The sequence below is a fragment of the Chiloscyllium plagiosum genome, unplaced genomic scaffold (assembly GCF_037043375.1).
Source record: "Chiloscyllium plagiosum isolate Xiang-an unplaced genomic scaffold, Cpla_swu_hap1 HiC_scaffold_23, whole genome shotgun sequence".
Classification (NCBI taxonomy): Eukaryota; Metazoa; Chordata; class Chondrichthyes; order Orectolobiformes; family Hemiscylliidae; genus Chiloscyllium; species Chiloscyllium plagiosum.
This window is the reverse complement of record NW_028270161.1, coordinates 52,762,560-52,888,080: the sequence shown is the minus strand read 5'-3', so window position 1 is coordinate 52,888,080 and position 125,521 is coordinate 52,762,560. Positions and strand designations below refer to the sequence as shown.

The following is a 125,521-nucleotide window of genomic DNA, read 5'->3' as shown; positions in this document are numbered from 1 at the left end:
AAAATATATCCAGAAATAATACCTGTTAAAATCAGCATACCTTCAACGTAGGTCATCACACATCTGCCCCTAGGCTGCAGTTGGGTCAGGACAGAGACTGACAGTGCAGAAGTTTGTGTATGTTGTCGGACTATTATCAAAAATTTTGGTTCACAAATCCAAGCAATGTAGTTCAGCTCACATTTACCAACCTACTTTTATTTCCAAATTTCAAATGCTGCTAATTGGCCCAAGAAAAAATGATTTACATCTAAATTCATCACTGCTATTAATTATTTTGAAGCAATCAGTTTATTCCATGTAGAAGTCAAGGGAATGAAATGGTGGTATTATTAAATCTGAAATGATGATCAGCCAAGGTCATCTATATTTTCGCTCTGATTCATCTACATAGATCCCTGATGCTTCACCTGTGGCTGCCTTGTTTGTTCTGTCAGCATTTGCCAATTTTCCAAGTTGGCATGTCTGCATACAACAATGGCCTTTATAAAGCACTTCTAACAAGAAAAAAATTGCCCAAGGCACAACATTTGGAACGGAACTACAGAACTGAGGACATGTGACCAAATGCTTGGTCAAAGACATGGACTGATCTTCAAGAAGAGGTAGAGAGGCAGAGATACTTAGGATGAGACTTCTAGAGTCTATGGGTCAGGTAGCTGGAGGTTAATCAGTCAACTTTCTACCTCTGCCATAACCTTAAAATGTAACCCTATGTTTTTGTCTCAGTTCAATAGCTGTAATAGATGAGTATTTTCTACAGGTCAAACAATGGCAAGATAAAAGCCTTCTGCCTCAGTCTGGTCAAATTGAATTAGAGTTCCATAGTTTATGCATGTATTCTGAATTTCAATTGAATGGTGCACAAACCCAACATCGGACCAGAGATATCCTCTGCAACCTCACGTGCCTCCGTCCTAACTTCACGTTTGCTGAATCTCAGTCTTTATCCTTTCCTAGGGTTTAAGTTCTCAAAGGCCTCCACCTTTATTACTCCACCAATTTCATCCTATCCTGTAAATAAGTCTTGTACTAAAGGTCAAGAAACTATCCTTGCCAACCTCCACTGCCTCACGGCACCCCAGAGATCGCCAAATCCTTACTCACATTTAAAGATGTCTCCTACGCAGCCTGCTGCAAATCGGGGTTCCGGTTTGCATTCTCCTCCTTCTCAGCTTGACTTACCGTACTCACATCTCTCTCAAATCAATAGTTCAGCATTCAGACATCAGTCTCCCATACTTAGGAGTTCTTGTTAAACGGTTCTAATACACTTTCCATCTCCTAACTTCCAAAAACGTCCAATAACATCCTCTTCAACATCATGACTGTGGCTGATGGTCCTAACACCACTTGCAATTGCCTACTGACAGTCCCACCATGGAGCAAGTTACTGTTTTATAGTACAAGTAGACAACAAGATGACAGGCCTAGGAATTGTACTACAAAAAAAAAAATCCAATATCATACAAAAGACTTCTACAGAATCTTATTATCAATTGGAAAATTGTATGCTTGTATTCAAAAAATATCATGCTTGCTTTAAATCCAGATCTAATTAACAGATGAAGAGCAGTGGCTTGGGGTTAAACTGATTTCTTAAATGGTTATATTGAAACACTTCTTTTTCTCCGTGTTCAGCAATTTGTCAAACTGTATTATAGTTACAATATCTCGTTAGTGATCAATCCCATCTTTAGGCGACAAACTCAACAGGCAAGCTACATAAATTGGACTCAAGTATTTTCAGAATACCACTTCATAATTAAATATTTTCACCTGGTATTAAGTATTGCAGACCCATACCTTTGTCAATATTTATTCTAGTTAACTTGGCAAAACAATTCAGCACAGTTCTAGTCAAGACCTTCGAAAATCTAATACAAATTTGCAACAGATAAATTTACACAAGTATCCACCTTCCTCAAGGCTTGCTCAGACAAGAATGCTTGATTCTCAAGTTGCAGGTAGATAGGGTAGTGAAGAAGGCATTTGTGATGCTTGCCTTTATTGGTCAGTGCATTGAATATGAGAATTGGGAGGTCATGTTGCGGCTATACAGGGCATTGTTTAGGCCATTTTTGGAATGCAGTGTGCAATTCTGGCCTCCCTACTATAGGAAGGATGTTGTGAAACTAGAAAGGGTTCAGAAAAGATTTACAAGAAAATTGTCAGGGTTAGAGTGTTTGACCTAGAGACAGTAGCCTGGGGCTATTTTTCTGTGGAGTGTCAGAGGCTGAGGGGTGACCTTGTATAGGTGTATAAAATCATGAGGGCCATGGATACAGGTAAATATACAAGGTATTTTCCCCAGGATGGGGGAAGTCAAAACCCAGAAGCCATAGATTTAAGGTGTGAGGGGGAAGATTTAAAAGGGATCTAAGGGACAACTTTTTCATGCAGAGAGTGGTACATATGTAGAATGAGCTGCCAGAGGAATGGAGGAGGTTGGTACAAATGTAACATTTAAAAGGTATCTGGATGGGTATATGAATAGATAAGAGTTTAGAGGGATATGGCCAAATGCTGGCAAAATGGGACCAGATTTATGTAGAATATCTGGTTGGCCCGGACGAGTTGGACTGAAGGGTCTGTTTTCGTGCTGTATATCTCTATGACTAAATGATTTTTAAAATGAATTTGAATGACGAGCTGGCCCGGAGAGTTATGTTTCCACAAACCTAGTGACATTAAATTTAACATGGTGCATATAAGTCAGGATAACGTCTGTCTTCCGAATTTAGGATTTCTTTAAACACACGTGACACAGCAGAAAGACTTGCACAGTCATAAAATGGAAAACAGTATTCACACTAATGTTTGCTGACTTCTGATCTACAATCTATTAAAAATCAATGCAAAAAAAATTGTTCAGTGGGAAGTATATGTTTGGATGGATTGGTATAATAGATAGATGCAAACTTTTCAGTACAAGAGAAAATCATGGACACCCATCATTTTTAAAAAAATTTTCTTTCCGCAATTTAGAAAAATGACAGAACTTCTAAGTCTGGGCACAGTCACAAAGGATGCACAATGTTGTTACTTCTGCTCTCAAGACCAGCAGCAGGGTACAAAAAAAAAGTGCAATTCTTAACATGTTCAGCAGCTGCCCTAAACATTGCCAATATATTCCATGAACATTGGGCTGAAATTAGTACTTTAAATTGCAGTATTGTTTTGGTATATTGTACAGAATCATACTCAACCTGAATTCTGCTAAAAAAAATTAAAGAAAAAATGATTTTTTTTTCCCCATAAAGTACACTATCTTGGGTGCATTCAGGTCAAATTAGCACCTTAGACAGTTCCTTATGAAAGCACATGCATAAATTCTACTTTAGATTATGAACATTAGACCAGCAACTCGGGTTTTCCATATTGTCTCATTTTAGAAATTAGGGGGGCAACAGGCATTCTTATGGCAAAGATTCAATATAATTTTTAACATTAGACTTTCCAATATTTCAGAAGTTCTGATAACCAGTTTGGATGATACTAATCTCTGTCTCTAAAAAGATCACAAAGTTTAATTTCCATTATAGAATTTCTTTTGTCAAGAATACCTAAGCCATTTGAAGACAGTGTTATTTTTAGAACTTATTAAAAAATAACTTTCCTCCCATTGGCAGATAAGTACAGGGCTTACACAAATCTACATAAATAAGCAAAACATACTGATATTCAGTTTTAGCAACTCACAGTCACAAGTGAAGTCATATTAAGGGAACATTTTGATAAAAAAAAAAGTGATAATAATTTGCTTCAAACATTTATTTACATTAGTTTAACACCAAGAAAAATGCTCATGTTTGAAAAGACACTTTCTTAAAAAAAAATCTGCTTTAATAACTGTAATCACCATCTGCTAAAGGTACATAATACATCAGACATGTTAGTTTGCACAAAATCCCTGCCAAGTGAGGCAGTCTCAAAAGATAAAAACTCATCATTAACCTGATCTTTCACATAAAAAGATATAAGTATAACACAAAAGACAGCGAAGTGATCAAACATAACAGAGAGAGACAGACAAATGAGGATAAGACAATTGGGAATGAAAACTGTTTACTTTTATCTAAAAGATCAAGATCAGCCACACGTGTATCTTTAAGTGATAAACAGGATAAGGTCTGCCCGCTCAAGTGTTGTATTACTTGACAGAGAAACCAAAAAGAATGGCCAGGTGAGTCAGAGTCCTTCTAATATTTCAAAAATTGCTTGCCATTGTCAAACAAGATTTAAATAAAGACATTTCTTTTCAGTTGGTCTTATCCAGTCCAACTCAGCAAGTTTAAGGCTCACTTCTTCCCTGCTGATCAATGAGCAGCATTGATGGTGGTAGTGGTTCAGTCCACAGTCCAGCTGACCATGCCCTCTCTGCTGGAGGCTGTGGCGCCAAGCATTCCACGTGAAAAGTCATTCAGAACAACTGGGAGGGGAGGAAAGGTTGAGAGAGAGTAGAATTCAATGCCATGACCACCTTTCCTCTCTGACAAAATATTTTGGTACAAAGAATGTTATCAAGTTTTATTTGTTCCGACACAGGTAACTCAGTAAAATATAAATTTAGAAATGTTTTCCTTAGGTAAACCTTATAAATATATTATACAGTATGTTTCTGTAGCAGTTGTCCATCCAGTCTCTGTTATACCATGCTGTTGCTCTCGCCAACTTTATCTACAAACTGCAAAAACAAAAGGAAACTGTAATTAGCTAAAATACAACCAAGAGCTGAAAATTCATTTGGTTTAATATTCAAAGACTTTTTGACAGTTGGCTTAAATCAGTGACAATTAAAATGCATATCCAAAGCTCTCATTGTTGCACTGCCTAATATCAAATGAATACAATTAACTCACTTTCCAAATGGGAGCTCTCTTCGCATGTAATGATCTCAATAGCAGGTTTAAATCCAAAACATATCCTTGAGCCTTATTTGAACTGTTAATATTAAGTAATTTAAAAGTTTTGAAGGAGTGACTGATTTCACTTTCCTGCATTTTCAATATATGTCAGATTAATCTGACATGTTAATTCTGTTCTTCTATCCATCGATGCTGCCTGACCTGATTATTTCCAGTTGGTTCCCTTTTGTTTTCATGCTATTCTATTATTCTTATTCTTAATATCTTAGACAGCCATAGTACACCCCTCAAGCAATTCATCTCTATGGTTAGTATCTTTCACTTTGTAAACATTGGTCTTCTCCTTTACTGAATTGTACTTAACGTCCCACATGATAATAAATCTTACAAAAGTAGAAGCTAGTTGAATTCTTTGATGAATCCCCACCAATTTTTCTCAATTGCTTTCAAGTAGTTAGTCTTCAGATTTTAAATTCAAATGTAAAAGCACAAAAATCCATAATCCAATGTAACAGCATCGAAGATAAAGAGACTGTCACAAGTTTGATTAGAGGAACAGGACAGACCTTGACTCAATATTTTCTGCACAGTAAGCTTTTAGATCTAACCTATAGTAGGGGAAGATAGAAAGGGGAATTACAGTGCAATTCCCAACAGTTTACAGTAAACAACATCCCTAAGGTTCCGAGCCTATTTTCCGGATCAAGATAGATGCATGGCTCAAGGATACTTCGTTCAAGCATCTCAGCCCATACATTTCAAATTAATAGGTTAAGTGATGAATTGCTTATTAGAAGAAACTGGCAGTGGTACTAATACTTGCACTAACCATTAAAAATGAACTTCATTGGTATTTAAACTTGTTACTAACCCTTCAGCACTAAAATCTAAAAGCTAAAGTACTCCAATACTGTTATCACAGCGGAAACCGGGCATAGATTGGGGAAAGCAAATTCATTTCAGTTAGAAACAGTAAAGACTTTGAGACCAGCTCTGACAACTGGATTTAAAAAAAACTATTTCAGAAACAAATCCCAAAGAAGAGTACATGGGATATATCATCCAGTCCAATGAAAAATCAAGGTGTTGGTATTTTCACCTCAAATATCCATGAACCAGGACCTAAATTTCTGAGCAGTCTCTGCTTTTTCTGGGGCTCGGAGGGGTTAATCCAGCACGTAGCTTGTTGGAAAATTGTGGGTGTGCCAATGGCTATTTTCTATTATTAATTTCAATAGATGGCAGACTGCAGGCAAAGCATCTTTGCAATTCTGTTATAAACTACCCTTTGTGAGACAGTTCCAACTAGTGGCATAGGACCTAGGTCATTGCTCCATGTACCACTTCTTATCTTGCCTACATTTTTTAAGATTACAACATATCACTGCTTAAAAAGAAAGCTAAACTATACTGGTATAGGTAGCAGTCTTTCCTCCAGGTTACGCAAACAAGACCATTATGAAAATATAACAAGATACGTACTTCATGCTCAGCCTCCTTTATGATATCGTCAGCTTTAAAGATATTTAACGGAACAATTATTAACAAGTCGCATAGCACCAGTAAATTCATTATTCAAAGTGTTAGATGGCTTGATTATGTAAACACATTTTCTTGCAGGTTCATTTCAACAAAAGGCAAAAATTAACAGAATGCATAGCAGTGGATGGTTTAAACATAAAAAGGAGCTGTGAACTGAGAGTTTGAGATTTTAAATGTGGACCTCCAGAAACTATCATCTTAGAAGGGCTTTTTACAAAGTGTAGGGAAGATAATGTGGATTACCACGCAATGGTAGAACACAATCAAGTCAATATAAATTGGATTTCAGTGTAAGACACTTTGTCTGACTACATAGCAGAAATTCTGATAAGGTCAATATGTTACTGATCAGTCAATGGCTGTGTGGTTTGGATTACTCCAATTAGAAAGGTCACTCTTATTTAAAAAATGTTTTTTGCAATGACTAATTCTTCGATTTTAAACAATATCATTTCAACCTACTGCAGTATTTGACTATCATAATGCAGAGCTGGTTACTGTATTTCCACTTGGTGATCATTCACAACTCATTTTCCCCTCATTTGTATGAATGGAAAGTTATTAAAATGCAGAATGCTGAATATCATAAAGGCAGATGAGAACACTGCAGTACAAGGAAAAGATTAGCAACTGCGTAAAAGTTCACAGCTTCACCACATTCTAAAACACTTCACAAAACAACAAATTATATTTGAAGTATGGTCAGTGTTGCTGTTCTGTTGTCAAATTCAGCAGTCAATCACACACAGCAAGATACTGGAAATAAGATGAACGATCAATTATCCATTTCTGGTATTTTTGATTGAGACTGAAATATTGGTTAGATTACAAACAGCATCATATATCTTTAAATATGCTACAATAAAAGATACAATCCTACTTTAATTATCTTCAGATATTTGGTAATTCTAATTCAACATTCACTTAATACAACATTGTTTTCAAATGGGTTAGATATTCATGTTATGGTATTTAAATACACAACTTCTGGCACAAAGCAACAGTGCTATCAAATAAACCAAATTATAATTTGTTACAATATCAAAACATCTTTTAAAATCAAGTAGAAGTTTTCTCAAATGCACCAGTCTGCCAATAAATAGCTGAACTTCCACAGTAAAACCATGGCAGATGTACCTAAGATTTCCTACCTAAGTACCTCTGTGCCTAAGATGGTGCCAGGAATGGTGACATTGTGCACTGTACACTTTTGCATCCCTGTACTTGAGCACACGTGACAATAAAATCTAATTCTATTTCCCAAAAAATGATTACAAGCAATGCTGGGAACAGTGGACATACAAAAGCCTCTGGAGGGAAAAGGCAGCTTATATTTTGGGCAGGAATCCTTCAGAACCAAATGGGAAGGTAGGGGACAGAGATTAAGGTGAGGGGTGGAAGATTTAAAAGGGAGCAAAGGGACAACATTTTCACGAAGAGGTTGGCGCATGTATGGAATGAGTTGAGAGGAGGAGGCTGGTACAATTACAACATTTAAAAGGTATCTGGATGGGTATGTATTTAGGAAGGTTTGAGCGAGATATATGCCAAAAAGGACTAGATTAATTTAGGGTATCCGGTTCACATTGATGAGTTGCAGTAAAGGGTCTGTTTCCATGCTGGACATCTCTATGACTCTATGCTGTTTTTATTGAAGCTGACCAACTTGAAATTTTGTTGTTGCACCTTGTATTTGCATTTTTAGACATGTACTTCCATTAAACACACTAATTATTCAAAAGTTTTGATGGCTTAATTACGTAAACACATTCTGGCACATTTCTCTCCTGTAAACTGTATTTGTATTTTGCACAGAAGAAAATAAAACATAAGTAATTCACACAAGATACAACCTCAGGATGGCTTAAATACATATAATTAAACATGTACACAGAACATGAAAATCAGATGAGCTGGAAAATTCAGGAGGAAAACCCACAAGCAAAGGCCTACTACAAAGTTTACTCAATTATTAAAGAATGGTGTAATTATTGTGGGAGAAACACAGAAAATCTGCTCTAATGCTATTAGTTTAACAAAATACTTCTCTTTGGTCAGGGAAGTAACAATCCCCAGTAGAAGAAAGTGCAAGTTTTGTTTTGTACGGTAAAGTCATGAATGACATGGGCAAGATGCAGACCAAAAGCACTTTCTACTCTGCTCCAAAAAGGTGCACTCTCAGTACTCCGTTGACGACACTAATGTTTCATTTGTATTTTCCCCATCAATCATCTAGTTACATTCTGAATTTCACCTCAAAACCACTGGGAATTGATTCACTATGGGATCTCTGCTTTGATTCATATTTTAATCCGTCTCTGGGCACTAGATGATGCACAGCAATGACATTCAAACGGGAACCGCTGAACCCGAGGATGAACGCAGGTCAAAGTTCTGAGGGATTTCTTGACTTATCAAATTAACTTGTGATCTCTAATGCATAGTAAAGAATGAAAACACTAATTCCTTTCAAAGTGAACTGCTCAGAATGCATAATAATTTCATTGCTTCTGTCTTTTTGCACGTCAATCCTAAGGCATATTAAACATAAATGAATCATCATTACCTAGCTTTGGCATGTCTTCCTTATTGTTGAACTGAAGTTGATCTTCGATTTCATTCAAATATCTCCCCCTGTCCCATCCCTGATGCTGATTTGGAGTAATGGCACGCTTTAAAATTTGCTTTTTCAATAATTCGTCATTGTGCAGTCACTGTCCAGGCAGTCTCTCTGTTCTTGTGAATTTGCCCAACTTTCTGCCATTACATGGCACATGTGTTGAACAGAGTTGTAGAAGCAAACAAGACCTACTCTCGAATTAGAGTCTATGGGCACTCCTATTAGTCGGAGAGGGCCCACTACACTTTAAAGAGAATAAAATGAAGTTGTATTTTAGTTAATGTATCTTATCCTTAACGTGCCTGAAAATATGACAATCATCCAAGTAATAGTTAATACAGAACTCTGTGCACAACTAAATAATCAGCTTAATGATAAGTACTAGCTGATGCACAACACACAAAGCCAGGTACTAGCGATGCATAAGAAATATTTCAATTTTTGGGCATTTTTCACTTTTAGACATTACCAGGGTGTATGTAATTCTTCGTTTGAAGGACTGATATGGACTTGTGTTCCTTAATATTTACTGATAAGAATCAAACGCACTTACAGACATGGAAAAGCAATATTCCATTAGAACAATTCATTTTGTAAATCGGAAAACTCTTCAATATGAATTTGCAGCCATAAATTCTTCAATCCCGTATCTAAAATAATAAGACTAGCTACTCAGATCAATGATGTAATGGATGCTCAAATCTTTTATAGAGGTTACCAGCATATCAAAATAAATACTGCCAAAAACAGTGGCTCATTGTGTCAATTCTAACTAACTTGTAGCTCAGAGTTATTTAGGTAATTCTTTGGATAGGGTATATTATGTAATTCTATTATAAATTACATAATTGCATTGCCAAAAGCAAAAATACAAAGATGATCTGGACCCACAAGTTTAAAGTGCTATCTCTTCAAGCATTCATGCAGAATCAACTTTAAACGTTTCCACAGCAGTAATACCAAATCCACCTGTTTGTTGCCAAATACCAGAGATTAAGAGGACTACTTGAAATTCTGCAGCGAAGTCACATACTAGTTTTCTTGATAAATAGATGACAGCTGTGGAACCTCCATTTTTAATCACAATTGTGCAATTCAACTTACATCAGAAAGTTCAGCTCATCTACCACCTATGGAAAACAATTTCTTTCAAAAGGTTGTAGCAGCTTCCTCAAATGACAATTCTATCTCCTACTAACACCATTATAGAGCTTGAAGGTCAATTAACACTGGAACAAACAGGTCAATACTAGCTATAATCTAATTTCACATAACTCAAAAATGAAACCTACTTAATTCTCTCAAACTGAAGAGATTCCTACTGAAAAACCACAAATATTAAAATACTCATTCTCTTAATTGCTTTCACCATTAACCACTTATACACAAAATTTACTTGAGAATTATCAATGCTTTTGATGCCATAGTTAAGGTAAAAGATTCAATTGATGACAACAATACTTAACCATACCAGATGGGAAAAAACACCACAGCCTTCAAAGATACAACTAAGTTATAATGTAGTTTTATGGATGGGTAGTTCTCAGTAACTCAGCTATGTTACCATTCTTTGTGTGAAACAGAATACTTGACCACAGGGGTTTCTGGAGGGTGAAATTTTTCTCAAACTATTGCAAGGAATTTCACATCCACTACTCTATTTAGACGTCTCTGTTTCACATATTGACAACACTTTGCAAACCTCAAAACCTTTTGCTACATCGGTCCTAAATCTTTGATACCTCACATCAAAAGAACTAGCTTTATCTGGGATACCTTTAGAAGGACATATTGATGTATGCCACTTCCCAACAAAAGCAAGTGAAACATGTAGATGCATTACTAGGTTGACTGAAAGAAAAAAAAATACAGCACTATATTTTCATTTTAAGACCTTGTTCATGCTAAATCTTTAATAATTCTTTTTGGGCAAGTTTTCAGTCCCTCTTATGGAGGGTGATACATTTGACTTTCAAAGGGTAGACATGAGTCAATAGACTCATGTCAAAATGCACTCAGAGATTTTTGTTGTAGATGAAAGGTATATAACAATAATTTCCTCAACATAGTTCCCATTTCATTTGTGTTTTTAAAAAAATAAATCTCTTGTTTGTTATTGTAGTAATGATATGACTGTTGACGGAGGAGTTTGATGGTGAAGATATTGATTGCTCTATCACAGTATGGGATAAGCTTGTGGGCCATCTTTCCCTGACTCTTATTTTCAAATGTACCAACGCACTTTTACATCTTAGATCCCAATCTTAGAATATACTAAAATCCTTCGTAAATTCCAACTTTATACATATTTAATAATATAACATAATATTTATTTAATTTATGTTTGTTTTAAGTTATTGCCTTGCAGTTCAGAGTCCACTTCATATGGTTTCACTAAGCAATAGGTTGTGTAATTCATCGGCAGTTACTGACTGTAGTCTTTGGAACAGCCATCTGTTAAACACACCACTAAGAGTTCTGAATTTTAACAAAAACGTCTTTAAAGTGATACGATTGTAGTTTAACATGCACTGAATACCACAAATACTTACAGAACTTATTCCAGGTAAATTCAGAATAGAGCCTAATATAGGCACTCGTCTAATAAAGCCAACCACCACTGGGAAGAAACCCCTAGCAGAGAAAAAAGGGAAAGAAACAGAATTTTAGAAAATGTAACTTTGGGTATTAAGGGAAAAAAAAGATGCTGCCAAGGAAATGGGCCCTGACAATATAGTAGTAATTGTGCTGAAGGTCTGTGCTCCAGAATTAGGTGTGCCACTAACCAAGCTGTTCCAGTACATTTGTAACATTAGCAATTATTCAGCAATGCAGAAAGTTTCCCATGTACATCCTGTATGCCGATGACAGGATAACTCCAATCTGGCCAATCACTGCCTCATCAGTCTAAATTTGCAAAGTGATGGAAGAAGGTGTTAAGTACAATTAAACAGCACTTTCTTAGCAATAACCTATACACTGATACACAGTTTGGGTTGCACCAGGGCCACTCAGTTCCTGATCTCAGTACAGGTTTGGTCCAAACATGGACAAAAAGCTAAACTCCATGGGTGAAATGAGAATGACTACCCTTGACTTCAAGGCACCATTTGACTGCGCATGATATCAAGGACAATTTGAGTTATCAGGAATCAGGGGAAGACTCTACTTTGTCTGAAGTCATACCTTGCACAAAAGGTAATGCTCGCAGCTGTTGAAACTTAATCATCTCCGTCCCAGGATAATAGTGGTTTCTCAAGTTTGAATCCTAGGCCCAACTATCGTCAGCTATTACAATTACCTTCCCTCCATCAAAAGTTCAGAAATGGGGATGTTTATTGATGACTGCACAACACTTAGCGTAAGTCACAACTTCTCAGATACTTAAGCCATCTATCTCCATGTGCAACAAGATTTAGACAATACCCAGGCTTGGGCTGATATATGCTAAGTAATATTCACACCACACAATTGTCAGGCAATGCCCATTTCCAAAGAATCTAGCCACCTCCCATGACATTCAATGGCCTTACCATGAGTTAAATCAACATCTTAGAGGCTATTATTGACAATTAATAGAACTTAACAATCCATATAAATACTATGGACAAAAGAGTAGGTCAGATGCTGGGAATCCTGCAGCAAATAACTCACTGCCTGACTCCCCAAAGTCTGTCCACCATCTACAAGGGATATGTCACGGGTGTGATAGATTACTTCACACTTGTTGGAGGAGTGTAGTTCTAACAACACTCAGGAAGCTTGAAAAAACATCCCAATTGATTGGCGCTTCATCCATCACCTTCAATAATTCACTCCATCTACAGTCAACACACAGTGGCAACAGAGTGTGATATTTAAAAGCACTCCAGAAATTCACAAATGCTCTTTTACCAGCACTTTCTAAATCTAAACAGCAAGGTAAGCAGATGCATGGGGACATCAACTGCAAGTTCCTGTCCAAGCAACACACCATACTGACTTGGAAATATACTGTTATTCTTTCTGTCGCTGGGTCAAAATGCTGGAACTAACTTCCTAACAGCACTGTACGTACCTACTTCTCAAGGATTCCTGTGGTTAGAACATAGAACAGTACAGTGCAGAACAGGCCCTTAGGCCCTCAATGTTGCACTGACCTGTGAACTATTTTCAGCTCGTCACCCTACACTATCCCAAAATCATCCATGTGCTTATCTAAGGATTGATTAAATCTCCCTAATGTGGCTGAGTTGACTATGTTAGCAGGTAGGGCATTCCACGCCCTTATCACTCTGCATAAAGAACTTGCCTCGGACATCTGTCTTAAATCTACTAATTTGTCCTTATGCCCCCTCGTACACGCTGACGTCATCATCCTAGGAAAAAGACTTTCACTGTCTACCCTATCTAATCCTCTGATCATCTTGTATGTCTCTATCAAATCCCCTCATAGCCTTCTTCTTTCCAATGAGAACAGGTTCAAGTCTCTCAGCCTTTCCTCATAAGACTTTCAAAGATAGCAGTTCACCAACACTTTCGCAAGGACAATGAAAGATGGGTAAATAATGCTGACTCATTCAGCAATATCCAGAACCTATGAAAGAACACATCTGAAAAAAATACATTGGTTGTTTTAAAGATATTAAGACCAGATAACAGTTATTGTTAAGCAACAAAACAGAAGCGGTTAGCATTGGAGTCCTGGCTGAACAACATCATTTAAATTGAACAAAGAATTCTAAACTCCCAAGTCTTCAAATAATAATTTCCAGTCTTTTAAATGTTCAGCCAATTATTGTTGGAACTAGAAGATTTTTTTAAATATTAAATTATTCAAAATAAAATAACTATTTATAACATGAGAACACAGTTTCATGGACAGTCACATGGTGAATAAACTCAGTAAGAGTTCACATTTCCCTTACCTGAATAAAAGGAAGAATCCATAAATTTCAAGAACCATGCCTATTACTGGCCAGCCAATCAGCACAACGAAAATACCACCCAGAAAGAAGCCTGTAGCTTTCATTTTGTGTTTCTGGAAGAAGAACCTGAAAGTCCTTTCTAAGCCGATTACAAAAGACAAGCCTGCCACAAATAAAATCTGGAAGAAAGAAAGAATAAGGTTGCTTAAAGGACTGATCTGAAGTAACTAAAAAACCGGACATGTGTAATACCTTATATGCAGCTTAGAAACCCATGTTCTAAATTTGTATTCTGAATCGACCTAATGTCTATTTCTTACCAACTGCAAGTTCTATCAAGTGGAATATATATTTACCCTAAGCATAACCATTCTTGCAATGTTAAATAGGATATTAGATGAATGTTCTGCAACTTAAGCATACTTGAAGATTTCTTAGCAACTAGACTATTTTAAAACTTCTAAAGGAAAGCTTATGGGCAAATATCTTAGATCATATAATTCTGAAGACTATTCCATTGCCTCGTTACTTCCTCCAAACTGCATCATTTCACACTTATCAATGTTAGATTCCATCTGCCACTGATCTGCCCATCTGACCAATCCTTTCACATGTTGCTGTTAGCCAAGACCTTCTCCCTCACTATCAATCACCTGGCAAATCTTCGTGTCATCAGCAAACTTACTCATCACCCTCTCCCCGACATTCTCATCCATATTATTTGTATATATCATAAATAATAAAGGGATCCAGCAATGATCCCTGTGGTATAACATGGGATACTATCCTCTGGTTGTACAAACAACCTACCACCACTAAACCAATTTTGGATCCAATTTCCCAAGTCACCCAGGATCCCATGTCCTTTACCTTCTGAATCAGTTTCTCGTCTGAGAACTTGTCAAAAGCTTTGCTGAAATCCATATAAACTATTGCAACAGCACTACCCTCATCTATACATTTGGTCACCTCAGAAAATTCAATTTTGTTGTTAGATATAACCTCCCTCTGACAAAGTTTACATCAGAGTGGTGCTGGAAAAGCACAGCAGGTCAGGCAGCATTTGAGAAGCAGGAAAATCGACATTTCGGGCAAAAGCCCTCCATCAGGCTCTATTCCTGCAGTCGATTTTCCTGCTTCTCGAATGCTGCCTAACTGCTGTGCTTTTCCAGCACCACTCTGATCTAAACGCTGGTTTCCAGCATCTACAGTCCTCACGCTTGCCCTCCTCTGACAAAGCCTATATCTGATTAAACCTTGCCTCTCCAAGTGGAGATTAATTTTCATCTTCACTATTTTCTCCAATATTTTCCCCACCAGTGATGTAGAGCTCACTGTTCTGTAATTCCCTGGTTTTCAAAAGGTTTAGTTGAACATTTACAAGACAGGCATCACTTAGAGCACTGTCAGCAGGATTTCAATGAATTAGTGGCTCCTTAAACTTATTGTATTACGTGCACTGAAAAATATATCCAGCAGTTCCAACTATATTTTCTCCTTCCCACTTATTCTGCACAAAACTTGTCTTGATGCACAGCCTAAGAGCAAGCCAAAAGAACAGGGATCATGTAACATAGGCTATGAAATACAGGTGGTGGCAGGAGTGGGGGACATTACAAGTAATGTTTCAAGACAACACACAAGCAACTCATTACATTCTAGTGGAAAGCGTCAGCTTCACTGTCAAGGTTCTATACTTGCCTAATAACAACATTGGTTAAGCAGCAGCCCATAACACTTTTTCCCCCCCATTATGTTCCTGTCCTTGTGTTCCTCCATATAATTAGCTTATGCATTTATAAAGACAGGAATTGAAACTCTCGCAATGGCTTTCCTGCCATCTATCAGCCATCATAAAAGAAGAACGAACAAGCAACAGACATGAGCACTAATAAAAAATGGTCCACTTTATTTTAAAAGATGTAAAATGCTTATCATCTGAATAGTAAGCTATGTCTACACATCAAAATAATTAGGTTGTCAAGGCAGGGATAAATGAGACTTTAGAGAAGCATAGAAGTTTGCTAATTTAAACTTACATTTCCTATCGCAAGAAGTGCCTTGTCAAAGAAGAGAATCATACCAAAGAACAGGAAAAACACACCAAAGCCTGTTAATCCCATTCCAATTTCTGCAAAACAAAGAGTACAGATTTGTTACAATCAGATTCCACCACCTGAACTGAGAGACAAATACTAACATAAGAGAATAATATGGTATATATTGCTAACCTTTGAAATATACATTATGTAACTACCAAATTTCCAAAATAAAATGTGCAATTTAATTCTTACCTCAAGCTCTAAAATGTAACAAAAAAATCAGAAGATGACTTGAGTGTGGAATATCTTTCATAATCCGAGGACATCCAATGAAGTAGTTTTGAACTGTCATCACTGTTGTAATGTATGGTTATAAAAGTTTTATGCAACTCTTTTAGATGACATTTAATGAGGCTAAACCCACACACAAGATAGGGACACCTTCAAGCTTCACTATTCAGTGATAATGACATTTGACAATGTATCCTATGGGTTGCAATTTCTGATTTAAAAAAAAAAGAAAGAGAGAGAATCTAACCACCACGTAATTGTCCAAGACATTGCTACTGTTAAATCTGAGACCATCAATATCTTGGGGGAAATCACCTTTGACCAGTCATGTGAATACACCAATGAACAAGGAGGTTACAGGCTGGGTACTCTGCAGCATGTAACTCACCTGGTGATTTCCCAAACCCTTCCCACCCTCATACAACAATGCAGCCAACTATTTGATGGGTGAATCAAAGTTGCCTAGATGTAGGCAACTGAAGAACTATGACAGCAAATCACCTAGAACAAGATAGGCAGCAGGCACAAAGAACAATAACACAGTGTTTCCTTCCTGGCCATTCACTTTCCTGACTTGTCACTGGCTCAAAAATCCCTAAACATACTGTGGGAGTGAATTTACCAGACAAACTGCAGCTATTCAAGACAGCTCATTGCCACCTTCTGAAAGGAAAACTAGAGGCAGGCAATAAATGTTTACTTGCATCTCAAACAACAACAAAAAAATCAAGCCCATCTCTACCAAAGCATCTGAACATTTCTCAACCTTAACATAATGTGTTGGCAGTAACACTCAATATTGGCCACATGTCACTCAATTTGCCAAAACATTGATCAGGCAGACCTCATTCAAATTAAAACATAGAGCATCTTCTTGGCAACTTCCCCAAGTGAATGGTATAGATAAGCAGAGAAACCCAGGTCACATATTTAGAAATAGCAGTAACATTGAAGTAGGTGAGCGTAATTTAATGGATAACGTGCCATAAACATGAAGAATTTCATTACACACTGACAATATTGTCAGCCCACAAGGCAGGTAAATCAAATTCTGCACTAAGAGGGTTTTTTTCTGGTAATACTACAATAAAAGTAACATTTGCAAAACAATTAAGATATACTTTTTTTTGCATAGAGAAGTATTTTCTTTATCCTCAGTACACACCAAACAGTTTGAAATGCCAGCTGGCAAGACTGTCACATCCCTTAACATATTACACTCAGTGTGAGATGAAGGCTCAAGTTATATTACCATTTTCACATCACGTAGCCAAACATTTATATCCACAAAAAGAAGCTTCTAGTCAGAATGAAAATTACAGAGGACCAAAAGCTTCATTAAACTATCCAGCAACTTTGACATGCATCAAAGGCCATGATTGGGCACTGTCCATGACAGTTTTCAAGTACAATAACATATTTTGTTTACTTTTTTATTGCAACTGAAAAATTAGAGGAAATTTGAAGCAAAGCAGTAAAAGAATACTGCAATTCTAAGACTTGCATATATTTTTGGTAGGTAACCTCCAAGAGGATATTTTTACTTCCCGATTAGATTATTTCAACCATCATGGGTGCAAGGCTTGAGATAGATGGTCAATTTCTCAAAGTTAAGTGTTTTCAGATGAACCATGTCCAAGTGTTCATATAACTTCAGCTCTAATCTGACACTTAGCATAATTATACTAAGAGATTTGTTAATTCTTCCAGATGGCATCTAAAACTATTCAGACTTTGAATTTAAGAAGATGCAATCCTAGTCTGGTGTTAAACTTGATTAAACAAAGTACAATGTATTATGTTGAATTTCCATAGTCCTTAAGGAAATATATAGCACACTGTTATAAAACATTACTTCAGGGTAGACAGAATGCTGCATGTTTTAAGTATTCTATATCACAACAACATTTTAGAAAAGAAATAAGCTGACAGTGAAGCATTTTGGGATGTCCTAGGTGGCAAAAGGTGCTTTATAAATGCAAGTTTTTTTTGTCATTTCCAGAGTTTTCATCTTCCAGGTAGGATTAGTTTTGGAATAGAATAGAATCCTTAAAGTACGGAACTAGGCCATTCAGGCCAACAAATCCACACCAATCCTTTGAAGAGTATCCCACCCAGATCCGTTCCCTTACCCTATCCCTGTAAACCTGCATTCCCATGGCTAATGTACTAACCTGCACAGCCCTGAACACTATCAGACTTTTGGCCTTTTCCCAAAACTAGAAGGCATGGGTTTAAGGTGAAAGATATAAAAAAGGGACCTGAGGGGCAACATTTTCACACGTGTGGAATGAGCTGCCAGAGGAAGTGGTGGAAGCTGCTACAATTACATTTAAAAGGCCATCTGGATAGGTATATGAATAGAAGGGGTTGAGAGAGATATGGGCCAAATGCTGGTAAACAGGACTAGATTTACATAGGATACCTGGTCAGCATGGACAAGTTGGACTGAATGGTCTGTTTCCATGCTGCATATCTCTGACTATACATAACATGGCCAATCCACCTAACTTGCACACTTTGGACTGCAAAAGGAAAGTAGAGCACCCAACAGAAACTCTCAGACACAGGGAGAACACGCAAACATCATGAAGACTGTTGCCCAAAGGTGGAACCCAGATCCCTGGTGTTAAGAGGCAGCAGCACTAACAACTGAGCCACTATACCATTCTGTAACAGTCTGTAGACTAACCATTATTAGTAGTAGTTTTATTGCATTGCAATTATACCTGAAACTTATTTTAAAGCAATATATTTTGCTAAAAACCATGCATTAATCAAGCAATTTAACAATCTATTGCAACTGCCCATTCAAGTAATTTTTGAAAAGCATAAAGTCTCAATGCAATGCATCTTCTCACATTATATGACTCAAAGGAATAACTTTTTTTTTAAAAATCAGAAATCCAATAAAACAGTAACACGACAGATTTGATATTAAGATTCCCACGAGTAGGTTTTTACTGGTATTTGTTTTCCCCAGCCCGGTGTACATCAGGACATTGACAATAATTAACTCAAAAGGAGAGCAGCAGAGGTTTCCCCAGGCGATCTGCAATGTACTGGCACTGACCGATGTGAACACCAGACGTGGCCGTCACATGGAATCATTTATGAAACCCCGCTATGGAGTTGGATTTCTTTCAGTAGTGACCACAGTAGGAAAGGGCAGTCACTGGAAAATCCAGAGCTCTCCTAGGAGTAGCCCCCCCAGTGCTCACACGGGGACAGCCTCCTGCTTTAACAAGGCCATCACAGTGCCCGGCACCGAGCTGGATGCTTGGGGCGCGCAGCTGTTTCCTGGAGCCGGGCTGGGCCCCAGGCCGCAGGCACCGGGGGGGATCCGCCAAAGGATACCCGGGGTGACCGGCCTCTCCTCCACTTACAGCTCGGGCCCACGGCGGCTCCGACCTGCCGAGGCCCCGGGCAGGGTCACTTACTCTGCGAGTCCGTGAGGGAAATCATGTTGACGGCGGCTGATTCTCATCGGCTTCTCCAGACCCACATCGGCCGCCACGTCTGCCGGAAGCGACGCACCTCAGTGACCCGCCCCCCGCACAAAAACAACGCCCCCTAGAAACCGAGGTGACGTCGCTTCCGGGGGCGGGGCAACATTGACGACCATCTATGATTGACAAAGGTCTTCCCCGCCCCTCAAGGGGTGGGGTCGGGATGTGACTGACGGGAGTGCACAATCCTTTTGGGCGGGGCTAGCCCGAACTACAAGACAGGCCCCGCCTCTTCAATGACGCTTCGATTCTCGAGGTGGAACGGGGGAAGAGGGTGCATGATTGACATCGTTTCGTCTTGGGATTGACAGGGGAGGACCGCCTCTGATTGGAGAAGGAGCCACGTGAGGTTGGCCAATTGTTGTCTTTGATTGGGAGACAGTCGGGATGCCATTTGAGTGTCGGGGGATGGACCGCGCGTTTCTATTGGCTCTGCGCCGTGCCTCAGGAACGGATGCGTGATGTTCCAGCCTCTGATTGGAGAAGGAGGTGGTCCGTTCTCATGGTCGACAGGAGGATGTCCCGCCCCCTCACCGTGGGTGCGTCAGTCGCGGGAGCCGGACCAGGAGCAGCCGTTGTCACTTTCATCTCCGGTATGAGTAGCATGTATAAGAGACTCAGGCGGCCGGTAATGTCACCCCGCGATAATAACCCGGCCCGCGCTGTGCTCGGTGATGGCGGAGCTGCGTTGATAGAGCAAGCGGGAGTATGAATTTCAAATAAAAACGGAACGTGGCTTTTGCCGGCGCGTGACATCATGGAAAGGCGCCCTGAGTGTGATTGGCTGCCTGTTGACCAATAGCGAGAGATCCGGATGCTGATTGGCCATAGGGCAGTGGGAGTCAGGTTGATCCCTGCACCTGTAGGTGATTGATGGATCCAGTTAAATCGATGTGTCTCTGGAGGACAGGATGAGGCCACAGTTCGGTTACGTTTAGACAATGGAGCTTCTGAAGGGATGGGCAGGGCAGGGCAGGATAGGATTGGATTGGATTGGATTGGATTGGATTGGATTGTGGTGAGCACCACTGATGATGGACAGGCCAGAGCCAGTCACTGAGTGCAGTTCTCTGGAAAATTTGAGATTAGATTAGATTACATTACAATGTGGAAACAGGCCCTTCGGCCCAACAAGTCCACACCGACCCGCCGAAGCGAAACCCACCCATACCCCTACATTTACCCCTTACCTAACACTATGGGCAATTTAGCATGGCCAATTCACCTGACCCTGCACATCTTTGGACTGTGGGAGGAAACCGGAGCACCCGGAGGAAACCCACGCAGACACGGGGCGAACGTGCAAACTCCACACAGTCAGTCGCCTGAGTCGGGAATTGAACCCGGGTCTCTGGCGCTGTGAGGCAACAGTGCTAACCACTGTGCCACCGTGCCGCCGTGATGTGGAGGTGACGATGCTGGACTGGCCGAAGCTCGAAGGCGCACGACAGCATGTTTATTTGAAATCACAAGCTTTCGGAAGCGCGCGCGAGCGCGCACCCCAACCACCAAAATTAGGTGCGAAGGGAGAGAAGAGCTCACAGAGTGTGTAGGCAGAGAGATCAAAAGATCCAGAATCTGGTTTCCAGCGCCTGCAGTCATTGTTTTTTTTTTACCACCCAGATCAAAAGATCATACAGCTGGGTGTGAATGGAGTATCAGATAATAAGTCTATCCAGGTGATCAAGAGTGTTAGATGGTGAGTAAAGTGTCAACAGCTGAATAGCCTGCAAAGGGATTAAGTGAGGCAGAGAGATAACTGCAAAAAATTAAAAATAAGGTGGTACTGGAGATAAACTTAAACAACTGGAATAACTTGGTACGTATAAGAGATGCATGCTGAGGGTCTAACCAAAGTAATTCAAAACTGTATACACTAGAAGATAGAGCAATCATAACAATTTATCAAAATTGGAATGGGGATGTTTGTTTGCTTGGGTGAATTTTAGTTAAAAGGAAAGTTTAGATAGATTTGGGATGCTTTTTTTCCTGTAAGTAAAGGGTTCAAATTAACGTTCCTAAAATCATTAGGAGTGAGCAACTGTTCCCCCTTGAAATGGATCATCTCTTATTTTCACTCTTTGCCCTATCCCCTTAAGGGATGTTATTTCTAGGATAGCTTTTAGAATACTGATCTGAGCAAACTTCAAGATGAATTTGACTGGTTCGAGCCAAAATGCAAGTGAGTCTTGTTATGACACAGTGGTGAACCCCTCTTAATTAAACCAAACATCCAGAAAAGCTGACCTTATCTTGTAATTTGTTAAAATGAGTGACAGAAAACTCTCAAATTCCACTATTTGAAGAAAAATAACATCAATTTATTTTTTAACTCTAAAAGTGAACAATAAACAACTATTCCTAACTCTAACCCCCCTTTTCTCTTAACAGCTTATTACTTGCCTCCAACAGTATAACAATATACTGTTCCAATAAGACACTTATTAAAATTACATTAACTGAATTTGAAAGCCAGACAGCTGCTGTCATCTTCTGTGATTTCACTCTGCCAGCTGCTGAATTCCCTGGGTCGTTGTCTTTCTTTTTACTGCAAGTATGTTTCATATGAAAAAGTACCTTTGATAGAGAGTGTTCCCTAATTTCTTGGATGTGTCTCAATGGCAGTAGCTCTCTCTCCAATTTTCAAAATGTCTGCATTTTTATATCCCCAACATTGGATTGTCTCGATGTTGGCAAAACAATAAATTCAAACTTGATTGAGTTTTAGTATCGTGGGGCATAATTCAAACTGGTTATTTTGACAACAACTTGAATTTAACCAGCAACCAAAACTCAGGTATCCATTTCACAATCAAACGTGACATATTTTCAATTTTCCAGTATACTGTGGAACTGCCAGCTAGTCATATACACGGGTGCTTGTAATCTCTCCGTTCAGAACAGCATTCACTCTCTCTCAAAGGTACAGTGCATGCTTTGACTTCATAACAGTTTAATACTGCAGATCCTGGAAATCAGAAATAAAAACAAAGTGCTGGAGATCTCGGCAGGTCTGGTGGATTCTATGGAGAGAAAATTGCTTAATATTTCTGGTCCCTATGACTCCTTTTCTTTGGAGAAGAGTCATGCTGGACTCAGCATTAACTCAGATTCTCTCTCCACGATGCTGCCATATCTGCTAATGTTTCTCCATCAGTTTCTGTTGCTATTGCAAATGAGTATTGCAAAATTAGGCAACGTTTGGAATAGTGTGTTCAATTCTTGTCTCCCTGCTACAGGAAAGATGTTGTGAAGCTTGAAATGGTTCAGAAAAAACTTACAAGGATTTACCAGTGCTGGAGGGTTTGAGCTATAGGGAGAGGTTAAATATTTTCCTGGAATGTCAGAGAATGAGGCATGATGTTACAGAAGTTTATCATATCATGACTGGCTTGGATAGGGTGATTTAACAAGGACTTCGTTAAATAGGGTGAGAGGGATAAGATTTTAAAGGGACCTAAGGGACAATGTTTTTCCATGCAGGAAATGGAACGAGCTGCCAGAGGGTATGTGGAGGTTGGATCATTTCCAGTATTTGAAAGACATCTGGATAGTCACATGAAAAGGGAAGGGTTTAGGGGGATATGGGCCAAATGCTGGCAAATGGGAAGAGATTAATTGAGGATATCTGGTCAGCATAAAGTTGAACTGAAGGGTCTGTTTCTGTACTGTACATCTATGACATCTATGAGTCTAGGCCAACGGAGAGGTGGTAATATTGTTCACGCAACCTCCCCCTTTCATTCACTGTTGTCATCACACACTACTCCTGGTTCCACAGTCAAAGAGTTCCCTTGTCTTTTATTGCATAAGAGTTGGGTGCCATGATGGAAGCGTGAGCAGGAAGACCCAGTTATCCAGCTGTCAGTTTAGAGCAAGGAGACAGGAGCTTTTTAGGTGATTGAGGGAAAGACTCATAATTTTTATTTATCTGTGGAATATCAGCATCAGTAGGTGGGTAAATTTATTGGCCATCTCTAATTGGACTTGAGAAGGTGGTTGTGAGGTGCCTCTTTGAGCTGCTACAATCCATGTATCGTAAGGTGTGGTGTAAAATTATGTCCCAATACATGTGTGAATCATAATGTAACACATGTATTGGGCCAAGCAGTGGAATGTGGTGAAACGGTTAAAAATTATGTCCCAATACATGTGTGAATCTAACCGGAATGGAGGTGTTGCTTAGTCCCGTGTGAATCTTATTACACACCTCCCCGTGTGAATCTTCTTATCTGTATGTAACCAGAATGGAATGTGTTTTTTAGCCTTGCTCTGCTGTTCACATGAATGTTTATATCTGGAAAAGAGTATATCAGCTGGAAAAGTCTCCAGTTCGGTGAGTCTGCTCCGGGGTTACGTTTAACCGCCGAGCGTGGGTTGTTGGCAACCGCTCTACGAGAACTGACGGCTCCCAGTTCCGGTAACATGTAGAGTGAGTATAAGCCAGACCCGTTGTAAGGATGAGACCTGGTTGTGGCGACGCTGCGGGGAATAAAATGCTCATATTCTAGCAGACTCGCCTCTTGGTCGTTTGTTCTGTGTCAGACTACTCTCCTACGAACCTGACCTTGAGAATTTTTTAAAACATAAGGACACCTACAGTGTTCTTGGAAAAGATGTTCCAGCATTTTACCGAGTGACCATGGAGGAGCTGCAATAACGTTTCCAAGTCAGGATGCTGTACGACTTTTGATTTGATTTGACTTGATTTATTATTGTCACGTGTACTGAGTTACAGTGAAAAGTATTGTTTGCATGCTAACCGGACATATACCTTACTTAAGTACATCAGGGTAATAGAACATAATGCAGAATATAGTGTTACAGCTACAAAGTACATGCAGACAAAGATCAATCATAAGTTGATAACAGTTGGGAAGAGGCTGTTTGTAAGTCTGTTGATACGTGTTTTCAAACTTTTGAATCTTCCATTCAATGGAAGGGACTGGGAGGGGACTTTGATGTTGTCTGCTTTCCCGAGGCAGAGGGAAGCGTAGATGCAGTCAATGGAAGGAAGGCTGGTTTTTGTGATGGACTGGGCTGCATTCATAACTCTCTGTAATTTCTTGAGGTCTTGGGCAGAGCAGTTGCCATACCAAACTGTGATGCATTGGGATAGGATCATTTCTTTGGTGCAACTATAATAATCAGTCGGAGTCATTGCAGACATGTGAATTTCCTTAACCTTCTGAGGAAGTAGAGGAATTAGTGTGCTTTCTTGAGTGTAGCATCGACATGGATGGACCAGGATAGAGCATTGGTGATATTTACTCCTTTCGACCAACTCCACCACAACACCATTGATACGGGGGGGGGGGGGGGGGTTTAGGGTGTAGGTTTGCTCGCTGAGCTGTAGGTTTGATATCAAACCTACAGCTCAGCGAGCAAACCTACGCCCGAAACCTCAACCTGAGTCACAAACCTTGCAAAAACCATTGATACAGACGTGCTTTTCCTCCACTCCACTTCCTGAAGTTGATGTACAGGTTCCTCTGTTTTGCTGACAGAGGGAGAGATTGTTAGGTTGGAGGGAACCTGCAGGTGGCAGTCTTCCCATGTATCTATAGCCTTTGTCTTTCTACATGGTACAGATCACAGCTTTGGAAGGTGCGAGCGATGGAGCCTTGGTGAGTTACTGCAATGTATCTTGTAAATGGGTACACACTGATACTGAGAAATAAATAAATGTTGAACTTTCTGGATGGGGTGCCAATTAATAAGGCTGCAATGATCTGGATGATGGGGGGGTCAGGCTTCTTGAGTGGATATGCATTGGGAAGGCAGGAGGTGAGTTACACGTCACAGAATTCCTAGCCTCTGACCTGCTCCCGCAACAGCAATATTTATATGGCTGCTTAAGTTCAGTTTCTGATCACTGGTAATCCCCAGTATGTTGGTAATGATTTGGATTTCCAGTTGAAGCACTGTAACCTACAAGGCAACAGACCATGAACTGAAAAGTAAGATTAGGCTGCAAAAATGCTGTAAATTTCTATGATTTTTATACTGATGCATCTCATGAAATTGTTAGGAGGGTTACAAGCATTTATTTATAAGAGGGGTCATATTGGGCTCCACATTAACTGACTCCACCTTAAGTGAAATATTTTTAAGGCGGAGGTGGATAGATTAAGCGTGTGGGTGAAAAACTCGGGGCAGATGGGAGCATGAATTTAAGGTTACAGTCAAATCCGGCATGATGTTGAATGATAGAGTATACTCAACGAGCTGAACGGCCTATTTCTGCTGCTTGTATGTATGTGTTGGTAGAACAGATGACTGAATCACTGATTTCTAAAACTTTCCACCAGTAGGGTTCTCCTCGCATCATGCCTGGCTTTGTTATGAGTCACGTGATTGCTATGCTTAATTTAAAAAAAACTCCTCATTGCACCAAATGCTTATAGGATGCTAAAAAGTCCTTGGCCTTTGTTCCATTAACAGCTCCTAAGTTGATATAATTTATTGAGTGTCTTCAGCTGTGAAGGTAATCTATCCAAATTTAGCTTAAATCTGGAACAAATGTAAGCATTCATGTGCTGAGAATGCCTAAGGAAGTTTCCTGTTGACTGGATAGTCTGGGAAGGTTGACTCATTCTGCAGCAAAGCTCTTAACTGTTATAAGCCCTGGCCTTTTATGGCTGATTAGTGAATGAACAATGGCCTAAATTCATTTGAAGTTTGTGTCGACAATTCAAAAATGTTTGTAATTGGAGGATCAATTCTTGTGTCCTACTTGTTAAATACAGAATCTTATAAGTCACTAAATTTAAATATGTATCAAGCTCCAAATTGTGCTCTGGCATTGGTTGGTTATTTCTGTGAGTTAACTCCTTTCTCTTCGCCACCATCCCACCCCATCCCCAGTACACATACAATGTAACTAGGCACTCTCCAAGATTTTAATAGTTCTGGACAAATTAGACTTGTACCCTGCTTGGAGTGTCATGGGTCATTATATGAAGTGTAAATTCAAGTTGCTACTAATTTGCCTCAATCTTAGTCTGCAATTTCTAACAGATAAGGGCAATTGAGGATTTATGTAGCAACAAGGATCTCTGAACTGCCTTAAGCAAGATCCAGAAATCGGGCAAGCAAAGGAAGTGGCAGTGCAAATAAAGTGGAATTATAAAATGTGCTACAACTCTGACGTAACCACTCAGGCTGCAGTTTGTAACCTTCATTAGTCTGCACAACAACATGCTACCTACATTTGATAGTTGGGAAGCTAGGCTGTCACAGTTTATTTGTCAGATTTAATATTTGAGATGAATACCTTACAGACACTTTTAAGGTGAGTCTTTCATATATATCTGTGAAAAGTCTGGGTTTCTCACAATTGCTATGTATTTTATGCTCTAGGAATTCACTTGGTTGCATATTTTCTTATAGGTTTTTAAAGTGCACCAATATTTCTGAGACGTGGTTACTGTTTCAAGAATGGAGGAGGTTTCAGGTGAGTGTTGTCCTGTGACGTTCTTGCTGTTCAAGGTGTTGGTGCTTAATGTTCATGTCCTATATTCCAGGCTTGAATTCAGTTGCTTCAGTGTTGAATTTTAGTCTGAGAAGCCATTTCCTACACCAGCAAGTCAGTTTGATGGTAGAACACGTCAACTCAGATTTATTTTTATGAAGAGCAATTGACATTGCAGAAAGTTGAGACTGACCAAAGTAAAGAGTTTATTCACAGCACTGTATGCACAAGTGCTGTATTTTGCAAAAATATTAGTGCAGAGTTGGAAGTAAGGCAATGCTGTATTCTTTAATCCCATTAGTTGAACCTCAGCGTTGGGACTCTAAGGTTGCTGAATTTTCCAATTTTGAGTCCCTGCCGAGAAAAGATTCTTATCTGACCAGAACAAGGTGTATTCAAACATATTATAGAGTTGAAGGCATAAGTCTCTCATCTGCTGGATGCTTAGCCTCCGATAGGAAATTGCTAGGTTTCAGTGGTGCCATGAATCAATATGTGGCTGCCACAAATTGATTCCTGGAGCCATAAAATGAAGTTTTATGACTTCAAATCTTTGATCTTAGTTGTGCCATCAGAAGGAGGGAGCCTTTTTGTGCTTTTCAAGCAGTAAAAGCAGAGGAGAGGTTTTCCAGATCTCAATCTGTACAAGTCCAGTTTTAAAACCTCCTTTTGCCTCAGGCAGATTCCACCTTAAAGGAAAAAGTCAAAATTGTGAGTGAACTGACCTCATAGAACATTACAGCGCTGTACAGGTGCTTCAGCCCTCGATTTTGCACCGACCTGTGAGACCAATCTGAAGCCCATCTAACCTACACTATTACATTCTCACTCATATGCCTATCCAACGACTATTTAAATGCCCTTGAAGTTGGTAAGTCTACTGTTGCAGACAGTGCGTTCCATGCCCTTACTATTCTGAGTAAAGAAACTACCTCTGACATCTCTCCTGTATCGATCACCCCCTCAATTTTAAATTATGTCCCCTCATCGCCATCCAAGGAAAAAGGCTCTCCCTGTCCACCCTATCTAACTCTCTGATTATCTTATATGTCTCAATTAAGTCACCTCTCAACCTTCTCCTCTGTAACGAAAACAGCCTCAAGTCCCTCGGCCTTTCCTCGTAAGACTTTCCCTCCGTACCAGGCAACATCCTAGTAAATCTCCTCTGAACCTTTTCCAAAGCTTCACATCCTTCCTATAATGCAGTGACCAGAACTGTACACAATACCCCAAGTGCAGTCACACCAGAGTTTTGTACAGCTCATGGTTCTGAAACTCAATCCCTCTACCAATAAAAGCTAACACACCGTATGCCTTCTTAACAACCCTATCAACCTGAGTGACAACATTCAAGGATCTGTGTACTTGGACACCGAGATCCTTCTGCTCATCTACAGTACCAAGAATCTTATCATTAGCCCAGTCCTCTGAATTCCTGTGACTCCTTCCAAAGTGAATCACCTCAAACTTTTCTGCCCAGCTCTGCAGCTTATCTATGTCCCTCTGTAATCTACAACCTCATTCGTCACTATCTACAACTCTACCGACCTTAGTGTCATCCACAAATTTACTGACACATCCTTCTATGTCCTCATCCAGGTCATTTATAAAAATGACAAACAGAGTGGACCCAGAACAGATCCTTGCGGTACCCCACTAGTAACTGAACACCAGGGTGAATATTTCCCATCAACCACCACCCTCTGTTTTCTTTCAGCGAGCCAATTTCTGATCCAAACTGCTGAATCACCCTTAATCCCATGCCTCCCTATCTTGTGCAGTAGCCTACCATGGGGAACCTTATCAAACGCCTTCCTGAAATCCATATACACCACATCAACTGCTTTACCCTCATCCACCTGTTTGGTCACCTTCTCAAAGAACTCAATAAGGTTTATGAGGCACGGCCTACCTTTCACAAAATCATGTTGACTATCCCTAATCAACTTATTCCTTTCCAGATGATTATAAATCCTATCTCTTATAACCATTTGCCCACAACTGAAGTAAGGCTCACTAGTCTATCATTAGCAGGGTTGTCTCTACTCCCCTTCTTGAACAAGGGAACAACATTTGCTATCCTCCAGTCTTCTGGCACTATTCCTGTAGACAATGACAATATAAAGATCAAAGCCAAAGGCTCTGCAATCTCCTCCCTGGCTTCCCAGAGAATTCTAGGATAAATCCTATCATTTTGAAGTGATATAACTTTATTGACTTCGAAATAATGGAGCAGTTGTAAAGATGTGCAAGTACATTTTGTCCTAAAGTGGGAAATATCATTTCAAGAGGATTGTGTCTTGATAAAATGTTCTTGGTGGGTATGTTAATCCAGTAGATTATCTGGATCGTTGTTTATTTTGGAACTGGATCATGACACAAAGCTATTTGACAGTGAATTAATTTATTTTAAAGGAAGGGGATGCAAGGTGTTTATTTACAGATTATACAGACATGCAGGTTGGCAGTTCAAATCCAGGGGGCTGACCTTCCAACCCTCCCTTAACTCTAAGTGCACTTGAAACCTGTTGCAGCTGTCCAGAATAAGTTATTGCTGCATTTGGTGCACTGGGCATATTTCCCTGGCATGGTGTTACCTCTAGCTGACCCCTTCCAGTCCTCTAAGCTGACTAAAAGGGGCAAAATTGAGAGCGGAGTTACAGGCCTGGTTGCCAGCTTTGCAGCATTGCCTCCAAAATCAACTTATTCCTGGCATTCATTTTGAAGGAAAAGAGGGAAATCATTTTGATTTTGGTCGTCTTAATATGATTATTCTCGAATATATGGGAGGTTGCCCACCACGATCAGTTACTGTAGGTGCCCTCTTGTTTTGTTACCTAGCTGCTGAGAAGCAGGAACACCTCAGACCTGCTCTTGTAGTACTAGGCTGTATGGGGACGCCTCCAGGGAACTACAGCAATCCTGGTCCACACTGCTGTGTGTCCCTAAGATTTCTCCCTGGAGCAAAGACCTGGAAAATTGGCTGCTTGTGAGTTAGTTGTTTAGCTCGCTGTTAGATTGACCTGAGCCAGTGTTTCCTGGTTTATTAGTTAAAGTCTTGTTAGATTTGTGTATGTACAATAGCACGTCCCATTGCAGAAACATCACTGTAAAATTATATCTCAAAGTGTAAACACTTGTCATTTGCATTTGGTTTCAATGATATTGGCAGAATGCATCAGAATCTTGATTAAAAATTGCATTTTGTATAGATCTGGAGGAGCAGTTGGCATCCGTTTCCAGTGAGATTCAAGCCTTAGGGCTCCAGATTCAGGAACTTCTGGAGAGGCAGCAGTTACTGGTTGAAAAGGAGCAGGTACTAAAGAAGAAGATAGAATCGTTGTCTGCGGATGACGGGGCCGGATCGAGTGCAACACCTGCCATGTCTGTGGAGGACTGGAACAAGAGAGGTCAGTGAAATCTATTCAATTCAGATCGGATCCACTTCTGTTTAAAGAATTTTAAGAAAAGAAGGATACACTTCATATGGCACTTTTTCAAGCCCTAAGGACATCCCAAAATATTCCACAGCTAATGTACTTCAGTGTGGTCATTGCTGTATTGTGTCAGATTCTGCAATCCATCTGCACACAGCAAACTCCCCCAAAGCAATGAGACAATGGGTGTAACCCATTTAGGGTATTGCATGCAGTTTTGATTAGCGTATTAGACAACTGAGTACAGAGGTACTGAAGGAGTTTCTGAAAAATTTTAGAAGGATGATTCTAGAAATGCTTGGGTATACATGTCAGGAAAGAATTGACAGTCTGTGTCTTTTTGCTCTTAAACGTAAGATAGCTGAGAGATAATGTAATACAGAGTTTAATACATTTAATTTTTGATAGAGTGGGTGCAGAGAGAATGTTTTCTCTAGTGGGGAGCAGTGTAAGTTGAGCATGATTTGATATAAAGTAGTCACCAAGAAATCCAATAGGGAAGGTGGAAGAAACTGCTTCACCAAAGAATGTGAAGGTCACTACCACAGGGAGTGGTTGAAGTGAATAGCATAGATGTTTCTTTGAAGGGAACCTAGATAAGCATATGAGGGAGACGGAAATAACAGTAGAGTTAAATAAAGGAAGAGGGGGGAAGGCTCTAGTGGGGCATAAATACTGGAATGGAGTGATTGGGCTTAATGATTTATTTCTGTGCCATACCTCCTGTGTAAGCATACTTAATTATTGAATAATCTAAATGTAATTGTTTGAAATATAAATATTAACAGTAACATCTTTGAATAGTGACAAGGGATCTTTTCTGTTCAGCGGAATGAGCAGATTGAGTCTGTGTAATGTCTCTACTGAAAGATGGCATCTGGAAGTACTAAAGTAGTGTGCCAGACTGTATTTGAGGTCTTAGACATGGCACTTGAACCCACAATCTTCTGACTCAGAGGAGGGAGTGGTATTGATTCTCCAAATATTCAGTTTGTTTTAAGATCACCTCAGTTGCAACTGCTAGCCCATTTTTAACCAAGCTCTGAAATTCAGCACTCAGAATTGAGTGCTGAATTTGTTTCATTGTAAAGAAAGGTTTGAATATTTAGGCTCAAGAATAGTTGAGGTGTGATGATCTGAGGAATTAATTCAATACCATGAAATGTTTGGTTTCATGAAAGATTGTAACTGCTTTACCAGTCATTATAAACGAAGGGGATGGAGTCTCAGAAAGGCATCAGAATAATTAGAAGAGACGTAAGGAAGTTAGAGACACAGCATACAAATTCCAAGAATTTGGAGAGCAAGAAAATGCCAACCGGTGTATCAAGCCTAACCCACACACCTTGATATAGAGTCATAGAGTTGTACAGCATGGAAACAGGCCCTTTGGTCCAATTCGTCCATGCTGATCAGATTCATCTAAATTAATCTAGTCTCATTCGTCAACATTTGGCCTGCTTCCATGCTGTAAGGATTCTATGACATGATGATATCTAGAAAATCATGACCAGACACTTTTAATCCCTGGCTACGTTATAATTTCCCAGGATTTCCCACCATGGTAAAACTAGTGGAATGGAACAGAAATGGCCTGCTGTAAATGAGCCAAGGAGATAGCCTCTGGCAGTTTACGAAGCAGTTCAGCCCTTCTCCTTACTTAACCACAAGGAAAGGAAAGCTTTTTAAAGAAAACCAATATCATATACACTTCACTGTTGACTGTCCTGGGCTTGCACCAGTGAAGCACCATTCTCATCTGAGGACTTGAAATCTCAAACATCTAAGTTAAAACTAATAATGTTACTAACTTGAATAAGCTAGCTTCCAATTAATAGCAAGTAGCTGAAGAAATGCTAGCACATGTTCAAAAATATTCTCTATAGAGATTATAGTGCAAAGATATCTGATTATTGGTTCGGTTGGAAATTTTATTGATATGTAATTCCTGAAATGGATGTTTATTATTTATAGATTAACATTGATGCGTGCTCAGTAGTTTGTTTGGCAAATGTAGCTAACAGGCATGGTTTACCTTTCATTCCTGACTAGATTTTCCATGGTCACAGAAGGTGGATGAGACTTTGAAGAGTGTATTTAAACTGCAAACCTTCCGACCATTGCAACTTCAGGCCATCAATGTTACAATGTCGGAGAAGGATATCTTTCTGATAATGCCGACAGGTGGTGGGAAGAGCTTGTGCTATGAGCTGCCAGCTGTCTGCTCCAGTGGTATGTACTGCAAACTGCTGATGTCACTTTTCCCAGTAATTCAATATTTTATGTAGCTCCAAATTCATTTATAACATTTTCAGTTATATTCTTCGCCGCTCTTTGAGCTTTGAAGAAACACTTCAAGAGATTTGTCATGTGAATTGTTTTAAATCTACTTTTTTCTTTGCTTTTTCCTGGTTCAGAACAATTGTGTTAAAGTGATAATTTCTGCTCACTTCAAAGAAACTGGCTTGGGAATGTTATAAGGAAAATACTTGGATTTTAGTAGCATCTTAAGGGGTGGCACAGTGGCTCAGCGGTTACACTACTGCCTCACAGTGCCAGGGACCCGGGTTCAATTCCAGCCTCCGGCAACTGTCTATGTGGAGTTTGCATATTCTCCCTGTGTCTGCGTGGGTTTTCTCCGGGTGCTCTGGTTTCCTCCCAAAATCCAAACAATGTGCAAATTAGGTGAATTGGCCATGCTAAATTGCCCATGGTAGGTTGTGTAGGTTAGGTGCATTAGTCAGTGGTAAATGTAGAGTAATAGGTATGGGGAATGGATCTTGTTGGGTTACTCTTCGGAGGTGAAAATGTGTTGCTGGAAAAGCGCAGCAGGTCAGGCAGCATCCAAGGAGCAGGAGAATTGTCGTTTCGGGCATGAGCCCTTCAGGAAAGAAGAACTCTTCGGAGGGTTGATGTGGACTTGTTGAACCAAATGACCTGTTTCCACACTGTAGGGATTCTAGGATTTGATCTTTTATAGCTGCAGGAGGCTCCCAAATCTTTAACAGCTAGGTCTGCAGCATGAAGAAAGTTAATCTAATTTCAAAAGTATAATGATTAGTCTTTGTGATGGTAATGATTTTTGTCCTTTACGGATTTATGGATGAGATATCACTTCTTGCTCTAAATAACACTATTCATAGTTAAGGCACATTCTTGGTTCAACTTCTTTTTAAGTATGCACCAGTTATAAAATAACACTAGGGCCTATTTATAACAAAGATATTTAACTAAAAATATATAAATTGACAAGAATTCATTGTAATGTCTACAAAATGTTGAGGGTGGAAGAAAGCTGATGTTTTGCAATTAATTGCTCTTTTGTTTGATTAGGATTCACTCTGGTAATCTGTCCCTTAATCTCATTGATGGAAGATCAACTAATGGTCCTCGAACAATTAGGTATCGCATCTACAATGCTGAATTCCAACAGTACTAGGGTAAGAACAAAATACTTAGGCGGAGTCTCTACTTTCAGATTTTAATTATTAAATAGATACGGTCTTTCTCCTGGGGTGGAGGAGTCCAGAACTATAAGGCAGAGGTTTAGGGTGAGAGGGGAAAGATTTAAAAGGGACCTAAGGGGCAACTTTTTCACGCAGAGGGTGGTGCGTGTATGGAATGAGCTGCCAGAGGAAGTGGTGCAGGCTTGTACAATTACAACATTTAAAAGGTATCTAGATGGGTATATACATTGGAAGGGTTTAGAGGGACATGGGCCAAGTGCTGGCAAGTGGAACTAGGTTAATTTAGGATATCTAGTCGGCATGGACAAGTTGGACCAAAGGATCTATTTTCGTGCTGTACATTTCTATGACAGTATGACTTAGTAAAAGTTAAATTTACAAGGTTTTACTTTTCCTTTCTACTTATTTTATTTCTCTTATTTTAATCTTTTCATTTTTTTTGCACTAGATTTCACATTGAATTACAAATTCCCACCGTTAATTATTCAGACTTGGCACTTCTCATGTACAGTTTGTCTGTCTGGTTGATTAAGGAGAAAAACATTTGCTTGCCCTGCTCGCATAGTTCTGAGATTTTCCCTAGAGACAGTGCAATTTTTGGAAGTTGATTGACAGCAACTTACCATGCATAAACCCATAAGTCTCTGGACAAGTGTAAGTATGACAACTGGCTGGCACATTTAGTGCACCACTGATTACTGTGTTTCATTGTTATTGACGAGATTGGAATGGCCCACTGAATTTCTTCAAATCCAGCCTTATAATCTTTTACATCCAGAGATAGTCATATGTATTTTGACTTTGTAAAATATATAAATATTAGTATTGTTTTGTTTGATATGGCCAATAAAGTGAACTGGATTGGAGCTATACTGACTGACTTCTTCTGGTGGACTTCAACCCCAAACAATGTCATTATCTGTTTTGGAGAATGATACCTGGCTAAAAGGATCAAATCATGAAGGCAGATTGCATGAAACTCTCTTGAAATCTTGAGTATAGAAGATTGAGGGTGATCTAATTGAAACTTCTAAAATGTTTTAATTATTTGAAAGATTAGGTAGATGCAAACATTTTTTTTTCCCCAGAATGAGAACAGTCTTAGATTTTCAAATTGTAGAATTTAAAGGTAGTAACAGGAAGCAGTTCCTCCCACAAAGGGTGATTGAAGTCCTAAATCTGTTTCCTGTTTAAAAAGACTGAAGTTGAGTTTGATAGAATGCTTGCTAAATGGGGACTTTGAGGCATATGAAACCAAATTGGGCAACTATAGAGTTGAAGAACCGATTTAACTGCATGTTGAAATAGGCTGTAGAGGCTGAATGGCCCATTACTGTTGCTAAATTCAGCATTCTTCAGCTTTTCAAACAAAGTTTAGAAAGAGAAAAATGAGCTCAGCACCTATGCATCTAGCTCTTTAGTCCAATCGTGCATGTCACATAATTGTTTATTTGGACTGAAGGACTGTGACTAGTGGTTTTCTGCAGGGGTTGGTGCTGGGTCCACTTTTTTGTTCATTGTTTATATAAATGATTTGGATGAGAATTTAGGAGGCATGGTTAGTAAGTTTTTGTGGATGACACCAAAGTTGGTGGAATGTTTGAAAGTGAAGAAGGTTACTGAAGATTACAAAGTGATCTTGATCAATTGGGCCAACAGGTTGAGGAATGGCAGATGGAGTTTAATTTGGATAAATGTGAATTATTGCATTTTGGTAAAACAAACAGGGGCAGGACTTATGCAGTTAATAGTAGGGGCCTGGATAGGGTTGTCAGAGACACCTAGAGAATCAGGTATATAGTTATTTGGAAGTTGCATCACATATAGACTGGGTAGTTAAGGCATTTAGCATGTTTGCCTTCATCATGTTGGGACATCATGTTGAGGTTGTAAAGGATGTTGGTGAGGCCACTTTTGAAGTGCTGTGTGTAGTTCTGGTTGCCCTGCTATAGGAAGGATATTATTAAATTGGAGTGGATTCAGAAAAGCTTTGCCTGGATTTTGCTGGCACTGGAGGGTTTGAGATATAAGGATAAGCTGGATAGGCTGGCATGTTTTTCACTGGCTGACCTTGCAAAGTTTATAAAATCATCTTTTTCCCAGGATGGGGGAGTTCAAAACTAGGGGGCATATTTTTAAGGTGAGAGGAGAAAGATTTAAAAGGGACTTGAGGGACAATCTTTTCACACAGGGAGTGGCTCGTTTGTGGAATGAACTGCCAGAGGATGTGATAGATGTTCCAAGTTTTAGAAGACATTTGGATAAGTATATGAATAGGAAATATCTGGGGGAATATGAGCCAAATGGAGGCAAGTGGGACTAATTTAGTTTGGGGAGCATGATTGGCATAGCCGAGTTGGACTGAAGGGCCTGTTTCTGTGTGCTGTATGACTCTAATTGTGTGTCAGATTCATAACAATGTCGTGTACGATGTGCTACTTGTTTTCATTGTACAAGTGTCTTGTGAATTGTAAACACAACCTTTTTTTTCCTGTAATTATCTAACATATAATTGCACCAATTTTGTATGATCTTCTGGGGGTATTCTGTAAGATGTTTCAGAATGGTTCACTAATGTTACACTTTTAGATGAACCCAGCAGTTTACGATTTGATCTTCACTAGTAATGTGTCATAGAGTCACAGTGGTTTAACATTACAGAAAGAGGCTCTTTGGCCCATCATGTCCATGCAGCTCATTATACATTCGTCCATTTTAATCCAGTTTTTCCAGCATGTGGCCCATAGCCTTCTATGCTCTGGTGTTTCTAGCTTACATTTAAGTAGTTCTTAAATGTCTTGAGGGTCTCCACTTCTATCACCCTTCTAGGCAGTGAGTTCCAAATAGCCGCAACCTTCTGGGTGTAAAGAATTTTTCCTCCAATCGCATCTAATCCTCCTGCGCCTTCCCTTAAAATTGTGCCTTCTGTTTATTAACTGTCCTACAAAGAGGAAAGTTTTCTCTTTACCTACCATGTCTGTGTTCTTCAGAACCTTACAGCAGAGAAGGCTAAGGGAGGATTGAAATGAAAAAAAAAATCCTAGCCTGTCTAGACTGAATAGTCTTCATATCTAAATTGCTCCAGCCCAGGCAACATCCTGGTGAATCTCCTCTTCACCCTCTCCAGTGCAATCACTTCCTTCCTACAGTATGGTGACCAGAACTGCAGACAGTATTCCAGCTGTGGCCTAACTAAATACAACTCCACTATAATATACTTGTTCTTGTATTCAGTGCCTTGACTAATAAAGGAAAGTATCCAATATTTCTATGTAACCACCATATCTACCCATCCTGCTGCCATCAAGGATTATGAGCAAACACAACAAGGTTCCTCTGATCCTCTTGTGTTTGTTAGAATCTTACCCTTTAATATATACTTCCCTACATTATTAGTCCTCCCAATGTATTAAATTCTATTTTCCTCCATTCAGATGTTTTGACAAACCTGTCTATATTGTCCTGTAGTCTGAGCCTTTTCTCTTCACTGTTTACAACACTACCAATTTTCATGTTATCTTTGAACTGACTGATCATATTTTCTACATTCATATCTAGATCATTAATGAACACTACAAACAGCATGGGACCTAGCACCAAATGCTGTTGTACATCACTAGACATAGACTTCCAGACTCAAAAATATCCTTTAATCATCGCCCTCTGCTTCTTGCCACTAAGCAATAATGAGCTCCATTGGTTATTGCTGAAAAAGGACAGATTTAGACAGAACCTTTTGTCATTGGGACAATTTGCAAGTATACCAATTTACTTGTAAATAACTATAATTATTGAATATAATTAAGTATAATTATTCAGTGTTATACAGTATAAATGTTGATTTTTCTCTTTACATTTGTTGTTCCTACGAATTATCCTGATGAGTCCTTCAACAAAATGTTTTTTTTTGGCAGTACTTCAGTTTACTCCTGCTATAATTGGTTATTGACATTCATTCCAGTTCAACAACGACACCGACTTTGAGTGCCCTAAAATGGGAACATATAGGCAGCAATTGTGTTGTGGAATTTATGTCGATCTTCGAGTTATGATTGCTAACCGCTTCTGAAAGTATATTTGGCTTACTAATTTCTATAATTTGGAAACAAGGTTTATTACCATCTTCTCCTTGCCCCCTGCTTCTTCCCCTCACCCACCTCCACCTGAAGTGACATTTGGCTTCTTTGTACAAAAGACTTTTCAGAGTAAATCTCTCTTTTTTTATAGGAACATATAAAGTGGGTCCATGATGAAATGCTGAACAAGTCTTCCAAGCTGAAGCTTCTGTATGTGACTCCAGAGAAGATTGCTAAAAGTAAAGCCTTCATGTCCAAGCTGGAAAAGGCATACAATGCAGGATGCCTGACTCGTATTGCCGTAGATGAGGTTCATTGTTGCAGTCAATGGGGTCATGATTTCAGACCTGGTGAGTACTAATGTTCTCAAATTGGAAGGTACCCTATATATAGTATATACATTCAGGTGTATGTATGTGTGCAATATGTGGGAGTATATGTCACTTAAATTATTCCACTTGAACAGATTGGGGGAGGACTGGGATTGTGAATTTAAACTATTTAAGAACGCAAATAGATTGGATATAGGCAGTTTCTTTTCTCAGAGTAGTGAGTAGCCAGAATTTATTGCCAACTGTTGTCTGGTTGTTGGCTTTCCACATTGCCTTCAAGAAGGAGGAGAGCAATTTCATCACTGGGGCAGAGATTGTTATGTAGAATGTGAGTGTCTTTATAGATAACTCTTGAGTCATGTTGTTTTCATTACTTTTGATTAATAGCAGGGAGGGTAAGGGAGGGTAAGGGAGTTTTGGAGAAGAATTTGCTGGAGTATCTCCCCTAAGCTTTGGCATTGCCTCTGAGGATGTTGGATGGGTAGAGTTTATTGGAGAGGCTGTATTTAGCCATGACGCTACAATACGTGCAGAGTAGGCTTGATGGACTTTGCTTGCCTGTCACCTTTGTATGTTCTGATGTTTGTCAAAGTTCCAAAGGAATACATCTACAGCTTTGTACTTACCATAATGAGGTATATATCAATAAATGAGACAATACATATTGAATTTAGGCAGCAGCACATAACTCAGTATTCCACATAAGGAAGGAACTTGTATTTATATAACATTTTATTACAGTGTTAGATAGTGAAGCATAGTCGCATTAATACATAGATAAATGTCGCAGCCAATTTGAGCATAGCAAGGCGTTACACAAAGCAAATGAGATGAATGATTGGTTAACCTGTACTTTTTAGGAAAGAGTTTTTAGTTAGTTTGAGGAAGGAACAATCACCTGGACAGAAAATAGTTTTAATATCCAATTCAAGAGGTGGAACCTACAATAATGCAGCCTTCCCTCAACCTGGCATTTGAAGACATGGCCCAATTAGTCTTCTACCAACTACTCCTATATGGTTTAAATAGTGTACAGTAAAATTGAAACAGTTTAATCTATTTACATATTAAAATTTTAAGGCTAAGCTGCTCCAATTATGGGAAGGTAATTTTGACAGTTGAAGAATGATTTTAAATTAATAATATCAGATTGTCCACTTGTTCTAAACATTTTATGATTTTCCTTTTTACAATGCAATTCTCACTTGTTTGAAATTGTTAATAGTAACTTCAATTTTGTCAAACTTCTATTACTGCTGACAAATTGACAACTGCCTCACAAACAGTTGCTGGGCCAGTTTTGATGGACCAGTATTGGTATGACTAGGTTACCCCAAAAGCGCTATATAGTCTTTTTTGCAGGGCCACCTGGGCATAGAGAATGCTGTCCTCTGTGAAGAAGGTAAGCAAGAAAACCTGATACCAGATCTACCAAGCCACAAGCCATGGTCATCTTGTACTGTAAATTATAATATTTGCCAAGCCCATGATGGCCTCCTTCTTCAAAGACCGCAATTTCCCCTCCAACGTGGTTGACGATGCTCTCCCTGCATCTCCTCCACTTCCCGCTCCTCCGCCCTTGAACCGCGCCCCTCCAATTGCCACCAGGACAGAACCCCACTGGTCCTCACCTACCACCCCACCAACCTCCAGATACATCATATCATCCTTCGTTATTTCCGCCACCTCCAAACAGACCCCACCACCAAGGATATATTTCCCTCCCCTCCCCTCCCCTATCAGCGTTCCGGAAAGACCACTCCCTCCGCGACTCCCTCATCAGGTCCACACCCCCCACCAACCCAACCTCCACTCCCAGCACCTTCCCCTGTAACCGCAAGAAATGCAAAATTTGCTCCCGCACCTCCCCCCTCACTTCCCTCCAAGGCCCCAAGGGATCTTTCCATATCCGTCACAAATTCGCCTGCACCTCCACACACACCATTTACTGCATCCGCTGCACCCGATGTGGCCTCCTCTACATTGGGGAGACAGGCCACCTACTTGCGGAACGTTTCAGAGAACACCTCTGGGACACCCGCACCAACCAACCCAACCGCCCTGTGGTTGAACACTTTAACTCCCCCTCCCACTCCGCCAAGGACATGCAGGTCCTTGGCCTCCTCCATCGCCAGACCATGGCAACACGACGCCTGGAGGAAGAGTGCCTCATCTTCCGCCTAGGAACCCTCCAACCACAAGGGATGAATGCAGATTTTTCCAGCTTCCTCATTTCCCCTCCCCCCACCTTATCTCAGTCTCAACCCTCGGACTCAGCACTTCCTTCTTGACCTGCAATCTTCCTCCCGACCTCTCCGCCCCCACCCCCTCTCCGACCTATCACCGTCACCTTAACCTACTTCCACCTATCGCATTCCCAACACCCCTCCCCTAAGTCCTTCCTCCCTACCTTTTATCTTAGCCTGCTTGGCACACCCTCCTAATTCCTGAAGAAGGGCTTATGCCCGAAACGTCGATTCTCCTGCTTCTTGGATGCTGCCTGACCTGTTGTGCTTTTCCAGCAACACATTTTTCAAGCCCATGATCAGACAGTCGGTATGATTGAATGACAAGTTGCAGATACTTTTTCGTAGCAATATTTATGGCTATTGACTCCTTCAAGATGAATCTTTAGTGAGAAACCGATTGTTGTCCACAGCCTTAGACTTTAGATAGTATATTTGCTCACATCATGTACTGTACTCTCATGTTAAAAGAGGTTCTTAAAAACATTGTGCTTTGGATTCAGCCATTTTTCATGGCAGAGAACTCCACAGGTTCACTACTCTTTGGTTGAAGAAGTTTCTACTCCTCTTATTCCTAAATGCCCTACCCTGTATCCTTAAGGTGTGACCCCTGGCCTGGACTCCCCAGTTATCAGGCATATCATTCCTACATTTATCCTGTTCGAATTTTATAAGTTTATATGAAATCTCCCCTCATTCTTCTAAATACCAATGGATATTATTCCAAACTGATTCAGTCTCTCTTCATACATCAGTCCTATTAAATCCCAAGAACCAGTCTGGTAAACTTTATTGCTCCCCTTCAGTAGCCAGAACATTTTTCCTCGGGTAAGGAGATTAGAACTGTGTGCAGTACTCCAGGTGTGGTCTCACCAAAGCTCCGTATTTTTGTTTTATTCATTCATGGATGTAGCTAAACTTGCAATTATTGTCCATCCCTAATTGCCCAGAGGGCATCAAAATATCCCTGCTCCTTTACTTGAATCCTCTCTCCATGAAGGTCAACATTCCATTGACCTTTTTCACCACCGGCTTCACCTGCATGCTTATTTTCAGCAACTGGTGTACAAGGACACCCAGGTCTCATTGCATCTCCCCCTTTCCCAATCTATCACCATTTGGATAATAATCTATTTTCCGACACTGAGGGTACTCAAATTGACTCCAGACCGCATGAATTTTCCTGGCATCAGGCCAAACATGGGCAAGGAAATCTCTGATTACCTTGTATTGCCCTTGCAACCATCCTGAACAACAACTGGGGAAAGCATGGGGAAAGGTGCAGATTTTACTTTGGGTAAGGGACTTCAGTGTGCTTCTTCAGGAGTGGTTTGGGAGCAGCACAACAGACCAAGCCAGTCCTGACTTAAAGAGCATAATTGCTTGACTGAGTATGCAGCAGTGAGTCGACAAGAGGGAACCCCATACTTGGCATTATTCTCACCAATCTGTCTGCTGCAGATACCACTGTCCATGTGCACTTCAAACAGATTTAGGAACTCAAGACTAGAAATCCATGATGTGCTATTGGATACCAGCAGCAGAATTTTCAATCTGCAACCTCCTGGGCTGGCATATCTCCCATTCCAGCATAACTGGGATCAACCTCCCTTCTATAAAGAGGTCAGCAGGGCATGCCAGGATTGCACCAGACACATGTGAAAATAAGTTGCATCGGCAGCAAATGAAAGACAGGGCTAAGCAATTCCATAGATGGAAATGTGTTGCTGGAGAAGCGCAGCAGGTCAGGCAGCATCTAGGGAACAGGAGAATCGACGTTTCGGGCATTAGCCCTTCTTCAGGAATGAGGAAAGTTTGTCCAGCAGGCTAAGATAAAAGATAGGGAGGAGGGACTTGGGGGAGGGGCCCCTCCCCAAGTCCCTCCTCCCTATCTTTTATCTTAGCCTGCTGGACAAACTTTCCTCATTCCTGAAGAAGGGCTAATGCCCGAAACGTCGATTCTCCTGTTCCCTAGATGCTGCCTGACCTGCTGCGCTTCTCCAGCAACACATTTCCATCTCTGATCTCCAGCATCTGCAGACCTCATTTTCTCTTCTAAGCAATTCCATAACCAATGAATCCGATCTAAGCTTTGCGGTTCTGCCATATCCAATCGTAAATGGCAGTGGATGATTAAACAATTCACTGAAAGATGAGGGTCCAGAGTTACATCATCTTTAATAATTAGCACATCAGTGAAGAGACAAGGCTGAAGCTTTTGTAACATCTGAATATCAATCTGAAGTGCCAAATAGATGATCTATCTTGACCTCCTCTGGCAACCTGTCACAGTGTCTTCAGCTAATTCATTTCACTTCACATGATATCAAGAAGTAGCAGAAGGCACTAGATACTGCACAGGCAATGGGAGCTGACAGTCTTCTGGCATTAGTACTGAAGACTTGAGCTCATGAAGTTGTTGTCCCCCTGGTCAATCTGAACCACAAAACTGGTATTGACTCGACAATATGGAAAATTGTCTAGGTGTGTCCTGTCTGCAAAAAGCAGAACAATTCAAATCTAGCAACTTACTACCTCAACAATCTACTCTATATTATCAGTAAACTGGTTGCTGTGGTCATCAACTGTGCTATTAAGCAGCAGTTGCTTAGCAATAACCTGATCACTGATGCTTAGTTTGGTTTTTGCTAGGACTGCTAATTAGAGCCTTGGTTCAAACATGGACAAAATAATGGAATTCTAGAGGTGGAAACTTACCCCCACTGACACCAAGGCCAGGCCACGTTTGAGCAAGTGTGATATCAAGGAGGCAAATTAGAGTCAGTGGGAATCAATGGGAAGATTATGCTGTTTGGAGTCTTATCTAGTGCAGAGGAAGATGGCTGTGGTCGTTGGAGGTCAGTCATCTCAGCTCCAGGACATCGCTGCCGGGGTTCCTCAGAGTAGTATATTTGAGGCACAGCCATGTTCAGTTGCCTCAACACCTCCTTCAATCATATGGTCAGAAATAGGGATGTTCACTGCAGAATGTTCTGCACCATTTACAACTCCTCAGATACTGAAGTGATTTATGTCCGAATGTAGCAAGACCTGGACAATAGTCTGGGGCTGATAAGTGGTGAATGACATTCACATCGCAAAAATTCCACGCGATGATCACTTCCAAAAAGGGAGAATGTAACCATTGGCCCTTGACATTCAAAGGCATTACCATCACTGAATCCCCCGCTATCAACATCTTACCATTGGTCAGAAACTGAACTGGACTAGCCATACAAATACTGTGGTTACAAAAGTAGATCAGAGGCTAGGAGTACTGCATTAAATAACTGACACGCAACCCCCTCCAAAAATCCTGTCGCACTCCAGGAGGTCTAATCAGAAATGGGATAGAACATTCGCAACATGGTTGGAGTGGAACTCCAGCAATGTTCTAAACTCAAAGAAAGAGCACCTGCTTGATTAGCACCCCATTCTTCATGTTCAATATTCTCTCTCTTCCAACACCAATATACAGGAGCAGTAAGATGTATTGCAGAAAGTCAGCAAGGTACCTTCAACAATACCTTCCAAAGCCACAGCCACTACCATCTAGAAGGGCAGGAGTAAATAAGAAACACCATCATCAGCAAGTTCCTGTCCAAGCTCCTCACTGTGCTGATTTGGAAATATTTCACCATTCCTTCTCTGTTGCTGGGTCAAAAGCCTGGAACTCTCTCTCTTCTAACATTTGGTACACCAAATTGACTACACGGGTTCAAGAAGACTGCTCACCGCTGCCATCTTCTCTAGAGCAATGTATAGAGAAACACTAAATGCTGGCCTAGACATCCAGTCCAAACCCCTTGAGGCCAGGTCTCCTAATAGAATGATAGTTGTTACAGCAGTGAGGACAGGACATGTATTAGGTCCATGAGGAAGTCCCAGTGCAGTTGACTCTGTGGGAATTAGCTGCTTGGGGTTGTTACCAGGATGTTGCCTGGAATGGAGAATAGATCGTACAAGGATAGGTTGAGAGTGCTAGGCCTTTTCTCATTGGAATGGAGAAGGATGTGGGGTGCCTTGATAGAGGTTTATAAGATGATCGGGGAATAGATAGACAGTCAGAGGCTTTTTCCCCGGGTACAACAGAGTGTTACAAGGGGACATAAATTTAAGGTGAAGGGTGGAAGGTATAGGGGAGATGTCAGGGGTAGGTTCTTTACCCAGAGAGTGGTGGGGGCATGGAATGCGCTGCCTGTGGGAGTGGCAGAGTCAGAATCATTGGTGACCTTTAAGCGGCAATTGGATAGGCACGTGGATAGGTGCTTAAGCTAGGACAAATATTCGGCACAACATTGTGGGCCGAAGGGCCTGTTCTGTGCTGTATTGTTCTATGTTCTATGTTTGTTTTCAGTGCACTGTGCTGCTTTGGCTAGAAAGGCTCCGAGCCCAGAAGTTCAAGTAAAAATCTCCTTAAAGGTAAATAGGCAACGTTTTATCTGATATTGGTAGTACCCCTATTTCAGATCAGAAGATTCAAGCTACTAAAACATATCGATTAGACAAATTACGAAGTGTCTTTTTGGTGTAAATTTCCACAGTGACTATTTATGGGAAAAACTTAAAGGTGAGGAGACATAATTTCTGGTATTGCTTTTAGAGATAAACATTAAACTTTGTTACCTCTAGACTACAAGAGCCTTGGTATCCTGAAACGTCAGTTCCCAAAGACTCCGTTAATTGGATTGACAGCAACTGCAACAAGCAATATCTTGGAAGATGTGAAAAAAATCCTGTGCATCCCCAAATGCCTCATGTTTACAGCTTCCTTCAACAGACCCAATCTGTTTTATGAGGTACCTAACATACACTGAAACATTGAACAACTTGCTCATTTGTTTTAGTTTCAGTAAAATATGTTGGTTTTACTTGAATTTACGCACATAGTCAAATGCATTCAAATTCAACACATGATACCACAACAATGTTTATTATTCTTCAGAATTGGAGGGTGATTAATTTCTTATGTTGTAGCTGGCAGTAAAAGCCATTTTACAATTAGGGCATCAAGTAACAAGTTTAAATTGGGTTGGGAGAGAGTGGAAAAATGAAAGGCATTGTCTTTGTACACACTACTTCAAAATCCAAATGCCAAAAATCTTCACATTTGCTCTCTCTTGATCAGAGTCTTTCTCACACATGCTTAAATATGTGAACTGAAAGGTCATTCAAGATGTCCGTCATCCCCATATCCTAAAATGATGGGAAGGAAGGAGAGAAAGATTGGCCAATTTCAGAGAATCTTTTGGACTTTTAAAACCAATCATTTAAACTCCAAGAGATTAAAACTTATTTATGATGTATCACTAGACTTCTGAAGCTAACTACATTTCTCTTCACCCTATTGTTACCAATTTCCTTGGGCATGTAGAGTATTACTGACCTCTGTCTCCTTCCATCAAACTGGGCTTTGGTTGGTGATAGATTTTTTTTTTAATCCTCTTTGCCTCTGCACTTTAATTGTCCCATATTAATCCCAGGGCGACACAGAGGCTCACTGGTTAGCACTGCTGCCTCACAGCGCCAGGAACCCGGTGTCGATTCCAGCCTTGGGTGACTGTCTGCGTGGGTTTCCTCTGGGTGCTCCGGTTTCCTCCCACAATCCAAAGATGTGTGGGTCAGGTGGTTTGGCCATGCTAAATTGCCCATAGTGATAAGTGCATTAGTAGGGAGTAGGTGAATGGGTCTGGGTGGGTTACTCTTCGGAGGGTCGGTGTGGACTTGTTGAGCCGAAGGGCCTGTTTCCGCACTATAAGGAATCTAACCTAATCTAATCCATCACTTCTCTGAAAATTCCTGTGTATCCACTTTGTGAAGTACCTATCTTACTTTGCTAATTCATGTTTCCCATACATATTTTAGTGTGATGAAATTGTGTTTTACCATATGTTTTTATTTTCTATATCAAACAAACTGGATACAGTTTATTGATTGCCTTCATGATCTGAAATATTACAGTAAAGTTGCCTTCAGCCCAGGAACCTCTCTTATTGATTGACTGCCCCCTCCTGAGTGTTGTATTATTTGTTTGTTTTCCTTCTGAGCTGGGCAGACGTGGCCTTGACAAGCACAGAGAATCTCACTCTTTCACAGGCCACTCAAAATAATGCCCGTATGCTTTAATAGTGGGTTCCTCATATATGTCCTCACATTCTCAAATGTTTGTAGCTTTACTGCCTTCTCTTACCCATATTTTAAGCATTGTGGGTCTTGCTGTGGATCAGAGCTGTTCCACCTCAGATAGAGCTCTAATTAGAGCATCTCAGGAGCCTTGGTACAGTTTGGTCTCACTTTACCATGGCAGAGGATTGTTAGCAGTGAGGGAGATGTGGTGATTGATACCTGTGGGTACCTCACAGGGAGGCAGTGTAAGTAATTCTAGGCCTTGTTCTTCCTTTGTCAATTCCCATATTTTGTAAGTGACAGTTTAGTGAATATTTCTTTCAGAATCTGACTTAAAATGTGTCACCCTCAACTGTACTGAGAGGAAGTGAGTTCACTGAGGGTTACTCTATGCTTAAGGGAGCATTTAGGAATCCTGAAGAGTGGGATTGGTGATTCTAAGCAGACACTTGCACAGTGGGAATGAGAGTTCGAAACAGATCCTGCAGCTTGGGACTAATGGTTCAAAGCAGCAGCAGAGATTTGCTTAGAAATTGAAATTTCTGCAGCCCAGCTGATTCCCCAGGACCATTGATTCTGGTCACTGATCCCTTCATGAGATACACTTGTACCTCCAATTTATTTCACTGAAATGCTGATGCCCAGCACCAGAGAAATAAATGCTGTCTTACGTAGGAGCAGGAACAGGCTGTTCAGCTCATCAAATCTGCTCTGTCATTGGGTGCAAGCTCAAACATTAGTTCATTCTTATTTACACTGTAGCCCAAGACAGCCTTGTGCTTTTCCAGGGTAGCTTTTGCAAATCACAATGCATTAAATCCAATGTGGGGATACATGAATTTCTGGTAGTAATTTGGAGGATAGTCTGTTACAATCAGTTGGTTGGCCATCATGCCTGTAACAGTTGAGTCGAGCTTGTAATGAGCAGTGCTGTGTTAATAAGACTCAGTTGTAGATCAGATGATGACCAGTGATTTTGTCCAGGGTTTCCACAGGTTCTTGGCCACACCATTTAATTGATGTTTTCCATGGATTTTTATTTGTCCCCAATATTTGCTAAGGATTAAAAGAATGAGATGACACAAATTGACCCTGTTAATTTTAAATTATATTCCCTGGAGCCCAAGTTGCTGGCCTTGGCTACATGAATACGATGCCTGAATGGGAGATGAAAATACTAGTGTGTCTCGCACTCTCTCTCTTTGTAATTGGCAGATGTGAAAACTGGCAGCTTTCTCTGAGGAAGTAGCAAGATGGGTTTAACACAAATCTCCTCCTGATTCACACTACCCTGACACATGTTTACTGGGTAGTTTACTGACCCACTGTGCTGCTGCCTAGTCTCCTGAACGGGGAGCGGACTCGGCAAATGCTCGCTCTGTCAATCCCATTGAAGTGAAGCAATGGCAGGGAGAGGCTTCAGCAATGCTGCAGCTCCCTTACGGTCAAGTGTGTGTGTCTTCTCGGAAACAAATCCTGAGAGGCAGAGAGAGGGAGCAAGGCAGGCAGAGCGAGGGAAAAAAGAAACTTCAGAAAACTCCGAGTCCCAGGAGACAGGCATTGGATTAGTCATCCGAATAATCAATTATCTGAACGAAATACTGCCTACCCATCTCGTTCAGATAATCGAGGTTCCTCTGTATATTTTTCCTTTAGTAATTCCTGGTCAAATGAGGAATAAACAAGTGCTGTTATCTGCATCTTGAATCCAAACCAATTTAGCAGTGATGTCTTCCTGGCTGTAAGTACAACATGACCCAATTCACATTTGTATAGGACATTTCATTTGGTTAACAATGCTGTGAAATGCCTTGATGTTTATCAAACAAAATTTAACATCTAGTCATGTAAACAATACAGAATATCTTCGAGGAGAAGGGAGCTTTATGGATGGGGTTCCAGGATTTGGCACCCATGAATGGTGGGTGCAAAGAGGCAGAGTTCAAAGAAGGCAAAGTACATTAAGAGTAGTGTGGCAGGAGCAATTAAAGTGGGGTCAAGCCATATTGATATTTGAACACAAGTTTGAGAATTTTGAAATTGGAAACCTTGCCAAACTGAGAGCCAGCAAGTACAGGAGTGATGGGAAAATTGGATCTAAAGCAAACTATGATTTGGATAATAGAGTTTTGGCTGAGCTGTAGCTTTCAGAGAAGTGGATGGTGGAAAGCAATCCAGTAGATAATTCTAATCGTTGAAGTTGGAGGTGCATAGTGCTCTTAGATCTACTGTCAGAAAATTGTGATCTGTATTTTGAACAGAGTGCTTCTCCTACCTCCATCCCTGTTTTTGTTACCTCAAGTCTTCCAATGCATTCCTGATATGTCTCCTACATTGTACAAACTTTAAGTTTGAGCTCATCCAAATCTTTGCTGCTGTACCTTGTGCCAGTTGTATTCACTTATACTCTTTCTGCTTGTTGCCCTACATTGGCTCTGGTTTAAGGAATGTCTTGACATTCGTGATGAAGGGCTCATGCCTGAAACGTCGACTCTCCTGCTCTTCGGATGCTGTCTGACCTGCTGTACTTTTCCAGCGCCACTGCATCTGCAGTCCTCAATTCTCCTTTAAAATTCTCATCCTTGTTTTCAAATAACTTGATGGCTCTGCTCTTTCCTATCTAATTAATTTCTTCTAGACCTACAGTCCTCTGAGATCTCTGTACTCCTATAATTCTGAACTCCTGCATGTCTGTGATTTTAATCCCTTTCCCATTTGCTGGTCACCTTTTTAGTTGCCTGATTCCCAAGCTCTGGAATACTTTCTCTAAATCTCCCCACCTCTCTACTTTCTTCCTTCAGATTATTCTTTAAACCTAAATAATCAAATAATCTATGGTTTAAAAAAAAAAGCCCTTGACTTTTGGCCAAAGTGTCATTCATTTTGATAACACCTCAATTCATTTATTCATTAAAACGTTACTTGCAAATCCTGCACAAGGTTGAGGTCAAAGATTTGCAACTGTCGGCATGACCCTTGCCAATAGAGCAGCCCTTCCCTTGACACCTGAGCAGCATTGAAAGTGCAGGTTCTGCTCAGGCTGTTACATGCTCTCCTGGATTGGGGAAGCTTCCTAAAGTGGAAGCACATCCCGAATAGACCATATGAGAGTGGGCTGAAGTTCAATGCCAATTTGGAGTTTTGTAGGAACACCATGTTGATGGGCTGTTATGTTTGGCTGGCATCTGCTGAGCATGTCAAAGCTGATCAGTCTGGAACTAAATGCCAATTCCTGAAAGATTGGGTGCTCCATGACCAGTTTAGCATTCATGGAACTGGATAAAGAATCTTCACTGAGATGGGTTATTATCTGGTATGTGAAGGACCGTGATAAGAAGCATAGTTAAATTCAGTGATTTTTGTGACTGTTTCTTGACATCGGACCAAATGATGAGATAGTTGATCAGTTTTTCGATATTTCTTAATGATGGCGCCCCCACTACCTTATAGCTGTAAGTAAGCCCCTTGAAAACACTACCAATCAAAGATCAACCCCTAACTTTTTGTTGAGTAAATTTGGTCTGAAAAGTTTGTTTTTTATACAGCGTGTATATGATGCAACTTTGACCAAGCTTTTGGCTATCCGACCTAATACAGTATCTCCTCAGATTGCTCGATATTATGCTTTGTTTCGTAATACCTCTATGGAACAATTCTGGATACCAACTTGCATTAAACAAGTTATGTGAATAGAAGTTGTTCCAGATGTTAAAAAGTTTGTCAAATGAGGAAACTTGGCTTATGAATGGACCTGCGAGCTGTTCTTTCAGTATTTGCACTTGTATTTTCTTCTAATTTCACAGATTCGTCAAAAGCCAACAAGTTTTGAAGCCTGCATTGAAGATATAGTCCGAATGATCAATGGACGTTACAAAGGGAAATCCGGTATTTTATTTTCACATTGAATTTCAACCATGAAAACCTTCTAGCTATAATCTCCTGTCAAGTCTCCATCAATGGAGATGGAACAAAAAATGTTGCCATCTCATCGTTTTTTTTTAAAATCTGTGTATTTGCCTGTTGATGTGGGAAGATGTACACACTTGTGAAGGGAATTGTCCATCGTTTTCCATTCCTTTACATTTCTTTGCTTGATAACTTTGCCTTATTAACATTTTGATCATTTCAGAATTAACTATTCTATTTCCATTTGTCCCAGTTGTTGGGACATTGGACTTGTTTGCTGCTGTGTAATTTTTAACCTTGATGTGTGACTCTTTTTAACCTTTCATTTGCATCAGAGACAAACTAAGCTTTACATTTTCTGCTGTGCCATTTCCTAAGAAGGTTCACATTGTTTTGAGAGTCATAAGAGCAAATATCAAAAACCGGAGAATGAGCAACAAAATATTCTGTTTAATTGTGTTGTTTTTGATTCTTTCTGGCACTTTGCTGATCATAAACCGTAGACTTGGACAGTAATTGGTTGGGTTGGGGTTTATCCTGCCTTTTATGGACAGGACATGCCTGGACAATTTTCCATTTTGCTGAGTGGATATTGGCATTTTACTGGAATATCTTGGCTAGGAACTGGACTACATTTGGAACACAGGTCTTCAGTATTGTAACCAGAATGTTGTTAGGCCTCGTAGCCTCTGTACTATATGGTACCTTCAGCTTTTTCTTGATGTCACATGGACTGAATGAATTGACTGAAACCTGGAATTTGGGGAACTCCAAAAGGAGGTTAAGATGCATCAACTACTTGACATTTTGGACTGAAGGTTGCAAATGCTTCAATACTTGTCTTCTGTACTGATGTGCTTGGGAAGTGCAGTGCCTTCCCTTCCTGCTAATTGCTTAATTTGTCCATCCCATTAAAAGCTAGATGTTGGACAGTAGAATCTTTGATCTAATCGGTTGAATCATTTTGATGCATTGCTCACTGCTTTTATTAATACAGGTAATCCTGTGTTGCAGCTTATCAGGTTGACACTTCATTTTTAGGTATGCCTGGTGCTGTTCTGGTATGCCCTCTTGCAGTGTCTATTGAATCAGGTATCATCCCCTAACTTAATGTAAAGGTAAAATAGTGATGTGCCTGGGCATACAGTTAGAGATTATGGCTGAATACAGCTCTGCAGGTAGCCCACAGCACCTGCAGAGTTGTTGGATCCGTTCAGTCTATCTTATTTTACGAAGGTTGTAGTGTTACATAACATGATGTAGGGTATCCCTAATGTGAAGACAAAAGTTTGTCCGCCCAAGCCCTGGTTAGTGCTCCTAGTACTGATATGGACAAATGCATTTGTGACTGGTGAACTGCTGAGGATGTCATTCTACAGACCCAGAGCTGAAAATGTGTTGCTGGAAAAGCGCAGCAGGTCAGGCAGCATCCAAGAAGCAGGAGAATCAACGTTTCGGGCATGAGCTCTTCTTCAGGAAGGACTCCTGCCCGAAATGTCGATTCTCCTGCTCCTTGGATGCTGCCTGACCTGCGCTTTTCCAGCAACACATTTTCAGCTCTGTTCTCCAGCATCTGCAGTCCTCACTTTCTCCATTCTACAGACCCAGTCTAGCAGCTGTATCTTTTAGAATTTGGCCGGCTCTGTCAGGAGTGGTGCTGCTGAGCCACTCGAGGTGATGAATATTGAAGACCCCACCAAAAGTGCATTCAGTGTCCTTCCCACTCTGTGCTTCCAAGCTGTGTTCAACATGGAGGAGTACAGACTAATCAGCTGAAGTTTTGTCAATGGAAGGTAATCAGCAGGAGATTACCTTTCCTATGATCTGATACAATTAGACCTCGTGGGGTTTTGAGTCAATGAGCAGTGAGAGAACCGTATTCCCCTGACACCATAACACTGGGTTGCCATTTTTGGTATGTCTGTCCTGGTGGTAGGTCAGCACATACTCAGTGAGAGTACAGTTTGGAATATTGTCTATATGGAACAGTAAAAGACAGTAAGTAGGTCCCCTTTGAAGATGCTGATGTGGGCAATTCTGGAGTAGATTTGGGAATGAGCTCAGTTTCAAAACACCTACATCTTTCCTCTCTTGTAATCTTGCTTATAGGTCATAAAATCATACAGCATTGAAACAGACCTTTCGGTCCAACTCATCCATGCTGACTGGTTCCCAAACTAAACTACTCCCACTTGCTTGTGTTGCGCCCATGTTGCTCTAAATCTTTTCCTATTCAGGCACCTATCCAAATGTCTTTTAAATGTTGTAACTGTACCTTTTTACCTGTAAGGATGGTGATTTTAAGTTTCCTGTCAATTTCAATCTAACAGAACCATACTTGTATCCTCCAACACTGATATTGATTTGTGTTACAATGGTAATGCTGGACAAGTTTAGTCTCAAAGGGAAATTTTGATTGGTAGACTACAAGTTTTCTTTTGCTTAGTAGGGGGTGGGGAGGGAGGTGGAGGTGTTGATAGAAACCTGGTCAGATCTTAGACCACACAAAGTGCAGCATGGGACCAGGCCTTTCAGCCCACTATGTCTGTGCTGACCATGATTCTCTCCTAAACTAATCCCATCTATGTGCACATGGTTCATATCTCTCCATTACCTGCCTGTTCATGTGTCTGTGTAAATGCTTCTTAAACTTTGCTATCCTCTCTGCTTTTCCTACCTCCCCAGAGCACTTTCCATGCGCCTACTACCCTCTGTGTAAGAAATACTTTTCTTGCACATCTTTTTAAACTTGCCTCCATCACCTTAAACTTTTGCCCTCCAGCATTTGACATTGCCAATCTGGGAAAGAGACTCTGACAATCCATCCTATCCATTACATTCTATCATTTAATGTACATCTATCAGGTCTTCCCTCAGCCTCTGACACTCTCGTGAAAACAACCCAAGTTTTGTCTAACTTCTCCTTATAGCTAATACATTCCAATCCAGACCACAGCATGGTAAACCTCTTCTGCACTCTATCCAAAACCACCTCATCCTTCCGAAAGTGTGGTGATCAGAATTGTACACAGTATTCTCAAGTGTGGCCTGACCAAAGTCCTATAATTTCAACAAGACTTGCAAATCTTTCTACTCAGTGCCCTGACTGACGAAGGCAAGCATGCCGTATGCCTCCTTTAGCAGTTTATCTACTCTTGTTGCTACTTTAAGGGTGCTATGGCTTTGGACATTAAGATCATTCTGTATATTAGTGCTTCTAAGAGTCCTGCCATTTACATTATACTTTCCTCTTGCATTTGACCTCCCAAAATGAATCACCTCACACTTGTCAGAATTAAAGTCCATCTGCCATTTCTCCGCCAACTTTCCAGCTGATCAATATCCTGCTGCATCCTTTGATATTTTTCCTCACTATCCACAATGCCATCAATTTTCATGTCATGTACATACTTGCTAATCAGACCACTGACATTTTCATCCAAATCATTTGTATCTATTACAAACAACAGTGTTCCCAACACTGATTCCTTGTGTGACACCATTGGTCACAGACCTCCAGTCAGAAAAACACCTTTCCACAACTACCTTCTGTCTTTTTAAGGCCAAGCCAATTTTGTATCCAACTTCCCAAATCACCATGCATTTCATGTGATTTGATCTTTTGGATAAGCTTACCATGAGGTCCTTGTCAAATGCTTTAGTAAGTCAGTGTAGACAACATCCACTGCCTTACCCTCATCAATGATCTTCATCACTTCCTCAAAAAACTCAATCAGGTTTATGAGACAAGATCTCCCCTGATAAAGCCATGTTATCACTAATGCATTCATTCTTCTCCACGTATAACTAAATCCTGTCTCTAAGATTCTTCTCCAGTAATTTCCCTGCCGCTGATGTAAGCATCACTGGCCTATAATTTTCTAAATCGTCCCTATTGTCCTTATTAAACAAAGAAAAAACATTGCCTATTCTCTGGTGTTCTGAGACCTCACCTGTGCCTTAAGAGGATACAAAGATCTCCGTCAACGCTCCAGCAGTTTCCTCCCTTGACTCCTTCGGTACCCTGGGATAAATTCTATCAGGCACTGGGGACTTATCTATCTTCATGTTTCAAGGCACCCAGCATCATCACCTCTTTAATATTAAAATGTCCCAAATTATCGGCAACCCCCTCTCTAATCTTACCATCATCAGCATCTTTCTCCTTGGTGAATACTGATGCAAAATATTCATTGAGGACCTCACCCATTTCCTCTGGTTCCATGCATAAATTCTCTCCTTTGTTCTTGAATGGACCTGCCCCTTCCCTAGTTACCCTTTGTTCCTAACATGCCTTGGGATTTTCCTTTAATTCTACCAGTTAAGGACATTTCATGCCTCCTTCTAGCCCTCGTCATTCTTGATTAAGTTCTTTTATGCTTTTTATATTCCTCGACGGCTTTGTTAGATTTTAGTTTCCTAAACCTTATATATGCTTCCTTTATCTAAACTAAACTTACGAACTAAACTTAGAACATCTCCTATCATCCAAGCTTGCTGAATCTTGCCATCCTTGTCTTTCATCCTCACAGGAGCATGCTTGTCTTGAACTCTGGTCAGTTGGCTTTTAAAAGACTCACAGATATCAGATATGGATTTAGCCTTGGCCAATTTAGCACTTCCACCCAAGGATCAGTCACCCTTTTCCATAATTATCTTAAAACCTATGGAATTATGATTCACAGAACTGAAAACCAAAATCCATTTTCCTCTGCTGTTAGAACCCAAGTTTTCCAATAATAATGATGATATATAATGAATCTCATTAACATTAGACACATTGAGAATTATGTTTGTGTTTTTCTGGCTACCTGGCAGAAATGCAATATTTCAAATTGTAGAAACCATTTCATCCATTTTATGGTCTCTGTATTATTGTATCTAATATTGCACAATTTAAAGTGTGTTACAACTAGTGTGTAGTGCAGTTTGCATTGTAATTTTGATTCTCTGAATCTTTTTTTCCACCAGGAATAATCTATTGCCTTTCTCAGAAAGATACTGAGCAGGTCACCTGCAGTCTGCAAAAACTCGGCATTGCAGCTGGGTGTTACCATGCCAACATGGAGGCTGCTGCGAAGACTAAAGTTCATAAGGACTGGACTTTAAACAAAATAAAGGTCAGGTAAAATTAGTGTGATGGAGAACAGCTTTTCATGATCTTCATGTATTTTTTAAATATGGTTCTTTACTGGAATAAAAGAACAACTAACAGTGTTCATGAACACAGGACTACTCAAGCGCTTCATAGCCAATCAAGTACTTTTGAAGTGTAGTAATTTATAATGTAGGAAATGTGGCATCCAATCTGCGCACAGCAAGGTCCCACAAACTAATACAATGGCTTAATCCTTTGGGCTGTTTTGCTTTGTAGTTTTGGTTTCAGGATAAATACTACCCAAGATGCTGATAAACATGCCTCCTCTTTGAAATAGCACTACAAAGTATTTCACATTCATCTTAGTTGCCTGCTCCTGGCCTGTACTCCTACAAATCATTCCTATTCATATACGTAAGTGTCTTCTAAATGCTGTAAGAGTGCCCAAATCCACACTTCCTCAGGAAGTTCATTCCATACTAAAAACAAATTGCCCCTCATGTCATTTCTAAACCTCTCTCCTTTCACCTTAAAAATATTGCCCCCTAGTTTAGAAGTCTCCTACCTACCATTAAACCTATCACACCCCTTATGATTTTATAAACTTCAATAAGGTCAGCTCTCAACCTCCTGTACTCTAGTGGAAAAAAAGTCTCTGCCTATCCAGCCTTTATTAATTCAAAACTTTCATACCCAGCAACCTCTAGGTAAACCCTCTCTAGTTTAAGAGCCTGAGTTTTATATCTCATCTGAAAGGTGGCAGAGCAACAGTGCCGTGTCAGTGAACACCTAAATGTCTGATTTGGAAGTGCTACTACTGAGCCCTGACTGAGAGAATGAGCTTGTGTGCAAACTTAATTTGCACTGCCCGCTGAAAACTTTTCCCAAACCTCTGTAGTTGCTGCTATCAATCACTGTCACCTTGGTTAGTTACGTGTATGAATCCTCCTTCCATTAATGGGAACGCATAGCCTTTAGTTATTGGTTAAAGTAGGGACATTCCTAACTCTGTATTGCAGTTTAAGCCTAAGTGTTGCTCTGTACAAAGGTGCTCACATGCGCAAACCTGCACTGGACTCTTCCCACAAAATGTCATGTTTAAAAGTAAAACACTTTTCAGTAACAGTCATTGAATAGAGATATGTTTTTGTGCATTTTCCTACTAGCAAGAGAGAGATGCAGTAAGTGACATATTGGTAAGTTAATCGGAATAATTTCCATGTTCATTGCTTAGGCAGTATACATGCAGAACGGCTGATAGCCAGTCCGATTATCTGTTCAACTGTATTTTTAAATAAAGGGTGAGTTCTACAATATGTGGATAGTCTCAGATTGTCCAGATTACTGTCAAAGTAGTGAATGTGAAAATAATCCCTTCTATCATGGCAAATAATCTATAGAACAGACTTTATTTCAGCGACAATGCTAAATGAAATTGCAACAAACATCCACTTGTATTCCAATGCAAGCATCATTAATTCGCAGACAATCCTTTCTGTACATATAACAATGACCTGTACTAAAAATGTATCTTGTAATTCTATTTAACAGCAGTATTTAATTCCATGTGTTGTCCATGATGCAACCTGTTGTGGGAGGGAATTGAATTGAATGACTATGGACCAGCGCTTTTCTGTTGTTTTATATTGGTGAAAAATGGCATCCCGATTTCTATTAAGCATGGTGTACAGATAAATGCAAATAACAGAATTTGTCTGCAGTTTTGAATTCAAGTGCTTACCCTCAGTGATTTTTGCAGGATAGGGAAGAGGGAAGCCAACTCTCGAATTACAAAGTACAATGATGCATTGTTGAATGGGCTGGTTCTGATTGTCAAATGTTTCATTTTTCAGATTGTTGTGGCAACAGTGGCATTTGGCATGGGTATTGATAAAGCTGATGTGCGATTCGTGATCCATCAGACTGTCAGCAAATCAATGGAGAATTACTACCAAGAGAGTGGACGGGCAGGTGAAGTATCAAAAGACTTGTGAATTTAGGACAATCACAAAGCAACCAAAAATAACAGTGAAATTATCCATTGTGTTCACTTTTAAGTATCTTTCATGGAAACATAAAACTTATCACTAACAAAGATTATTTTTAGCTCTTTCTTTCTCTCCCTCGCTTTTCAAATATTTATCCAATTGCCATTTGAATGATATACTTTTTTTCCCAAAATCATTTAATGTTCTAATAACCTCCTTTTGCGAAAAATAAGTCCTCTAATTATCCCATTTACTTTCGGATGTTAATCCAAAAACATTTGCCCTCTTATCAACTAAAGATTTTAGTAATCTGGGTTAGATTGTGGAGAGGACTATAATATGTTCACAAACTCAGTAGTTTAAAGGCACTGTATAACATACAGCTGAAGTAACTAATGCCTTTGGAATTAACAACATGATAAATGTAAAATATGAACAAATGAATGTTCTTTGGCCCATGATCATCTTCAAAATTACGTTTGATTTCCTCGTAATGAGTTCCTTTTGTTATTTAAATTATAGATTAAATATGAAGTCATAATCAAATACAGTTGCAATTACATACATTATTATCAGCAGCTGCTAACACTGGGCAAATGTTACTGCCCATTTATATTGCAAAAGATCGGAATTACAAAGTTGCTGCTTACAATGTTTGAATTGCATTGAGTATTCCAGGAAAGTCAGCAGATACTGGTTTCAAAGGTTCTGTTGGTTGAGCCAAAGTTGGGCCTTCAAATAGCTTCAATCAATTACTGCATCTGGTTAAAGGGTGATCAAGATGAGATTTTCTAGATGCGAGTACTAATAACTAGAGGATGCAGTTACTAAGTAAATTGCAATTTGTTTTATAGTAAACTGGTTACTTTCCTTTTTTGTTGTGTTATAATGCATCATGAACAGCAAGCAAATTGATCCCCAATATTGGTTGTGTTGTACAATCTGGCACCCTCTGGTTCTGGCAATCTGTGAACTGACATCCATAGTACTTCTGGTTTTCCAAAAAAGACCCATTTTACAGTGTGGCAAGCAGAGTGCTCAGCACTTCTGTAAATGGCAGCTTAAAGCAGACCAAGCAGAGTTCTCCATTTAACTGCTGTAAAGACAATTTTCAACATTTAAGAGTTGAATAGACAGTTTAAAGTGCAGTAAGAAAGAGTTCCCAGCACTGATTATTTTTGAGCACAAGGTCATATCTGTCGTGATACAGGAGTGACTCATTGAAGAAAGACATTAGTCAGACCTGACCTCAAGATGGGCTCACTAGGGCAGGTGAAGAGAGTAGCCACCAGTCATGTTTGATAACACCATGGCCATTGAGAATTAATGTCATATGTTTGCACAAAGGAAAGACCTTTGTACAAGTCAGTGCTTACATGCTGGTGGAAGGAGTAAAGGAATTAGTGACTTAAAAAGCAATTCTCTGAGCCAGCCTGAGGTTGCCAGATTGAGGAGGTATAACGTGTTCATGCATTTTACATATTGTGAACTGCACCTGTGGAAGCATTTTCCAGCCCTGAGTCCTGTTTATTTTTTTCCTTTTGTGCACTTGGTGACTTAGTGTGGTCTGACTTCTCTGCTACCTTTGAACAAGCTGCCAGATGTCAGTATTGTCAAGATTCTCCGCTGAAAATGCCACATGTGAATGTTGTTTACTGTTCCCCTGAGATAGACCATGATGATCTTGCTGTTCCCTGGCTGGGATTAACTAACATAGACCAGATCACATTTCAATGTAGGCAGCATTTTATGCAGTTAATTGAGCTAATGAGATGAAGACATCTTTTGATCAAAAGGATTCATTATAATCTCCTTTCTCCTCTTGTGTTTTCTAGGTCGAGATGATCTGAAAGCTGATTGTGTTTTGTATTATGGATTTATGGATATCTTCAGGCAAAGCACAATGGTGGTTATGGAGAATGTAGGACAGCAGAAACTGTATGAGATGGTGGCATACTGTCAGGATTCACAAAGGTGCTTTTAGACTGTCATCAATGAACGGTTCTGTTGATTCTTGTTTGTTTTTTTTTTAAGAATATATTTTCAACTTGTCTTAAAACTCAGGTGTTGAATCCTCATTTGGAAGATCTTTGTTGAAATCCAAATCCCTAATGTGTTTGGCATTGAAGCCTCTGGAAACATTGCCACCTAGAAATCAAAGTACAAATTCTGCCAGTTCCCCTTTAGGGTGCCCTTGAGTGGGTTTTAATCTGATATCACAGTTGTTTAATTGGTGTCTTGTATTATCAGCAGTCGCAAATTATTCAATTGTCCTTTATGTTCTTGATATTTTGATGTTTTTTTTATGATTCAGAGATGTGTGACCAGGCTCTCTTCCTTGTGGGGATAAGGGACTCTTTTCAGGGTGACATGATGGCTCAGTGGTTAGCACTGTTGCCTCACAGTACCAGGGACCTGAGTTCAATTTCAGCCTTGGGTGACTGTCTGTGTGGAGTTTGTATGTTCTCTATGTTTCTGTGTGGGTTTCCTCCCACGGTCCAGAGATATGCAGGTTAGGTGAATTGGCCATGCTAAATTGCCCATAGTCTCCAGCAATGTGCAGGCTAGGTGGATTGGCCATGGGAAAATGTAGGGAAGGGGTAGTGGGGGATGGGTCTAGGTGGGATGCTTTTCAAAGGGTTGGTATGGACACTATGGGCTGAATGGCCTGCTCCTGCACTGTAGGGATTCTATGATTTGTTAGGAGACTGAGTCAGACAGACAGACAGAAACAGCAGTTTCACCAGCTGATTCCAGTCACAAACCCAGTTCCCCTGCATTGCCAGAGCAGCTTCCTGATTCATTTTAATATCTGAGTTAATTGATTCCAAGCTTGACAACTTCAGCTGATGACCTTCATCTCCAATTTGTGAGACCTATCCGACAGGTATAAATTACATTGGAAAATGAGGATTTCTTCACTGAACTTGTTTCAGTAACTGTTAATAAAAAATATTAATCTCAGTTCAGACGCATTTTTTTTAAATGTTGGTTTCATGAATCTTGACTAATTGTGTAGTCAGCTGGTTGCCGTGGCTACTTTAAGTCAGTTCTTTCCTTTTTAAAACTACTTTAGTCTTTGAATCTCCCAAGTATTAAAATCAGATGATGGAATTTGAAAACCAGTAGCTGAAATTTTGACACTGTTGTGACAGTATTCTTGCACACTACAGTTACACTGATGCTGGTGTAATCTGAAGCAGGTTACATTCACATTGCTGCGCAAATTCTCATTGGAACCTAATTAAATTTCATGTGATTGTACAGAAACAAAACTTGGAACTTTATAGTAATCTGTCATTGCGCTTTATTTCCAGGTGTAGACGTGTGCAGATAGCACAGTATTTTGATGAAGTTTGGGATTCGACAAAGTGCAACAAAATGTGTGACAACTGCAACAGTGAAACATGTAAAGTACTTTTCAGAGTTTTCAGGTCTTGATTTGTTTTGTTGATATATTTCCTTTCTAAATTTATTTTCTTAAAACAAACTCCGATGTCCATGATACTTGAAACTAAATAGCTGAGGCAGTCAGCAGTGAAAGTTCACTGCTGGGTCACCCAGGTGTGCAGGTTTACTTCTCTTTTTTTTGTCCCTCTCCTCCTTTTTCAAAAATGCTGTTGTTTTGACCTTTTTTTCAAAGTTCCAAAACAATGCACAGCTTATAAAACAGTAATTACTGCTCCAAACGTTCGAGGAAATCTGCTCCCAACACGGAAAATGCTTAAAAAAAAAACAACACAGCCACAATTTTTTTCCATACTCTATCTTGGATTACCCAGAGACCTAAGGAGCAACTTTTTCACATAGAGGGTGGTGCATGTATGAAATGAGCTACCAGAGAAAGTGGTGGAGACTGGTACAAATACAACATTTCAGGACTCATGCTGATGCCTCTTAATAGGAAGGTTTTAGAAGGATATGGGCCAAATGCTGGCAAATCAGACTAGATTTAGGATATTTATTTGGCATGAATGAGTTGAACTGAAGGAAACACATGCTGTGCAACTCACTTATTTCGTTAGGAACACCCAATGAGTTCATATGAACAAAAATAAACATTTACTATATAAATTAGACTAGACTCCCTACAGTGTGGAAACAGGCCCTTCGGCCCAACCAGTCCACACCGACCCATTTCCCTCTGACTAATGCACCTCACAGTGTGGGCAATTTAGCATGGCCAATTCACCTGACCTGCACATCTTTGGACTGTGGGAGGAAACCCAGGCAGACGCTGGGAGAATGTGCAAACTCCACACAGACAGTTGCCCAAGGCTGGAATCCTGGTGCTGTGAGGCAGCAGTGCTAACCACTGAGCCACTGTTATTCTGAAACACTGCAGAAATAATTGTGCACTATTGTGTAGATTCCACAGTATTACCAAAACACGATTCTTGTTCAGAGAAATGGAATGAAGTTGCAAGCGTTGAGTTCAGAAAATAATTCTGAACACTTCCTGTGACATGGGCAATATGACCTGAGAAAATATTATCCGGGATTCAAGATCACTTAATTAAAAGCAAAACTGAAGCATTAGTAATTTGGGCGTTCCTCACACACCAAAAGTGTATTTTATAATAAACTATATAAACATTGGCATATCATAGTGCTTTAGTCATTATTTATATTTTATAAATAAAATAATTAGTATAGAGTTATTCTGTTCTATACTCAGCACCTAAGTTTCTTATTTCTATTGTTCTCAGTTGCCAGTCAGTGATTGTGTTTCACACAACAATAATCGCGATTGCTAAAAATGACACGTACACATGTAATAACGAAAACTCTGTCAGTAGGGTCAGATAGCTGGCAGACAGGATTGCTACTCACCCCTGCACATACTTGTATTATTGAAACATGTGGCACTTGGCTATATTTAACCAGCATCCTGTAACTGTAACCAGCCATGGAAGAGGTATTTCAAACTGAAAATGCTAGAAACACTCAAAAGGGACAAACCGTGCTAACGTTTCTCCACATAGAGGGGAGTGAACTTGTGGAATTCACTACCACAGAAAGCAATTGAGTCCGACAGAGTGCATGATTTAAAGAATATGTTGGATGTAGCACTGGGGCTAAAGGGATTACAGAATATGGGGGAGAAAACAGGAACAGGCTATTGATTTGGATGATTAGCTTTGATCATAATGAATGGCAGTGCTGGCACAATAGGCAAAAAGCCCAACTTGCTCCTGTTTTCTGTGTAGAATGAAAAGCAGTCCTTTCTGATGCTGGGTGATGCACTTTTTGTTTTGCTTTGCAGCATATGAAAAGGTTGATGTCACAAGTTACTGTGCTGATCTGATCAAAATCCTGAAACAAGCTGAACAGCTCGGTGAAAAGCTCACCCCACTGAAATTAATTGAAGCCTGGAATGGAAAAGGTCCTTCCAAACTCCGGGTGGCTTCTGTAAGCCCTCCAAATCTCTCCAGGAGTGAAATGGAAGAACTAATTGTCCATCTTCTTCTGGAACAATACTTGAAGTAAGTACCATGATCCCTTGGTAAGCTTTCTCAAAAAGTGATTCTGTAGAGCCATGCACTGACAACATTGAAGATTTACAAGAATGAGACTATAGGTATGAAGCAAAAACTGCAGTTTTGTTACTGAAACAGAAAAGGGCAAATGAGAGATCTAGAAGGCCCTGAAAATTATGAACAGTTTCGAGAGGTTAAATGATGAATAATTGTTTCCACAGATGAAAGCTGAGGGAAAAAAAATGGCCTTGCGCAGTTAGAGTACTGTATTAATGTGTAGAATGCTTTATCATTGGCTGTCCTGTCAGAAATTGTAACTTATTTAAACGAGATATTGGAAAATAAGAGTAAAGCAGAATATATGACCTGGAGATGGAAATGGAGTTGGACGGTTGACTGCTGTACATAGTATCAGGGGATCAAATTACATCTTCCATAAATATGCTTAAATTTCTAAGCATCTTCAGCGGACTTATTTTCTGAAATCGCCCATTTAAGATTAACTGAAATTAATTGTAATTCAATGCTCCAGTTCAGTATAATTGAATTGTTGTTTGACTTACAGAGAAGAGTTCAGCTTTACTGCATTCGCCACAATTGCATACTTGAAGGAAGCGCCCAGGGCAAACCTGCTGAACAATAAAAAGCATGTCATTTCAATGCGTATGAAATTGAGAAGTAACAAGGTAATATTGTAAGAATTAATAAAAACTAAATGGCCCAGGGATGGGAAAAAGTGGAAAGAGTGATCACAACGATAGAGAAAGAGGGGGGATAATGTTGTCTGTATGTAGATACTGGCAAGGCTCTTTTTTTTTTGGTTTTAAACCATCCTGATACCCTGAAAGGTTGGTGGGATGTACGCTGTGGCATCTGTGCTGATGATGTAACCAAATTGTAATGCACAAGTCCCTCCCGTGACTATAAAGGGTTGATAATACGTCCCTAATCAGGTATGGGGAGGTTGTATTTTCTATGATATTTCTGCCTTATCAGTGGCATAGGGGAATGAAGTGCTCTGGATTTGCCACTATAGCAAGATGTAAATTGGATTGCAGCTTCTTGAGAAGGCAGCTCACCACAACCTTCTCAAGACTTGTTATTTATGGCAACAAATCATGGCCCAACTGACAAGGCTCACTATGGATGAATAAATAATTAAAGAAAAAAATCCTATAGATTGTGCTTGCAGTAACCCAATGGTATTGGACGGGGCAATGATGGGTGTTGAATTCAAGGCATGGATGCCAGTCAGCTCTACTGTTTTGTTCTAGGTGATACATGTTGCAGCTGCACCATCGACACAAGTAATAACACTCCTGATGTACCCATAAAAGGCCTCTAATTGAAGGGATGATGTGCAAACTTAACGTTTGCTGTACATTTAACATCTAAGGAGTAGTCTCTTAAATCCTCAATGTCCAGTTGTCAGTTATGATGTGGAGGTGCTAGTTTTGGACATTTGATATTGCTGTTTAATTGATTCAGTGATCAGGCATTTTGTACCTAGTTTTGGAGAGAAACTTGGGTTCATGTCAATAGAAATAAAGAAAAATGTACTGAATAAAAACTGCAAGAATGGCAGATGCTGGAAATCAGAAACAAAAAGATAAATTGCTGGAAAAGCTCAGCAGGTCTGGCAGCATCTGTGGAGAGAAATCAGAATTAATGTCCTGAGGGTCACTGGACAGCAAACATTAACTCTGATTTCTCTGCACAGATGCTGCCAGACCTGCTGAACTTTTCCAGCGATTTCTGCTTTTGTAAACGAAAATTGTACTAGTTTGCTTAATGTTTGATTTAAAAAGGTCTAACACTCGTCTTCATCTGTAGTTGGATTCTTCTGCTGAGGAAGTGCCAGAAAAAGTCACAAGTGCTCAGCAGAAAGAGACTGGGAATAAGCGTAAACCGACTTCTACTGCAGGCAAAGTAACCCCAAACAAGAAAAGCAAGGTGCCAGAGGATAACCCATTTATCCTGGACTGATTCGCCTCTACTCGAACAGTAAGAAATAGTTGACTCTATGCTTTTCCAACATTTCACCTCATCCATTGTTTGGTTAACAGATCCTATGCTACATTAAATCTTTAAAACTTAACAATTTTAATGCTGTCAAGGTCATGAGGGAAAGCTATAATTTTGTATCAATGCCCTATCTCATAAGTGAACTCAAAACAGCGATACACCACTCTTACTATGACCTGGAGTGATCTTGTGAATACTTCCTTGAAGATTTGGAAGAATAGAACGCAAAGTAAGTTAACTTCTCAGATGCTCATCCGAAGACCTCCGCTCCCCTCCCAAATGTAGTTCAGTATGATATGCCAGGGAATTGCAATAACAAAGAAGTGAAGAGGACACTCAGTCCAGTGCATACCTCCGCCTTGCTCAGATTATTATAGTTCCATAGCACTTCCTTGAAGCTTTTACTCTGTAACTACAAAACTCAAAAATATTCTTATTTAAGAGCTTGTATTTCACCAGAGCTAATTAATATTTAATAACCCTGCTACGAAAACTCTACATATTGTGATAGCTGTGACAAATTTCAACACAGCATCTGATTCAATCCATTCTAAAAGAATCACCCAATCTTCCCAATATTGTTGGATCTTTGCAAGAAGTTCAGGATCTGTATCCATAGTTTTGCCAAAAACTAATCAGTTCTTCCTTGGGTCATATCCATCCTCTGCAGCAAATTATTTGTTGTAATCTGTACGTTGGTTTTTGAAATACAGACAGACTAACAAATAGGGTGAAAACGTTATTTTCCTCGCTGTCAATGCTAGTTGAATTAATGCTTATTCAGGCAGTAAGTAGTGATCTCATAGGTCAGAAAAAGATAGTTACACTTGTGCCATCTTATCCATCCTTGGGCGGAACACTGTATCTGTTAATCACTCTCTTTTGTTCCGAACCCCAGAAAATAAACTAAGGCTAGTATTTGTAAGAACTGCACAGTAACAAGACTTTTTGTTTTGCTTTATCCTCAGGAGGAGACTGTTCCATTAATGAGGTGAATTAATAGTTTTTCAGTTTGGAGAGAAGAGAGATACTGACAATTAGAAAGCTTTCAGCAAAAGCAAGCTTGCCAAAACTCCTCAGCTGAGGGGGAAAAGAAAGGGTTAAGAGGAACCCTAATGCTGCAGAAGTATGATTTGTAATCACAAACGTCATTATAGTGCACCAGCTAAAAATCTGTTTCAGAACTAACAGCTCCACAAAACGTGAAGAAAGGCTTATTGCTTGCAGTAATCAGCAATATTACAAATTTTGCACATTTTAAGCATGATGTTTTTAAAAAGCTATGCATTTTTGCAGTTATTGAGATAAGCAATAGAATGGTGAGAATGGGTGGCTAGGGACTTGAACAAATCAATGTGGAAACAAATGTTTACAATTTCAAAAAATTGAAAGACAGGCGATAATCATAATGGCAAAGGAGTCTTGCCAAAAACAATTTAGCGTAATATTCCCTAAATTGATGCACACACCATTTTCACTCTTCACTGCAATGTTCTATCATCTCGGCTAAAATAAAAATTTCACCTGAATGACAAATCTATTTCTCTCTGATCACAAGACTATAGTTACAGGCTGCTGAAAGTGGAGCTCCTTATACATTGATAAAACTGGCCAAGATAATGTTTTGTAGTTTTTTGTAAATAAGTGCAATAAAATATTGCATCACTTTTATATGTTAATGATTTCATTTTGCCTAGGGCAAAACTGTACCAATTTTGTGTCTAAATTGTTTGTGGAATTGTAGATTTTTCACATTTTTTTTTTAGACAATGCCACTAATCATGCAGTACCGTTGCAATGTACACCATGGTTGAATGAACTAGCATTTCTATAGTGCCTTTGGACATCAGGATGTCTCAAATTGCTTCACAGCCAGTTAAGTACTTATGAAATGCAGTAACCAATTTCCACATAGTAATGTGGTAATGACTGAAATTTTGAAAAGAAAGAGCTCTTGACTCTTTTACAACTGCTGTGGGATCTTTAACCTCCGCCTGGAGAGGAGACAGTTTCTTTCTAACATCTCATCCAAAAAACAGTGCTGTCATAACACTGCACTGAAATCATCACCTTAATTAGACACTTGAATGCCTCAGATGGAAAAGTGTACCGCTGCTACAATGTAAGTCGTGGTGTAAACCAGAATTGGGTTGAGATGGGTGTCGGATGTTGGAGCTGTAAAGTGCTGCACCATAGAGTGCAAGGTCCATCTGTTTTCACCTAATAACGGCTTGCTCAATCTTCACTATGTCAGGCTGCCATTGGAAATTTAATACTGCTTATTGCTGGAGAGCAAGACAGAGAAAAAAAAAATTGCCTTTGGTTCAAATTAATGCACCAATCTTGAGATTGCATTGACAGAGGGTTTGGGAATATGTTGGTATCAAGAACTCTCCACGCCTACTTCTGTCCTAGACTTTGATGCTGGGAGCAGTTGTATATACACTGAGACACACAGATGGGAACAAAAATAACAAAAATGGCCCCAGCTGGGGATTGCACCACGACATTGGTGTCCACCACCCAACAGCATATCTGATCTGTCATGGCCACCACATCACTGCACCCATGGAACGGTATTCACTTTGTGATCAATTACATAATTAGATAAAGAGTTTACCAATTGAGAGAAAATTTACGCCATCATTGGTTAAAACAGCTCTTTGATTTCTGAAGATTTAGTAAAATTATAAAACAGTAAAAATATCTTAATTAACTTTATGAAGTTTATTTCCAAAGTTGACTATAAATGAAGTATACTTTAATTAGAAAGGAAACAATGAGACTGTCTGTCAATATGTGGAACAGGTTGTGGCACCTTTGTGTGGGTGCCCCTCAGACAATTCTGCTGAACAGTACAAAGCCAAAATGGCAAAAGCCTTGTCTGTTTATACTATTCAAATTACTTATTGAGTACTTCAAGTACCTACTTCTTAACACAATCATGAGTTTGGATTGAGTTTTCACTCCTGTTGACCATCAGTAATAACCGGTAGAGAACTCATAGTTGAGTACCACTGTCAGTGATAATTGCATCAGCATAAATAGAAGGCACCTCTTGCTGTGACTCGGAATCTGGAGCATTACTGATGCTTGGCACAATTATGATACCTATTTGTTCAATATTGTCAATTTTGGTAAACCAATCATTCCATCAGCATTTATTCAAGTACACCACTTTTTACTTCCATATTTCTGCATTTTATCTATAATGTATTTCAAGCTATTGCTTTCTTTCATATGATGTGCTGTCCCATGCTTTGTTGAAATAAAATTTCCAAGTTCACAATACTATGCTGAAGTTTACCTGTGTCAAAGTCATTCGGAGCATGCAACTGAAAAATTAAAATTAGTGCAAAGATAAATATGGGCAGATATTTGTCCCTGGTTTTCAATCCACTGATAGCCTCGGTTTTACATCTTAATAGAAAGTAACAAGGGTATCATCTTATAATCTGGATCAGACATTTGTTCATAACAGGTTGCAGCCCTTAAAATTCAGTGACAATTCAGAAAGGGGTACAAAATTCTGAATATCCAATTCCGACACAATTGTTGGTATTTTTTATATGCCTTGACAATCATTTCAGCATGCTCACATTACTTATTGGTAATTAGCACTACAAAAATCCAAACCGACAGCATTTGCCTTGCAATAAAATATCATCATAATTAATATCCTCTTGCATCTGTTTCTGGGTCTTCAGAAACAGAGTTTTTGAGCTGGGTTCCTGCCTCCTGCAAGGCTTGTGTTCAAGTTCCCTGGAGTAACATGTATGCCAAAAAATCTTGCACCCAATTCCAGCAGCAGCAGCATGCCCATTTTGGAAACTATCAGACAGGAACCATTACTGCACTAGGATCACTTAGATTGGATCACTGTAATCTCCTGCTATTGCCTGCAGCACTTGCTCCCACCCCCTATTACTAACCCATCACTGTTATCAGTCTATCTGAAGGCTGTAAAGAATTGTTAGCTTCCCTTCCATTTTCTGTATTGGTTGAAAGTTTAACTTGAGTATTTAATAAAACTGACCTGTGAAGCATAGGGGGAGTTTTAGGAAGAAACCAAAAGTTTTGCCAAACGGTGAATTCTGAGAAGAAGGAACTAGAGAGATGTTTAGATGACAAAATAGTGAACTATAATAGGGTTCCTCTTGTCCTCATCATGCACTTTCCAACCTCCCCTTCAATAGATCATTGTGCACCTTAAACACATTTTTCACTCGCTCCTCATATCGAATGGAACTGTTCCCTACACAAAGAAAATCAATCGGGTTCCATTTCTCCATTGACTTCAATATCCAAACCATTTTTCCAGCCTTAAGACCAGAAGACATAGGAGTCCATCGAGTCCACTCAGCCGTTTAATCATGGCTCATGGGCATTTCAACTCCACTTACCCGCATTCTCCCCCTAGCCCTTAATTCCTTGTGACATCAAGAATTTATCAATCTCTGCCTTGAAGACATTTAGCGTCCCGGCCTCCACTGCACTCCGTTGCAATGAATTCCACAGGCCCACCACTCTCTGGCTGAAGAAATGTCTCCGCATTTCTGTTCTGAATTGACCCCCTCTAATTCTAAGGCTGTGCCCACGGGTCCTAGTCTCCCTGCCTAACGGAAACAATTTCTTAGCATCCACCCTTTCCAAGCCATGTATTATCTTGTAAGTTTCTATTAGATCTCCCCTTAACCTTCTAAACTCCAATGAGTACAATCCCAGGATCCTCAGATGTTCCTTGTATGTTAGACCAGGGATCATCCGTGTGAATCTCCGCTGGACACGCTCCAGTGCCAGTATGTCCATCTTGAGGTGTGGGGCCCAAAACTGGACACAGTACTCCAAATGGGGCCTAACCAGAGCTTTATAAAGTCTCAGTAGCACATCGCTGCTCTTATATTCCAACCCTCTTGAGATAAATGACAACATTGCATTCGCTTTCTTAATCACTGACTCAACCTGCATGTTTACCTTTAGAGAATCCTCAACTAGCACTCCCAGATCCCTCTGTACTTTGGCTTTATGAATTTTCTCACTATTTAGAAAGTAGTCCATGCTTGTATTCTTTTTTCCAACGTGCAAGACCTCGCATTTGCTCACATTGAACTTCATCAGCCATTTCCTGGACCACTCTCCCAAACTGTCTAGATCCTTCTGCAGCCTCCCCACTTCCTCAGAACTACCTGCCTGTCCACCTATCTTCGTTATCATCGGCAAACTTTGCTAGAATGCCCCCACAATCCCTTCATCCAGATCATTAATATATAATGTGAACAGCTGCAGCCCCAACACTGAACCCTGTGGGACACCGCTTGTCACCGGCTGCCATTCCGAAAAAGAACCTCTTATCCCAACTCTCTGCCTTCTGTCAGACAGCCAATCCTCAATCCATGCCAGTAGCTCACCTCGAACACCATGGGTTCTCACCTTACTCAGCAGCCTCCCGTGTGGCACCTTATCAAAGGCCTTTTGGAAGTCTAGATAGACCACATCCACTGGGTTTCCCCGGTCTTACCTACTTGTCACCTCTTCAAAGAATTCTAACAGGTTTGTCAGGCACAACCTCCCCTTACTAAATCCATGTTGACTTGTTCTAATCCGACCCTGCTCTTCCAAGAATTTAGAAACCTCATCCTTAACGATGGATTCTAGAATTTTACCAACAACCGAGGTTAGGCTAATTGGCCTATAATTTTCCATCTTTTGTCTTGATCCTTTCTTGAACAATGGGGTTCCAACAGCGGTCTTCCAATCATCCGGGACTTTCCTTGACTCCAGTGACTTTTGAAAGATCTCAACCAACACCTCCGCTATTTCCTCAGCCACCTCCCTCAGAACTCTAAGATGCAGCCCATCAGGGCCAGGAGATTTGTCAATTTTAAGACCTTTTAGCTTTTCTAGCACTATCTCTTTTGTAATGGCAACCATACTCAACTCAGCCCCCTGACTCCCTTTAACTGTTGGGATATTACTCATGTCTTCCACTGTGAAGACTGACGCAAAGTACTTATTAAGTTCTCCAGCTATTTCCTTATCTCCCATCACTGGACTTCCAGCATCAGTTTGAAGTGGCCCAATGTCTATGCTTGCCTGTTGTTTGTTTCTTATGTATTGAAAGAAACTTTTACTATCATTTCTAATATTACTGGCTAGCCTACCTTCATATTTGATCCTCTCCTTCCTTATTTCTCTCTTTGTTATCCGCTGTTTGTTTTGTAGCCTTCCCAATCTTCTGAATTCCCAGTGCTCTTGGCCACTTTATAGGATCTCTCTTGTTCTTTGATACATTTCCTGACTTCCTTTGTCAGCCATGGCTGTCTAATCCCTCCCCGGATAATCTTTCTCGCAGCTTTCTTCACATCATACAGCTACAGCAGATCACTTGCCCAGCCATCTCTGCTTAGTTAATTACTTTATTACTTTGTATAGGTTTGATTTAAAATACTTTCTGATACCTCTCTGCTATAGTCTTTTTCTAAAAAACAATTAATAGATAAACCATAAAAAGTAAATTTTTAACCATTCACCGAGAAAGAAATAGAAAATCCTTACTTTACAAACCAGAGTCCTATGTTTGGTTCGAGGAGGTGGTGGGGGGGAGGTGGGAGACACAACACATGTAGAGTCTCGGGTTCAGCCACTGCCCAGATATACTACCGGCAGTCCCCTGGTCGTCACTCCCACTCTTCCTACTTATTAACTAGGTTAGAGGAGGAGGGCGGGTGGGAGACACTACAGTAGTAGAGTCTCGGGTTTAGCCACCTTGCTGATATATATGGTCACTGCTTTCCTTCCCGGCTGCCCCTCCAGTCCATGTCACTTCCTCCGCTGCTCCCACTCCTTCTCCGCTGCTGCTCGCACTTAAACTGGCCGTTGGCGTCGAAGGGTGAGTATTTATACTCACTGCTTACCTTCCCGGCTACCCCTCTGGTCCCCGTCACTTCCTCCACTGCTTCTGCTCCTTCTGTGAAAGAGAAAAACACCGCTGCCCGCTACCGGTAAGTAATTTTAATAAAGACTGTCTTACCTTACCTGCAGTGTTCCGAGTTCGTCCTACCTCCGCTGCTGCTCGCACTTAAAATGAGCACTGAAAATGTAACACTATCCCTTCACTTCCTCCATTCCCATTGTCCAGTTTCTCCAATTCCTTTATTTGTTTAGTCTGACACCTCACAATTTAGTTTTATTTAGGGTTTCCAGTTGCTCTGAAAATGTGTTGCTGGAAAAGCGCAGCAGGTCAGGCAGCATCCAAGGAACAGGAGAATCGATGTTTCGGGCATAAGCCCTTCTTTAGGGCTTATTCCTGAAGAAGGGCTTATGCCCAAAACGTCGATTCCCTTGCTCCTTGGATGCTGCCTGACCTGCTGCGCTTTTCCAGCAACACATTTTCAGCTCTGATCTCCAGCATCTGCAGTCCTCACTTTCTCCTTTCCAGTTGCTCTGTCTCTTTATGTTTCAATGAAGCTCATGGAATAAAGGAAAATACTGATGTAGAAAACCTGAACATTTCTGTTAGCATCTGTGCAGACAGAAAAACAGTTCATTTAGAAACAGGATCCCTACAGAGCTGATAGAGGCCATTTGGCGCATTGAGTTTGCGCTGACCCTTCGAAGTGCATCCAACTCAGACCCACCCCCCCATCCTATCACTGTAACCCTGCATTTCTCATGGCTAATCTATATAGCCTACACATCCCTAGACAGTACAGGGCACATCCCCATGGCTAATTCACCTAACCTGCGCATCTTTGGACTGTGGGAGAAAACTGGAACACTCTGAGGAAACCCACACATACATGGGGAGAACCTGCAAACTCTAGGCAGACTGTCACCCAAGGCTGGAATTGAACCTACGTTCTTGATGCTGTAAGGCAGCAGTGCTAACCATATCTGTAACCTTTCTTCAGAACTGGGAAAATGTAATAGGCTTTGATCAAGTATAAGGAGGGAGGGTAGTTAAAAAGAACAAACCAACGGGTAGAGTCAAAGCAGGAGAACAAAATAGTGAAATGGGAAATGAAATAATAGGTCGAACAACCCTAGATTGCTGTTTGTTCAATATATCATTTCAGTTGCATGACACTGTAATCTTTTGCTAATAAATTCTGTGTCTTATGGTCCTGCTCCACAGGTACCTAATGAAGGAGCAGTGGTCCAAAAGTTAGCGCTTCCAAATAAACCTGTTGGACTATAACCTGCTGTTGTGTGATTTTTAACTTTGCCACCACAGTCCAACACCGGCCCCTCCACATTATGAATACACCAACAATCTATATTAGATGTTACAAAAATAACAAAAAAAACCCCACTAATGTCTCTGTATCCAAACACACAACATACCATTCATAACAAAATAAACAGATTGTTAATATACATTGCAGTAAATAATTATGATCTATTAGCTATTAGAGATGTGGCTGCAGATGACAAGGATAGGGTTCTGAATATTGAGGACTGCGTGATCTTCTTTGGAAGCTAGGTAAAGGTGGAGGGGTAGCACTATTAATCAAGGATAGCATTGTCACAATGGAAAGAAATTACCTTGATTCAGGACATCAGAATTGAGAGTTGGTTTGAGTGGAGCTGAGGAATAATAGGGAAAAGAGGTCACTGACCAACAGTAACCACAATGTAGGATGCACAAGAAATATTGGATCCTTGCAATAAAGAGATGTAAATAACCATGGTGATTCACATCTACATTTAATCTGGAAAAATCAGATCAGAATTGGTAGCCTGGAGGAGGAGTTCATAGAATTTTTTTTTTGAAATTGTTTCTTAGAGCAGAACATTGTGGAACCAACCAGAGAGCAGGTTATATTAAACTTCGGACTGTGTAATGAGGCAGGATTAATTAATGACCTCAGAGTAAAAGGTATCTGGGCAGCAACAACCACAATATGAATGGATTTTACATTTTTTTTTTCCAAGGGAGGACAGTTAGTGTAAGACTATTCTTTTAAACTTAAATAAGTGTATCAACGTGTGCATGAAAGCAGAGGCCAGTGAATTGATCTGGGATATAGGTAAGGAGACCAATCAATACAGGAGTGCCAGAGAGTTAATGGGATATTTCAGCATGGACAGAATGTTTCTTTATAGTAGGAATATACTTTGTTTCAAGGGGACGATGAAAAAGATTGGTAAAGAGACAGAAATTAGAGAATGACAGAGAGCTAGCTAGATACGTTTTAAAAAGTAAAACAAGAGTTCCAGAAGTATTTAAAAGCAAAAAGAGTAGATAAGGTGTGTTGATCCTCCAGAGAATGAGAATAGGGACTTAACAGTAAATACTAAGGAAATGGCACATTAGATGATTCTTTTTCTTTTTATATTATAGAGAATACCATAAATAAAAATATTTTATGTGGAACATAAACTGGAAAAAAAATTGAAATGGGGACACTGCTGTACTAATATTTTTTGACTCAGATGTCAAAAATGAAATGTGTGATGTCCATTATTGATTTCACAAAGTTGCGTATTTTGGGAGAAACTAGGTTGGGTACATTTATGAGACATGTTGACATGCAGTATGTTTGGGTTGAAAAATGACTGCCGAGCAACAGATTGTGAAGTTAAATTGTAGTTTATCACAGAACAGGGAAGGGACAGTCGTACTCCCCCTTCTACAAAACCTGCAAGCTAACAGCAGTCTCTGTTCCTCACTGGGATAAAAAAACACAACAAAAAGAACTTCTAACGAAGCAAACCCCAAGATCTAATTGAATTAAGGATTGCCATAATTGACAACAACATGATACCACCAGAAACCAAAAGAGCTGAATGTCGCTTCATTCTACCTGTGTGGTTTGGAATCTTGATCCACAGTATCTATTCCTTCTTGCCAATTTTCCACCCATGATATTTATGGCAAACTCTTTGTCTTGTCTGATCTGTTTGAGAACAAATATACATGTGTTGGGATTTAAAGGGGACATGCATAGTAGTAATTAATCCATTTGCACATTTTCTCTGTGTCTGCGTCCAGGGGTGCTCTGGTGTCCTCCCACAATCCAAAGATGTGCAGGTTAGGTGAATTGGCCATGCTAAATTGCCCATAGTCTTGGGTGCAATAGTCAGAGGGAAATGAGTCTGGGTGGGTTAATCTTCGGAGGGTCGGTGTGGACTGGTTGGGCCGAAGGGCCCGTTTCCACACTGCAGGGAATCTAATCTAATTATTTTGTCACTTATTAAGCAATGTTTGTTTACAATGACCTTTACTTTCTTGTTTATGGATGAAACCGAGTGTGAAATTCTTTTATCATTGTAGTCAATGTCAGGCAAATTATTCATCTTAGTGATTAATATTGTCACTTATATATTTGTGATCGCTCCTGGAGTATTGGGGCTTGATTTCCTAGTATTTTCTTCCCATCACAGCCACAATAGTACAAAAAACATGTCATTAATAGCCATAAGTGAGAAGGTGGAAGGGAGGACCAAAGTGAATACAATCACCATGGAAACAATACCGAGCAGATTGATGGAGTTGTACACTGTCCTGACAGTCATTTCCTTTAAGGCCCTGGGATGAAGTCTGAGGTAGGAGATGCATTGGTTTTAATTTTCTGAAATTTACAATATTCTGGATACACAATTCAAGAAAGGAGGAGAAAACAGGAAACTGTAGGCCAGTTGGCTTGAAGTCTGTCATGGGGAAGGTGTGAAGACAGGTAGGGCTGAAGAAATGGGGAGGCTGGAGAAGGACTTGGACATGCCATGAGTGTGGGCAAAGAAGTGGTGGATGGAATGCAATGTGGGAAAGTGTGAGGTGATGATGCACTTTGGTAGGAAGAATAGAGATGCAGACTAATTTCTCTTGGGAAAATCTTCTGAAATCTGAAGCATAAAGGGGCTTGAGAGTCCCAGTTCAGGATTCTCTAATCGTTAACATGTAGGTTCAGTTGGCAGCTAGGAAGTCAATTGCAATGTGAGCATTCATTTCCCTGAGGGCTAGAATACAAGAGCAAGGATGTACAGATGAGACTATAAGGCTCTGGTCAGACCTCATTTGAAATATTGTGAGCAGTTTTGGGCCCTGTATAGACAGAAGGATGTGCTGGTATTGGAGGAGTTCCAGAGGATGATCCCGGGGATGAAAGACTTTCATATAAGGAGAGTTGAGGTTTCAGTGTCCATACTCAATGGAGTTTTTTTTAAAAGATTAGATTCCTTACGGCGTGGAAACAGGCCCTTCGACCCAACAAGCCCACACCAACCCTCTGAAGAATAACCCACCCAGACCCATTTCCCTACTTTTAACCCTGACTAATGCACCTAACACTATGGTTAATTTAGCATGGCCAATTCACCTGGCCTGCACGTTTTGGAATGTGGGAGGAAACCAGAGCACCCAGAGGAAACCTGCACAGACACGGGAAGAACATGCAAACTCCACACAGTCGCCTGAGGCTGGAATCGAACTCAGGTCACTGGCATTGTGAGGCCGCATTGCTAACCACTGAGCCACCGTGCTGCCCCTAGAGTTTAGAAGGATGCATCTGATTGAAACTTACAGAATACTGAGAAGTCTGGATAGAGTGGATGTGGAGATGTTTCCACTAGTAGGAGACACCATTACTCAAGGGCAGATCCTCAGAGTGAATGGGCCACCCTTTGGAACTGAGATGAAGAGGGATTTCTTCATCCGGAGAGTAGTTAATCAGTGGAACACATTGCTGCAGAGGGCTATAGATGGGTTCTTGAATGGTAAGGGAATTAAGGGTTTCAGGGAGAAACATATTAGCCATGATTGAATGGTAGAGCAGACTTGATGGGCTGAATGGCCTAATTCTACTCTGTATCTTATATCCTTATTATGGATTTGATCATTAAGGTGGTCATAACTGGGAACCTTGAAAAATTAAAGGTAATTTGCAAGAATCAGCATGGATTATGAAGGGCAGTTCATGCTTAAATAATCTACTGAAGTTCTTCAAAGGAGTAATGTGTTGACGATAAGGGAGGAGATTGACATACTGTACTTGGATTTCCAGAAGGAATCTGACAAGGCACCACACAAAAAGTAGAAGTATATGGGATATCATATTAAAGCATGGATAAACCATTAGCTGGCAGGTAGAAAATGCAGCATGCATAAATGGGTATTTTTTGAATGACAGAATTTAAGAATCCTGCAGGAGCCTGTGCTAATAGCCTCATCTCCTTCACAATTTAAATGTTTAGGTGAGGGAGAGAAGGTACGGTAATTAAATTTGGACAAGATACAGGAGTACTTGATCATACTGATTACCAGAACAGGCTCAAGGGGCTAAATGGCCTCATCCGCTCCTCAATCACATGTTCATATATAGCTAAATATTTGGCGATATAATTGAGGGGAGACACTTCATTAAACATGAAATAGAAAATAAAAAAATAATTCCTGGAAGTGGCAGTGAATTAACTACTAAACCAAAGCAAAATACTGCCAATGCTGTAAATCTGAAATAAAAACAAGTTTCCAGATTCAGGTGAAAGCTCATTGATTGTTTCGGTTCTCACTATTCCTTGGTCCACTGGTACAGTCAGATCTGTTGAGGAGTACCACCTTTCACTATTTTTATTTCAGCTCAATGGAAATTTGAGAAACAGCACCCGATCTTTCAATTCAGTACTTTACATTCTGGTAACAGTTCTAATGCTGTCAATAATTGTTCCTTTTGTTCCTTTATTTGCCCATTATCAGTTATTATTGTCTTTCACCATAATTTCTTTTGTCATTATAGGGGAGGGGAATAGATCTGGGTGGGTTACTCTTCGGACAGTCAGTGTGGACTTGTTGGGCCGAAGGGCCTGTTTCCATACTATAGGGAATCTAATCTAAAGTAATCTAATCTAAAATTAATTTGCTCGTGCATTCTGTCCTTCCACTGAACTGTGTTCTCCCCACACCCCCTTCTGCCTTTGGACCTTGTAAAGAACCTTTGCTTGGTTTCATCCTGAACATTAACAATTTCTAAAAAGGCCACAGAGCTGAAATCTGAACTCTGAATGGTCTGAGACTGGATGGAAGATCAGAGATACCGTACACATTCCTTGGAAGTTCCAACACATTAACTCCACAGTCGAGTAGGATGTTTGAACTTCCAACAAGTAATTCCACAGCTCCTTGGTCATACTAAAAGTTTCAGATTCTCAGATGCTGCCTGACTTGCTGTGCTTTTCCAGCACCGCACTCTTTGACTGACTTAATTACCTGTTAACTGAGAAATGTTAGGCTTAGACTCAACACCCCAGTTCCTCATCTAAACCCAAACTCCTCCTCAAAATACCCTGTACTCTCTTCCTGCAACGCACAAAGCTTCTGTCCAGCTTGATTGCCCATTCTATTCAGCAGCTGACCTACCCTTTTACCTATTTACCTCACCCAGCACTCATTTATTAACATTAAAATGATGTTTTCAACATCTCAAAGCTTTTATGTGAATGTGAGCACTAACCAGAACACTGCAGCATATGTTATAATAAGGGAGTGTGGTTTGTCTGCCCTTGACAATCCAGTACAATGGAGTCCAATGGAAGATCGCTCCTCACTTATGAAGAGGCTGGAATCTCAAGGCCTGACCAAGAGTGCAAAGCTCAATTAATGCACAAATAGAAGCAGAGCAGCAATTCAACAGTGCTCCTCAGGAGATTTGGATCCCTGCTTTTGTCGCCATAGCTGCTGTCTGACCTGTTGAATACTTTCTGTATTTCCTATTATAAAGCAGAGTTTATGACCTCACACAACAATCAACTTGTAGAAAATACAATGCTTACTTTCTCATCTTAACACCAAAAAAAGGGCCTTCAATAAAGAAAAATGTTCAAAAATATTTCCAATAAGCATATATCCTAGTTTATAATGAAATGTTATCAATAGATCATTCGGCTAATAATGACTCTACATACACACATCCAAGGTGGTTATCTACAGCATGACAGGTCCACATTGCTAATTTAAATATCAATGTGCAAAAAGAATTTTACAAGCAAAAATTGCACCAAGTACACAATGCAAAAGATTTTTGAAATGCAATATTGTTTATTGAATTGATAAATATTTGCGCACATTGATTTATGAGGTCAGAGGTCAGGGTGGGGCAGAATTTGTAAGAAGCGTCCAGGAGAGTTTTCTAGAACAGTATGTCAATAGTCCGACAAGGGATGGGGCCATATTGGACCTGGTGTTGGGGAATGAGCCAGGCCAGGTGGTAGACATTGCAGTGGGGGATTTCTTTGGGAATAGTGAGCACAATTCTGTAAGTTTTAGAACACTCGTAGATAAAGATGAGTGGTCCTAAGAGATGAGTAATAAACTGGGCCAAGGGCAACTGTATCAAAATTATGAAGGAGCTGGGAAATGTGAATTGGACACAGCTATTTGAAGGGAAGTCCACATTTGATATGTGGGAGGCTTTGGTTGAAGCTAAGGCAGGATAGGCATTTCCTTTGAAAAAAAAGGATAGGACAGGCAAAATTCGTGAACAGTAGATGACAGGAGAAATTGTGTGATTAGCCAAGAGGAAAAGCGAAGCATACATAAGGTCCAGGCAGCTAAGGACAGAATGGGCCTGGGAGGAATATCAGGAGAGTAGGACCAAACTTAAACGAGGAATCAAGCAGGCTAAAAGGGGTCATTAAATATCTTTCACGAGCATCCCAAGGCCTTTTATCCTTACATGAGAAGAGGGTAACTAGAGAAAGGGTTGGTCCACTAAAGGATAAGGAACGAAGGCTGTGTGTCGAAACTGAGAAAATGGGTGAGCTTCTCAATGATTACTTTGCATCAGTGTTCACTTAGGAACGGGAGGACATGAATGCTGAGATCAGAGATACAAGTTTGTTTACTCTGGATCACGTTGACATAAGGAAGGAAGATGTAGGCTAAAGGATATTAAGGTGGTCAAATCCCCAGGACCGGATGGGATCAATCCCAGGTTGCTGAGGGAAGTGAGAGAGGAAATAGCTGGGGCTCCGACAGACATCTATGTAACATTCTTAAACACTGAGGACTGGAGGGTTGCTCGTGTTATCCCCCATTCAAGGAGGGTATTAGGAATATTCCAGGTAACTATAGACCAGTGAGCCTGACGTCAGTGATGGGAAAGTTGCTGGAAAAGGTACCGAGGGATAAAAACTATTTATATTTGGAAACGAATGAGCTTATCAGTGATAGGTAACATGGTTTCGTGCAGGGTAGATCTGGAAGAGGGCATTGTTGGTTTGATCAATTAAGTTTGCAGACAACACAAAGATTGGTGAAGTAGCAGAAAGCATAGGAGACTGTCAAATACAGGAGAATATAGATAGACTGGAGAGTTGGGTGGAGAAATGGCAGATGGCGTTCAATCCAGGCAAATGTGAGGTGATGCATTTTGGGAAGTCTAATTATAGAGCAAACTATACTGTAAACGGAAGAGCCTTGGGTAAAGTTGATGAACAGAGAGATCTGGGAGTTCAAGTTCATTGCACCCTGAAGGTGGCTGCGCCGGTGGATAGAGTGGTCAAGAAGGCATTTGGTACGCTTGCCTTCAACGGACGGAGTATTGAGTATAGGAGCTGGCAAGTCATGTTAAAATTGTACAAGGCTTTGGTTCGGCCGCATTTAGAATCCTGAGGTGTGGGGCCCAAAACTGGACACAGTACTCCAAATGGGGCCTAACCAGAGCTTTATAAAGTCTCAGTAGCACATCGCTGCTTTTATATTCCAACCCTCGAGATAATTGACAACATTGCATTCGCTTTCTTAATCATGGACTCAACCTGCATGTTTACCTTTAGAGAATCCTCAACTAGCACTCCCAGATCCCTCTGTACTTTGGCTTTACGAATTTTCTCACCGTTTAGAAAGTAGTCCATGTTTCTATTCTTTTTTCCAAAGTGCAAGACCTTGCATTTGCTCACATTGAATTCCATCAGCCATTTCCTGGACCACTCTCCCAAACTGTCTAGATCCTTCTGTAGCCTCCCCACTTCCTCAGTACTACCTGCCTGTCCACCTAACTTTGTATCATCAGCAAACTTCGCTAGAATGCCCCCAGTCCCTTCATCCAGATCATTAATATATAATGTGAACAGCTGCGGCCCCAACACTGAACCCTGCGGGACACCGCTTGTCACCGGCTGCCATTCTGAAAAAGAACCTTTTATCCCAACTCTCTGCCTTCTGTCAGACAGCCAATCCTCATTCCATACTAGTAGCTCACCTCGAACACCATGGGCCCTCACCTTACTCAGCAACCTCCCGTGTGGCACCTTATCAAAGGCCTTTTGGAAGTCTAGATAGACCACATCCACTGGGTTTCCCCGGTCTAACCTACTGGTCACCTCTTCAAAGAACTCCAACAGGTTTGTCAGGCACACCTCCCCTTACTAAATCCATGTTGACTTGTTCTAATCTGATCCTGCTCTTCCAAGAATTTAGAAACCTCATCCTTAATGATGGATTCTAGAATTTTACCAACAACCGAGGTTAGGCTAATTGGCCTATAATTTTCCATCTTTTGTCTTGATCCTTTCTTGAACAAGGGGATTACAACAGCGATCTTCCAATCATCCGGGACTTTCCCTGACTCCAGTGACTTTTGAAAGATCTCAACCAATGCCTCCGCTATTTCCTCAGCCACCTCCCTCAGAACTCTAGGATGTAACCCAGGAGATTTATCAATTTTAAGACCTTTTAGCTTTCCTAGCACTTTCTCATTTGTAATGGCAACCATACTCAACTGAGCTCCCTGACTCCCTTTAATTGTTGGGATATTACTCATGTCTTCCACTGTGAAGACTGACGCAAAGTATTTATTAAGTTCTCCAGCTATTTCCTTATCTCCCATCACTAGGCTTCCAGCATCAGTTTGAAGTGGCCCAATGTCTATGCTTGCCTGTCGTTTGTTTCTTATGTATTGAAAGAAACTTTTACTATCATTTGTAATATTACTGGCTAGCCTACCTTTATATTTGATCCTCTCCTTCCTTATTTCTCTCTTTGTTATCCTCTGTTTGTTTTTGTAGCCTTCCCAATCTTCTGATTTCCCAGTGCTCTTGGCCACTTTATAGGATCTCTCTTTTTCTTTGATACATTTCCTGACTTCCTTTGTCAGCCATGGCTGTCTAATCCCTCCCCGGATAATATTTCTCTTCTTGGGGATAAACCTCTGTACAGTGTCCTCAATTTTACCCACAAACTCCTGCCATTTTTGTCCTACTGTCTTCCCTGCTAGGCTCTGCTTCCAGTCTATTTTCATCAGTTCCCCTCTCATGCCCTCAGAATTATCTTTGTTTAACTGTAACACCATTACATCCGATTTTGCCTTCTCTCTTTCAAACTGCATACTGAACTCTACCATATTATGGTCGCTGCTTCCTAAGTGTTCCCTTACTTGAAGATTTTTTATAAAGTCTGGTTCATTACATAGCACTAGGTCCAGAAAAGCCTGCTCCCTTGTGGGCTCCATGACAAGCTGTTCCAAAAAGCCATCCTGTAAGCATTCCATGAATTCCACTGACAACATTATTTACCCAGTCCACCTGCATGTTGAAGTCTCCCATGATCACTGTGACCTTGCCTTTCTGACATGCCTTCTCTATTTCCCGGTACATGTTGCGCCCCTGGTCCTGACCACTGTTAGGAGGTCTGTACATAACTCCCACTATGGTTTTTTGCCTTTGTGGTTCGCTTTGGATGTGGACGCTTTGGAGAGGGTGCAGAGAAAGTTTACAAGGATGTTGCCTATTATGGAAGGTGCTAGCTATGAAGAGAGGTTGAGTAGATTAGGATTGTTTTCATTAGAAAAATGGAGATTGAGGGGGGGAACTGATTGAGGTCAACAAAATTATGAAGGTTATAGAAAGGGTAGACAGCGATAAGCTTTTTCCCAAGGTGAAGGATTCAATAACGAGAGGCCACATGTTCAAGTTGAGAGGTGAAAAGTTTAAGGGGGATATATGTGGCAAGTACTTTACACAGAGGGCGGTAGATGTCTGGAATGAATTGTCGGCAGAGGTAGTAGAGGCAGGCACAGTAGATTCATTTAAGGTGCATCTGGACAGATGCATGAGTAGGTGGGGAGCAGAGGGATACAGATGCTTAGGAATTGGGCGATAGCTTTAGACAGTGGATTTGGATCAGTTCAGGCTTGGAGGCCGAAGGGCTGTAAAATTTTCTTTGTTCTTTGGACATAACGAGAGAGAGAAAACAATGAGATAATGCACCACATTTATTCTGTATACACAGCCTGCCAATAAACAGGGACAATGTTTTTTAAAATTAAAACACTCGTACTAATGATTGCTCACAGTCTATGGAGGTAGATCCCCAGACCAATTATAGAGATGTAAGGATATATAGCTTGGGACCAGGGAGTTGCTGAATGAAAAAGTTGTTGCATGTATTTGAATTAATTTGTGATGAATAGGAGGGTAAAATAGTAATTAGACAGACTGTTATTTTGGAGGGAAAAATCTGAATCACGCTCAAATGAGTGATTTACCAGTTTATTATGTTAGCCAAAGGAGGAATAATGGTCAGGATGTCGAAATGGAAAAAACTGCATATGAGATTTTTCTTCAGAACCGCAAACGCAACCTCTTGGGACCGTACAATGCAGTACTCTCTCAGTCAGTAGTGTGTACGTATGAACTGGATTATATATTTATATTTGAGAGGGGCTTGAACCACAACTTTCCAAGTCAAAGGCAGAGTGCCACCTCTGTAATCAAGCTAACACTAGGAAAGGTAAAACTATTTAAACATCACATTTTAAAATTAGAAATTGTGAGCACCTCCAGGATTTATACGCTATTGATCTTTGAGGCTTTACAATTTAATTCTATTTGTCTTTCCACTGCTGGCAATACCGAACAGCAGGCCTTGATGCTGTGAAGGGTAAAATGTTCATTAAAGCAAAGAACACACATTCTGCTAAAAAAAAATCTCAACAGGATCTAAATAATTCAAATGTTCTATCCTGATTCTGTTACCTGATTCTCTGTATTTACACAAGAGACAGTTTTTAAAGTTAGTGAGAGACTAACTTTATTGACTGCTCCTCAAAAATTGGGAATAAACGTGTCTATTAACATGGTGTTGTTATATCTGAACTAAAAAATGTGCATTGCTTGTGAAGTTGCTGAGAACAACTTCAGAATGAATGGTTCCCAGGCAACCAGCAGAGGGACACATTAGAAAAGGCTGACAAGATAAGCGAGATTCCACAGCAATGATCCTACAGCTTCATTCAAAGCTAGAGATACAATATTCTTGAAACCATAATCAGTGAAATGGTCAGGGTACTCTGGGACACTTGGACTGAAAACACTATTACCAAAAAACCCTTTACACCAACGGATGAGGAGGTCTGATTTTGAAATAATGCTGATAATGTGATGTGCGATGAAAATATGCAATCTTGTGGCAATATCCAGTAGAGGGACTGGACTAATGACTGTCATTTCATGTAATGTCAAAGGAACTCATGATCATTGGCTTCAATGGCCATGTGACTTTGTAAAAATAGATATTTACATTCATCTCTCAATTTGAAAACATATATACGGAGCAGCTTTAAGTACAATGGCAGCATTAAAAGGGGATAAATGGGACTTGGCAAGATGGCGGCGATTCTGTAGGACTGCAGTGGACAGCTCTGCCTAACAGCCAAAGCATACCGGTGTTTTTTGCCATCCCTCGCCAACTTATGTGGTGGAAATATTACTTTAAAACCTTACAGAACACATACTTGTTAATATTTGTGAGTGGGAAGAATGCCAAAGGGAAAAGAAGCGAGCAAAAAGCAGCAGGGAGGACACACCCCTGCAGCACCTACAACACCAGAAACTGCAGCAGCAGCAGCCTCTCCTGACGCCCCACCCCACCATGGAGACCTGACAGACTCTCAGAAATTGGCTGCAGCGATGGAGAGACTTACCTTGAAAATTGCGGTTGCGTTTGAGGAAATCCGTGGAGAGATTCGTGCCCAGGTCCAACCTATCACATCCATGCTGCAGAAACACGAGCAGGAGATCCAGGGCCTCGGGGAGCGGCTGGAGGAGGTGGAGGGTCAAACTAAGGCCTCAGAAGCTGCAATGGAGTCCTCATCCAGTCAGATCCAGGTGCTGGAGCGAGCGGTGTGGGCCTTGTGAAACCATATCGAGGTCAGAGGATAAATCTCTTGAATTGTCGGGCTCCCTGAAGGTGAGGAAGGTGAACAGCCAGTCAGCTTCTTTGAAAACTGGCTGCCGAAGTTTTTGGGCCTTCACATCGAGTCCAGCAGGCTTCAGATTGAAAGGGCATATCAGGTTACAGTGCACAGGTCAGGTCTGGTGCAGCACCCCCGCCCAGTCCTAGTGCACTTCCACTCACATAAGGACAAGCAACAAGTCATAGAAGCTTCCATATCCCTGGGAAAAGATCCGCAGGCGCTGCTGTACAAGGGGTCAAAAATCATGTTTTTCCAGGATTTTTAAGCAGCTGTAGAGGAAGTCCTTCGATGAAGTTAAAAAGAGGCTGAGGAACCTGGGCATCCAGTACTCCAGGAGATACCCCGCAGTACTTCGTTTCAGTCATGAGGACTCAGTTTATACATTTGACTCGGTGGATAAGGCTAAAAACTTTGTGGACACTTTAAAATAGACGGATTGGCCTGAAGAATCTGGTTAATGTTTGTTCCCTTTTTTTTATTCCTTTCTCCCTAATAATTTCCTCTTTGGAAAGGGGGGAGAAGACTTTGGAATAAGTTGTTCCTATTTTTTTTTTAATAACTGGATTTTCTGATGGGAAATTTTGTGGATGTTCTTTGTTGTCTCTCTCCCTTTTTTGTGTGTGTTCTGCTTCTCTTTTAGTCACAAGTAGGGGTGACGTGAAGCCAGGGATGGGTGGAGTGCTCATCCTGACTTTGTCTTTTGATTTAAGGATCATCTCCTTGTTTTTTTTTTGGCCTAAGGCTGGGGCACAGTCCAGGTTTGAAGGAGCTGTGAAGGAGGGGAAGGGTAGGGTGAGTGTCCCCCAATGGGCAGGGGGAAGAGTCTTCCATTCAAGGTTCTATAGTTGGTTTTCTTTGTAGTTTTTTGGTAGTAATAGTTGTTTATAGTTATGATAGAGTAGTTTTTGTATATATAGTTTTTCAATTCCATGAGTCTTTATTTACTTATGCTCGGCGCTTTGTAAGCAGGGTTCTCCCTCCGAGGGGCTCAAGGGTGTCTGAAAGGGGATATGGCTAAGTGTCTTATTAAATGGTGCACCTGGAACATTAAGGGAAGTCATTCACCTACTAAAAGGAAAAAAGTGCTTTCTAGTCTTAAGAGGGAAAGTTTGATATTGCTTTGTTGCAGGAAACCCATCTTGATGATGGGGAACACCTGAAATTACAACAGGGGGGTTATGACTGGGTACTCTTTTAATCCTTTATTACTAAAAGTAGGGTAGTGGCGGTACTTATCCAGAAAAATCTTCCGATCACATTAATAGAGCAGGTGAAAGATGAGCAGGGACAGTTTGTGATACTTAAAGCCCTGATACATGGGGAGGAATATGGCATTTTCAGCACATCCCCTCAAGTTTTTAATTAGTGCTTTTGGAACACAGCACATTATTATAAGGGGGGGGGGGGATTTTAATTGTCTTTTGGATCAGACAGTGGGCAGGATGCCTTGTGGGCCCCCAACTATTTCTTCGCAGGCCTAGCAGGTGGTTGACTTGTGCAAGGAGTTGGGGCTGGTGGATATTTGGCGATGTCTTCACCCTACCGGCAGGGACTTCACCTTTTTTTCATACCCACATAAATGTCACACAAGGATTGACCTCTTTCTGGCTCCCTCGGCCCTTCTGGATTCGATTATGGGTTATAAAATTGGGAACATAGCTATCTCTGATCATGCGGCAGTATATTTGGAGGTTAAGGCCAAGAGTGAAGGGCTAGGTTTGCTGCACAATTTGCACGGTCTTTGGTGACTAAGCTACAGCGGGTCACGGCCCTTCGGGCTGCCTTTAATTCAATACTGACACAAAACGCAAAGGAAGAACTTGCTTTTGCTAGACAGAGGCTGTTCGAATATGGGGATAGGCCAGGGAAGTATTTAGCATACTTGACTAGGAAAAAGCGTCTCCCCAATCCATTACTGCAATCAGAGACAGTGCCGGGGTCCTTACATACGATGCTAAAGAGATTAATGAGGCTTTTCGGAGCTTTTACTCTGAATTGTATCAGTCTGAAGACAGGAGGGCTAAAACGGAGACCTTTTTTAAGAACCTGGACGTCCCAGGGTTAACCTTGGAACAGGCCTCTCTCCTTAATGCCCTCTTGACAATTCAGGAACTATAGGACACAGCTAGGCAACTTCAGAGTGGGAAAGCGCCTGGTCCTGATGGTCTCCCGGGTGAGTTTTATAAGGAGTTTATAGGGATTCTGTCAGGGCCGATGTTGGAGATGTACAATCACTCCTATATGCATGAACGTCTACCACCATCTTTGAAACAAGCTAATATTTCCTTAATTCTTAAGTAGGGGAAGATTCCTGAGGATTGTGCCTCTTGCAGGCCCATCTCTCTATTAAATTCAGACTTCAAGATTCTGTCCAAGATCCTGGTGCTGAGGTTGGAAAGGGTGTTGCCCCATATTATTAAAGAGGACCAGACAGGCTTTATAAGGGGCTGTCGGTCCTCTAGTAATATTAGGAGGTTGCTGAATGTGGTCTAAGTTTGTCAGCAACGATCGATTCAGGGGTTGGTGATTTGCTTAGACGCAGCGAAAGCATTTGACCGGGTGGAATGGCCGTATCTTTTTTCCATCTTAGAACAGTTCGGGTTGGGTGGAGTCTTTGCTAGGTGGGTGGAGGCTTTATATCACCACCCTCTGGCCACGGTCATCACCAACAGGGTGATGTCTGGGAATTTTACAATTGGGAGGAGTAGTCGGCAAGGCTGCCCCCTCTCACCATTGTTATTTACGTTGGTGATAGAGCCGCTGGCAGAGGCCATTCGTCAGAACGTCCACATAACCGCTCTGGAAGTGGGATCGAGGGCACACAAGATTACATTGTACGCGGATGATGTCCTTCTGTTTTTATTGAACCCGATGACCTCAGTACCCCATTTGCTACAATGTATCAATTCATTTGGGGCTATTTCAGGATATAACATTAACTTTGCAAAATTGGAGGCTATGCCTTTGGGGAATCTTAAGGATGTGCCAGAAGTTGAAGGTGGCCCTAAGTTCCCTTTTAAGTGGTCACGGGTAGGGTTCCGGTACCTAGGCATTTTTATTATCCCCAAGTTTGATCTGTTATTTCGGACTAATTTTGCTCACTTGCCCGACAATATTAGGCGAGATCCCCAGACATGGGAGGCTCTTCCAATTTCATGGCTGGGCTGAAGATCTCTCATTCATTTTAATGTTCTTCCTCGTTTGCTTTATCCCATGCGTATGCTCCCTATAATGTTTCCCAGGCATCGTGGGCGGCCCCTCATCAAACTTACTAAATTGCAGTTGCCTCAAGGAGGGGGAGGAGTTGATTTCCCAGACATCAGGAGGTATCAACTGAGTTCCCTGCTGTCCTTTGTCTGCGATTGGGTAGGTAACGATCCAAACTCAATATGGCTGGATATTGAGGCCTCCCAGGCAAAGTGCCCTCTTGTTAACCTGTTGTTCATGGATAAGATGAGGTCAGTTATGGACCACTGCCGGAACCCCATTGTCATTAGTACAGTCAAGGCATGGAGGGCGATGCGTCAGAGTGAGGGTTGCTTATCCAAGACTTCACCACTTACACCTATAGTTGGCATACCAGTGTTCCGACTAGGGACGATGGACGCAGGGTTCAAACTATGGGCAGCGAGAGGAGTTTCTAGTTTGGGAGACTTGTTTGAGGGGGAGGTTATGATGTCTTTTGAGCAACTGAGCCGCAAAAAACGGCTTGCCCAGCAGAGACCTTTTCCGTTTTTTTTTCAGGTGAGGGATTTCATCCAGAAGAAGACTACGCTTCTCACTAAGCCCTATAAGCCCGATACAGAGAGGTTGTTGCTATACTCCACAAGCACCCTTTCGGTTAGCGTCCTCTATCGCCTGCTGGGTGACAGGGCCTGGCAGGATATTAACCGGTTATGTGAGATCTGGGAGCAAGAGCTAGGAGTGGAGATCTCTTCTGAAACATGGGAGAACATATGGGAGAATACTCAAAAGATCTCAATCTGTAACAGGACATGTGCTACGCAGTTAAAAGTTCTGCACAGGGCTCATCTGGCACCAGACTGTCTGGCAAAGTTTAAAAAAAGGGGCATCTTTAGTGTGCCCCAAATGTAAAATAAGTGTAGATACTCTTACCCATTGCTTCTGGACATGCCACAGGCTCCGTGTTTATTGGAGCGCTGTGGCGGGAGAGATAGGGAGGGTATTGAGGACTGAAGTCAAAGTAGACCCGATATCTCTCCTATTAAGTCTACCGAATTTACCATCTTTAGATGGGCATGGGAAGAAACTATTTAATATTCTTGCATACTGTGCATGGAAGAACATTCTGATGAATTGGGTGTCTGAGAACCCGCCGGGATGGCAGACATTAATTATGGAGCACATTCCCTTGGACTTTTTTTTTTTACAAACATGGTACACCACACAACAGACAATTTTTACAAGTCATGGCAACCCTACTTGAGTTATTTGGATATAGATTTATCAGTTACCCTAACTAGGGCATTTGTTTAACCAGAGTGATTAGACTGGTCAAGCCTTGGACCCTGGAGGGGGTCTCCCAAGCTAATACAGGTAGTATACATTGCTCCCATTCCTAAAAATTTTGATCATAGACAAAATAAATTACAAGTTTCACTTGTGCAGCATAAATGCTCCGTATTAAAATCAAATTCAGTTTGATAATCTTGAAGTGCCTTGGATATTTTACTATATTAAATACATCATACAAATTGCTACTGCAGTCATGATGCTGTTAAAAATAGTTACAAGTTGTTGCCTTTACAATGTAATTATTCTTATGAGGCCATTCTCAATCAAACACTAAACATATTTCAGAGCACTTCCTTTTGCTACAAGAACTCAATTTGTTTGGAGAAGCCAGAAAAAGATTGAAATAATTTTAGACAATTCTATATAAATTTAACTTAATGCATTTGTTACTCTTAGGATAGAAAATGCATTCTGCAAATCCTCAAGATATCTAAAAATGCTTGAGTCAATGAATGACTTTAAAGTATTGCTGCTTCTTTATGTAAACAAACATGACAGCCAATTTATACACATCATCCTCCCCAAACAGCCATCTAATCTGAAAACACAAAATGCTGGAAATCATGGCTCATCTAGACTCTAAACACTGTCTCTCCATGGATGCTGCCTGATCTGCTGTAATTCCAACATCTGCAGTCATTTGCTCCAACCATCTAATCTGGTTGTTGATTCTGGTTTAGGGAGGAAGATAAGCTAGGACAGTTCGGGAATCTCCTGCATCTCATCCATTAAGCCCATGGGATCTCGAATAACCATTGAGTACTTTACTTTTGTCCATCAAGGCAGAATTTTAGAACCTGCATATTAAAATGCAAATGACGTGTTACAGGTTTGCTCCTCTCAATCAAAATAATCTTCAATGTCAATATTTGGGTTGAGTAAATCCTCTCCATATGCAGTAAGATCCATCTGATTTAAAATGAGGTTTTCAAAGGTCTCTTCTAAGTCAGTTTCACCGATAAGCACAGCTCCCTTCATCCTTCCATTGTGCATCACTGTTTTCACATACTCCTGGCCACTGGTGCAACGCAGCAACAGCTCATGATCAGGCCCCAGACCCTGACCATTGTATTTCCCGAGCAATACCACCTGCAAGGTAAGAAAAGCATTAACAATCTGAAAGCATTACTGTCAACTGACATCCTCTCGTAAAGCATTACATCAGCACAGTCATTTACTTTAAAAAAGCCAATTGTGTAGAAACTGGTAAACCTCTTGAAAGCAGCACGTGTGGAATATTGCCTTATCATTAGTACAACTTCATGGGTTTTAGACAAAAGAACTAGATACAGCTTCGATGAAATCCTACCCATTTTGTCACAACTAATTTCATGATTACCTTATAATTGAAGAATTTGGTGACGTGGGCAAATGATTCAAAGCAGAAATCCAATTCGATCGGTTCCCCTGACATTTCCGCTGCAATACACTTTGCTGCATAATATCCCATCTGTCTAGCCTGGGTCCACAGTCGCATCTGTTAGGTTGTGTAGATGAATTTCGAAAATCTGTAATTATTCATGCAAATTGCATTTTCTAAGGTGAATGAAAAATTCTCAGTGACAGATGGTGTGTGTCTCGTACCTGTTGCCAAAGTGGACGAGGCTCCCAAGATACAGTACAGACGTCGCCTGCAGCAAAGATATCTGGGATTGAGGTATTCATCAGCTCATTTACTTTAAGACCCCCATCTTCTGCCACATCAAACTATGAAAAAAAATCTGTTGATTATTTACTAGAACTTGTCAATAAATGACTGCTGATAATTGTTTTGAATGAAAAGCTCAATTTAAGAATTTCCTCTTCATTTTAAGTTATTTGCTCTTTAGCCCCATAGCTGTTTACAAAACCAGTTAGCATGTGATCCTGTTGCACTCACTCCTTGTTAGAGAAATATTCAATTAACTCCACTTTCCTGCTCTCTCCCCACAACCCTATAATTGGAAATTTTCAAATATTTATTTGCTTGTCCATTAAAAAGTGCTACTAATTATCTTTGTGTCGATTACAATCTAATTAAACTTTAATTCCTTAAATGGAGAACTTGCATTTGTATTAACACCTTTCACAATGTTATGATTTCTGAGATAGCACAGTGGAAATCTGCTATTCTCAGAGGTGTCACAAGTTAAAGATGTAATAAAAGTACACACAATTCTCCCAATATACCTGTCTTTTAGACCCAGGTTAACAAAGCACGGAGTGGTTTCTGGACTTAAATATTACAAATAAATAAATAGTTACAAGTAAATGATTTAAAACCGTTGACAAACGACTGACAATTATATCTCTAACCCTCTTATGCAACCTTTTTTACACACACACATACAGGCAGACAAAAAAAAATGGTGTTATGGATTAAGGGAAGGACTGGGAAGATAGTTCAATGGAGATGACCTTCTTAACTTGTCATGACTTGTCTTTCTGAAATCTTCCTTCTTCAGGTATTTTTGCTTGCATGCAGGAGTTGCAGATTGATGCCCACATATAAAGTCTCTTACTTATTGGTTAAAACCCACAGCTTATAGCAACCGAGGAGGGGAAATAAACTGCTTTCATCAGACTTGAGGTATTTATTTACTGCAGAGAAATAGGACAACACTTTCCTTTCTGAAGGTCCGTTAGCTTCTGACTAAACAATCATACAATTGCCACACTACCTAAAGGATGTGGTTCACCAGGATATTGCCTGGTATGGAGGGCACTAACTATGAAGAGAGGTTGAGTAGATTAGGATTAGCTTTATTAGAAAGATGAAGGTTGAAGAAGCACCTGACTGAGGTTGACAAAATCATGAGGGGTATAGACAGGGTGGATAGCAAGAAGCTCCCCCCCCCACCCTGAGTGGGGGACTCAATTACTAGTGGTCACGAGTTCAAGGTAAGAGGGGAAAAGTTTAAGGGAAATATGCGTGGAAAGTTCTTTACACAGAGGGTGGTGTGTGCCTGGAACACATTGCTAGCAGAGGTGGTAGAGGTGGACACAATAGCATCATTTAGTATATACCTAGACAGATACATGAATGGGCAGAGAACAGAGGGATACAGATCCTTGGAAAATAGGTGACAGGTATAGATGGAGGATCTGGATCAGCACAGGGTTAGAGGGCCTAAAGGCCTGTGCTGTAATTTTCTTTGTTCATACCATTAGCTACCTAACAGCCAAATACATAGCTGTTAATGGACAGAAGGTCTTTGCAATCAATAACTTTTCACCATTACACAGGACAATCAGCTACATTGCTGGCTGAAGTTTACTTTGAACACACCATTGCAGTCTGCAGTCCAACACCCCACTACTTGAACAGCAGTGTGAACAGCACCAATAATCAAGGTTGCCACCAAGTTGCATGGCTGCATTCCGTGCACAGCAATTTGCGTCAACATGCCTATTGTGGCATTGTAGTTCTGGAAGTCACCGCCATGCACGGGTCTCAGAGGGCCACATAGCCAGTAAGAAAATTAAAGGGAAAGCTGCTTACAATGAATGTCAGGTAACTTGGCTTCCAAAGGTGCGTCAAGCCCTTCAACAATCTTTGTTAAGAACAGCCCATTTCACTTTGCAGTCCAAACGTAACATCGCAGAATGTCTCAAAGCAGTTTATAGTTAATGAAGCATGTTGCAGTGCAGTTACAGTTTTAATTTAGGGAAACGTAGCAACTAATTTGTGAAGGTCAAATCAACTCCCAAAAGTAGTAATATAAAGATGCAAGTTTTATTCACCAAGAAATAAGTATTTCTGAGGTGACATCGATGGTAATGAAGTAATGTAACCTTCTTGTACTAACTTCCTAGTTTCCTACATTAATTACATACATTAAATCTAGTTTCTAGGGGAGACGTGCATCAGCAGACAATGAGTTTAAGGAAACACAATTAAAATAGAGTATGCAGATCTGAAATAAAAGCAGAAAATACTGGAAAAAACTCTGCTTGGGCAACATCTGTGAAGAGAGAAACAGTTTACATTATAGTCCAATATGACTGCTGCTGAGTTTCTCCAGCACCTTCTGTTTTTATTTCATGAGTTCTGGACCTGTCTCTGGCAGAGCATATATTGAGGAAGGAAACTTTCGAAACCAACATGCCTGAACATTTCTCAAGGGGACAATAACATTTTCCTGCCAAAAGCATGTGGAATATTAGGATAGTGTAAGACAATCTGCCTGGCAGTTTTACTCTGAACATCCACAAGGTGGTGTGTAAGCGACACAATCTCAAATTTTTTCTCCACTGCAATGGACTGGATTGGGAATTTCTTCGACTACAAACAGGACCCACACTGAATCACAGCATAATCCAAGTTGCTGAAATATTCGAACAAATTCAAATTACTTATTAATCTATTTATGAAAGGCATTTTATGAATCAAGGTAAAGCTAAAAGGAAAGTAAGTGTAAGTCAAGACGACTGAAGGAGGGCTCATGCCCGAAACGGCGATTCTCCTGCTCCTTGGATGCTGCCTGACCTGCTGCGCTTTTCTAGCGACACATTTTCAGCTCTGATCTCCAGCATCTGCAGTCCTCATTTTCTCCTAGTAAGTCAAGAAGAGCATACTAAATCTGTACTTCCGACACTAAGCACTCATGTCTCAAGTCATATTGAACAATAAAAGTTGTTCAAGGGGACAGAGATAGATTCCAGCCTTTCCAATCTGGCCATTTTTGGGATGAGGGCATCACTGACCAGGCCAGCATTTATGACTCATCTCTAATTGCCCAGAGAGCAGTCAAGAGTCAACCACATTGCTGTGGGTCTGGAGTCATATGAAGGCCAAACTGAGTAAAGATGGCAGTTACCTTCTCTAAAAGACTTTAGGTGAACCAGATGGGTTGTCCACCAATCAACAATGAATTCATGGCCATCACTGACTCTTAATATTTTTATTGAATTCAATTTTCAGTTGACACAAATTTTCAAAAATATTTGAATGCTTTGTTTTACATGTGTTAACATTTGTTTTACATTTTTAAATGGCTGTCCATTTTGATTTGCCAATGTTTAAAGTTTAACGATTGGTGCCTTTCATTCCTAACTGTTATTTGATATGTTATGGTTTGATATTTAAATAAAGGTTTACCTATTGGAAAGATTGGAAAGTGTTTTAGTTTCAGGTTTAAACTGTAGATCAATCACTAGACTGAACTCCTCCAAATTGAGTGTAAGTAGACCTTGGAGCAATAACTCCTGATTGTGTTCTGAGTTTAATAAATGGAGCTTAGGATACAGAACTAATATTATTATAAATTGGTCCAAGATAATGTTTAGGTTGTGGTTCGAAGAGTTTGCATGTTTAGGTGTCCTATTATAGAAGTTCATGCCAAGGGTAGGGCCGTGTGCTACCTGCAGCCTCGGTGCTGGTGAGAGATACCATCTTGGAGATGGCAAGTTCATCATAGTTTGAGAAGCCAAATGGAGTTTGGGTGTCATTTTCCAAACTGTGATAACAGTCTCAGGATGTTTGCTTAGGGTTGGCCATTTAGGACTGAGATGAAAAATTTCTTCAACATTATACTTTTGAATCTGGGATTCATGCGTTTGGAGGCCCTTACTCCCTTTGAGGGGGGGGGGGGGGGAATGAATGTGGGGGCTATAACTTGGAACTATTTTGCAGCTGTTTCATTCTCATGGATTAAAAATTCTGGAACTCCTTTGTCAATGAGACTGAGCGCTCCAACATCATATAAATTGCATCAGATACGGAAAGCAGTTCATTACCATCTTTTAAACTGCAATTGGGAATAGGCAATACATGCCAGCCCAGCCAGCAATGTACACAGCTGGTGAAAGAATAAACAAAAATATTGATCAGATATCCCAAGTAGGACAAAAATTGCTACACCTGTTCCAGCAATTGATTCGTGGTTCTGACTCACTCCTTACAAACACAGCATTTGGCTGGAAAAGCACCTTCTACCCTTAGTCAAGGACTATCCTGATTTCAAGTGGAGGAGTCAACTGGCTGAAAATGATTACATACAATACTTACAGGATTGTCTGAGATGAATGGTTCAACATTTGGTATTACTCCAGTTGCACTCACAATTAAATCAGAACCATAGATCTTCCCATTTGTCAACTGTACATAAACAGGCCAAGATTCTGAAAAGAATGGAAAAGTAAATTCCAGTAAGACATGTTCATTGTTTCAGCAACGGAATACTCAGCAATAATTGCACATAATTATGCATCTCTATGCAAGATTCTTTACACAGTTTTCTGTGCTAGTTTGAATAGAATGACTGGATTGTTTCCATCCAAACATATTTTGCACAAGACCATTATAAGCAGAAGGAAACAGAAGGAACCTTGGTCAGTTTGGGCTGAATTCTAATGTACATGCTGGTAGAACAAGAAGCTTGTACTAATGCACTATTGTTTGTAGCTCCATGAAGAAAGAATGGCCAATCTGTAGTATCCATTGTTACATTACACATTCACTTTGTTTCTTGGTTAGTACAGTGTAGTTAAAGTACTTGGATCCAGATGGAAGTTCTTCATTTAATTTTTGTGCCAATGGAATGCCTCAGGCATTGTGAAATGAAGATCAAATACAGTTGCATACTCAGTCATACAGCATGGAAACAGACCCTTCGGTCCAATCAATTCATGCTGACCATTACCCCAAAATAAACTAGCCCCACCTGCTTGCGCTTGGCCCCCATATCCCTCCAAACATTTCTTATTCATGTACTTATCGACATGCCTTTTAAACATTGTAACTGTACCCGCATTCCACACATGAGCCACCGTGTAAAATAGTTGCCCCTCGTGTGTTTTTAAAATCTTTTTCCTCTCACCTTAAAAATATGTTCCCTAATCTTGAAATCCCCCAGCCAGGGAAAAGACAAATGCCATTCACCATATCAATAGCCCTTGATTTTTTTAAACCTCTAAGGTCATCTCTCAATCTCCTACACTCTAGTGAAAAGAGTCCCAGCCTATCCAGCCCCTCCTTAGAACTCAAACTCTCCATTCTCAATAGCATCCTGGTAAATCTATTCTGAACACTCTCCAGCTTAACAATATCCTTCCTATAACAGAGACCAGAATTAGACGAAGTATTGCAGAAAAGGTCTCACCAACACCCTGCATAACTTTGACATGACATCCCAATCCTATACTCAAACATCTGAGCAAAGAAGGGAAACATGCTAAACGCCTTCTTAACCACTGTGGTTAATGTGATGCAAACTTCAAAGAATTATCTACCTGAACCCCTTAGGTCTCTTTGTTCTACAATACTACCCAAGGCCCTACTTTAATTGCATATATATGAGTCTTGCCTTTGTTTTACCAAAATGCAACACCTCACATTTATCCAAATTAAATTGCATCTGCCACCGTTCAGCCCATTGATCAAGATCTCTTTGCAATCCGATATAATCATTTTCACTGTTCACTATACCAATCTTGGTATCTTCCGCAAACTTACTAACCATGCTTTCTATAATCTCATGTAAATCATTTATATAAAATGAAAAACAAAAGTGGACCCAGCACTGATCACTGCTGGTCACAGGCCTCCAGGCCAAAAATCAAGCCTCCATCATCACTGTCACCTGCCATTAAACCAACTTTGTATCCGATTGGCAAGCTCATCCTGTATCTCGTGATCTAACTTTACTAATTAGCCTACCATGCGGAAACTTCTTAAAGGCTTTACTAAAGCCCGAGTAAACAGCGTCTACCGATCTGCCCTCTTCAATCTCTTTGGTTACTTCCTCAAAACACTAATTTATGAGACATGATTTCCCTCACACAAAATCAAGCTGCCTATCCCTAATCATTCCTTGCCTTTCCAAATGCATATAAATCCTAGCTTTCAGAATCACATTCCAACAATGCCAGACACTCAGGTCTACATTCCCAGGCTTCTCCTTTCATTCCTTCTTAAACAAAGGCACAATGTTAGCCAGTCAGCACCTCACCCATATTTATAGATTATACAAATATCTCTACAATTTCCTCCCTAACCTCCCACAAAATCCTGGGATACATGAGATTAAGTCGCGGCGATTTATTAACTTCATATTTTCCAAGACCTCCACCACTTCCTCTTCTGTAACCCGAACTATTTTCAAAACATCAATATTTATTTGCCTGAGTTCTCTAGCCTCTATTTCTTTTTCCACATTAAAAATTTATGCGAAATATTCAATTAATAATTCATTTACTATTTTCACCACTTCAATATTTATAGCTGTGTGTTACACACTGAGGTGTTGGTTCATACTACTTTATCCAAAATACCAATCGATAATCAATGTAAGGAATCTCGTTTGTCACATTTTGCAGTCTGCTAGGGATTTATCATACTGGCCCCCAAGACAAGAATTGTAAATTTACCAGAATTTTGAACTGTGATTATTCTGCAAGACAGCATCATTAACTCTGAGCTATATTAAAATTCAAGTCTTTCCATAGATTGCAGCAGCTGTCATTCATCACAGTAGCCCATGCTGTGGTTTTTATGTTGGAAATATCTTGACAATCACAGATTATAAAGAGCAGATAAATGTATACTTCAGTATTAACTGTACCTTCCTTTCTTTAACTAACGACTGGAAAATCAGAACAATGAACCTTGAATAAAACTACTGGACATTGTTCATCATACTTCATTCATTCATCCAAACTGCTCACAATGTAGGGGTCACATTTAACTGTGAGCAGAGACCAGCGCACAATCATATATCTGCTCAGTCACTAAGTTCATGTACTCCTCCCCCCCTCAACATGAAATTTGTCTCTGTAGCTGAAATCCTCATCCCTTGTATCAACTCTAGACTTGACTATTCCATAACACTCTTATATTGCTTTCTATTTATTTTAATCTGCTACAAACTTCAGGTCATCCAACATTCTGTTGTCTGTGCCCTTACTTACACCAAGTCCTACTCACTCATGACCTCTATGCTTGCTGACTCCTGGTCAAGCAAAGTCTCAATTTTAAAATCCTTTCCCTCTCACCCTGCCCCATCTCAGTAATTTCCTCCAGCCCACAACCATTCCAAGAATCTGCATTCCTCTAACTCTGGACTCGCATTTTTCGGATCTTACTCGCTTCACCACTGGCAAGCAGGACTTTAACTGCCTCGCCCTAACCTCTGGAATTCCTGCTCTCAACCTCTCTGTATCACTTTGCTTTGTTTAAGATGCTCCTTGTAATCTTTTTGGCCAAGCTTGCGTTTCCTGTCACTATATTACCTTAAGTGGCTCAATGTCAACTTTTGTCTTATTATACATCTGTGGGGCACTGTGGAATCTTTTATTTCATAAACAGCATCATTACAGATACAAGTTGTTGTTGCTGTAGCCAATGTTAATTTACAGCCAAATGGTGCAACAAAAGAAATCTTGGATTAGAGCAAACCAAAGAAATCTTAATTCCTAAATACCATCATCTGTTTTTCTTTTTCTTTCTTCTGATCCATTTTCAGGGAATGCCAATGATGTTTTCTGTGATGCTGTAAACTCATCTTGCAGGTAAATCTTATCAACCTCACATTGGTATTCAACATGGATTCTGTGGGAAATCTGAAAGAAACAAATTAAAGTACAGCACGTTTCACAATTTTCAGACATCCCAAAAGGTTTTATATCTACTTAAGTGCCTTGACAGGGCAGCACTACACAGTTATAGTGTAGGAAGCACGCTAATCAATTTGATACAAACGTCCACAAATAGTGCTGTGATGAGGACCGTAAAATTCTTTTCAATTGATTCAGGGATAAATACTGGCCAGGAGAATATCAAAAACAGCCCGTTTATTTTCAAAAAGGCACCATGACATGATCTAGTTTATCACTCGTCCAAAGATAATTAAACAATGCAGCACTTGCTCCGTACTATATGAAAGTTAGCTGAGACTTTACCGCAGATACCGTACGGGTTTTGAATAAAAATTTGATGATACAAGAAAAATCAAAGTGCTACAATACACATGTGAACCGGTGTCAAAAAGATTATTACCGGTTTTGTGCCTTTCAACTTCATGCCCTCATGCCAGTCTGGTCCCAATGCACTACCATGTGCTCCATCTTCAGAAAGAGCTTTTCTTTCCTGGTCCAAACCTGCATTCAAAACAATAAGATAAGCTGATATTCATCTAGACTATTTGCCACATTGGTTATATCAATTTTAATTTAATTCAGGAACTACTTTAGATATTCGCAGTTTCAGTGGTTCACTTTGGGGAGGAAAAACAGTCTCACCAAATGGCGATATTTGTCAAATTTTATGGGGTTACAAGAGATCCAACAGTTCCTGACATCATTTTTTAAAAAGTTCAGTTTCAAGAAACCTGGCTGTACTTAAAAAGATTTGAAACAATAGAGAAATATAATTCCAGTAAGGGAACACTCAAACTTGACATGATTGTCATCCATCAATGCCCTACGGTGCTGTAATTAATATAATAAAACATTGAAAATGATCATCTTAAACTGTAAGAATAAGTGAAATTTCAGTGTAGTTCAGGTCCATTTTATCGCATAAGATGTTAAGTGAAAGGCAAATATTCTAAAATTAGATATAAGTAATGATAATGCAGCTTTAACAATAATGGCACAATTGGCCTAAAGTTATCAGCACATCACTCACTATAAAATGGATTATAAAAGCTGCATCTCTGCAATTACCTTCTGTTGTGTATTTTGTCCTTTTACAAGGGAGAAGAGCCTCGGGCTTATCGGCTTTAAGCTGGGGAATCAAAAATTCAGCTGCTCCTGCATCAAAGAAAGTATTTCCAATAGCTTTATCTTTTATTGCCCAAATCACTTCACATCCTTCAACTTCATAGCTAGAAATACAAAGGCATGACAACTTTAGAATATTTCAGGCACTCAATGAAAATATTACTGTTACAAACTCAAGTCTAGCCTCTTAATAGGTGATTTGTTAAACATGGTGGGCACAACGTATTGCACACATGTAGTATTCACTGGCTAGCATTTAAGGTGCAGAGCAGGTTCAACGACTGCTAAATAACAGCTAAGTACTGCCTGCATTTGCTTGAAATGGTCAGCTTCTTAATCAACTCTCATAATGGAAGTGAGATTGCAAAATTAAGGACCAACCCTGGCATCCAATTTTTAATATATTAATTCCTAGGTTTTAGCAACTCTCCTACACTATCCAGAAGTTTATTTTATTTGTAGGCCACATATTTGCATTAAATTGAATTTTTCATCATTCTGCCTATTTAATGCAACTAACTTATTTCAGTTTTTGAATGTCTCTTCTGATCTAATTTCCCTTCATCAGCATCCACAAGGTGTAGATTTGTGATGTGACAAGTTGCCATTGTACTTCTCAGTCCAATACGCTGCTGTAAATTAAAGAGTGGGAGGGACAACTTCATATAGCACTTATTCCTCCTTCCATGATACCTTTGCCAAATAAATAACATCTCTTTCCTGCAGTTTCTTAAAATAATGAGTTACGCTGCAACATTGGCAATTATGAAAGAACACCTAGACATATTTTGGATCATGACATTTGTTGAGTGTCTGAATGGGACTTGGAAGGCAATTGGTAAAGTCGAGGGTACCTATTCAGCTGTTTTATTAATAAATGACAAATATGACCTTAATCCTAAATTTTACCTGTTGCTAATTTAGGAAACAATAACCATCTCTTAATTGATGCCACTGGAATATCATTTAGACTCCAACACTTTTGGTTAACGAAACAACTGAACAAGAGAATCACATCCCAATTTATAACAAAATATAGTATTTTAATCAAGGCATTTTAAAAAAATTCCGAAGGGTTTCAGAAAAATACAATGTTTCCCATTGAGGTTCCTTCAGGTTAATATCAAATACTCTCAGAACATGTGCAACATGGCAAAGATCGCCTTAATCTACACAAACAGCAGGCCTCAGACCAAACCTAACAAAAACCACCCTTTTGAAATATTGTGGCCTATCTTCAATGCCTACATTAACCATACTGTGGACTACACACACGTGATTGCCAATTATGGCTGATTACCTGAAGCCCACTCGTAATAGGCCAAACTCATTTCACGTAAGGTAATTACCAACCAGACTCACCAACCTTTTTACGTTGAGTTTGAGTTGAAGAGACTTTTATGTAACCACCATATCCTCAGCCCTGAGATTATGCTTTCCAATGCCAATATTCTAACACTTAAATCTGGATAAACCAAATGTGAGTATTTTATCAAACACTTCACTAAAAGGCATACTTACACCAATTCAAGTGCTATACCGCCATTCCCTATAACAGTAATCCTTTTAGCTTTAGCCAAACGATTTTGAAATTCCTGAAAAGACAAAAAAAAACTGCAAGTAATATGAAGCACTGCCATACTGCAGCGCTCTGCGTCCTTATTTTCCTCTTTAGGCTTTACGATTTGCTAAACAACTAAATAGTTATCATTCTCCATTCCATTGTCTGAATCCAATTAATAAATTACAACATTAGTGCTTCATTTAAAAGCAGGGCCTTCAATAGGTTTTAGACTCTGGCCCTATTTTATCTTGTATTGTGTGCTGACAATGTGGCCTCAAGTACTGTTTCCCACTATTAGAAAATCATCCCCCTTTTCAAAAAAAAGTCTTTATAATCTGTTGTACTATTTCCAAAGTCTTTAGATTGGTTGCGATCTTTAAATCCAATCCTATTTCCTCCCCCCGAGTAACTCCTGCGTGAAGCTCTCAAATTGGATTTCTAGTCTTGTCACAACATGAATATAGTCCTTCCCAAAATCACAAATGACATCTTCTGTGACTATGACCACATGGTGCATTCTCTCCTCATCCTCTCTACATTTGACCACATAAAACTTCCTCCAATGCCTTTCACCCTCAGACAGACTTCTCCTTGTGCTTTGCTTTTAACAATTCAAACACTGTCAGAACATCATCACGTTTCTCTCCCTGTATGTTACCTGCAATATCCTCAAAGTCACCCATGTAAATAATTCTTCCCATGGCTATTTAAGGACTTCTTTTCTATGGAAATCACTAGATAAAAGGAAGTTGTTGTTGCAACTGTAAAACGCACAGATGTATTGGATTTGGTTGGGGAACTGTAAAAGAAAGTATAACATTGACTCACCGAATTGATAAGACTAAGCAATTTGAGAGCAGCACGGAGCACACTTGAAACCACCACGGGGTTAACAGCCTCCTTATGTAGAATATTTGGTACTCAATTTTATCTGATGAGATTTTGCATAAACACACCTTGGCAATGATGAGTACAAATGATGACGAACATTCTTTGTAGGGCTAACAATTATGAGCAGGATATACAGAACTTACAGCAACTGAAAAGGTAATTCAGACTAATTTATCAGTGCTAATAACTATATTCTACATGAGTCTCCTTCCATCTATCAGCTCTGCTTACCCTTCTATTTCTTTTACTTTCATGTAAATTGAACTTCTGTTTAAATACATATTTACCATTATTCTCAACTACATGGTTTCACATTCTGAGTAAAGACGTCTCTCCAAATTCTTCAACGGATTCAATAAACACCTTACACTTACGACCCTAATTGTGGACCTACCCTGTAACTGGAAACACCTCTTCTCTATACCTAGTTTACTAACCCCTTTCAGAATCCTAAAACACCTAGTCAGATTTCCTCTCAGCTTTACCTTTCTAGACTAGAAAGTCCAATTTTGTTCAATACTTGAGGCTTCTAACCTGTCTGCCCTGGTATTTGATATCATCCTTACCATCACTTTGCACCTTCAGTGTTTCTATACTTTCTAAATTTACCTGGACTCCCTCATACACTCCTAAAATTGGCCTGTTCACGAATAATAAAGTGTCTCCCTTCACTGATGCCTAAGCAAACTTCCTTTGGATCACTTTTCAGAGAAGAGATTACATACTTGTGAAAATAGCTTGTGCTATTGCAAGCAGCAGTTCGAGTCCTTTACTGTCAACTGCATGTGTCTTATAAAACTGTACAAAATATTGTAACAGATTTTTCTTTCATTTTCAAGGTATTTATTAAAAAAATGATGTTTATTAATTACTATTCCTTAGATGGCTGAGGAATTCTTCGCTTGAACTAGAGACCACCATCTTTAAGCCTCTCAACAGCTCTGGTAAGTAGCAAAGAACCTGCAGCCTCTTCTCCTGCTGACCATATCAACTGCTGCTGTTTCCTCTTTGTTGTGCCTCAAAACACTTAGGGCCAATGACTTTATTCACGGTTAACACTGATGCCTTTGGCTTTTGTCCTTGCTTGCCAGAACTTTACTCCTTTGACTAAACCGAGCTTGCCGGACAGAATTCAGAACTGTCACTCCATTTAAACTATGTTTCAAAGCACAATCCAAAACATTTTCATATAAACCCCATTATTGTAACAAAATTAATTAATTAATCTCATACTACTGCTATTAATTCATTAGATTGAAATTCCTGACGGAATGGTAATGTGCGCCCTTGCACTTACCAAGAATATTCAGGCTCAGACTAGGATCAGTTTATTTTAAGAGTGTTGATATGAACCTGCAATTAAGTAAAGGAATAATCACACCGAGCTGGAATAACAAGCAAGAAAGGAACTGGTGGCACCCTCTGATAATTGCACTAAGAGAACCTACATTGTACCGATTTGTCTTATGTTTGCTAGACTGTTCATGGAAAGAATGCAGGCTTGGACAACAGCTCAGGGCTCTTCCATTGACATAGACACCATATTCTTTGCATGCTCAGAAGGCTAGATCTACCTCCTTCTTTGTGAATATAAGGCATTTTATAGTATACAGGGAACTAACAATAGCTCCCAGTAGAATTGCCTGGAGTCTTATGCAGTCCAATTTCCAGCGATTTAAATTCAATATTCCATTCCAGCTGCTCCTCTTCCAACCCCATGACCCTGCAATGGCTTCCTGGCAAAGTTGGAGCTCAGTATTTAGACTTAGAAATTTAAATGCCAACAACAGCTTCAGCTTTACTTATGAGACACATCAGCTCAAACCAAGTACACAAAGTTAAAAAAGGCTGCTCTAACTTGCCATAAAATGAATGTTTCTGCTGCTGAACTCACATCACATTATCCAAATCAGATAATTGAATTATAGCACTACCTACTAACCACCGCAGCCCCTTCAGATGATTATACCCCAAGCTCTGGAATTCCTTCCCTGAATCTTTTTGCTTCTCTACCTTGTCCTCTTCTTTAGACATAGCTGAAACAGAATCGATCAAACTTTTGGTCACCCGTCCCAATGTTATTTTCTTTGCTTTGGTATCAATTATTCAGTTACAATCTTCTGCAGTGCCATGGAATACTTTGCGACATTGAAAAGTGTTATACAAATTACAGTTTTTGTGTCTGTGGTGGACACTGTCGAAAGCAATAGTCAGAAAATGCAATAACGACTACAAACTCGCAAGTAAATTATCACATCTTACAGCGTACGTCAGGGACATAATTCATTTCAGATTTCAGATCACAGTGAAAAAGCAGCTCAAGATATCTGAACTCAAAGCTTCACTCACACAAGTTTGAATACAGTACTGGCTTCATTCAAAATTGGTTATTACCTTTGCACTGTCTGTATCCCGAATTCCTAATACAAATGGATTGTGCTGGACTATCAGTTTCGGCCTTGCTCCAGCACATATACAGAGCTTCTCATAAATGTACTCAGTGTCTTCTTCTGTGTGCAGTTTCTGAGTGTAAGTTAACAAAATGTCAAACAAATAAGTTAGAATCATAAAATCTTACAGACCAAAAGGAAACCATTCAGTTGGTCATCTGTGATAGTTCATTAAACAGCTGTCCAACTTAGACCCACTCCCAACTTCATCTTATAACACATAATTCTCTTCAATCACACTTCCTTCAGGAAGTTCTGAAGGAATTTAACTCTGCCATTATTTTAGGGTAGTACATCAGAGATCTTAACTCTGAATAAATTTCAGAATTTACCTCCAGCACTGCTGCCAATCATTTATGACTCCTCATTGCCAGGGCAAACAATATTTCTGTACTTGACTCATCAAACTCGCTCAAATTTGATTAGCTGTATTAAACCTCCCAACTTTCTCTGCGAGAAGCAAAATAGTCAGTTTCTCAATCACTCCACATAACCAAAGTCACTCATTCTAGCTATTATTCTGGTAGTCCTTGCATAGATCCTCTTCAGGATCTTGATTTCATTTCAACAACAAACTTTTATTAACTGGTACCATGGGACCAGGAGTGTGCCAACTGATCAAATATTCCAGATAATCAATGTAAAAAACACACACCAACAGAAATATAATGCAGCAATATACACTTCACTGTTCTATTTTATTTATAGCATAAATCATAAATAATAATGTAACTTTGCCTTAAATAAAACTAACTGGTAGACAGCCTTCTCACTCGCACCCTCAACAGACTACGTGGATATTGCGGTATTTGAGGGGAAAGCGATTTGACATTGAATCAACTGTTGTTATTTCATGCGGCCATTCAGTTGAACAAGTATATTTATACTCAGGTAAATAAATTTTAAAAACTATAATTTTGCTGGTTTATTGCATGTGCCGGTTTATAAAGTGCCAGTTAAAACGAAGTTTGCTGTACAGTATTCAAAATTCTGAGCAATATTAGAGGTTTTTGAGGGTTTAACTAGATAATGAGAACAGTAGATGCAGTACTCTTGAATTCCCAAAGGCATTAGGACTGGAAGTCACCAGTATTAAAAATAAGGGGTCACCCACTTATAACAGAGATAAAGAGAATTTTCTTTCCTCAGAGGTTAAGTTTTTGGAATTATCTTCCTCAAAAGGTGATGAAAGCAGAATTGGTGAATATTTTTAAGATGGAGATGGATATATTCTTGATAACTAACGGTGAAATGTATCAGGGATAAGTGGGAATGCAGAGTAAACAGATAACCACAATCTTAATGAATAATGGAGCAGACTCGAGAGCCAAATAGTGTATACCTGCTCTGAACTTGTTTACTCATTTGTAGGCAATTTTGGTGCATTTTTCTGGCAACACAGAAATAGATTTGAACAAACAGACAATCTGTCGATAAAATAACATGGTGAAAAATAAAAGGAAAGTTGTGGTCTATGAAATGAAAAAAATGTTGAAACTTATGAACAATATTTTCCAAAATATATTTGATGCTATTTTAGAATAATTCACATGGATCCAACTGCTAAGAATCTTAGTGCTCAATAAGCATGAACTATCTTTAAAGAAATACTTTCTTACATGATTTGCTGCATCAAGTCTTCGAACTGCAGACTGTATCACTTTAACATTGGGATAGTGCTCTTCCAGTATATGAGAAGGTTTTTCTTCAACCTCAAACTCTTCTAATGTCTTGGAAACCTTCAGAAAAAAAAATGCCAAATTTGTAATCCACACTGTTAGTGAATGGATAAAGAAACAAAAGGCAAAAATGGCTCAGTGCTAATATTCTCGGTCACTAAACTATGCACACCTGTTTGAAGTTCATCACTGCCTTTATTAGAGGTGACGCTGTAATTAGAAGGATGTCATCTTCTGGAAACTGGCCAGCAAGCTACCAAAATAAAATGAAAATATCTATCTATTGAGAACTGTTAAAAACTATCCAGAAAAGTGCAGCTTAAGTCCAATAAACATAAATGCTTTCTACATATTAACATTACAAATAGATAATTAAAACATAACCTGTTGGCATCAACACTCCAAATTGGATCCCTTGAAGGTGTTGAGATTCCCAATCAGAATTTTCTTTATATTTGTTTAAAGGTGAGATTGTTGACATTAACACGATGTCCCAGGCAGGCATAGATAAAGGGGACTTGTCGATGGGGCTCTCCATGCTGGTACAGGATTCTGGGTGTTGTGCCTGGTTCTTGTCCAGAACTTAGCACCCTGCCTTGCTAGTAGCTTGACCATTCTTCCATCCTCTACACACACTCTCACTCACAACCACTTGCCTGGCTCTCTTTCTCTCTCCACTCATTGCCTTTATCTGCTCAGCTGACTCCACGAATGCTGCGTCCCACTCATCTGTCTCAGCCTGATTCACACGCCTGCCTCACCTGTATCCTGCCACCTTACCTACCCTCCTCTTACAGTAATTGCTTCCCCTGGCTGTGGCATACCTATTTCAGCCCCCACCCACCTGCCTTCTTGCGACCTGACTCCTGACACCCTGGCTTGACTGCCTCTCTTCTGCTCAACCAGTACCGCTATTCCCCACTTGGCACTCATCTCCCCAGTCCCATGCTACTGGCTAACCGGCAAGTGGCCACTTCCGACCAGTTTTTATCCCTCTCTCCCCCTTTGCGCACTGCCACTAAACCGACACCCGTGACACAATGCCCATTGCCACATCCAAACCTCCCACACACCTGCTTCTTGTTTCCTCACCCATTCCCATCTCCCTCCCTCCTCTGAGACCTGCATCTGAGCACCTTGCACCCCCAACTTACCCCACATGCCTCACTCCCAGCACACCTGCTGGCCCCTGCACCTCTCCATCCTCTTCCCACCCCACCAGTCACATCTCAGCCCACCGCCACAACTCACCTCCCCCGTCCTCCCCTCCCCCGCCACATCGCGCCTCCCCCGTCCTCCCCTCCCCCGCCACATCGCGCCTCCTCCGTCCCCTTCCCGCCCCCCGTCCCCTTCCCGCCCCCCGCCACATGGCGCCCCCCCCCCGTCCCCTTCCCGCCCCCCGCCACATGGCGCCCCCCCCCCGTCCCCTTCCCGCCCCCCGCCACATGGCGCCCCCCCGTTCCCTTCCCGCCCCCCGCCACATGGCGCCCCGCCCCCCGCCACATGGCACCCCCCCCGTCCCCTTCCCGCCCCCCGCCACATGGCGCCCCCCCTGTCCCCTTCCCGCCCCCCGCCACATGGCGCCCCCCCCGTCCCCTTCCCGCCCCCCGCCACATGGCGCCCCGCCCCCCGCCACATGGCGCCCCCGCCACATGGCGCCCCGCCCCCCGCCACATGGCGCCCCCCCCCCGTCCCCTTCCCGCCCCCCGCCACATGGCGCCCCGCCCCCCGCCACATGGCACCCCCCCCCGTCCCCTTCCCGCCCCCCGCCACATGGCGCCCCCCCCGTCCCCTTCCCGCCCCCCGCCACATGGCGCCCCCCCCCGTCCCCTTCCCGCCCCCCGCCACATGGCGCCCCCCCCCGTCCCCTTCCCGCCCCCCGCCACATGGCGCCCCCCCCGTCCCCTTCCCGCCCCCCGCCACATGGCGCCCCCCCCGTCCCCTTCCCGCCCCCCGCCACATGGCGCCCCCCCCGTCCCCCGCCACATGGCGCCACCCCCGTCCCCTTCCCGCCCCCCGCCACATGGCGCCCCCCCCCGTCCTCTTCCCCCCCCCGCCACATGTCGCCTCCCCCGTCCTCTTCCCCCCCCCCCGCCACATGTCGCCTCCCCCGTCCTCTTCCCCCCCCCCCGCCACATGTCGCCTCCCCCGTCCTCTTCCCCCCCCCCCGCCACATGTCGCCTCCCCCGTCCTCTTCCCCCCCCCCCGCCACATGTCGCCTCCCCCGTCCTCTTCCCCCCCCCCGCCACATGTCGCCTCCCCCGTCCTCTTCCCCCCCCCCGCCACATGTCGCCTCCCCCGTCCTCTTCCCCCCCCCCGCCACATGTCGCCTCCCCCGTCCTCTTTCCCCCCCCCCGCCACATGTCGCCTCCCCCGTCCTCTTCCCCCCCCCCGCCACATGTCGCCTCCCCCGTCCTCTTTCCCCCCCCCCGCCACATGTCGCCTCCCCCGTCCTCTTTCCCCCCCCCCGCCACATGTCGCCTCCCCCGTCCTCTTTCCCCCCCCCCGCCACATGTCGCCTCCCCCGTCCTCTTCCCCCCCCCCCCCGCCACATGTCGCCTCCCCCGTCCTCTTCCCCCCCCCCCCCCCGCCACATGTCGCCTCCCTCGTCCTCTCCCCCCCCCCGCCACATGTCGCCTCCCCCGTCCTCTTCCCCCCCCCCCCCCGCCACATGTCGCCTCCCCCGTCCTCTTCCCCCCCCCCCGCCACATGTCGCCTCCCCCGTCCTCTTCCCGCCCCCCGCCACATGTCGCCTCCCCCGTCCTCTTCTCCCCCCCCCGCCACATGTCGCCTCCCCCGTCCTCTTCCCCCCCCCGCCACATGTCGCCTCCCCCGTCCTCTTCCCCCCCCCCCCCGCCACATGTCGCCTCCCCCGTCCTCTTCCCCCCCCCCCCCCGCCACATGTCGCCTCCCCCGTCCTCTTCCCCCCCCCCCCGCCACATGTCGCCTCCCCCGTCCACTTCCCCCCCCCCCGCCACATGTCGCCTCCCCCGTCCTCTTCCCCCCCCGCCACGTCGCCTCCCCCGTCCTCTTCCCCCCCGCCACATGTCGCCTCCCCCCGCCACATCGCGCCTCCCCCATCCTCTTTTACCCCCCCGACACATCGCGCCTCCCCAGTCCTCTTTACCCCCCCGCCACATCTCACCTGCCTGTCCTCCCTCGCCCCCACCCCCCAACAACTCACCTATTTTCCCTCCACCCTCACACCCCAGTCCTCCATACTCACACACCTTGTACCCTCATTGTGACCCTGTGTCTGATAGTATGGAATGACACGATAGAAACAGACCCTTCAGTCCAACCAATCCTCGCTGAACACGTTCCCAAACTAAACTAGTTCCACCTTCCTGCGCTTGGCCCATACCCCTCCAAACCTTTCCTATTCATGAATTTATAATATTTAAGAGACATTTGAATAACTGTACCTGCATCCACCACTTCCTCTGGCAATTCACTGCACACACAAACCACTCAGTCCAACAAAGTTGCTCCTCATGTTCTTTTTAAATCTTTCTCCTCTCACCTTAAAAATAAGTCCCCTAGTTTTGAACTCCCCAAAGACCCTTGCTATTCACCTTAACTATGCCGCTCACAATTTTATAAACCTCTGTAATGTCAACCCTCAAATTCCTACACTCCAGTGGAAAGGTCCCATCCTTAAGTCTACTTTTGTATCTCAAACCCTCCATTCTCAGCACCATCTTGGTAAATCGTAACTGTACCCTCTCCAGTTTAATAATATCTTTCCAATAACAGGGCAATTAGAACTGCACGCAGTACTCCAGAAGAGGCCTCACCAATGTCCTATACACAACGGTCTGAGCAATGAAGGCAAACGTGCTAAATGTCTTTTTAACCACCCTGTCTACCTGTGATGCAAATTTCAAACAATTATGTACCTGAACCCCTAAGTCTCTCTTCTTCAACACTACCCAGGGCCCTATCATTAATTGTCCAAGTGATGCCCCTGTTTGGTTTACCAAAATGCAATACCTCACATTTATCCAAATTAAACTCCATCTGCATCTCCTCAGCCCATTGACCCAAATGACCAAGATCTCTTTGTCATCTTAGATAACCTTCACTATCTCCCATACCACCAATTTTGATGTCATCCACAAACTTACTAATCATGTTTCCTATATTCTCATCCAAATCATGTGTATCAATAACAAAAATGGACCCAGTCCCAAACACCATTGGTCACAGGCCTCCAGTCTGAAAAACAACCCTCCACTCTTTTATCCAAAAAGGTCCCCCCTCCCCTGACATCACCCCATCAGACTTTCTTGGAATGAGGACAGCACTGGGTTAAGCCTGGGGCAAAGCTCACTCTCCCTTTTAAAAACAGAGAAGTAAAAGTTTTGACTTTTGAACCAAATTGAAATGCCATAGACGTTGGGAAAAGCAGAACAAAAAAAATGGCTTTTCTGTGCCCCCACCAACCACTCTCTGGGTACGGACAAGGGTCAAAATGTGGAATAAATATTTCTTGATAAAATAACAACCCCATGGTTTTTCCAGGGGGTCAAAAATTGAAAACAAGGGAAAATAAGACAGCCCTCTTCCTGGGGTAACAACCCAAAAAGCAAAATGGAAGACGATCAGAGGATTAGAAAGGGTAGACAGTGGAAGTCTTTTTCCGAGGAAGACGTCGTCAGCTTGTGGCATGGCTACAAATTCAGGTGTGATAGATTTAAGACAGATGTCAGAGGCAGGTTTTTTACTCAGTGTGGTAAAGGCATGGAATGCCCTGCCTTCCAATGTAGCTAACTCAGCCACATTAGGGAGATTTAAACATTCCTTGTATAAGCACATAGATGATGACGGGATGGTGTAGGGGGTTGGGCTTAGATTAGTTCACAGGTCGGCGCGACATCAAGGACCGAACGGCCTGTTCTGCGCTGTATTGTTCTGTGAAACTACTACTGAAACAGAAAGATTTACTAAATCAAAATGTTATTGTTCAGGTTTACGATGCCTTCCAGTCCCCGCGGCATACATTGGTCACAAAAGGCCTCGGCCAGCCTGATGCCTGGACCTGTTAATGGCCGTTTTGGCAAAACAATCGTCCACTCCCCTAAACGCAAAGGGTAAACAGAAAATACATGCGAAAGCCACGCCAACACTGGCCCCATCTGACACTTCCAGGACGGGGACAGCACAGAGTAAAACAGAGCAAAGCACACTCTGCTCTTTGGAAACACAAAATAGAGCTGCTTTGACTTTGTTTAACAAAAGTGAAGACCATATTACAGAAAAGCAAAAAATGGGTAAACAAGCAAAACCTGGCTCTACCATGACTCTGTTCCCATCAACCTCTTTTGGGCAGGGACCACACAGGGACAAAATTAAAATAAAGGAGCAAAATAAAAGAAAAACAAATAATGAAACAAACAAATAAATGAATAAATCTCTTCAGCTCCATCCACACTGAACACTCCTGGGATAGGGACAACAATGGTTTAAAATCCAGAGGCAATTCCCCTGTTCATTTCAACTAAAGATAAAATTCTCCTCACACCAATCCCCATCAAGCACACCTGAGACAGGGACAGTACAGGGCTAAAATAGAAGCTTCCCTGGCTCTTCCAACTGGGCCAAAATCAGAACAAAGGGAAAAATAAGACAGGCCTCTTCCCGGGACACCAAATAAAACAAAATGCAAACCCAAAAAGCAAAATGGAAACTTATACTACAAAGACAATTAACTAAATCAAAATATCATTTTCCAGGTAAATAATGCACTCTAGCCCCAACAGCGCCCAGCGATCTTGAAAATCCTCAACCGTGCCCGTGAGCACTGCCTGCTCCCTCTCCAGGGACACCCTAGTGTGGACATAATAGTGAAAGAGGGGCAGAGAGTCAGGAATGAGCCCCCCTTCGACCCACTGCCTGGACCAGTCGATGGTCATCCAGGCCAGGCCCAGGAGCAAAGCCATGAGAACGCTCGGACACTTGTCTGCCAATTGCCACATGAGGTGATCATACATCAGGACGATGGGACTGATGTGCAACCAAAATTTGAACAGCTGCCCCTTCAAAAAAACTAAGAATGGGCTGCAGATGAACGTATTCGTCGTACAAGCGGAAGACATTCTCCCTGTGTCTGCGTGGGTTTCCTCTAGATGCTCCGGTTTCCTCCCCCAGTCACAAAGATGTGCAGGTCAGGTGAACTGGCCATGCTAAATTGGTGCATTAGTCAGAGGGAAATGAGTCTGGGTGGGTTACTCTTCAGAGGGTCGGTGTGGATGGTTGGGCCGAAGGGCCTCTTTCCACACTGTAGGGAATCTAATCTGAATCTAAAAAAGCCATCTCCTCCAGATCACAGAACGTGTACATGGTCTGGCACCTGGTAAACTTGCTCAGTTGCTGGTTGCACAGGACCGCTGCATACAGCACCCTCCACCCCAGAACCCCGGTATAAGGGAGGACTCCTTCGCTGAGGGCCCTCCACTGGGGATCTTTGCCGACGGAGGGCAAAATATTACACCAAGGCGTATCCGGGCAGCTGGTGAAGGCACAGCAGCAGAGAGCGTGCAGCATCAAGACATTCGAAACAGCACTGCGAGACACAATCCTCCATCACCACCCTCTGCCTCCTATCATCAAGGCAATTTTGTATCCAACTGGCAAGCTCACCCATAATCTCACGCGCTCTAATGAGTCCACCATGTACAGAGGAACCCCAATTATTCGGCATTCAATTATCTGAATTTCTGATTATCCAGCAAGATCGCAAGGTCCCGATGCTTGGTTAAACTACGTTATCTGGAATTCAGTTAACCAAACAAAATACTCCCCGCTCATGTCCTTGGATAATCGAGGTTCCACTGTAGAACCTTGTGAAAGGCGTTACTAAAGTCCATGGAAACAACGTCTACCGTTCTGTCCTCAATCGTTTTGGTTACTTCCTCAAAAGAAAACTCAATCAAGTTTGAGAGATGTAATTTCCCTTGCACGAAACCACACTAGCTCTCCCTAATTATTCCCTGCCTCTCCAAATATGTGCAAATTCTACCTTTCAGAATAATTTTCAACAACTTACTCACCACCAATGTCAAGACTCTCGGGTCTCTAGTTTCCAGGGTTCTCCTTACAGCTTTCTTAAACAATGGCAAACATTAGCCACCCTCTCAACAAATGAAATAACCATGGCTGTCAGGTAACTTTTCTGCTCTCCCCTTCCCTCTGACTCCATCCCTTCTCCCAGCCCCACCTCCTGTCAGATATTCACCATCCCTCTAAACCTTCTTTTCTCAGCAAAGGTCTCAGCTTTATCCCTCTGTTTCTCCACCTTAATGAATTTTGAGCATGACATGACATCAAACACTTCTTCAGTCATCTTCACCTCCATGATCATTTCTTTGGACAAGAGTCCTGTCCCCATCCCACAGACCCATTCGCCCAGCTCCAACATTCTCCCTCCACCTAGACCCCTCCCTATGGCCTTTTATCTGTACTCACTCAATCTGTTCATTGAGAACTGTTGACAAGACACTTATCGCTTCAATTGCTCTGCCCCTCTCACCCAGTCCAACCTATTTCCCTCTGAACTGATTGCATTCTTTGTGCTTAGATCCAACCCTGCCTTTTGTTATTAAGGCGCTGATAAGGGTGGTGCTGTTGTAGATTAGCGGACTGACCTCTACATTGGAGTGACTGAACGCCAGCTCTCAGATACCTCCCTATTTTCCACTGAACCATGACCCCACCATGGCACTTCAGGCCAGTGTATCAACTACAGTTACTAACCTCATATCACCTGGTGATCTTCCCCTCCAAGCTGATAGTCCCTCAGTCCCAGACAGTTTGCTTCTACCTCCTTCTGAAAATTCACAAACAGGACTGCCCAGACAGACCTATTGTTTCAATCTACTCCTGCCTCACATAACTTATCTCTTCCTACCTTGACAGTGTCTTTTGCCCATGGTCCAGTCTCTGCCCACTTACATTTGTGATACCTTTGACACTTTACATCGGTTTCGGAATTTCCACTTTGCAAGGCTCCAGCCAACCAGGACCGTCTCAAGGTTCTCCGCTTCTTCCTGGAGCAGAGGTCTGAACCATCCCCACCCACCCTCCTCAGCTTGGCAAAGCTCATCCTCATCCTGAGCAACTTCTTTCATTTTCTTCAGGTCAGGTGGTGCCCATGGGAATCCACACGGGCACTTTGTGGGATATGTGGAACATTCCTTGTTCCATTCTTATTCTGGCCCCACTCAAATCTTTTTCTAATATAGGGAGATATCATCGGTGCTGTTTCCCTCTCACCTGGAATTGGAAAAATTCATCAATTTCGCTTCCACTTTCCACCTCACCCTCACTTCCACCTTCGGACTCTTCCCTTCTTTTCCTTCCTCGACATTTGATTCCATTTCTGGGGATAGACTGACTGCTAATATCTAGTATAAACACACCGGCACCACGACTATCTGGACTATATATCATCGCACCCCACTTCCTATAAGGACTCTATTCCATTCTCCCAGTTCCTCATTCTCCGTTGCATATGTTCCAACAAGGCCAACTTCGATAAGGGAGCTTCCGAAATATCTACCTTCTTCACCAACACCATTTCTCAGCAGTTGTTGACAGGGCCCTCAACCAGGTCCAACTCATCTTCTGGCCTCACCCCTTCTTTTCCCTCCCGCAATGGTGATAGGGTTCCCTTAGTACTTATCTACCATCCCACCAGCATCTACATCTAGAAGATCATCAGCTGCCATTTCTGCCACCTCCAGCGAGATGCGACCACCAGACACTCCTCCATCGCCTGCTTTCCGCAGGGACCGTTCTCTCCAGGACATCCTGGTCCACTCTTCCTTCACTCCCAACACTGTGCTCCCCCACAGCCCTAGACCATTCTCTCCTGCAACCGCCAATGGTGTAACACTTGCCCATTTATCTCCTCCTTCTTCAGCATCCAAGGGCCCAAACATACCTTTCAGATTAAGCAGCACTTTACTGGCGCTTCACACAATCTACTGCATTCGCTGCTCACACTGTGGTCTCCTCTATATTGGTGACTGCTTCATAGAACATCTACGTTCTGCCTGCGAAATATATCCTCAGCTTCCAGTTGCCTGCCATTTTATCACACCACCCTGGCCAACATCTGTCTCAGGCTTGCTGCAGTGTTCCAGTGAAGCTTAGTGCAAGCTGAAAGAACAGCACCTCATTTTCTGCTTGGGAACCCTGCAGTCCTCCAGACTCAATACAATTCAATAATTTTAGGGCCTGAACTCTACCATGCCCCAGCCCCACACACCAGGCCTTGTTATCACATTGTCTGCCATTACACACTACCTCCTGTTAGCCGCTAACAGTCTCCATTAACAGCTATTCACATTCCTAGCCAGACTCCTTTGTCTCTCTTTGGGCTGTATCCCCACCTATAATTTACTCCATATCCCCTCCCCTACCCTATTTTCTATATACAGTATTGTAAAAGCTGATATTTTCCTAGCTACCATCGGTTCTGAGGAAATGTCACCGGACATGAAACTTTAACTCTGATTTCTGTTCACGGATGCTGAGCTTTCCCTGTAATTTCTGTTTTTGTTTTTAATTAGAACATCCACAGTTCTTTCGTTTTTTTTTAAATCAGCCACTGTCCAGTCCTTACCAAGTTTGTGGATGTACAAATATTGCTTATAAGTGCCCCACAATTTCCTCTCAACTTCCTGGGATATACTTGATCAGGTCCTGAGATTTATCCGCCTTCATGTTTTCTAAGACCCCGTGCACTGCCTCTTCTATAATGTGAACTGCTTTCAAAACATCAACATTTACTTCTGAGTCTCTAGCCTCCATTCCATTCCTTCCTCAATGGTAAAAACCGATGCAAATATCTCTCCCATCTGAGATTCAACTCAAAAGACAACATTGCTAATCTTTAAAGGACTTATTCTCTCTGTAGTGGCTCTCTTGCTCTTAAAGTATTTGCAGAATCTCTTTGGGTTATCTTTAACCTTAGCTGCCAAGGATATTGCATACCCCCTCTTTACCTTCCTGATTTCCTTAAAATTCAGTTAATCTTAACTGTCCATATCAATGATTCTTTTTTATTCTTGAGTAGAACTTCAATATCTTTATACATCTTATTGCTCCCTAATCTTGATTTGGAGATGCTGGTGTTGGACTGGGGTGGATAGAAACTCCCCAGCAACCCTCCTGGCACCTTCCCCTGACACCACAAGAATTGCAAAACCTGCGGCCACACCTCCCCCCTCAACTCCGTCCAAGGCCCCAAAGGAGCCTTCCACAGTCAGAGATTTACATCCACTTCCACACACGTGAATTACTTATCCATTGCTCCTGATGCGGTCTCCTCTACATTGGGGAGACAGGACGTCTACTAGCAGAACGCTTCAGGGAACATCTCCAGAACACACGCATGAAGCAACCCCACCACCCCATGGCCAAACACTAACTCCCCATCCCACAAGCACACGCAGGTCCTGGGTCATCTCCATCGCCAAACACTTACCACCTGCCGCCTGGAGGAAGAACGCCTCATCTTCTGCCTTGGGACCCACCAGCCACATAGGATTAATGTGAATTTCACCAGTTCCCTCATTTCCCCTCCCTCCACCTTATCCCTGGTCCACCCTTCCAACTCGGTACCCCCCTCTTGACAATTCCTACCTGTCAATCTTCCTTCCCACCTATCTGCCCCACCCTCCTCTCTGATTTATCACCTTCATCTACCTAATCGCACTCTCCGCTCCCTTACCCCCAACCCACCCCTCTCCAGTTTATCTCTCAGCACTCTTGGCCCACAAGCCTCAATCCCGATGAAGGTCTCAAGCCCAAAACATCGATCCTCCTGACCAGCTGTGCTTTTCCATCACCCCACACAACTCTGATCTCCAGCATCTGCAGTCCTCACTATCTCAAAGTTAAAAATCTCACCACACCAGGTTAAAGTCCAACAGGTTTATTTGGAAGTACTAGCTTTTGAACCACTGCTGCTTCTTCAGGTGGTTGTGGAGCAGGATCGTGTGGAGCAGATTCTGTTCCTCAACCACCTGAAGAAACAGCGTTTCGAAAGATAGTGCTTCCAAATAAACCTGTTGGACTATTCCTCATTCCTGATGAAGGGCTTTTGCCCAAAACATTGATTTTCCTGCTCCTCGGAAGCTGCCTAACCTGTTGCGCTTTCCCAGCACCACACATGACTCTCCAGCAATACCTGATTCTGCAGTTCTGCCTGATTTTTAACTCTGTCCTCCCTAATCTTACCAGCCTTACCTTTCACTCTAACAGGAACACAATATTTCTGAACTCTTGTTATCACACGTTTGATGGCCTCTCATGTCATTCATCCCCTTACATGCAAACAGTCTACTCTAATCAACTTTTGAAAGTTCTTGCTTCATATCCTTAAAGTTTACCTTAGTCCAATTGAGAATTTTAACTTTTATGGAAGACTTATCCCTTTCCATAATTATTTAAAAAAAGTAATAGCATTATGATTGCTGGTCCCAAAGTGTCACTCAAAGTGTACCCCCACCCTCACCTCCACCTCCACCTCCACCTCAAGCCGCACCCAGCCCACCCGTACCACCACCCCACCCCACCTGTACCCCCACCCGACCTCAAGCCCCCCCACCCCACCCGTACCCCCACCTCAAGCCCCCCCACCCCACCTGAACCCCCACCCCACCCCACCTGTACCCCCACCCGACCTCAAGCCCCCCCACCCCACCTCAAGCACCCCCCCCCTCACCCTCACCCTCACCCACTTGCTGTCTCCCCGACAACCAGCCCCCGTCCACTTCCTTACTTACGTGTTCAGTGCAGGTGACCCCCGCCACCCCTCCCCCCACTATGATAAACCGAGCTCGAACAGGTTCAGGCACCGTCGCCATGGCAGCGCAGCGACCCACTCTCCGACCGAAACCCGGAAATAACGTCAGGGGCGGGATCAGCAGCTCCGCGCATGCGCTACCTGCCAGCCTCGGTCCACGTGGTTCGAGGTCCCCAGGAGCCGTGAGAGCGCCACATGCAGCCACTCGGTGTAACTTCACCATTCATTCATTCATTGCAATGGGACATCTTATACCGAGTTCTCATGATGCAGTACCTGGGTGCTCCTTAATTGCCCTACAACTTTCATCTTCGAATTACCCAAAAACAAGCTCTGAGATGAACTTATTACAATTGGCTTTAAGAAACCTGCCCCTAAAAGCAAATACGTTGTCAGATCATTGGAGCTTTGCTGTCCGTGAGGTACATTTTCACTGAGGCTGTTACAAACGTGATAGGACAAGTGGCCTTCATGTGCTGTAACATTTCTGTGCAATAAAGTATATGGAGTTTCCAACTTCATATTTGTGCCACATCTAAGACCACATCAAACAACTCAACATTACCCTGCCTCCTCATTGCTGTTGAAATTACCTTTCATGGCACCATGCCAATCAAGTTATGGAGTCATCCAGCTTTGAAGCAGACCCTTCCGTCCAACTAGTCCGCAACGACCATATTTCCAAACTAAACTAGTCTCACTTGCCCGCGTTTGGCACATATCCCAAACCTTTGCTATTCATGTACTTATACAAATGTCTTTTAAAAGTTGTGACTGTACCAGCATCCACCACTTCCCCTGGCAGTTCATTCCACACACAAACCACTCTCTGTGTAAAAACGTTGCCCCTCATATTCTTTTTAAATAATCTCTCACCTTAAAAATATATCCCCAAATTTTGAACTCTCACCTTAAAAATATGTCCCCTAGTTTTAAACTCCCCCGCCCTAAGGAAAAGACACCTGCTATTCCCCTTATCTATGCCCCTCCTGATTTTATGATCCTCAATAACATCAGATGAAGTGATGAAGGAGCAGCTCTCCAAAAGCTTGAGATTTGAAATAAACCTGTTGGACCAATAAGCTGGTGTATTGTGACTTCTGATTTTGTCCACCTCAGTTCAACACCAGCACCTCCATGTCATATAATCCTCAATAAGGTCACCCCTCAACCTCCTACGCTCCAATGGACAAAGTCCCAGCATATTGTTGATTTTTATAACTCAAACTCCTCCATTCCCTGGAACATTTTGGTAAATCTTTTCTGAACCCTCTCCAGTTTAATAATACTGTTCCTTTAACAGGGTGACCAGAAATGCGCACAATACTCCAGAAGAGGCCTCACCAATGTCCTGTACAACCTCAACATGACAAACCCAACTCCTATACATAAAGGTCTGAGCAATGAAGGCAAGCATGCTAAGTACCATCTTAACCACTTTATCTACCTGTGATGTAAATTCCGAAGAATTACTTCTCTGAGATTTATCCACCTTTACATTTCTAATACCTCCAGTACTTCCTCTTTTGTAATGTGAACTGTTTTTAAAACATCAATATTTATTTCCACAAGCTCCATTTCTTCTGTCCAGTAAAAATTGACACATAATATTAATTTAGTATCTCTCCCAGCTTCAGAGTTTCAACACATAAATGACCTCATTGATCTTTAAGGGACTCTATTCTCTCCATTTGTTATTTTTCTCTTAATGTGTGATGCTGTTGCTCCATTAACAAGGTTATATTGTCCTTGTTTTTTTTCAAAAGAGGTTGTCTGTGTTTAGGCCACTTTGTGGCTGACAGATACTGCCTAAGGCAACAATCAGGGACAAGGGCTTTTAGAGTTTTTAAAAAACATTTGTACAATGAAAGGGGAGCGGCCAGCTCTCCCAATTCAGGGATTTTTCTGGTTTGGTTTAATTTTGGCTGGGGACCCCGAGAAGCTGCTGGGAAAAAAAGAGGTTCCATGTGTCAGCCAATGATCTCTGGCTGATCCTCTCTGCAATTTCTCTCTCCTGGGTTTGAATTTACCTTTTAGCCAAGGGGTATGATGTGAGATGTTGCATGAAATTGGAACAGCTGTTTGTTAAGTTGTGGGGGATATTGTGTCGGTTGGATTTTCAAATAGTTGTTATTCTGCTGTGGTTCTGTTCGCCGAGCTGGAAGTTTTTGTTGCAAACGTTTCGTCCTGTATAGGTGACATCCTCAGTGCTTGGGAGCCTCCTGTGAAGCGCTTCTGTGGTGTTTCCTCAGGCATTTATAGTGTCCTGTCCCTGCCGCTTCCGGTTGTCAGTTTCAGCTGTCCGCTGTAGTGGCCGGTATATTGGGTCCAGGTCGATGTGTTTGTTGATGGAGTTTGTGGATGAGTGCCATGCTTCTAGGAATTCCCTGGCTGTTCTTTGTTTCGCTTGCCCTATAATGGTAGTGTTGTCCCAGACAAATTCATGTTGCTTGTCGTCTGCGTGTGTGGCTACTAAGGATAGTTGGTCGTGTCGTTTCATGGCTAGTTGATGTTCGTGGATGCGGATCGTTAGCTGTCTTCCTGTTTGTCCTATATAGTTTTTTGTGCAGCCACGAAACGACACGACCAGCTATCCCTAGTAGCCACACACACAGATGACAAGCAACATGAATTTGACAGGGACAAGACTACCATTATAGGGCAAGCGAAACAAAGAACAGCCAGGGAATTCCTAGAAGCTTGGCACTCATCCACAAACTCCATCAACAAACACATAGACCTGGACCCAATATACCGGCCACTACAGCGGACAGCTAAAACTGACAACCGGAAGCGGCAGGGACAGACCACTATAAATGCCGGAGGAAACACCACAGAAGTGCTTCACAGGAGGCTCCCAAGCAATGAGGATGTCACCTAGACAGGGGACGAAACGTTTGCAACAAAAACTTCCAGCTCGGCGAACAGAACCACAGCAACGAGCACCCAAGCTACAAATCTTCTCACAAATTTTGAGCTGTTATTCTGAATTATTTTCTTTTGCTTGTGTTTCATTCGGTAGTAAATGAAAGTTTTGGATCAGAGTGGTGCTAGAAAAGCACAGCAGGTCAGGCAGCATCCGAGGAGCAGGAAAATCAATGTTTCGGACAAAAGCCCTTCATCAGAAATAGAGCATCCGAGGAGCAGGAAAATCGACATTTCGGGCAAAAGCCCTTCATCACGAATAGAGGGTCGAAACTTTGGTTTCCAGCATCTGCAGTCCTCACTTTTGCCTTGTAAATAAAAGCTGTTTTGGTTTAAACTGAGTGGTTTGGCCAGCTGCATCACTCCTTACATCTGCCTAGAAACATTAGGTTCTGGGCTACCTGCTTGAAATGTTTTGAGAGGTTCAAGCCTGGTCTATAACAAATGTACTTGCAGAATCCCTTTGGATTATCCCTATCTTTATCTGCCAGGGCTATCTCACGTGTATTTGCTGGAGTATGCTTCTGACGCTTCTGATCCATGAGTGTAATCCACTGTGCCACAAGATGCTATTTACTGCAAGGACACATTTTAAGTGTGGAATGGCCAGTGGTCAGTGGGCCCGGAGTGGAGTGGAGCGGCCAGCGAAATGGGGTGCATGGAGCAGGGTGGCTGGCAGTCAGTAGGCAACCAACCTGTCCTAGATGGTAGTCAGCGGCTTGTGAGCCCAGAGCGTGGGGGAGAAAGGCCAACTGTGGAAAAGCTCAATGCGGAATGACTGCAGGCTATAGAAGGACTGAAATGTTTATATTGTTATGGACCAAGCCAGACCCCCCTCAAAACATTTCAAGAAAGTAGCCCAGACCCTAAAATTGCTACTTGTTTTTAGCAGGTGTATGGTGGATATTCCAGGAGAGATGCAGCTGGTCAAACCACTTAGTTTTAAACAAAACAGAGTTTATTTACAAGATTACTGAATGAAACACAAACAGAGGGTACAGAATTTAGAATAACTTAACCTATCCGAAAATCCAACAGATTATCTCAACTTAATGATGCTGTTCCAAATACTTGCAACAATCCCCATAAACACTCTTTGACAAAAAGGTAAAATCAAACACAGGGTCTTACAGGAGAGATGTCAGAGAGAGAGGATCAGCATGGACCTGCATCTTTGAGTCCAGCAGCTTCCAAACTAACTGCCTGCTTTACTAGACTACTAAAACAAAGCAAACCAGAGAAAAGCTGAGCTGGGACAACTGGCCACTCCCCTTTCATTGTACAAGTGTTTTTTTCAAAAACGTGAAAGCATTCTTAAGTAGATCAACCCCAGACATTTCAGAGTCTGTGTCTTTATGACCTCCTGAAAAATAAACAAGGACAACATAACATTGTTGAAGGAGCATCATCACCACACTCTTTGAACTTTATTTTCCTAATTGATACTGTGAAGAATGTAATGTAGAACCTTTAGCCTTTCCCTTTATTTCTCTATTTTTGTACCTAATCTACTTTAGTACCTAAAGTTTGAGAGTAGGTACTTTATACCTAACATGGTGACGTGCGTGGTAATATTGCACACTTTTCAGTGTACTCTTGTACTTTTGTGCTTGAGTATACATGACAATAAAACCTAATTCTAATTCTAAAATGGCTACCATGTGATGGTGTGCTGTCACATGCTGATAATAACAGTCAGCTATGCCATGAAACGTGGCAACAAAGCTGACTCATGGACATTTTGCATTCATAATTTCTCCTTTTTTAGCCTTGCAGTATAATCTGTCTTCAGCAGCCATGAAATAGGTTCCTGTGACACACCTTGCTGTGACAATATTGGTCTCTCTCCAGGTGTCATCTGTTCTACCTCCACTGCTCATCTATATTGTTCATTCAGTGTGAAGCAACCCCTTACTTTATTTTACATTTCCCTTTTGCTAGTTTAAACTTTTGCCCTCAGCTCATAATTTACTTTAAAGCAGAGCTCTTTCCTGCTCAAATAGACAAAGAGGTCTTTCAATCCAAATGTGGGGTGGTTTCAAACACAGATTCTCAGATAGCTGATGAGTATCCAACCCTAAAATATCACCCATTCCTTTTAGAATTGCTTAATTGCAGAAGAGCGATCATAGATTATTTGAACTAGCTTAGCTTGTTCAAACACAGTATCACTCCCTCACATGTTCTTAATTTTTAAAGAAAATGCCACTACATGCAATTCTGGTCTCCCTGCTATAGAAAGGATGTTGTGAAACTTGAAAGGGTTCAGAAAAGATTTACAAAGATGTTGTCAGGATTGGAGGGTTTGAGCTGTAGGGAAAGGCTAAGTAGGATGGGGTTATTTTCCCTGGAATGTCGGAGGCTGAGGGGTGACAGTATCGAAGTTTATAAAATCAAGAGGAGCATGGGTAGGGTGATTAGTCAAGGTCTTTTCCCTGAGGTGGAGGTGTCCAGAACTAAAGGCCGTAGGTTTAAGATAAGAGGCGAAAGCTTTAAAATGGACCTAAGGGGCAACGTTTTCATGCAGAGGGTGGTGTGTGTATGGAATGAGCTGCCAGAGGAAGTGATTGAGGCTGGTACAGTTACAATATTTAAAAGACATCTGGATGGGTGTATGAAAAGGAAGGGTTTCGAGGTATTTTGGCCAGATGCTGCCAAAGGTATGAGATTAATTGAGGATATTGAAGAGTCTGTTTCCGTGCTGTACAGCTCTATGACTCTATGCACTTGGGTTAACATTTGGGCCATTTTCGTAATTATGATAATTAATTATTTAATTTTATATAATGCCAATAGCTGTTGATTTAATTAACCTACAGAAATAACTCGATAAATGTGACTTTTACAAGTTTCAGGCATTTACTGTTTTCTACTTTGTATTTAGCCCAACAAATTTGTGCTATTGATGTCAAAAATGGAAAAAAAAAACTATCTTATGCTCTTCACAAGTGTCTTGTGTTTTGTACCAACAATGTTGAAATTGAGGATGAGGGCTAGGTGCTGTCTCTGTTATTGCTGTCCTCAGAACAGGATCGTGCCTGCTTCTGTTATCACCCAGGTGATCATAATGCTGCACAAGTCATTCCCACAGTGGAACCTGTGTGAGAGATCATAAATTTTATTTCTCCTTTTTGTTTGCTTAGGTAATCAGTCACAATTGCAAGAGGCTGCCATTGTACGTTCAACAAGATAACACAAAAGGTTATTATGTAAAAGAATGACATATTATCGGCGCGATTGGAATGATCCCATTACAAAAAAAGGAAGAAAAATATCATCCCTTCTACCCCAGTAACATCCTTGCATATACTCAAACCTCAGTGAAGAGTCATTTGTG

The 125,521-nt window shown here is 41.3% G+C and overlaps 3 protein-coding genes across 9 annotated transcripts; 1 reads left to right on the top strand and 2 right to left on the bottom strand.

Moving 5' to 3' along the window:
* Window positions 1-3,831: 3,831 nt before the first annotated feature.
* On the bottom strand, window positions 3,832-19,822 carry LOC122561597 (vesicle transport protein GOT1B). 2 transcript variants are annotated; one of them, XM_043713448.2, is made up of 6 exons: window positions 19,711-19,822; window positions 15,977-16,068; window positions 13,938-14,116; window positions 11,583-11,664; window positions 6,351-6,382; window positions 3,832-4,687 (listed from the first exon to the last, which is right to left on the bottom strand). In XM_043713448.2, exons 1-5 carry the CDS (start codon window positions 19,733-19,735, stop codon window positions 6,368-6,370), a joined length of 393 nt encoding a protein of 130 aa, XP_043569383.1. In that variant the 5' UTR covers window positions 19,736-19,822; the 3' UTR covers window positions 3,832-4,687; window positions 6,351-6,367. The 2 variants fall into 2 exon arrangements, with proteins under 2 accessions (XP_043569383.1, XP_043569382.1); XM_043713447.2 differs by lacking the exon at window positions 6,351-6,382.
* A 501-nt stretch (window positions 19,823-20,323) lies between these two features.
* Window positions 20,324-68,725, top strand: recql (RecQ helicase-like). Of its 4 annotated transcripts, XM_043713435.2 has the most exons (17): window positions 20,357-20,372; window positions 21,403-21,478; window positions 27,172-27,235; window positions 30,466-30,663; window positions 32,743-32,922; window positions 34,024-34,130; window positions 38,385-38,583; window positions 45,444-45,610; window positions 50,741-50,822; window positions 55,815-55,963; window positions 57,795-57,912; window positions 59,765-59,903; window positions 61,247-61,338; window positions 63,196-63,415; window positions 63,975-64,095; window positions 65,243-65,413; window positions 66,403-68,725. In XM_043713435.2, the coding sequence occupies exons 3-16, from the start codon at window positions 27,220-27,222 to the stop codon at window positions 65,393-65,395; spliced, it is 1,941 nt and encodes a 646-aa protein (XP_043569370.1). In that variant the 5' UTR covers window positions 20,357-20,372; window positions 21,403-21,478; window positions 27,172-27,219; the 3' UTR covers window positions 65,396-65,413; window positions 66,403-68,725. The 4 variants fall into 4 exon arrangements, with proteins under 4 accessions (XP_043569369.1, XP_043569370.1, XP_043569371.1 ...); XM_043713434.2 differs by lacking the exon at window positions 21,403-21,478 and having other exon boundaries at window positions 20,324-20,372; XM_043713436.2 differs by lacking the exons at window positions 20,357-20,372; window positions 21,403-21,478 and adding an exon at window positions 21,578-21,598.
* A 21,570-nt stretch (window positions 68,726-90,295) lies between these two features.
* On the bottom strand, window positions 90,296-119,338 carry pyroxd1 (pyridine nucleotide-disulphide oxidoreductase domain 1). Of its 3 annotated transcripts, none has more exons than XM_043713439.2 (12): window positions 119,240-119,338; window positions 107,617-107,697; window positions 107,385-107,504; window positions 105,710-105,838; window positions 102,382-102,455; window positions 100,804-100,964; window positions 100,136-100,236; window positions 99,561-99,699; window positions 96,149-96,261; window positions 91,744-91,866; window positions 91,499-91,636; window positions 90,296-91,248 (listed from the first exon to the last, which is right to left on the bottom strand). In XM_043713439.2, the coding sequence occupies exons 1-12, from the start codon at window positions 119,318-119,320 to the stop codon at window positions 91,000-91,002; spliced, it is 1,509 nt and encodes a 502-aa protein (XP_043569374.2). In that variant the 5' UTR covers window positions 119,321-119,338; the 3' UTR covers window positions 90,296-90,999. The 3 variants fall into 3 exon arrangements, with proteins under 3 accessions (XP_043569374.2, XP_087855803.1, XP_087855804.1); XM_087999677.1 differs by lacking the exon at window positions 119,240-119,338 and adding an exon at window positions 117,937-117,981; XM_087999678.1 differs by lacking the exon at window positions 119,240-119,338 and adding an exon at window positions 107,829-107,847.
* Window positions 119,339-125,521: the final 6,183 nt, after the last annotated feature.

Bases quoted from the DNA above. Each gene is read 5' to 3' on its own strand.
- LOC122561597 (XM_043713447.2), bottom strand. From the start codon at position 19,735: ATGATTTCCCTCACGGACTCGCAGA. The intron at 11,665-13,937 runs GTAAGGGAAATG...TTTCTCTGCTAG, and splicing joins GGATTCTTCCTTTTATTCAG to GGGTTTCTTCCCAGTGGTGG. The intron at 4,688-11,582 runs GTAAGTATTTGT...TTGTTTTTGCAG, and splicing joins ATTTACCTGGAATAAGTTCT to TTTGTAGATAAAGTTGGCGA.
- pyroxd1 (XM_043713439.2), bottom strand. From the start codon at position 119,320: ATGGCGACGGTGCCTGAACCTGTTCGAGCTCGGTTTATCATAGTGGGG. The intron at 107,505-107,616 runs GTGTGCATAGTT...TTTTTTCTGAAG, and splicing joins CAGTGATGAACTTCAAACAG to GTTTCCAAGACATTAGAAGA. The intron at 96,262-99,560 runs GTATTTAGGAAT...CATTCTTTTCAG, and splicing joins AAAAAGAAAAACAGATGATG to AATCTTGGCCTGTTTATGTA.
- recql (XM_043713434.2), top strand. The intron at 50,823-55,814 runs GTATTTTATTTT...TTTTTCCACCAG, and splicing joins ACGTTACAAAGGGAAATCCG to GAATAATCTATTGCCTTTCT. The intron at 64,096-65,242 runs GTAATATTGTAA...CTTCATCTGTAG, and splicing joins TGAAATTGAGAAGTAACAAG to TTGGATTCTTCTGCTGAGGA.